Source organism: Medicago sativa, chromosome 4 (genome assembly GCF_051527215.1).
Source record: "Medicago sativa cultivar Bolivia chromosome 4, Bolivia_mono, whole genome shotgun sequence".
Classification (NCBI taxonomy): domain Eukaryota; kingdom Viridiplantae; phylum Streptophyta; class Magnoliopsida; order Fabales; family Fabaceae; genus Medicago; species Medicago sativa.
Genome location: NC_140752.1, coordinates 19,977,381 through 20,121,559, shown reverse-complemented (window position 1 = coordinate 20,121,559; position 144,179 = coordinate 19,977,381). Strand labels below are relative to the sequence as shown.

General features: G+C 34.3%; 9 protein-coding genes, 3 long non-coding RNA genes and 7 pseudogenes across 14 annotated transcripts; 9 read left to right on the top strand and 10 right to left on the bottom strand.

The window, feature by feature from the left end:
- Positions 1-18,064: 18,064 nt before the first annotated feature.
- LOC146927079 (uncharacterized) lies at positions 18,065-18,602 on the top strand. Its single transcript, XR_015008161.1, has 3 exons — positions 18,065-18,204; positions 18,301-18,366; positions 18,465-18,602. It is a non-coding gene; the product is annotated as an uncharacterized LOC146927079 (long non-coding RNA).
- A 1,389-nt stretch (positions 18,603-19,991) lies between these two features.
- On the bottom strand, positions 19,992-24,907 carry LOC146927078 (uncharacterized). The gene is made up of 4 exons (XR_015008160.1): positions 21,138-24,907; positions 20,887-21,039; positions 20,411-20,790; positions 19,992-20,314 (listed from the first exon to the last, which is right to left on the bottom strand). It is a non-coding gene; the product is annotated as an uncharacterized LOC146927078 (long non-coding RNA).
- Positions 24,908-32,260: 7,353 nt separating this feature from the next.
- Positions 32,261-35,940, bottom strand: LOC146927077 (myeloid leukemia factor). 2 transcript variants are annotated; one of them, XM_085700467.1, is made up of 7 exons: positions 35,868-35,940; positions 34,388-34,741; positions 34,001-34,167; positions 33,827-33,907; positions 33,112-33,187; positions 32,936-33,016; positions 32,261-32,577 (listed from the first exon to the last, which is right to left on the bottom strand). In XM_085700467.1, exons 2-7 carry the CDS (start codon positions 34,725-34,727, stop codon positions 32,426-32,428), a joined length of 897 nt encoding a protein of 298 aa, XP_085556593.1. In that variant the 5' UTR covers positions 34,728-34,741; positions 35,868-35,940; the 3' UTR covers positions 32,261-32,425. The 2 variants fall into 2 exon arrangements, with proteins under 2 accessions (XP_085556593.1, XP_085556594.1); XM_085700468.1 differs by having other exon boundaries at positions 34,388-34,736.
- Positions 35,941-39,530: 3,590 nt separating this feature from the next.
- LOC146927076 (UDP-glycosyltransferase 73C25 pseudogene) lies at positions 39,531-41,316 on the top strand (annotated as a pseudogene). The gene has a single exon (XR_015005588.1). The product of XR_015005588.1 is annotated as a UDP-glycosyltransferase 73C25 pseudogene (transcript).
- Positions 41,317-45,324: 4,008 nt separating this feature from the next.
- On the top strand, positions 45,325-50,642 carry LOC146927075 (protein NRT1/ PTR FAMILY 7.3-like). The gene is made up of 5 exons (XM_085700465.1): positions 45,325-45,464; positions 45,575-45,692; positions 46,601-46,818; positions 47,865-48,424; positions 49,517-50,642. The coding sequence occupies exons 1-5, from the start codon at positions 45,432-45,434 to the stop codon at positions 50,334-50,336; spliced, it is 1,749 nt and encodes a 582-aa protein (XP_085556591.1). The 5' UTR covers positions 45,325-45,431; the 3' UTR covers positions 50,337-50,642.
- A 2,910-nt stretch (positions 50,643-53,552) lies between these two features.
- LOC146927074 (lectin beta-1 and beta-2 chains-like) lies at positions 53,553-54,988 on the top strand (annotated as a pseudogene).
- A 527-nt stretch (positions 54,989-55,515) lies between these two features.
- LOC146927073 (putative protein S-acyltransferase 14) lies at positions 55,516-61,346 on the bottom strand. The gene is made up of 7 exons (XM_085700464.1): positions 60,871-61,346; positions 58,977-59,196; positions 58,792-58,883; positions 58,419-58,542; positions 58,258-58,343; positions 57,580-57,645; positions 55,516-56,282 (listed from the first exon to the last, which is right to left on the bottom strand). Exons 1-7 carry the CDS (start codon positions 61,078-61,080, stop codon positions 56,163-56,165), a joined length of 918 nt encoding a protein of 305 aa, XP_085556590.1. The 5' UTR covers positions 61,081-61,346; the 3' UTR covers positions 55,516-56,162.
- A 13,363-nt stretch (positions 61,347-74,709) lies between these two features.
- Positions 74,710-78,985, top strand: BEN1 (NAD(P)-binding Rossmann-fold superfamily protein). Its single transcript, XM_085700463.1, has 4 exons — positions 74,710-74,870; positions 76,423-76,944; positions 77,313-77,508; positions 78,553-78,985. The coding sequence occupies exons 1-4, from the start codon at positions 74,744-74,746 to the stop codon at positions 78,695-78,697; spliced, it is 990 nt and encodes a 329-aa protein (XP_085556589.1). The 5' UTR covers positions 74,710-74,743; the 3' UTR covers positions 78,698-78,985.
- A 2,383-nt stretch (positions 78,986-81,368) lies between these two features.
- LOC146927071 (F-box/LRR-repeat protein At1g52650-like) lies at positions 81,369-83,240 on the top strand. The gene is made up of 3 exons (XM_085707009.1): positions 81,369-81,794; positions 81,973-82,872; positions 83,070-83,240. The coding sequence occupies exons 1-3, from the start codon at positions 81,369-81,371 to the stop codon at positions 83,238-83,240; spliced, it is 1,497 nt and encodes a 498-aa protein (XP_085563135.1).
- A 672-nt stretch (positions 83,241-83,912) lies between these two features.
- LOC146927070 (uncharacterized) lies at positions 83,913-90,770 on the bottom strand (annotated as a pseudogene).
- A 2,132-nt stretch (positions 90,771-92,902) lies between these two features.
- Positions 92,903-94,997, top strand: LOC146927069 (putative FBD-associated F-box protein At5g22720). Its single transcript, XM_085708122.1, has 3 exons — positions 92,903-93,328; positions 93,468-94,370; positions 94,656-94,997. Exons 1-3 carry the CDS (start codon positions 92,903-92,905, stop codon positions 94,824-94,826), a joined length of 1,500 nt encoding a protein of 499 aa, XP_085564248.1. The 3' UTR covers positions 94,827-94,997.
- A 437-nt stretch (positions 94,998-95,434) lies between these two features.
- Positions 95,435-96,664, bottom strand: LOC146927068 (uncharacterized; annotated as a pseudogene).
- A 4,551-nt stretch (positions 96,665-101,215) lies between these two features.
- Positions 101,216-103,303, top strand: LOC146927067 (F-box/LRR-repeat protein 13-like). The gene is made up of 4 exons (XM_085707008.1): positions 101,216-101,641; positions 101,802-101,983; positions 102,085-102,793; positions 103,133-103,303. The coding sequence occupies exons 1-4, from the start codon at positions 101,216-101,218 to the stop codon at positions 103,301-103,303; spliced, it is 1,488 nt and encodes a 495-aa protein (XP_085563134.1).
- A 284-nt stretch (positions 103,304-103,587) lies between these two features.
- LOC146927066 (exocyst complex component EXO70B1-like) lies at positions 103,588-106,638 on the bottom strand (annotated as a pseudogene).
- Positions 106,639-106,765: 127 nt separating this feature from the next.
- Positions 106,766-107,985, bottom strand: LOC146927065 (exocyst complex component EXO70B1-like; annotated as a pseudogene).
- Positions 107,986-108,769: 784 nt separating this feature from the next.
- Positions 108,770-109,970, bottom strand: LOC146927064 (uncharacterized). Its single transcript, XR_015008159.1, has 2 exons — positions 109,824-109,970; positions 108,770-108,958 (listed from the first exon to the last, which is right to left on the bottom strand). It is a non-coding gene; the product is annotated as an uncharacterized LOC146927064 (long non-coding RNA).
- Positions 109,971-115,909: 5,939 nt separating this feature from the next.
- LOC146927063 (uncharacterized) lies at positions 115,910-117,980 on the top strand. Its single transcript, XM_085708121.1, has 3 exons — positions 115,910-116,372; positions 116,551-117,450; positions 117,708-117,980. The coding sequence occupies exons 1-3, from the start codon at positions 115,932-115,934 to the stop codon at positions 117,894-117,896; spliced, it is 1,530 nt and encodes a 509-aa protein (XP_085564247.1). The 5' UTR covers positions 115,910-115,931; the 3' UTR covers positions 117,897-117,980.
- A 397-nt stretch (positions 117,981-118,377) lies between these two features.
- Positions 118,378-119,830, bottom strand: LOC146927062 (exocyst complex component EXO70B1-like; annotated as a pseudogene).
- A 13,385-nt stretch (positions 119,831-133,215) lies between these two features.
- Positions 133,216-135,829, bottom strand: LOC146927061 (aspartic proteinase Asp1-like). Its single transcript, XM_085708120.1, has 7 exons — positions 135,622-135,829; positions 135,148-135,274; positions 134,615-134,892; positions 134,198-134,434; positions 133,741-134,062; positions 133,539-133,611; positions 133,216-133,404 (listed from the first exon to the last, which is right to left on the bottom strand). Exons 1-7 carry the CDS (start codon positions 135,810-135,812, stop codon positions 133,310-133,312), a joined length of 1,323 nt encoding a protein of 440 aa, XP_085564246.1. The 5' UTR covers positions 135,813-135,829; the 3' UTR covers positions 133,216-133,309.
- Between the last annotated feature and the right edge of the window lie 8,350 nt (positions 135,830-144,179).

The window sequence follows — 144,179 nt, the reverse complement described above, 5'->3', positions numbered from 1 at the left end:
GCGGTGCAAAGTTATGAGAAATTACAAGGTTCACCAATTATGTGGAATTATGACGTAACGCTCGAACCTATGTTTTGCTTAATTAACTTGCTAAGGCTCATTATGAAGTTGAACTATAAGGTTTAAAAGATTTACACGTATAGGTGATTGAGGTTGATATTTTGAAAATTCACGAGATTTTCTAGGAACCGGTTTGCTTCGACACTCGTAGAGCGGGCTAGACTCATTAGAGTCTAGGTTCGATGGCACGTATGTGTTATCAACTCGTTCTAGGATTTTAGAGCAATGGCCGGGGCCTAAACTCAATATATATTTATAAAGTAGAAAAATTATCAACGTCAATGACCCGTGCGTTAGTTTACGAAGTTTTTCTTTAAAAAGAAAATCAACGAGCAAGCATTGGTATGATTAAGCAAGGTATAGTATGTGAGAATGCGAAGGTACAAGGATTAGATGTACAAGAAAGATATGTTCAAGTTCAAGTAGAGTTTGTCAAAGGAATTTGAGTTTACTCTGAAACAAGTTCAAGTATGACCTGTATACCCAGCCGGTAAATCCAACTAGCAAGAACATAAGGTATATCCCCAAGTAGAGTATCATGAGTTTTAATCTCACAAGCAGTGGTAAGTGTAAAGTTGTGATGTGGTTGCAACAAAGGAAGTCTTGAGAAGAGTACAAGAAGATATTAGCGAAGTGAAAGAAGAAGTATGAAGTTGACTTGTCTCAACGGGTTAGAGTATTGGTCAAAGTCAACCGGTGGAAATCAGAGTAGCGCAAGGGACGCTAATCAGTAAAGATGTTAACAATAACCATAAAGCATAGAGTATGATTACCAGTATTCGAAAAATGTAGTGATGTTCAAGTAATACTTGAAAGGATTATTTGAAGATTCAAGTTTGGTGTTCCGAAGAAGAGAAACAAGTTAATGTCAAGAGGTCCAAGGATTTCCTACAAATATGTAAGCGGTATTGTGAGTATGTATATCGGTTAAAAGGGAAGAATTCATCTTCGAAGTCAAGCATGTTATCATGAGAGAGAAGCAACTTTTGAGTAGTGTGTTATGAGATTCATACCTTTGTATGCAATACTTGTTAAGTGAAAATGATACTTGTTAAGAAATGTTATAACATGATTTACAACTTTTAAGTTAAGATTGGTATCAAGGAACTTGGGAACGATGCTTATTTTTAAATATGAAACCTTTCATTGTCTAAACTGAGGAGGTACGTCGCGAGCAAGTAAGATTACATAAGACGAGTTGTGAAAACCTTTTTCAAAAATATAAAGACTCATCTTGTGGTGATGTAGAACCATTACCGACTCAGATTTGAAATGATAATTCTTTTAGTCATGTATCTATTCGTTCCAAGAACCCGAATACCAAAGCTTAAGAAAAAAAATTCTTTAAGAAAGATTTTAGAACACGTATCGTTATCATTTAACAAGAGGCGGCACTTGAAGGTATGCACATGTTATGGAAACAATAATGTTCGTATGAAGCCATATCCTACATGATACGCGGAAATGTGTTAAGAATGTATGATGTAAGTGCAAGTAAATTTGCTAGAAAGTTTCAAGAACTCGTTAACCACACGTTGGTTATTAGATTGCCAGATGAAGTAACAATTTGATTTCACTCCTTTATATCGAGCTATATGAGATACCCATTAGTTCGGGTGCAATAAGACGCAATGAGATTGCAATGTAATCAGAAGAATTCCTAAGGCTCTGGAAAGAGATAAGAGATTCGTTGAATCGTTTATATGAGAATGCAAGTAAGAGGCATGTGTCTCGAACTGGTAAGTAAACTGATGTATGAATTATATGTTTACCCGATAAGATTATGTATGCATGAAAAGATGTTTTAATGTTGCAAGTAAGCACTGCAGGGCAAACCTGGTTTCCGGTAGGATTCCAGTTAAAAGGCAAATCCTGAGTGTTCATGTTTAAGATGAGTTACCTTAATGAATGTTGTATGTTAAGCGGGTAAGATACGAGACAATACGTCTATGAGTACCAAGGAATATTTTAAATCATGATGTAACAAGTTAACTCTGAATTTTGAAGAATATTAAGATCAAGAAGGTTATGTTCAGTTGCATGTGGGTTAAGAAACAAGACGAAGACAGGTTACGACGAACCCTATGAATATGTATGAATAGAAGATGTATGGATCAGACCATAGATGGTAAGTCTTTGTCATGATGATCGGTAGGTGATCTCTAAATTTCGAGGACGAAAATTTTTAAGGGGGGTAGAATGTAATATCCCGCCTGGCAGTATCGAGATATTACCAGTCGACTGTGTCAGATGAATTTAATTTATGGAGAGTAAGTTAATGGTTAATATTTTATGACATGTCAGTATAATACGGATAGAGTATCAGAGTTGTACTAAACACGCTTAAGGCAAGGGTAATATGGTAATATCACATGGACATGAATATTTATATGTTTTGTGTGGGAAAATATCTCATTTCCCTTATCCTTTTCTCTCTCTTGGTTGGGAAAATATTTTCTTCTCCTTCTCTCTTCTTTTCCCTCACGCCACTCTCTTCTCTTCATCTCCATCAATCTTCTCAAACTCTTCTCCTCCCATGGCAAGCTTTAGATCATGTTTCCTCATGAACCTATTGAACTTAAGGAAGTTTGTACTATGTTTGATCTCTTCTCTTCTCCTCTCATGAAAGGATTCAAAAGTTAGGGTTTTGGTTATGTTGGAAGTGAAAGTTGGATCTAGTGCAAGGTGTGGTTCCTCCATGAACATAGAAGATGAATAGAAGTTGGAATCAAGGGCTAGGTTTCAAGAGAAGAAAGAAAGCTAAGGTTAGGGTTTGGTTCTTGGTGAGTACTAAGATGATGCAAGTTATGGTTTCTTTATGATAAAGCAAGGATTATGATGTCCTAGAGTTCAAGAAAACAACAAGATTGAATGGCATAAGCTAAGATTGCAAGAGAAGCAAATTAGGGTTGATGTTGGGCTTGGAAGCTTGGAGCTTGTTAATGCTTCAAGATTATGCTAGGTGAGTTCCATAGATAGTTTTCCCACCCTTTGGGATCATGTTTATGCCATATTAGAGCATTAAGAATAATATGATAATTCTAGGGTTTTCAAGTATAAGTTTAGTTGCCCTTTTCTTGCCATGCTTGCTATACTGGTATGTACTTGTTCCATGACTGTTTTACAGGTTCCTAATGATCCTAAGGGTCATATAACACTTGGAGATGCTTGGTTTGAGGATTTTTAGTCAAAAATATCATTTTTGAGGTGGCTGGACTGTCATAACTCGCCAAGGCGAGCAACTGGCTGCCTAGGCGAGCAAAATGGCAGTTCTGGAGGTCTGCTCGCCTCCCAGCTTGCCATGGCAAGCAACCACTCGCCACGGCGAGTAAGTGTACTCGCCTAGGCGAGCAAGTAGTGCCATCTGGTGCTGCTTGCTCGTTTCAGGCAGTTTTTGTGTTTTTCGTTCCGGATTTGCTTGTGCAGTCTTTTATAAAAGCAAACCCCTCAAACCAAGGTCCTAAATGATATTCAAGAAAGCATGATATTCTTATATTAAAGAGGCAAGTATTATGCAAGTTAGTAAAGCATGGCATACGAGAGAATCATGTCATGAATCGGGTAGTAAGTTATTCATAAGCAAGGGAAAACTAGAGCCTCGACATAGTTGTCGAGAACTAGCTAGTTAGCAAGAATTCCTAGAATGATAAGACGCGAAGTTTAAGCTCTTCGCATATGTTAAGAGTTTTATCTACTTAGGAAGTAAGAGCCATACAAGTGTGGCAAGACGTGAATCGATTTCATATCCATTCACAAAGTAAGTTAAGCGAGCATATAAGTTTACCTCTAGTGGGATCGTTCAAGGATCCGAGGTAAAAGAGATTGTATGTTTAGGTTTAACCTTCATACATGCATAAGACTAAGAATTTAATAAGAGTGTTATGTCTCTTGAATTCCTTCCAAGGTTGGGTTCAAGGGGTTCCCCAAGGGGAATGGTTAAGCCGAAAGGGAGCCGTATTTCACTAAGTTAAAGTGTTGTGTCTTTTATATACCTTCCAAGGTTGGATATAAAAGGTTCTCCTAGGGGAATGGGGTAAGCCGTAAGGGACCCGGACGTTCACTAAGGGAGTCCGGTGCGCTATTGCAAAGCATTTTCACCGGTAGTAAGGGATTATCTTCCGGGGTTACTCCACTCGGAACTAATCCGTAAAATGAACTCAGATATTTTGTTTGTTACACGCTAACATAATCAATGAAGCTGACTATGCATTTTCATCATATATCTATGTGTTATGTCATAGAGCCTTGATATAGACTGTCAAGAATTAGAAAGAATAAAGAAGAAGATAGTCAAGAACTAGCAAGCTAGAAAGAGTCACTTTTGTGGCAAGATTAAGATAGATACAATTTATTCAAGTAAGCAAGTAAAGAGAGCTATACCGATGACGATCTTAGGTTTTCCCGAATCGTCCGGTTTAGAATCGTGTCATGATCATGATAAGCTTAGGCCTCGATACAAGGAGTGTATTCTTGGCAATGCGGTCCTAGTTTCCCCCTCGACCGCCATGACACGTATAGGATGTGAAGCCTATAACAAGTTAAGATAAGATTATGACGGCTCTAGTAAGCACAACTGTCTAAGAAAGCAAGTCCCCACACACGTATAATCAACCGTCAGGTTGTAATGTAGACACGTGGTGACCGTAGGTTTCCCCTGAGGTTACCTATAGCCTAGGATTTAGGGGAACTCACTGAGACATTATGTCTCATCCCAATCCTTATTTGTTTCAGATATCAGGTGGATTAGCGGGCTAGTGGACGGATGGATGTTTCAACAAGTGTGCGTTCGTTTAAGCTGCAGCATGTTATGGATAGTCAAGGAAACTTTTATCATATTTTGGAAAAAGTTGAGTTGTAATCTTATTGTGCGAACCCATTTGTTGTATATGATATTCATTCGTAGTTTATTGTTGTAAATTTTTAATGTATCCAATACTAAACTAACTCACATGCTAGACTTTCTAGATACGTCTAGTATGGGTATTACATCTGCTATTGTTTTGAATACTTCTAATGAACTTGAAAGTGACGTTATGAATGAACTCTATTCTATATTCCCTTCTCTATACGCCAATGGTCCACTTTCTTCTCTATTGTTTTTATATGCTCTCTCAACTTATCCATAAATATTGAGAGTAGCTAGATACTGAAGTCTTTCGGAAAGCACAACCATCTCTTCAACTTCTGGATCTTCTTCAAAACCTCCGGCAGGAGATTCATCTTCAATTCATCAGCTTTGAGAGCTTTTCAAGACTTTCCCTTTGACTTCAATGCTATAGATTTGGATTTCTTCACAAGTTCATCTTCATTGAGCCCTATCTCATGACATTAATTAAAGCTTATAAGACCTTCAAGACTGAGAGTGTTTAGATCTTTTGTTTCCTCAATTTCTATCACTTTAGGTCTCCATCTAGTAGGCAAGCTCTTTAGAATCTTCTTCACATGATCAGCAACTACATAGCTTTTCTTCAGAATCTGAAGTCCAGATACTAGAGTCTGAAACCTTGAGTACATAGCCTCAATGTCTTCATTATCTTTCATACTGAACATTTCATATTGTTGAACAATCATAGCAGCTTTAGCTTCCCTAACCTTTGTGTTGCCTTCATAGTTGAAACATAAATTAAAGATGCAAACATATATTTAGTAGTAGATTTGTCACTCATATTTAAGTATTCTTTGTGAGGTAAAGCAGCAACAAGAATTCTTCTGATCTTGTGATGTTTCTTGTAGGCTTCTTCTGTAACGCCCTACTTTTATTATTTATTATTTTATTGAGATTAGATGTCTTTTTATAATTTAGTCGACTCATTTTGATGAGTGATATTTTGTTATGTTATACGCTGGTATTTACTAGTATAATATATATGTTATTTGGTGTAGAAATATATTTGTTATTTTGTGTGGAAATATATATGTTATCTGGTGTAGAAATATATTTATTAGTAGCCCCTATTGTATATATTTAGTGGGAGAATATATTTAGTGGAAGAATATGTTTAGTGGAAGAATATATTTAGTGGAAGAAGTTATAGTATTATAAATAGAGAAGATATTAGGTTGAAAGACTAACATATGCAAAAAAAACAAGGATTTGGAGAAAACAAGGTTTAGAGAGAAGAGAACAAGAGGAGAGAAGAACCAAGAGAAGGGCTGCCAATCGATAATTCTAAGGTAAGGGTGAGACTATCATTCGGTAATATTAAGTCTGTAATTATGAATTTGCAATTAACATGTTATAGGATTAGTTTGTGAGAATTTGCGAATTAGGGTTATGAGAGAAAATTGATGATTAGATGATGAGAATTTGTTAGATTGATGTAGAAATTGTGTACAAACCTTAGATAATCCATGGGTAATCATAATTATAGAGCTTGAAGTGAATTTATGTTGTTCTTGAAGGTTTTCATGAAAAATGGGTCAAATGGTGATTTTTGTTGAAAGGGTGTTTTAGTTCAAGTTTTATATGGATTTGGGTGTATTTTCATGGTTAGAAACATTTAAATAAACTTTGGGACCAAATTTGGGCTTAGGGGATTCAAAATTGGGAATTTGGGATGAAAAATGGAGTTTTCCCGAGAACTATCTCTGACAGCATTCTCTGTTTCATGTTTTTGCATCTTTTTCACACATTTCAATTTTGAATTGGCTTTACGCGTAAACACAAAAGTTGTAGGTATGGATGTTAGCTTTCTAATGCCGTTGGTTTGATTTCAAAAGGATATATAGAACTTGAGTTATGGTCAAATTACTGCACGTAGGTCACAGTGAATTTTTATGGACTTTCAGCACAACTTTTCCGAATTTGAAATGAAAACTGGTATTGATCAGTACATAATTGGTCTTAGGCGTAAACATGAAAGTTTTAGATAATTTTGTTAGCTTTCCAGTGGCTTTGGTTTGACGTGAAAATGATGTTGGGTCTTTGAGTTATGATGAAAATACTAGCATGAGGTCTTAGCGAAATTGCACAGTGACAACATTCTCTGTTTCATGTTTTTACGTTTTGTTCATATGTTTCTGTTTTGAATTGATCTTTGTTGTAAACATGAAAGTTGTTGATAATTGTGATATCTTTCCAGTAGCCTTGGTTTGACATGAAAATATGTTGTGCATGATTATTTATGTTCTTACAAAGATGCATGATGAATTGTTGATACTTGAATATGATGATATATGATGAATTGTTGATGTTTGTATACGATGTTATATGATGAATTGTTGATGTTTGAATATAACACTAATGATGATCTGTGAAGTTGTTATAAGATGATTTAATGTTGTTACTGATGATATATAATCGTATATGCATTATGTGAATTATAAGTGATGTTTTGAGATGATGATTACATTTTGATATTGTTATATCTTGAGATTATTGATGTGATGCCATGTTGTTGTTTACTATTGATTAAAGCTGCATGTGTCGGTCTAAGATGTAAGATGTTGAGTCCATGCATACTCATTCAAGTTGAGGGCTTGATGCCCTGGAGCTTTTGCTCAATTATGTTGAGGGCTTGATGCCCTGGAGATTTTGCTCAATTAAGTTGGGGGTTTGATGCCCTGGGGCCTTTTTACGCTCAAATATGTTGGGGGCTTGATTCCCTGGAGCTTTTGCTCAATTATGTTGAGGGTTTGATGCCCTGGAGCTTTTGCTCAATTAAGTTGGGGGCTTGATGCCCTGGAGCCTTTTTACGCTCAAATATGTTGGGGGCTTGATGCCATGAATTGGTACCACATGCATTTGCATTGTTGAGATGATTTTAAGAAGTTGAAGTTGCATAGTCGAGTCAAGTTGTTAAGATGTTAAGATGTCGTCTTGATAAGATGATTTAAGATGATAAGAGTTGCATAGTCGAGTTGAGTTGCATTGTCGAGTCAAGTGTTAAGTCGATTTATCAAGATGATGTTGCTGAACGAATATGAATTTGATTACAAATTGATTATGAATTGATTATGATGTTGATTACAAATTGATTATGAAGTTGTTTATGATGATGATATGTTACTACATGATTATTATTATGATATGATGATGATGTTTTTGTTGTTAAATGTAATTGATGAATTGTGTGCTTAATATTGTTGCTTGTGAAAACTCACCCCTTCTGCTTGAAAATGTTGCTCTTCGTATGGGTAACTTGCAGGTAACCAAGATTAGTTACGGTCGTGAGTGGACTCCTCACAAGTGTGTCTTAGGTGCTCTGATATGTAACGGGATGGGAATTTGTTATTGCTTTCTATTCCTTACGTATTATTTAAGAAGTTTTCATGAACTATTGTTGAACTAAGTTTTTCTGAGATTTTATGTTGAGGTCCTTGTGCCAAAGATTATTTAAGATGTTGAAATAATTTCCGCTGCGAAGTTTTAGATATTACATTATTGGATTTTGAAGGATAAATTATTATTTATTCCATTTATGATTTTTAAGAAGTGTAGCATTCCGTTTAAGTTGTTAAACTCTGATTTTTATTAAGAAATTTTTATGTTGGGAAAACGGGGTGTTACATCTTCTGAACAGCAGTGTGTTTCTTTCTATCAACAGCTACACCTTCTTCATCCAAAGTAAGAACAACACCATCTTCAAGAATATCCCCTAATTCTTCATTTATGCCAATGATATGATTGTACATTCTGCTTTTCCACCAAGAAAATGTTTCAGGATCACCATTAAACATAGGTGGATTGTGTGAACCATATGTCTTATCATCAGTACCATAATCATATGATACAGCTGCACTAGAGTTCCCAACATCACCATAATAAATATTTTTCTCAGATCTTTTATGTTACACTGTTAAGTGCTAGAACAACATAACCATGTACTCTGGTACCAACTGAAGGTTAAAAAAACACAAGAAGGGGGTTGAATAGTGTTAGCTTTTTCTTCTTTTAACTAAGTCCAGAGTCCAGAGTTTGATATAGTTCAGAGTCTGGAGCGTTGTTCAGAGTCTTAAGCAACGGATATAAGAGAGAGAGAGAGAGAGAGAGAGAGAGAGAGAGAGAGAGGAGACACAAGCAATTATCCTAGTTCCTTCCATAATTCGGAAGTAGTTCAGTCCCCCTTGCACTTACAAGAAGAATTTTCACTATAATCACATAAGATTACAAATGCTCAAGCACACAAGCAAGATGCTTCAAATATTAAAGCACACATGCAAGAGATTTCATATGATCAAGCACAAAAGCAAGAGACTTCCTAGACAAAAAAATTACAAAGAATAAGTTTTGTTGAACACTTGATACACAATCAGTGGTGTTCATAATACAACACAGTTCAAAATCTAAGACTTAATAATTTCTAAGATATGAAAGTTGATAAGAAATTATAAGTGTTTGATGCACAATAATTTTTGCAAAATTTTGACACAAGTTAAAATTTTGTAGAGTCTCTACTAATCTTCAAGTTTTCATTCCTTTATATAGAGGTATGAAAGAGATGTTGTAGAGGTGCCAACACATCAAAGAGTCGTTGTAGAAGTTTGATCAATCAACATCGATTTGTTGTTTGATTTGGTTAATGTCCTAGGAAGGAATAATTTGAAAACAATTCCTTGATAGGGAATTAACCGTCCATTCTAATAGAGGCACAATTGTACTATTGTCCTTCAATGTCTTTTCTCTGTGGATAAGAATTCAATGCCTTCTAATTCATCAGAATATATGTTGCTTCAGTCTTTTATTCCGTCTGCACAATTGTGTCTTCAATTATCCATAATAACTAACTTCAAGTTCTTCACTTTATCAGACTCTAGGTGAGCTTCAGACTCTGACAGTCAGCTTCTGGATGATCTTCAGAGTCTAATTTCTTCAGATTCTGACTTGCAACTAAGCTTCTCTTGGAAATTCTTTTGCTCTTATTTGTTCTTCTAGAACCAATGCTTTGCTTTAAGACATATAAATTTTAGTCTATGGTCCTGAACACTTGAACAACTATTAGTATATCCAATTAAACTCATTTTGTTCCAACATTTAATTATTTTGTATAAATATTCATGACAATAAATATTGAGAGTAGATAATTTTTCCATCCCAAAATGAGTGATCAATTTTAAAAAAGAAATTGTTTCAAAATGGTTCTATTTTAATTTTTAAAACAACATTAATTGCATTTTTAATTGTACCATCATTAATACTATTTGCATCACTCTTCATTCAAAATTCACCAAGCTTTGATTTCTTCAAACACTCCCACGACCTTCAAACATTTGTCTCATGTCAAAAAATACATTTGTCTTTGAAAAATGATAATTTCACTTGTGTAAAAAATTCATATTTAATTTAATTTTTCATTTCCACTCTCAAATTCTAACATAAATTTATCATGAGTAAAACGACATATGGTGAGTAAATAACTATTTTATGTAGTCTTTAATTTTTCATTTCCACTCTCAGGTCTTGTGAATGTTAAGTATTTCAAAGCACCTGCAAGACTCCGATATTTCGTCGGGTCATGATATGAATTCCCAGAAGAAGCACTGAGTTTTGCCTTGGTATCAACTGGTGTAGGTGATGACTTGCAAGAGGACATGCCAGCTCGTTCTACAATCTCCTCTGCATATTTCTTTTGGGATAAGAAAAGACCCCCTGTATGTCCCACGTCTTATTATTAATAAGAGCATCATATTCGTCTTCCATGACCATCTTCCAATTGTGATCTTTTAATGCATCAATTGGGTTTGTGGATAATGGAGAAAAGGATTGAGGGGTTGATGTGTGTAGGTTGAAAATTTGACGAGGTTTAAAAATACCATGTTGGGAGCGGGTTTTCATTTTAGGAGAAGGAGATGTATGTGTGGAGACATGTGTGATTATATGTTGAGGTGGGGAGGTAGTAGAAGTTTGTGGCAAGAGGGAGTATGCCGTCATCTAAGAAATTGTGAAATTGTAGTTTGGCACTGTAGGAGCATTCATTGTAGAAACGGAAAAGTATTTTCCTCAAACAGAACGTGCCTAGATATAATGACTTTACGACTCGACAATCCATAACACTTATAACCTTTATGATTAGGCGGATAACCTAAAAAACACATGGTGTAGACTGAGGTTGGAGTTTATTTCTAGTGGTGGATGGAATGAGGGGATATCAAAGACAACTGAATACAAGAAGGTGTGAATAAGCTGGGTTTTTTTTGGTAGAGAATTTTGTTTTTTCTTGGTTTTTCGGGTGTCAAACATTGATTACGTTTGAACCTTTTTAACCTTTGATATCTCATTTTTTCTTGGGAAGGGAAAAATAAGAAAAACCCTTGAGAATCGAGGTCCGGGAGTTGTTTTCGTTACGGGAAGGTGTTAGGCACCCATAACGACTATAGTATCCTATAGGAACCGTCTTTACTTTCTACGCGCGCGCTTTATTTTTAAATGTTATTTGAAAAAATGATATTTACACCTAAAAGTTTACTAAGTGAAGAATTGGAGGGAGAAGAAGATGTTTGAATTTTGTTTTATTTGAATTGAAGGAATATTGGTTCCTTGCCTACGTACCCTTTTGAGGGATCAAATCCATCCTAGTTCTCTTCCAAAAAATGTTTTTGTTTTTGTTGGTTGATTTTAAGTTTGAAAAATGGAATTTTGAAGAATGAGAGAGAGAGGCCTCAAGGGCATAAGATTGTGAAAATATGAGGTTGAATTAGTCATTTTGCAAGAGAAAGTCTAGGTATGATTAAGATTCATTAAGATTTTCGTTTAAGAAAATAAAAAGGAAAATCAATGGGATTTTGATCCCAAAGTTTATTTAGAAAATTATTTGAGTGAGGTTGTTCATATTTTTTTGGAAAAGAGAATTTTTTTAAGTATCGCGATTCCTAAACATACATCTAAAGCATACATTCCCTAGGCATACATCTAAGGTAACCATGTGGTGTGTGTGCATGTGTCGGTGCGTTTGTCGGTGTACATCATTAGAATCCATTGTCCTTTACATCATGCCCTAGTTTACATTCTATGGTCTCGCAAGAAATTAAAAGCATAAGGTAAAGTACAAGAATTCCTAGGTATTACATTCTAACTTTTGCGTGAATTTTAAAGTGCAAGAAAATGAAGACTAGGAATATAAGATGGAGGACGAGATGCTTATAGAATGTATGAAACATGAAGTAAAATGGTTAGTAGCATAAGGCATGATGGAATGGAAATTATAAGCAAAAGAATAACTAAAAAACTTGACAAAAAGTGATAAGACTCTTAACCTAAAAAAATAGCAAAATATACCTAAAATTCATCATAACATCAAAACAAGTGTATGACCTATAATCCTCACATCATGACAATTTTCTAAAGGTTTTGTTACCATCAATAATGTGAGAATTATAAGAACACACTCAAGTCAAGGGTTATGATATGTCTTAGACATATTTGGCATTTTATTTTCACAAACACTTATTCATATGACTTGTAAAACAAGAAACTAACACCACTCATCACAAACAGCACCAAATGCACTGAACTAAAGACAAACACACCATAAAATTGATTCATCAAGTGTCAACCATCACGAAATCAAACATTGGAATCAAATTATACAAAAAAAACTTCACAAATATTGACAAAAGGTTCCAAAATTTGCAAACAAAAATCACCTATGTTTTTATCCATTTTCACATGTCAAAATATCACAAAAGACAAGCATTAAACATCAAACACAATTGCAAGAAAGTTCACAAGATTTTTAGAGATTTTTAACAAGATTTTTGACAAGAAAATAAAAAAAGGTGAATTAACAAAGCACAAATCATTTCCTCACATATTTTCATCAAGATTAATATGTAAAATACATCAAAATTCATTAAAAAATAGCAAGAAAATATTGAACAAATTTTTTAGGAACTTTTAAAAGGTTTTTTGGTCTCTCAGGGGTGTAACTATCAACATATAGTGTTAAAATAGCAAGAAAAATAACAAGAGAACGAAATCCAACATCAACAGGCCCAAGCCCATGGTCATTGATGGGTCTGGATCATCCAAGCGCCTCAGAGGCGTTGGATTGATCCAACTCCTCCAAAACCTTAGATCCAATGGTTGAGAACACAGGACACACAACAACACAAAGCAGGCCCATGGAAACAGAGAATCAGGATCATACACGTGGCAGACCGGTGATCAAACGACCAAGAACGAAGGAGAACGCATCAAACGTGAACCAGACTGGTTCGCCTGAACCGGTCTGGTTCACGTGACCTATAAAAGGTTTGAGGCCGGTTTTCTTTTCATTTTCAGTGTTTCTTTCTCTTTCTTCTTCCTTCGTTCTCTCGTCTTCTCCGATCTAAACCCTAACGGCGCCGATCAAAGAAAAACGATGATAATCACACCGTAATCTTGCAGAGTTGACGGAATCATCGTCTTCTCTGGTGAGAAAGATGGATTCTGTCTGTTCTTCTTTATATCCCTTTTTAAAACGAGGTTTACCGGTGGATTTTCATTGTTTTTCGTTTCGTAACCCTAGATCTATGAAATACGAAGCAAAACAAACGCAAATCACATTCTGGAAATAGATTTTGGAGGATTTAAACTTACTGGAGTTTTAATCGGAGGCGAAGTTGCAGAGAAACGTCGGAAAGCTTCGATTGAATTCCTTCGTGTTCTTCTGGTAAGCTTTCACCGAAAATAAATCGGTTATCTTCTTCGTTTTTCTTCACCGGTGTGATTTGGCTTCGTTCTCACTTCGATTTTTCTTCTTCTCTTCTCTTCGATCTTCTTTTTGTAATCGCCTTGAGCTTGGATTGCTAGAAGAGGAAAGAAAGGTTCGATGATGAGGATTTTCACAGGAAAATCACTGAGAACCAATGTGATTTTGTTGAATCAGCGAAGAACTTGACGGTTAGGGTTAAGATTAGGGATGAATGTTCTTGAGGTTTTTTCTGGGAATTTCTGAGTCTCTCGTTGTTCTGTGATGAATTAGTGTGAAGATTGTTGTGATTTGATGAGTTTTTATAATGAATCCATTCGAAATTGATGAAATTGGAAACGGTTAGGGTTTCAGTTTCATGTGTTCTTGATGAAGTTCATAGGAATTTGGGCTTTTGATTCTTTTTTCTGGAAAAGGGAAGTGAAATTGTGTTTGTGATGATCTCGCACTGATTTTACTGAGTTGTTGCGTTGTGAATGGGACTGACCCTGACTTGCACAGTGAGGTGGCCTTTTATAGGCTGACACATGGCCTTCTGGACCAATAGTGAGCTGGCACGTATTCCTGGACTTTGGACTTGACTTTGGACCAATATGCAAATTATAAAAACTAAAAGGACTAATCTGCAAATAACAAAATTAAAAGGACTAATATGAAAATAACAAAAAAGGACTAAAAAACAAAAACTTGAGACTTTAAAGGACTAGAATGCAATTATTAGAAATTTTTAGGACTAAATGAAAATTAAAATAAAATTGGATTAAAATTGGTAAATGGAAAATAACGTAAAGTGAAACGATTAAAAAAAATAAAAAATGGACTAAAATGAACCAACTACTTAAATGAGGTACTTCAAAGTAACCTCTCTCTGTCAAATTTTTGTGTGAAATGACCAAAATGCCCCCTAGGGACTAAAATGACTCAAAACGACTCAAATGCAATTTTAAAATGGTTTTTTAACAGGGAATTAAAGCAAGAGTTTATACAAGCAAATTAAAAGACTCAGAGACAATTTTTAGGGATTAAAAGGAGTTTTAACACAGGAAATGACTAAAATGCCCCTAGGGGCTAAACTGACTCAAAATGACTTCAAATGTAATTTTTGAAATGGACTTTAACATGAGATTGAAACAAGGACTTATGCAAACCAAATGAAAAGACTCAAACAATTTTCAAGGACTAAAATGAGTTTAATGCAGTAAATAACTAAAATACCCTTTTTCATGAATTTTGTAAACAATATTGAAATAAGATGCAGAGAAAGATGCAATTGATCAGAGACAACTCAAATGACTTGAAATGCAAGAAAAACCCTTTGGATGGTTTTATCATGCAAGAAAAGAAAAGTTGAGTCAGTATTTTTAGGTCCAAAATTAGGGTATAACAAATTTTTGTGGGTGATTGAAGATTAAGTTTCTTATTTGGAATTATGTTGTGTAAGTAAGTGGCCATTTGAAGAGCATGATGCCAAAATATTGGAGGAATAGAAGCATGAGCAAGGAGGGTGCGGATGATGTTATTTATTGTACGAATTTTTCTTTTAGCTTTTCCATTTTGAGGGGAGGTGTAGGACAAGAAAATCTAAATGACATTCCATTTTGTTCACAAGATTTTTGAAAAAGATTGTTATCTTATTCTTTGCCATTGTCACATTGAAAACATTTTATTTGGCGTTGTGTTTGAATGTGAGCACGAAATTGTGAAAAAATGGAATAGACTTGTGATTTGTTACTGATTGGAAAAGTCCACAAAAAATCGGTGAAGTCATCAAGAAACAACACATAATAACTATACCCCCCCCCCCCCCCCCCCCCGGAACTTAACACCGGAGAGGTCCAAAGATCCCTATGAATGATGTCAAAAGGCATACAAGTAAATGACAGAGAATTGGAAAAAGGAAATTTTATTTGTTTCCCAAATTGACAAGACTGACAAAAGAAATCATCACAAAACTTATTACATAACAAAAATTTGTTTCAATGAAGAGAATTTAAAACAGAAGCTCCTGGATGTCCTAGACGACAATTCCATAACTCGCTAGATGAAGCGGCAAAGGCTGATGGTGGTGACGGGAATGCGGCTGTGTGTTGGCTTGTGGTAATATGGTAAAGGTCACCGGAACTGTTACATCTCATTAAAAGTGTTCCTGTCTAAAAATCCTTTATAGAAAAACCGAAGGGATCAAATTCAACAGAGACATCATTATCAGTTGTAAACATTCTGACAGAAACAAGCTTTTTAATAAGCTTTGGTGCATGTAAAACGTTGTTAAAGTTAGGGAATTAGGTAAAGATGCATGACCAGAACCTACAACAGGAATATGATGACCGTTGCCAACTGTAATATTATTACTCATATTAAAATAAGACGTGAGGTTACCTACATTGTCCGTCATATGAGAAGTTGCTCCGCTGTCCATATACCATTGATCATCAGGGGGGAGATAGAAAAAGTATGCATAGCGGCCTGGATGTCCGTCAGAGCATAGTATTGTGGTGGTTGCTGACCGGTGGAGACTGATGGAGTAGTGACAAGATTGGCTTGATGAGGCCTAGGACCAAGTATGGCAGACTGTTTTGGTGGTGCACTTGCTGTCGGGTATGGATATGGTGGAGTTGCCCATGGCTGTCATGGATACGCCCATGGCTGCTGCTGATAGGGAGATGGAAACCACGCTGGATGTTACGGCTGAGAGCGACCTCTGCCATTGCTCCTTCCACGGCCACGACCTTCGCGACCATTATTTCTACCACTGCAAGGGTTGATGCCGCGACTGTTGTTGTTGTTGCGATTGTTACCGGCCGATGTAGAAGCATCATCATGAGAGGATAAGAAAACCGAGTTAGCAATAGTAGTGGCTGTGATAGAGAGCATCATCTAGATAGAGAGCACGAGAATTTTTATTATCTTAAAAAATATTGAACAACTGATTCCATGCTTGTTCTGCAATGGAATCTCGTTCAATAATGGTGTGAAGGAGATCATCCGACATAGTGTCGTAAATCCATTGTAGGACAACAACATCTAATCATTTCCAGAGATTAGGATCAATGGTTTTTAGGTCAGGAAAGGGTGCAGCTTCAGTGGGGATGATATGATCAATTACTTGATGAACACGGGCATGAATTTTGAACAGTTCAGACCACGTGTTATATTGACCCTTTTCAATACTCAAGGTAATTTTGATGAAATTTGTGATGTTTGAAATGGTGAAGGCGGGGTGGGTAGGTGGTGATGTTGTTGCCGAAGCTGTAGATTGAGAATGAGGGGACAAGTTTTTGGTAGGGGAGGGGGTTGATGAGACACTGGACATGATGAGATGTTGGTGGGTGATCAGATTTTTTTTTTTTAGAAGAGAAATGGGGAGAGAGCGGCCGGCGTGGGTATTTGGGAGGAAGAGGAGGTCAGCGGCGGTAGGGAAAGAAATTAGGGTTCTTGGATCAATACCTGATGCTTACTGATACCATGTTAGAATAATAGGCCTTGTCTTTCCATTCCTTTTGGTTTTTATATATACAATCAAAGTTTAACCAATACTAATCAATATTGATCCTATACATTCATGACTAATCAATGCTAATCAATTTACACTTAATTTACAATAATGATATTCTAAGACTTTTATATACCAATGGGTATAATATATACCCCAATGGGTATATAGACTAATACAATCATAAGACATGTTCCCAACAATCTTTAGGTAAATAAAATTTTGCAGCCATTGATTTACTTCTAAGTTATAATGGAAGAAATCGATTGTTGTTGTGAAGAATTGAAAGAGTTTGTCCTCTTCCATTTCATATTGAGAAATTCTTACCAGCGATGGTCTGAAATTGAAGTGAATCTTATTTATATATATTTCAAGTTAATAGGACATGTCACTTTTTCCGTATTTTGGATTACATTGGAAAAGTTGCAATGGTTAAAAGAGACCTTTTAGAGAAAAGGTGTAATGCTTTACAATTAAAGCAATATAACCATTCATGAACAAAATCTTTCAAAGGGTTGTTTCCGTTCACCAAATGACATAAGTTTTTCTAGAAATAGAGACATTTTGGAGGCATAAAAAAGACCGGGAAAATAGTCAGAAATATAGACAGAAATCCATTGGAGTATTTTAACTGTGTTTTGCACATAGCCAATTTAAAAATAAACAGAAACATGGCTAATTTTAATCTTTTAGTGACTGACGAATAACTATGATTGAAACAATTTTGAAGTGGCACATTAAAGTATTTTTCAAGATCAAACTTGTCTACAGAAACTAGACTCATTGAGCTTTCGGAATAATAAATGATTTAAATTCAAAAGAAACGTCTTTCAAAACTAGTAGGAAAATAAAAGTGTTTTGGGCAGAAGCAACAAATCCATACCCATTCTGTTCTTGGCCCATGCAGTAGTGATAGTGTTTAGCGTTGCCGCAACCCTAACAATAAAAACCTATCACACTCTCACTTTCATCCATTCTGATACCGTCCGTCTGTCGGTGGAGATCCGGCTTCGTCTTCTTCATGTAAGCTTTCATCTTCTCTTCTCATTCATCGTTTCTTCTGTATTATATTTAAGTTATTTTTGTTTCTTCAATTCATAACAATCTTTTATCTTTCAGTTCTCAACAACACTGTTTTCGTGTGTCACAATGGATTGTGTAACTTTTATTCAAGGAATGACATTTGTAAGTTAGAGTCCATGTTTTTAGTTTTTAGTTTTTAGTTTTTTTTAATATAAATATGAATATGAATATTGGTTTGCTTTGTGTGTTTATATGTGCAGCGGAGAGCTACAGATGATGAGATTCGTTATCTCGAGAACTTCAAACGCAACCTTCGTAAAGAGGACGTCAGTATTCATTATCTTCATGGTATGCTTTGGTTTGATTCAGAATTTCTTGTTTGCTTAACGTTAAATTCATATTACTCTCATAATTTATAAAAAATAAAAAATTAAAAAAAAAATCAATTTCAAGTTTAGGGTCTGTTTGGATTAGGCTTATTTGAGTGAGTCTATATACTGACATAAGTTTTGTGAGACTGTTTGGGATAATTTATAATTTAAGCCAATTTAACTTTATTTATAGCTTATACATAAGAGATTATCATGATAGTTGCTTGTGCAATAAGCTGCAATCAAGCTTTTTATCCAAACAAGGTTTGTATCCATGTTAGTCCTTGTTTTGTTAACTTTTATGAAAAATCCTTGCTTTTAGTTTCTCCAAATAATTAGTATGAAAACGAAAATAGGGACGAAAGTGAATGCAGTTTATTTAGACTCTGATTGGTAAAAATAGCGGATAGCTTATAAGCTAGTTGATAGTTTGAATACACAAACACGGTTTGAATACCTAAGAAGCCCCACATCCATCAATAAAATCCAAACACAATCAAATCAGAAATGAGAATGATACTTGGTGTTTTTCTATGATACAAACAACCCTTTTTCACAACGATTTCCATAAAAAAATATCATATCCTCATTTTGGTTGTTAATTTTAATTTTATTATTAGATTGGCCTCAAATTAATTAGGCTGAAACTTTTGTTTTCCTTTTTTAATCTGGCCTGAAACGATTTAGTGATGAAAGTTAGAAAAGGTTAAAGCTTCTCATCTACCTTTGAAAATTTGCAGAATCAACATAATAGGGTAGCGCAATATGCAGAATATCTTCAACTATTATTTCCTCTATCTGATTCAACTACAACAACTCTCATTCAGCTATGGCCTTTACCTAATAGCTTCCCCGGACTCTATAGATCTGGCCGCAGATCAACACACTGGGGTAGAACAACCACCAACAAAGCTTGATTAACAAGATCAAACCTAAAAAAATGAAAAAGGTGTAAAACTGAAGATCTTCAGCCTTGGACATGACAGAGTATAATCATCTTGTGTTGTTAATTCTTGTAGACTTGAACGCTAATCTCCTCCTATTCATAAGAAGAAAATCAAATCAATGGTATCAAGGCTCTGACGACCCATTCTCCTCCACACCATGAATCCTCATAAACGAATCAACATTGTTGTTCTTGTGGCTACATTGTCGATGGACTCTTATTTTTTAGGTCCACATCAAGGGCTTCTCAGTTTTTTAGGTCCCATGCCTCTTTTCTAACAATAGTTCAAGTAAAAATTAAATTGTCTCGATTATTTTTTCTCAAGAACTAAAGGTTGCTTTAATTTTCTGGATTCTCACTTTTCTTTTCTAAAGGACTAAAATTGGTCTCCACTATGGTTTAATGGTTCCGTACCACTTCCAAGCTAGGTATTTTTTTTATTTTATTTTACCATTTGTAGGCAGACATGCAAGTTATCCCATCCGTTCTTGTCGCGAATTTGATTCCAACACAATGTGAGTTAAATGAATAATCTCAGAAAGCTTTCTTGTATAATTCCATAGTCTTTCTAAAAATTTCACTTACTTTATTACTGAGTGACTATGAAACATTGTCAGGTTCATCGTGTAATTCCATAATGTTTCTAAAAATATCATTGAGTGACTCAGAAACATTGTGAGGTTCATCTTTTTCAACATTTTCTTTAACCTCTTCTTGCTGCACACGTTTGTACTCCATTCCTTTGTTTCTGCCTGTCTTGGACTCATAACTATCGAAGTGCAGCTCGCACAGTCTATAGGATACAAAAAATCAATAAAAACCCATATCAAGTAAATCACATATGTTTTTCTCAAAAAATAAAATAAAAGTAAAAGCAAATATAATTTACCTAAAAAGATGTTCTGTGACAAATAATTGAAACATCACATACCCATTATCCTTCAGAAGCACTAAATCACCCTTTTGACTTTCTAAATCAAAATCCTCTCTTATCTTAAAAGGCTTATACTTCAGATGGGTGGCATTAACAAATAAGGCCGAAACATCACCTTGGAGCTCAAACTTATCATTATTAAACCTAACACAGTGGAACTTCTCATCTGAGAGGATTATTGATATCCACGGTGTAACATATCCTAGATTAACGGAGCCATCCAGATACGATCTTTATAATTCTTCACCAACATATCTCTAATAACACTTTGATCTTCTGAAAACACTTGAAATTTTCAAGCTAATACACTACCATCTCTCAAAAAATCACAGAAACTGCAAAATTAAAAATCATAAAAATATGTTGTCTGCTGTTGTTTTCATAAAATCATAGAAATTATAAATTACTAGCAGAAAAAAATTAATAAATACCTTGACCAGGCACTATCATTCTTTATCATTTTGTTGAGCCCTTCTTGTGTCTTATTAACAAAGTTAGTACACTATGTGTCCACAATTTCCCTATTTGCCCAAAACATCTCCAACTTAAACTTTGGTGAGAGGAGAGGGGGGAAAACATTATTTCTGTTTATCAAAACCAATAATTGACTTAGTAATATCTCCCTGAAAGCAACATAAACGCTGAAAGCAATAAAAGAAACCATTATGTCATATTGACCTACCGAATCACTTGCAATTGAAGTTCTAATTTGGCAAGACCCTCATTGTTCAGGAAACTCTTTTCCCGTCTAGAAATGCATTTTGATGTTCATATACAATCAATTGGCGATTCTTGCCATCAAATGGAATGAGACTGTATGCACCAATTCAAATGAAATATTATCAGTTGATGTCAAACCTTCCATTGAAGTTTCGGTTGATGTCAATCCTTCCATTGAAGCTTTGGTTGATGTTAAACCTTTTATTGAAGCTTCCGTTAAAGAAAAGTATGTCGGAGTTTCCATGCTTCGTGATAATGAAGTAAACACGGCGTCACTTTTTTTTCCACAAAGGATAGTTGGAGAAAGCGAAATGTTTTTCTTGGTTGGGTCCGTCGACAAGCCACAATGGAGGGACTTACTATATCTATAAATAAATCCAATATAAAAAATCCAATGCTGACGTTGCAATGTGAAAGGAGTGGTGTATACAAACCTTCAAAGACGAAGAAGAAATTGAAGATTGAAGGCACGGGCTAAAGGAAATGTGATCGTCCGTTTAGGATGTGTGGTTACTTTGAGAAGAAGACAAATGAATAATGGTGGTTTTCCATTCTTAATTGAGTTCGCAACCAGGAGTTGGAGCCAAGGTTAGACGGTCACCTTCTTGCGGATAGACAGAGAGGAGAAAAAGAAAAAAGTTCTCGACATGACAAAGAGCTTGGTTTCCTCTGATTACTCTCACGGATTTGAAGGAAAAAACAATAAAAGTGTGACTAATATAACATATCATAGTGAATATAAAAGTGTGACAAATTGACACTTTTGTCTCATACACAATAACATATCATGATTTTTTTAAATGGAGTCCATGAATTCAAGTTTTTTATTCAACTTGAATAAAACTATCGCGACTACATAGCGAATAAAACTATCGCGACTACATACCCTCCTCATGTTTTCCACAATATCTAAAATTTAGAGACATCAGTAGCTTTGCCAATCACACTTTCGTGATACATTCATAGTAAGTGTTTTCGCTGGATAGAGAACTGCTGTTTTTATATTGCAGAGATAATAGAGGAGAAACTGCCTTGTGAAGCACATTGACTTTGGCAGGAGATTATGACCAACAATGTGAGCTCAACTGGGCAATGCAAACAAATAAAAGCAAACACAATAAGTTCTAAAACAAAAGACAATGAAATCTTGGAAGCGAACTTGAAATGGATAATCTTGAATGCATCTGTATGGCCACAAAGAGAATCACACCATGTGGTACCCTTTATGGATAGGGACACAAAGACTTCTGAAATTTGGACTCGTTGATCCATAAAATGCATTGTTCATGTATCCGACTTCTCTAATCCCAACCGCACAACTGCAAAGGGACTACCCTAACATGAGCTAGACACCCAAACTGTCAGAGCAATTACAAGGACAAGAGTTCTCAAAAACCGATAACGTAGGACTCCATATAGAATACAGCCTACACTAAAGCTAATCCTAAAAGTAATATATCTGCAGAGGCCGGCCTAATAGATTAAGAGGCCTAAAGCAAAAATTTCAATGTGACCTTTAAAAATAATTTTTTTTAATAGAATATTTATATAAAATCAATTTTGTGGAGACCAAAATTTGAATTCATGACCAAAGGGTAATTGATGCCTTTTTGGTAATTAGTTAAACTATACAAATGTATGTAATTTATTTGTCATATAATATACTTGTAGCCAAATTAATTTTTTAGAGGCCTTTTATTTCATCCAAAATTTTTAGGCCTAAAGCCCTTGCTTAGGTTGCTTGGCCCTTAGGCCGGCCCTGGTAATGCAAAAACAAGGCGGCCAGTAGCACCACCACTAATTTCTCAATAACAAACTCTAAACCATAACACAACACTAATTTTCCTGCTGCATTATCAAAAGCTAGCAGACAACAGATAATCACATGTGCTTACTTGCAATGTTTAAGACAGTCCCCGATGACCAAATAGAGTTAATTAAACACTCAATTCAAAGTAGAAAAGAAACAGTATTTAGTCAATAACCTTCTATATTCAACAACAAACAAAGCATAATTTGATACCATCAAAGATGTAGGCATGGTATGACATTAACACAACTACTTATTTCCATAAAACTTCCAGCACAACGAGCAATAAATGGCAAACCATCAATTTATTTTAACACCATGATGCTGCTAATAGAATTTACTAGGGATAACCAGTTTTAAAAACAGAAAACTCTCGCATACATGAAAACAGGTAAATAAACCCTTAGTCTTAAGTTGAATATATACTCCACATATTATATTATGATGCAAACCCAAATTCCACATATCTCTCTCTATGCTCACTCCCCAAACCACTACAATTGAATACCCTTACACACATCATCTCTAACTACCACATGAGCATAATGGCAACAGATGTGCTAAGCCGGATTGAGCGCGCACTCACATTTCGGTCCTTACATATTATGACCAGGCAAATGTAGGAACGGAAAGTATATAAGTTAATTATTATAAGTTTTGTTTAAAAAAGATAACATAAGTTAGTTTTTGAAAGTAGGTAGGACCTATGGAAAACTCAAAAGTAAGGGCAGAGAAAACTATGCTACAAAAGTATGCAAAACAAAATAAATGCTACTAATGAGGCAAAGTAATGAAAAACAATACAATTTAAAACTGCACCTAATATAACACTTGCTTTACTTAGGGAATTATCATGCACAAACCGATGAGTAAATACACGTTTGCAAGTTGATATTTAAAAACAGAGCAATATCTCATAGAAGTAAATTTGAAAACAAAAATATCTTACATTGAAGAGTTCAAACTACAAGAAAGCTCTTTTAGAATACTAGCAAACAATGCATCCTTGACTGATAAGAGTTTCATCTCTCTATCGCTGAAACAGTAACCAACTGGAGATGTTAACTTTCTCAGTGATGGCCTTGAAAATATCAATGAGGAAAGAACATCACCATGCACTTTAAGACAATATTTCAAATCGATCTCTCTTAGTTGTGTGCATTTTTCTAAGACATGCTTCACTCCCTTCTCTGTGACAATTACAACATTCCAGTAAGAGTTGCAAAAGCCCACGACAACTCTTTGAGATTACATAGAGTGTTTCATCATCAACATTTGTGTATGACAAGTTCAACACTTCTAGTTTGGGAACTTCAAAATTCCTTCCACACACCTTCACTCCTAAACAACCGTATAAATTCAAAATTTCGTCAGATATGTTATCGCAATAACTCAGATTAAGCAACTGCAGATTGGGGAAAACGGCAACAATCATTTTGATGCTTTCATCTCGTAGACATGGATTACAAGTCAAATGGAGAGACTTTAATTGAGGGCTGACAACAAAGGAATTAGAATTGTATACACTATTATTTTGTGTGTATTTCATTCTAATGGAAGAGGCGACGGAGGAAAGCCAGCAAAATCTGTCACCGTAGTAGTGAGGGAGGTGGAGGGAGGTGAGGTTAGGGAATCCTTGAAAGAGTCGACTGAGGCAAAGGCGGGTTGGGTTCCTGATAGTTATTGAGAATCGAGGACTGTTGGCAATCGAGAGGAACTGCTTTGAGGGCTGAGAAAGACTTCAAAGAGCTGTTGTTGTTGTTGTGGTCGTCGCCGTCTTTAAGGAATCTAAAGACAGATTCCCAACATTCATCAGGTAAATATAAATCTATTGTTGCAATGACTACAGTTGATTTTGTTTGAGAAAGTGATAATTGTTGAAGTTGTTCAGAATTGAGAGAGTTTCTTGTTTTCATATTGAATACGCGATTTGTTTAGGGTTTACAGTTTTAGGGGTTAAGGTCCGGTTGAAAGGGTGACAAAGTCTTTTATTATGTTGGACTAGAACATCAACCCGTGCGACGCACGAGTCCAACCAACGAAGAAAAGCGACGAATAAGTTATATCGTCTAATTGGGTTGTAATTTAATAGTTCCATAAGGAATATGATGTATTACATAATTAGTATTAAGTTGACATCGTTAGAGTATGACATCATTAAAGTACAAATAAGAGACATGAACCATTTATGCAAACACGTTCTTGGATTTACATGGACAATTTACAAAACAAATTTTTACTACATTAGAATATATAACTATCTTTGATTTTTATAAACTCTAAATGGGAATGAAGATAGTGGAGGTCAGATGTTTGAGACATGCTAACTTCGAAGGCTTAAAAGAGGTTATACGTTCATTCAACATTATGTTACTTAAAATAAATGGTTTTAAACATATACATTCAATCATAGTCAGGTGTGATTTACCATATGACCAACTAACTTACATTAAAAAAGGATAACTAATGATAGAAAAGTATCTTGGCCATTTTCGGAATGAAATTCCATATGGATGCATGTTAAAATCATAAAATAAGTTGAACTTTTTAAAACTTGATCGTACTATTAATGTATCCAAACTGAGTTGAACTTGTTCAAATTTGAGTATTTTAGATCCTCTAAATTTATATGTAGGTGACCTGCTTAAACTATATATTATGTGATGTCCGATAATTGTTAACTTGTAGCTTTGCCTCTATCTCAGCCTGTTTGTTGTCTTATAACTTTGCTTCTATCTCTTAAAATCATAAAATAAGTTGAACTTATTTAAATTTGAGTATTAACGATGTATCCAAACTTTGTTTAATTTATTTAAATTTTGTTTACGCTATGTCAGCGCATAAATTTTTTTGTCTTTTATATTTTATCAGATGGAATAATTTGCAAATACACTATATGATACTGAATCAAAATAAAGGTGGACAAATAACTTAACGCAAAAAAGACATATTCATTAGATTTTCTGAGGATAAGGAAACATCTTACACGTTACTGAAAACATAAAACAAAAATACATCTCTAAATGGTAAGTTTGAGATTATAAACAGAAACAACTTAAAAACATATAAGAAAAATACATAGAACTAACCACAACTGAATCTCATGTAATACAATTAAAATTTGATTTTATCTACAACTTGAAAAACCTCAATTAGAAATTTCTAAAACATGGATTGACTCAAAGAAAATATGGTGTATCTAAAATACCTAAAAAAAAAAAACACACATTTCCATGACTATGCTGACCTGTGAGAGGGTGAAGATGATTTCTGCTGAGGGGGTTAAGCTTTAATAATAAGAGATAAACGTGAGCATATGAATGACATTCATTGCGTGACAAAAGGTTAGAAGGTCAAATGTTAGAATTTATTGTGAGGTAAAAGAATATTTAAAAGATTGATCTTAAAGAAGAAGGTCAAACAATTGCATTTAAATGAGGATAAATTTATTGGATTTGATGCGAATGAAATTCATTGCGTGACAAAGGGGTGAGAAGGTCAAATGTTAGAATTTATTGTGTGGTAAAGGAGCATTTAAAAGATTGATCTTAAAGAAGAATGTCAAACAATTGCATTTAAATGATAGAATTTTCAGATTTGATATGAATGGTAAAAGTGCATTTAATGAATGGCAAAGGAGTGAGAAGGTCAAATGTGAGAATTCGAAATGCTTTAAGGACATTTAAATGTGAAATTCAAACAATTGAATTTGAAATGAATGACATTTATTGCATGACAAAGGGGTGAGGAGGTCAAATCTGCGAATTTATTGCGTTGAAATGGGAGGAAAAAACTAGGTGAAAATTAGGGATTGCTTGATCAGACAAGCTTTAGAAACAAAGATAATTTGACTTGAACAATATTATTTTAATTTGCAATATCGTTTATTATTTTTAAAAAAATTATTTTATGCATTTCTTTTATTTGAACCGTGTTTATTTTATGCATTTCTTTTATTTGAACCGTGTTTATGCATTTCTTTTAGGTCAAACAATTGCATTTAAATGCAGAACATGAAGTGAAAAGTTCCAATTTATTTGTTATAGCTTGCTTCAAAACAAAATAATTCAATGGATTTGGATTAGAAGAGAATTTGAAGTAGTTTGCTTTGAAAATTTGAATTAAGGAGGAATGTTAGTTTGTAACTCAAACTTTAATCATGTTTTTGTTTAGTTAGTTAGGGTTAGTTACTTCTTTTTTTTGACAATAGGGTTAGTTACTTGTTTCTTATGTAACAAACTGTTTTTCCTATTTTCTAGCTAGTTTGTTACAGCTTCAAAGATGGAAAATCCCTGAAGAGATACATCAATATTTCCCAAATCTGAGGTTGCTTGCTTCGAAAATAATTCTTCCAAACCAACCAAAACCTGACTCTCTTGTTTGGAACTATAGTGATAAAGGAGATTTATCTATGAAGGATGCTTATACCTTCAAGAAACATCAATCTCCTAAAATCCCCTGGGCTAATTGCATATGGTCAAAGGACATCCCCCCTCCAAGTCTTTGATGGTTAGGAGATTAATGCTCAATAAACTTCCTACATACGGAAATTTCACTATTAGAGGGTGTAATCTTCCAACCAGATGCTCTCTTTGTCTTTCTCATGTGGAAACCTCTTTTCATTTGTTCTTTCAATGTACTTATGGTACTACTCTTTGGAACTGGTTAGCTTCAAGCTTCAACAGACCCTTGCAGTTTAATTACATTGAGGACATTTGGACTCTTTGTGATAGAAGAATGAGTCCCCAAAGCAAAGTTGTTACTACTGCAGCTCTTGTAAATTTGATTAATGTCATTTGGTAAGCCAGAAATCAAGCAAGGTTTAATGACAAGAAAGTCCACTGGAGAAGCTCTATCTCAAGCATCATTTCTAGCACATCACTGGCAGGTAACCTTAAATCTTCAACTGCCTCATCAAACATTTCTAAATTCACATTTATCAAAAATTTCAGTGTTAATCTTCACCCCCTTAAGGCACCTCAAATTATTGAAGTTATATGGAACCCTCCAATTGATCATTGGCTTAAATGCAATATTGATGGGGCCTCAAATTCCATTATGGCATCTAGTGGAGGAATTTTCAGACACAGGGAAGCAAATTATCTTCTTGGATATGCCGAAAATGTTGGTCAAGAGAATGCATATTTTGCAGAGTTATCAGCAGCTATGAGAGCAATTGAGCTTGCTAAACAACATAATTGGGAGAACCTATGGTTAGAGTCAGACTCTATTTTGGTGGTTAAAGCTTTCAAGAATCATACCTTGGTGCCTTGGAAATTAAGAAACCGTTGGTTGAATTGTCTAACTATCATACAGACCATGCATTTTTTTGTAACTCACGTCTATAGGGAAGGGAATCAATGTGCAGACATCCCATCTAACCTAGGACTTAACAATGATTTGCTGACTGTATGGCCTCAGATGCCTCCTTGTATAAGCTCAGCTTTTGCCCAAAACAAGTTAGGAATGTCTAAATTTAGGTTTGTAAATTGATAAGGAGGTTTTGGTCTGGTCCCCCTTCTTTTTTTGTTTCTCTCCCTATATATATATACTTTTTGGTAGTCTAGCTCTTTGCTAGCTACTCTTTTTGGTTAAAAAAAAAAAAAGTTACACCTTTGTTTGTTACTTGGTGTGCAAGTTTTAGAGGAACTCTTTTGTATATATATATAATGATTCCTCAATGAATAAAGCTAATGCAATTACACAATTCATTTTTCCCTTAATCTCATTCTCTCTTTCTCATAACAGTTTTCTTCCTTCTCACGTTACAAACCCTAAATCACATTGTTTCCCCTAACCAGTGGCGGAGGCAAGGTGTGCAAGGGGGAGCCTTGGCACCCCAATTTAAAAAAATAAATAATTTTTTTTTATATCCTGGAATTTACTATATTGTTTCCTTTGCCAACTTCAACCATTCTTGTTCATTAAACATTGTTAACTTGAAATTGAAACTGGTTGAAATTGATAAATTTGTTTGCAACATAATAGTTAAGATGAAGAGTCGAAAAATCGATTCGTTTTTCAAGAGGAAGGCCGAAATTTATTACAACTAAAATTTGTTGTATACAATATGATTTATATATTTTAGTTTATTTTGATGGCGGTCACCCCACACTGATCACAAAGTGAACGACAAAGGAATCACTGCTAGAACTACTAAACAAGTCATCCCTGAAGAATACTGGAGCTGGATGTGCACCTCAGCTAAATAAATCTTTATATGATGCATTTAGGCTAAACAAGAGTGGAATTAGTTGGGCAAAAGAGTTTGATATATTGTGAAATTTGTTGTCTTTTTGATTACTTCTTGGTTTTCCGACTATAATTCTTTATATAGTAAGAACACTTCAGAGGTTCCACTATTATTTTAAAGTGCAAGAATGCTCCATACATCATATCAATGCATATTCACAAGCTTTTCATCAACATGAGCCATTTAAGAATAGTTCGGATTATATAATCCAAAACATGGTTCAGATTATATGATATGAGCAAAGAGTGCTTTAAACATGTTTTCATATAACGCTAACAATAACAATGGTGAAACAAAATTTGGATTTGACAAAGAAGTATAACATAAACACTTTTGTGAGATGTGGCTGGGGATGGCCTTTAGAATTTGTTTGGAAGTTTGAAGGAAAGAAGATGGAGGGCTTCACAAGGGTGGAAAAGATAGAAATAAAATCGAAAAAAATTTCACATCTTTTGAAAGAGTATTTCTCCAAAAAAAAAAATTAACAAATTAATGCTTTTGATTAATATATGCTTAATTTTAACAAATTTTAATAATATTATAATAATATAAATTGAAATTCATATAAAACCATCAAAATCCTACAAAACCACAATCTATTACTCCAAAATTGCCATTTACTTCTACAAATTTTTGTTTTTTTTTCCTTCTTCAAAAACTTCATCTCTCCTCTAAACTTCCAAACGAAGCAAAAGAACAAAAGCAAAAGAACAAAAACTTGACAATTCGGCTGAAGAGAGAAGAGAGTTTGAGAGAGAGAATATTTGGAGAGTAAAAAGAAATTGAAAACGAGAGATTGAGAAAACTGTGGCTACCTTCTTGTAGGGAAAAAGAATATGCTTGGTTATTTTTTTAATGAAGAGTAGAAGAATATGCTTAATTTTTAATTTTTTATTGGAAAAATTTAAAAATATACCTATCGAAGTGTGGAAAAGTCTTGGCGATAGAGGAATTGGGTGGCTCACAAAACTTTTCAACGAGATTATGAGGACGAAGAAAATGTCGGACGAGTGGAGAAGAAGCACCTTAATTCCAATCTATAAGAACAAGGGGGATATACAAGATTGCGCGAATTATAGGGGAATTAAGCTAATGAGTCATACCATGAAGTTATGGGAAAGGGTAATTGAGCGAAGACTAAGAAAAGAGACTCACGTTACGGATAACCAATTTGGTTTTATGCTTGGGAGGTCGACTATGGAAGCGATCTACTTACTTCGACGCTTGATGGAGCGATATCGGACGGATAAAAAAGACTTGCACTTAGTTTTCATTGATTTGGAGAAGGCGTATGATAGAGTACCTAGAGAGATTTTGTGGAAAGCCCTGGAGAAGAAAGGGGGGAGGATTGCCTATATTAGAACTATCCAGGATATGTATGAGGGGGCTTCGACTAGTGTGAGGACGCAGGATGGGGATACCGGAGATTTTCCCATAACAATAGGACTGCACCAAGGGTCAACCCTAAGTCCTTATCATTTTACTTTAGTTTTGGATGTACTGACGGAACACATCCAAGAGTTAGCACCGAGATGTATGCTTTTTGCAGATGATGTAGTCTTGCTTGGTGAGTCGAGGGAGGAGTTAAACGGGAGGCTAGAGACTTGGAGGCAAGCCTTAGAAGCGTACGGTTTCCGCCTGAGTAGAAACAAGACGGAATATATGGAATGTAACTTCAGTAAAAGGAGAAGTGGGTCTACCTTAGAGGTGAAAGTTGGAGATCATATCATACCCCAAGTTACACGGTTTAGATATCTTGGGTCCATAGTACAAAATGACGGAGAAATAGAAGCTGATGTACATCATCGTATTCAAGCTGGGTGGTTGAAATGGAGAAGAGCCTCAGGTGTTTTGTGCGATAAGAAAGTACCACTTAAGCTGAAAGGAAAGTTCTATCGAACAGCAGTCAGACCGGCAATGTTGTATGGTACAGAGTGTTGGGCGGTTAAGAGCCAACACGAGAGTAAAGTAAGCGTAGCGGAGATGAGGATGTTGCGTTGGATGAGTGGTAAGACTAGACATGATAGGATTAGGAATGACATCATTAGAGAGAGAGTGGGGGTAGCACCTATAGTAGAAAAGTTGGTAGAAAATAGGCTTAGATGGTTTGGACATGTAGAGAGAAGACCCGTAGACGCCGTGGTAAGAAGAGTAGATCAAATGGAGGAGAGTCAGGTTAAAAGAGGTAGAGGAAGACCTAAGAAAACTATTAGAGAAACCATTAGAAAAGATTTAGAGGTCAATGAGTTGGATCCAAATATGGTCTTTGATAGAACATTATGGCGGCATTTGATCCATGTAGCCGACCCCACTTAGTGGGATAAGGCGTTGTTGTTGTTGTTGAAAAAATTAAAAATATGCTTAATTTGTTTGTAGGTTTTTAAAAGAGATGCAATAACTTGTGGTGAAAAAAAAAACAAGAAGAGATGTAAAATGAAGCAAATAAAATTTAGTAATACCATTGAGATGTTTGATTTAAATAAGTTTATGTCATACAATAGTCGTGCAATCAACAATCCACTCATCCTTTCAAAAATAAACTACTCATGTCATGCTTTCTTTTTAGAACAACTCATGTCATGCATTAGATATGCAATTCTACATACACACTATACTTTATTCTAATTTCATTTTTCTTGGGGGTTCTAGAACTAATCTCAACACTACACGATATTTAAAAATATTTTTTCCTACAATATTGATATTTATCTATTATTTCCTCACAAAAAAGAAAGTAAATATTTGTGTAAGAACATGTAGTGTAAACAAAGTTATGTAAGAGCACGAAGTGTTTTGCAATCTAAGCCATATTGAACAATTTTTCATTAGACTATATTTTCCTTACGATTGAACTTCGGATTACCGAGGGTTCTTTCCCTGCAAATTGAAGTGTTAACTCACATACACACACACACACAAAAATCCTATTTAAAGAAAAACCTCAACTCGATTTGATTGGATTTTAATTCTAATATGAATTTCAAATCGAGGGTTTAGAACGATAAAACAAAAAACTAGAGTCTAGTCACAATTTAAATTTGTGATTACATTTTCACCAAGAAAACAAACATATAATAGTTCTACAACATGATCTTATAGCTTTTCAGATCTAAACCGCACAACAATACACCTCATTCTACATTTTACATACTAAACTACAAGCAATGTCTACCATGTCCTACACAATTCACTCAATATTGATCCTAACAACTTTCTTTGTTCTTCCTCCACATTTGTTTCGACTTTCATAATTTGATGAAAATCCTCTTTCTCTTCTATCTTGCTCCAAAGATGAAAGTGACCAAACCTTGTTTTTGTTTAGCTCACCAACTCTAGAATCTGCAATATTTATGTTTATATTAAATTAAATTAAATTAAATCTTCTATCTTTCTCCGAAGAATGATGATTCTACATTAAACAAACATGGAAACAGATTTGAGTTTTTTTTTACCAATCTAAGTTGCACCCAAAAAATGAAGATAGTGTATAGAATTTTACTTTGCTAGTACACATGATACATGCTAAGAACAATCTAGCAGCACAGTAATTGTGTTACAAATTAAGTTAGGAAGCACCCATTTAAATGAAGTAAACAATTTCGGCCATTATTTTGCAATCGTACAATAAGAAACTCAAATTGAGGAAGGTCATACAAGCATCAGTATTCACACAAAGGGAACAAAAAAAAAGGCTAACCTTTCTTCCTTTGTATATCATAATCAGGTACTGGCCCTAGATTAGTGCCTTTCCAAGCTTCCTCAAAGTGTGTAAGCTCATCTGACGAATTAAAAAACATATATATCCATCATTATTTCTTTTTACCACTCGAGATGTTGTTAAACAAACAGTTAATGAACACAATAGCAACAAACCTTCATTAAGATTGTGCAGCGTTTGTGTTGTACCAACCTTGCCGTCTGAATCAAGCTTCCTCAAAACTGAATGACCCTGCATACATATAGAAACTTAACCTCAATACCTAAAACAAAAAAATGATAGGAATCGGTTCCTTATTATACAATAACAGAGAAAATCTGCTGATAACAATGTCTTATTTATAGGAAACATGCTTTATTTCTCATAACTAACTACCTAATTAACCCTTTTCTAATCAACTAACTAAGATTTACCGATCACAGATCCTTCATTTCCTTAAATATTAACAACCTGGTTGAATTAGCTTATTTGAACTTACCTACTTACATAACCACTAGTGAGACCGTTTTGGAGAGCATATGAAAATGACTGACAACATGTCCATAAGCTCTCTACGATAGCTTATGAAAACAGTATATAATTTACATGAAATCAATATTATCTTTTCTTATAAAAATAAACTTTATCTGATAAGCAGTTATTTTAGAATTGCTTAATTAAGTTGTATATCCAAATAGAAGCTAACACACTAGTCAATCAACAGGAGAACCTGAGCAACTGTTGAACATATATATTGTATTAATAGCCATACATAATTTGACATTTTTTCCTAATGTAGAAGGTTTTTCTTTAATCCTTATTTCATCTACACTTAACATTATGACTTTAACCACTGCAGAAATGCGTTCTTGGACCTATATCGTTACAAACCTTATCATGGATTCCTCTAGTGATTCTATGTGTTGCCTCGCCTGTTGTCGTGTCAGCTTCTTTGCTTTCCTCAATCGCCACCTGATTCAGTTATATCATATAGATGATATTAGAGTAAAATTTAAACTTTGAGACAATTAACACAAAGAGGAAGTCGCAGGTCGCAACACATACCCCGTCAGTCCCCATCCTTCTGGTTCTGGTAGAAGTATAGTAAGCACCATCTATACCACCATATGTTACTTTGCTAGTCTGAAAAGACAAATTCCGATTACGGTCCTTCGAGGGTTCTTCTGATTTGTGAAGATCAATCTTGTGAGTCATGCCACTGCCTTTCCTCTCTGCTAGTACTCACACGAATAAGTACATCCATATATGAACCAAACCAAATAAATAAGTTCAAAATACTATGCATTGACAACGTAAAACTTTGAATACAATCATCCAATCAGAACTTGTCAAGCAAATATTTGTTGAGATACAAACATTCCAAAATAGTATAATGATAAGATCCGATCGATTAACCGTGATAAAAAAACTTCTATTGATCAAAAACATTACCATTAACATCATCATCGTCTGGATGCTCAACAGATGGCTCCATTGATGACCTCAAAATTTTCTCATCAAGACTATCATTGTCCTCATCATCAGAGTCTAATTCTTTTATAACCACTCCTTTTTCCCTGCTTGTGTTCTCAGTCTTCTGCATTGATCTAGATGAAGTAGAACTTGGATTCCTCAAGCTGTCAAACGGGTGAGTGAAAAAAGGATCGTCAAATGGATCTCTTCCTCCAAAAAGACTAGGCATCGTCATACTTTTGTGGAAGCCAAATCCACCAAAATCTCCAAACCCTCTTGATTTGAAAACATTGTCTTCAACTTCTCTACCCTTCTGCATATTCTTTATCTAATCTTCATGAAACATAACAAAAATTCCAAATAAAACACAACAAACCATCATGTCAAAAAACTTAGAAAAAGATTCACCCTTTTGATATTCAGCCTATGAGCCTATGAAGTATTTAAACACTAAAACTATTGAGTATTAAGCAAACTTAGTCACAAGATTTTAAACAAAATTCCACATTATATTTTTATTAAAAATTTAAGGTTTTGATGTTATTGAGTATTAAGTAAACTTAATCACAAGACTCTATAGTAAGTCTATGACCACATCATCCAAAGTTTTATTTTATGAAGGTCTGCAACTACGATCTGAGCTACGACCGAATTTGAAGTGCAACTGATGTCGCATTTAAGCACATTTTTTTGACAATTTTAAGGATTGTGATCCTGCTGGGCCATGAGGGGGAGCCTCACTAGATTGGATCATCACTTCGGATTAAGAGCAACCACATATGCAAGTTAGAGACCAGATCTTCACCAAAACCTTAAGGCATTAGGTTTATGGGTGAGTCCACTCACTTATATATATTGCTCAACCACACATGTTATACTTCTACCTCAGACTTGCTACACAGTCGTTACGACAAGAGTAATAATTTATACAACTTTTATGATAGTATTAGAGAGTTGTTCAAAAGCTGTCATAAAATGGTTGTACAAATACCACTTCTCTTATAACAACCCTATGAAACATAGACACCCCGACATGACACGGGCCCTTAATATTTGAAAAAAAAAATATAACAATTAAATGTAACGTGTGTGGAGTGTCGACCACTCCACACTCGATACGCTTTCAATATGAAATGTTGGAGCTACCTAACTATGGACACAACCATTATTGCAATCTTTATTTAACGAATCACAACCACAACCATCGTATATTGCAATCTCTATCTAAAATCTTGCAAACATAAAGCTTTTAAGGTGAAGATTTTTATATCTAGTATTAAGGATCACAACCTGTATTCAAAATTCATCTTCAATAAATTGATATTTACGTATAGGCAGAAAAAAACCAATTGCAAAATTTCAAGTCCAAGTGAAAGAAAATAAGAATTTGATATCAAATATCTTGGATAAAGGAAATAATTAAAATCATGTATGAAGATGATGAAATGGATGAAATTACCTGAGATAGATGATGATGAAGAGAAGAAGAATGTAGAAGAAGAACAATGCACCCGTTAATTAAGGATTTTGTTAAAAAAAACAAAAAAACAGAGGAACGTATTTATGTTTGACACAGGACACAGAGAGAACGACACGTGGGTTTTATTTGTCTTTGTTTTACGGGATGCTACTCGAACCTTCACTTCACCCTCTCGCGCTCTCTCTTTCTTATGCTGTTGGCATATTTTTGACCATTTTATTGTTGAATAGAAAAAAAACTTTATTGACCAATTAAAGATTTCCAATTGCCCTAAAAAAACAAAGAGTTTCAATTGTCTCGTGAGAATAACTTTCTTGCTAGGGATATTGCATAAAATATAGAGGATGAGATCAAGGACGGATCCAAACATTTGATGCATGTGGAGATAAAATCTAGCTAAGTTGCTAACACTTACACTTACTACTGACAAAAACAAAGCCAACTTCAAAAACATTATCAATCATAGCAATTGTGTTGCACTTATTTGTTTCCACAAGATTTGCATAAGGTTGTTGACTTGTTGGTCTTATTCCCTGAATGTGTAATGAGTAACCATAATAGTCCCTCAATGTATCAAAATTTTAAAATAGTCCTTAATTGTGCAATTTGCTAGTCAAAATAGTCCCTAACATTAAAATAATTTGTTAATATTGTCATATTAGTCTTATAATATACTTATTGTCACTTCAGAACTATTTTGACTAACAGTGCAAAATAAGAGACTATTTTAAAATTTTAATACATTAATAAATTATTGTAACTACTCGTTACACATTCAAAGACTAAGATACTTATTACCCTATTTATAATAAAAAAAAAATAGGAAAGTTGGATGTGGGGCTTTAGCCCCACATAGCCCTCAATTGGATCTGTGTCCCTGGATGAGATGTGAAGTTCAGACTCCTCACTTATACATCTATAAGTACATAAATAGAATCAAGAAGTTCACAATTTCCACACTAATTAGGCAACAAACAATGCTACCTATGCTAATCAAGGAGAATCCGGTGAGAAAGCAACACATGACTTCTCAAGTATTCACAAGTGAGGAGTCATGTGTTGAATATGAGACAGGTTGAATAACTTTGCTAGATTTTAGGTATGAAAATCTCCCACTTTTTGTTTTAATTGTTACTTAATTAGCCACAGGGAAGATGTGTGTGTGATCAGCATGGGTTCAATAATCAAAATGAGCAACGGGGTCAAACAAATTCTTGAGGACCCTAGCTCAGGTCAAAAATCTATAGTGAAAGGATAACATAAAAAAGAGACTATAGTTTCAGCAGTAACCCTATAAAATCTTTGAGGAGTGGGAAAATGTGTCTAATTCCCAAGGAAATGTTGAAATGATGGCGAACGTTTCTCTGAAGTCTAAACAAGGAGTAATACAGTAAAAACCAGGGCAAGAAATAGGACTCAAATAAGGGCATAATGGAAATGGGAAACACTATTAATAATCAACATAAACATGAAGTTGCACCGTACGTTTCTCTCCACTAAAACGCGACAACTTCTGGCTTTTTCGCCCCTTTAACATCTCCCAATTTCTTGTTATGTTTATCAATTGATGATGGATGATGATATCCTTGAACTGTTCTTAATCGAAAACTTCAATTTTTTTAAAAAATCTAAATTAGCCCACCCAAATTAACACCAGTGGAATCGAACCTAATACCTTGAGGAGAAGCACACACCCACGTCCCACGTTAATACCACCAGTCCAACCCAAATGGGTTCAATTTTATATTCCAATTCATTGATTATTTAATTTATTTAATCTTTCAATTGCAAGTCCTTTATAATGAATCTGTTATCAATCTTTTCATTTGCAAGGCTCACAGGCGATAAAAACAAAAGTTTGTGATAAGTTAATGCTTACGACCATGTTTATGATTTGAATAGTGATTTCAATCGATTCAAGGATTACAATCGACGAACGCTTGACTGGAACAATACAATTTGTTAAAGATGAGAAAGGGTCACACATAGAGATGTGTTATTAACCTTAAAATTAATTTGCCAGGGTGTTATGAAAGGGTGTTGCTCCTGGCAAATTTGCCAGGGATTTCTGCCCCTGGGAAATATCCCTGTGAAAACAGCTGATTTCTTGTAGTGTGAGATTTGATGTGAGTCAAGAGACTTACACCATGATGTCAACGGATCCTAATTCATATATATATATATATATATATATATGAAAATGTTAACCTGTGTCGTTGGGGCATACTCCCTCTGTGTCAAAATATAAGCAAAATTCACTTTTTAAGTTCAGACCACATACATCATTAAATGAATGAACCTAAAAAGTGAATTTTGCTTATATTTTGAAACGGATGGAGTAAGTTAAAAATGTCCATTTTAGTAAGATTCACCTTTATTTTTAGGGTCTTGCTAATCAGTGCCCTCATGGCAACGGTTAAGGAACCCAAAAGCAGTATATTTACATTGAATTTAACAATGTTTTGACTTTTAAAAAATTTAAATTCTTCACTTTTTACCAATTTTCAATACAATATTTCTATTTTTATCATCTTAACCAATTCTCCAAGGTTACTATTTAGCATTTCTCATGTTTTTATTATTTGGACAAAAAGACCCACTCATAATAGTGACCCCACTCATATATGTAGTGTGGTTCGTGGGTGCTTAGTCTCGTGGCACTATACCATTGCTCTTTTAGCAAATTCGTACAATAGGTTGTTGGCTTTCAATTAATATGATAATGGTTTTGTTGAAGAAACAAATACCCAGGTGCAATATAGTCAATAATTGGATGCTAGTAATAATGATCGAACAGATTGAGCAGGTGCCTTGCTAGTAGATTTGAAAACATCTCATGAAAATGTTTAATGAGTTCTCCAAATGTCGGTGAAGAATTTTTTTTTTTTTAATAAAATGTCGGTGAAGAATTAAATGAAAAAATATTTATATAATCACACTCCAAATTAAAATTATCTAGACAGATATTCATATGATACATATTATTTGATTATTTTTAAAAATAAATATTATGTAATTTTTTTCCTTTTTGAATTTCAAATTTTTAAGCTACAAAAACCTAAAATATCAATTTAAATCATGTTTTGTCTAATAGTTCTAATTTTTGTTTGAAGAACTTCATATAATATTATAAACATAACTGCAAAATAAAAATTCAAAATTTTGAACGATACGCATGAGTTGATTTAAAAGTATAGACCAAACGTTGTGATTGAAAAAATTTGAGGACTAAAAGTTGAAGAAATTTTGTAGGAGATATCTAAAACGAAAAGTCATAATATTTATAGGGACAAAAATTATTTTAACCCTTTTTAAAAAGATTGTCCGTCCCAAATTATAAGTCGTTTTAGCAATTTCACATATTAAGAAATTTAATTATTTTTTTATAGGAAGTATATATTATAAATTGTTTTACAAAATTGTCTTTAATAAATGCTATAAAAAAATAAATTAAAGAATTGACAGTACAGAAAGTAATAAATAATCGAGGGTATAATAGAAAAAATATCATTAATGATTCATTGGTATTGTAAAGCGACTTATAATTTGAGACAATCTTTTTTTCAAAATCGACTTATAGAGACAGTATTTTGTATATTGGTGCTTCTTTAGTAGTTTTAATATTGATAATACTTAAAAAAAAAAAAAAAAATGAAACCTACTCCATTCATTGGTATATAAATATGTGTTACAATTTTAACTCCATTCATTCATTTTACACCATTTATACAAATAACATCATATCATTAATCCTTCCAACAACAGAAGCATGGCAACCCTAGATCCAAAACTACACTTTGTGTTGTTTCCAATGATGGCACAAGGCCACATGATCCCCATGATGGACACTGCAAAACTATTGGCACATCATGAAAATGTTGTAGTTACAATAGTAACAACCCCAAAAAATGCATCTAGGTTCACATCATTTGTAGCACGTCATGTTGAATCTGGTCTTCACATTCAATTCATCAAACTCAACTTTCCATGTAAAGAGTTTGGATTACCAGAAGGGTGTGAGAATCTTGACATGCTGCCTGGACTTGCCCTAGCCTCAAACTTCTTCAATGTATCAAACCTTCTCCAACAAGAAGTTGAAAAGATATTTGAAGAGTTAACACCACCAGCAACTTGTATTATCTCTGATACGATTTTGCCATATACAATCCACATAGCTAGAAAGTTCAATATTCCAAGAATTTCTTTTGCTGCAGTAAGTTGCTTCTGGCTCTACAATATACATAATTTAAATGCCATTAATATTATGGAAATCATGGCTAATAAAGAATCTGAATACTTTGATTTGCCTGATATCCCTGACAAAATTGAAATGACCCTAGCACAAACAGGACTAGGGTCAACAAAGGTTATGGAAGCCTTGAAACAATTTAATGAGGATATACTTGAAGCTGAAATGGGTAGTTATGGGATAATCACAAATTCTTTTGAGGAGTTAGAGCCAACATATGTAAGGGACTTGAAAAAGATTAGAAATGACAAAGTTTGGTGTATAGGACCTGTATCACTTAGTAACATTGATGAATTGGATAAGGTTCAAAGAGGTAATAGTAACAAAGTTTTAGTTGATGAATGGAAGCACTTGAAGTGGCTAAATTCTCATAAGGATGAGAGTGTTATATATGCAAGCCTTGGAAGTTTATGTAATCTAACACCACCACAGTTGATAGAGCTAGGGTTAGCATTAGAAGCAACAAAAAGACCTTTTATTTGGGTTATTAGAGAGGGAAATCAGTTAGAAGAGTTGAAAAAATGGATTGAGGAGAGTGGATTTGAGGGAAGAATCAATGGTAGAGGCCTAGTAATTAAGGGTTGGGCCCCTCAGTTATTGATTTTGTCACATCCTGCAATTGGAGGATTTTTGACCCATTGTGGTTGGAATTCTACTATGGAAGCAATATGTGCTGGTGTACCAATGGTTACATGGCCACTTTTTGCTGATCAATTTTTTAATGAATGTTTAGTTGTGCAAATATTGAAAGTTGGTGTAAAAATTGGGGTGAAGAGTCCTATTCAATGGGGTGAGGAAGAAAAAAGTGGTGTGTTGGTGAAGAAAGAAGATGTTGAAAGAGGAATAGAAGTGTTAATGGATGAGACAGATGAATGTAAAGAAAGAAGAAAAAGGATTAGAGAGCTTGCTGAGATGGCTAAAAAGGCTGTAGAAAAAGGTGGATCTTCTCACTCTAATGTTGCTTTGTTCATCCAAGATATCATGAAGATAAAAAATAAAGTTACAAAAACCATATGAAGAAACATGTATTATATGTTTAATAGTTGTACTATTATTATTTTGTCAAAAAAAAAATTGTACTATTATTTTTAAATGCAGGTATCTCTTCCTTTATTAAAAGGATATTTTTCTCTATATATCAATTTTCTAACTTAATAAAAAGGTTTTATTATGCACCGACTTAAGTTTTTTTTTTTGAAACATGACTTATTCTAACATGCACAAGTGAACCAAGTGTTATATGATGCACAACTATTTCTTACCATTAGATTACATTGTCCATACCAAATCTTTCTCCATCTCTCTCATGTTGGAATTAGATCTAAATAAAGATCAATGTCACAAAACATGCTCAATACAAAACAAAATATAAATCATTAATAGAGCAAATAAAACATTGAGCATGGATATGATCGGATCTACAACATGTTTGTTATATCAAAGATATCAATTAAAAGTATTAGGAATATTTAATCCATGATGAAAAGGTTATCTGACAGCAATCTAAAACACACCAGAAATGTTATCGACGACTGATTTGGTTCTTCCTCAACCAATACATTTATTCCTCAACTTCTCTTGAGACTAGGATAAGAGTGAATATGATATGTACGGTGTATTGAGGACCATAACCTTATAGAGGGTGCTGACCATTAGGATTTTCTATTATTCCGTTAATGGGTCATCCTCACATCCACTCAAGCACATATCAATTGATCAAATAATTAATTATCCAAATAGAAATCTAATTAGTATTTTTACTTTATTTGATCATTAATCAGTTAAAACTCGTAATTGATAAATAACTAATATAATTATTATAAAGAAAAATATATTTGCTCACATACTAAAATTGAAATATAATTAAATAATAAAATATTTCAACATCTCATAATTCCTCCAAGCAAAGGAGATGAGAATTGTTATAGATCCGTTACGAAGCCACCAACCCACTACACTCATGACAATAGAGTAATGATTTTAAGGGTTGATCGAAAATAGTGAAGTCGTCACTAAAGTTTATTAAAATAGGACAAATATTAGAAAATCCCTTTGAAACAAAAAGTGGTCTTTGAAACTATGTTTTAAGTTCAGAGTCGATTACGTGTAAGAAAGATGTTAACACCTTACAACACCCATTTAAGAAAACGATTAGCTCTAATTAATTGTGAAATATTTGGCTAACTTTTGAATATTTATTTTCTCCTTTATTATTAAGCGCAAATAAAAATACAATTTTAATTGAAAATGTAGAGTTTTTAAATAAAGTGGAAGAAAATGTTTTATTATTACTGTGCTTGATAAGAGTGATCTCTTGCTCTTACGTATCTCCTTATCTAATGGACAATTCAAAGCTACATAATTCTTGTGTAGAAAATATTTGTGTTTTGGTTGATTTTAAAAGAAATGTTATTTGTTGTGATGATTTTGATAAAAGATTAGTTTGATAAAAAGAGGATAGCATGATTTTGCTGAAGAAAAAATATTAAATGTGAAAAAGCTAATTGTGACGAGTTTAATTGATTATTGATATAAATTTGATTATTGGAAAAGTTTAAGATTATCAATTTTACACGGTTCAGGTGCCCCAAACAAAGATTAACAAGATGTCTCATCTCTATCGATCTTAATTTATTAAAAACTTGTCTTTTTAGAGTTTAAGATCATCAAGTTGTCATAATTCAAGTGTTTCAAACCAGGATCAGCAAGATGTCACATTTAAACTAATCATATTTTATCATAAAAGTTATTATTTTAACATTCAAGATCACCAAGTTGTCACAAATCAGTGTCCTAAACACGTGAGATTAACAAGATGTGTCACACCTCAGTTGTCCTTGAATTTATTAACAAGTGTATTATTTTAGAATTTTGAGATCAAGTTGTCACAACTCATACAACAAAGGTATGAGTGCTTGCCTCATAATAAACTCAACTAAGAATTTTGAAAATATAAATTACTGTAATTTTTCCAAATATTTGTAATAATCTCAAATCTTGTATTGTCTCTACTATCACGGTGAAAGGAGTCCACCATCTTCTTCGAGTCGAGCACAAAATCGACGTTATCTAGTTGAAGGTCGTGTACCCACATTAAGAGCGGTATAACCCCAAAGCTTCTCAATATCAATTGAACATAATGAAGTAGTCTAAAGGGTCATTGCAAGGACAAAGCTTGGTATCGTCTCGAATGCACATACCAATTTCAACCTTGTTGCAAGAGGAGGGCAAAATGCATCAATATCCCACTTAAATCTTCCTAGTGCTAGTTTTGTCCATCTATGCACCTCAACCTTACTCAATTTTAGTTGTACACCAGCATCAAACGACGTGAAGGTGGGTGGAAAACACAAGAAAAAGAATTTGAATTGTAATTCAATATTTTAAAACTTTTTTCGTTGATTAACCATTTCTATTAAAACATTTAACTTCAGTTTAAAATAGAAAAACAATGTGAAGTTAAACCATATATAAAAGACTATACACAACTGAGAGAGAGAGAGAGAGACAGAGAGGGGTAATACAATGTTGATGGTCCATCAAAAGAATTAGAAGAACACACCCATCTACAAGTAAGAATTTATTGTCCATCATAGATCATTTATTCGTTTGGTCCATATCATAATTTGCCTACGAAATATTTAATTTAATTTAATTTCTATAATAATTATTATTATATTAAATGTATTGAGTTGGATTGGATCTTAATCCATTTAAAATTATATTTGATTAATTTTATATATGTGTGTGTGAGCGCGTGCCTTTTATGTAAACTATTCATAATTTAATCCTTCATTATTTAATTAAATATTTGATTTTTTTCAAATATCTCTATCTATATTTTTATAGTAGTAGAAAAAAAGTTAGTAAGTATTAGTGTGATACTTTTTCTTTTAATTTTATCCTAATTTTAATTTTTGTAGACAAAATGACAAACATAATTGAAAGTCATATACACAGTTGGAAAATTTTCAATTTAAACTCAGATAAAGATGGTCAACCTAATAATATCGATATTTCTAATACGGCGAGACATCAAAGTCACAAACAATTGTATTTCTTTAAATGTTTTTTTTTTGTGTGATTCTTAATTTAACCATCAAGTATTTTCTTCAATCATTTTGAGTTTTAATAATTTCAGGAATACTCCCTTACTGGTGTCTTCCATTCCCTTTTGTGGCGTTTTTCGATTTCTCCCTTGTGGCGTTTTCCAGTTCTATCTCATTTGTCCGTGTTTTTGTGGATGGGCTTCTTGGTTGCCTTTCTTCCACGGGATCTTGTGATGTTCCGGCCTCCTCTGCATCCACCGCCTCCATGTCTTGTTGTTATGGCTACTACCACAATCATTGAGGCATTGTATGAGTGCCCTCCCCGAAACCACCATGGAAACACTTTGTTTGGACTACTTCGTCATCACTGGGTTTGAGATCTAATGTCCTTGTGGATGCTTTTTTTAGTTTCTTTGTTATGTTTATTTGCTTGTGTTTTGTTTTTCGTCTTTTGCTTACATTTTACACCACGAATGTTTGATGTATTGCTTGAGAAAGACTCGTTTCATAGGTACTATATCTTAAGCAAAGGGCTTATGGCGGCTATCACCAGGTTCAATATCCTCTCAACCTCGCAAAAGTCTTGTCAATATGTGGTAGACTTTATCATCTCAGAGACCACTTACAGTCAATTTGAGTGAACACCTACAAATATCTTTTCCCGAATTCGGATGAAATTAAAGACTATGGATCTCGAATTATTATTGATCTTTGGTCATATGTGGAAGATTTTAGTCTGGTGGTTACTTGTTACGACCTATATTTTGGTTTGTTAACACTCTTCTTTTGAAAGTTCTATATGTATCTCTAGCGAGTATTTAGTTAATTTTATCATTAGTACCTATATCAAAATATATGGATGGGAAATATCCCAATCAATAATCATTTTGACTGTATCGTTGTTATTCTAGCATTTGAATGAACGAAGTTTTATTTTGCTGTAAAAAAATTAATTATTTTCTTCGATCATTTTTTTTCCAAAATTTGTGATAAGAAAAAAAAAAGTATATTTAGTTGAAAACCATAAATAAATTATGGATTTTCAATAACAAAAAAAAAAATATCTATTTTCTTCCTACCAACCAAACCAACATACGAACCAGTAGATTTAGGGCGTCTTCTCTTCCTCTATCCTTTCAAAACAAAGAAAGAAAGAAAGAAAGAAAATTATCTTTGTTTACACTGACCGTGTATATGTAAAACCTAGCTTCTTATAAACCTCTCTCCTATGCATTGTTGATAAGAATGGATGGAAACGAACAAAATTTAGCGTCACAGGTAATGCATCTCCAATTCGATTCACCATAAATACGCTAATTTATGCGGGTTCTGCAAAAAATATGCACTTTTTGTTATTTAATTAATTATTTTTTTAATTGATTTGTAAGGTTGTTGAAGAAGAGGGGAATATCAATTCCTGTACAAAAGATGGGTCAGTTGATTTTTATGGAAAACCTGCTTTGAAAAATAGTTCAGGTAGATGGAGAAGTGCCACATTGTTGTTAGGTATCTATCCACATACCCTTCTTTATATTTATGATTTATCGATGTTTTTTCAATTACGGGTCTGTTTGGATTGACTTATTCGAGCACTTATGAGATTGCGGGGTTGTTGGGCAAACTTACTTATTATATATCTTCCGTTTTGGTAGATAGATGAAACGACAATAGTTACTTCAAAGTTAAAACTCACACACACAAGTGGACGAGCCGGAGGTTTGAACTCCTGTCACAATGTTTGACCTAACAATTTCGACATTTTTGCCAATTGAGCTAGGACATGCAGACGTTTTCAGCCTATTTATATAAAGACTTTGTTTTGCAAGGCACAATTTATAGCTTATGAATAATAGCTTGTGCAAATAAATAAGCTTTTATGTTAATTCATAAGTTTTCGCTGACGAAAATTATAGTTGTTTGTTCATAAGCTACCTTGGCAAACTTATGAATAATGCATAAAAGCTTATTTATTTGCATAAGCTAAAAAATAAGTCAATCCAAATTGGCCATAATTCAAGTAGCTTATATAGCTTAAAGCTTGTAACTTTCTTTTTTCATTCAATTTTATCCTTGTAATCTTAATTGAAAACATCAAACATAATTCCTTATTTATACGCTAGTTCAACTGCTAGCTTTATCAAATATTACAAATTCAATCAGCTAGCTTATCCGCTATAAGTTAGCTTATAAGTTATCCGTTGTTTTTTACCAAACAGAGCCAAACTTTCTAGAATAGCTAATGAAAACAGTTTATAGCTTATATGAAAATATTGACTTTATGTTATCTTTTGTTATAGAAATAACTTGTACATAAGCACTTATATAAAACTGTTCATCCAAACAATACCTATATCTATGACTATATCGATATTTTTGTATTTACTGACTATATATAGAATTGTAAATTGTGACAGTGAATCAAGGACTGGTTGCAGTGGCTTTCGCAGGAGTGGAGGCAAATTTGGTTATTTTCTGCAAATTAGTATTGAAACAAACTAATGTTGAGGCAGCAAACACTTTTAGCATATGGATGGGAACTACCTATTTCTTCTCTTTAATTGGAGCTTTTCTCAGTGACTCATATCTAGGAAGATACCTCACTTGCATTATATTCCAACTTGTGTTCATCATAGTAAGTAATCAACATGGTCATGAGAACTCAATATTCACACACATCTATATTAACAAATGCAATTATATTATCAACATGTTTCTGCTTTTTTCTCTTTCGTTAACAGAAGTTTAGGAGGTGTTACCCCATTCCTGCGCATCACAAGTTTAGATAAGAGTTCAAAATAGTTATTTTAGATTACTCTTTAGGACAAATTTTATGCCAGTGGCTCAATGCTTTAGGTGTTGTTTACCTGTTATCTAATTAAAATACGATAAGTGGCTCTTAGTAATAAGTAATAATAACTTTGATTAGAAATGTCAGTGGATTATGTTAGTTTCCAAGTTTTGAACTCTCCACCTCCTCATTAGTACTCCACTACTCCTTTGGTGTCCCTTACTCAACTCTCTGGAATATGTGAAAATCTACTTGTTATACTCTGATTGTACAACAGTAAAAATAATGCATTAAGCATTGAATACAAATTGTCCTATCCTTTGTTATAAAATTCATTGCAAACCTAATAGGATCAATAACTTAATTAGGCAGACTTTGTTAATGAATAATACCTTTTGGTGTTGTTGTGTTTGGTATTTAGGGAGAACACTGGGAGCAACAATGGGTTAATCATTAGGACTCCTAAGAGACCTGTACAATTTTCACCAAAATTTCAAGGTATTGAGTATACGGGGTGTGACTGTGAGACTAACCACTCACACTTGAATGTCAACCTTCTCCCTCCCAATCCTGAGTCTCCTACATCACTTTATCCTCTTTTGCTACCCATCAAACCGAATCAAGACTATCATACCACTTGTTGCAGAGTTTTAGCGAGCACCAGAATCATAACACACTAACGATTAGGACAATTAGGAGACCTTGATACCACATCTCTATCAAAACTCATATTGAGTATATGGGTCACCTCTCTTATAATTTTGTCATTTAGTCCATTCCTAGTTGTTGTAGGACTAACCACTCACACTTTAATTTCATGATGTTGCTAGATTGATCTAAAATGATATCTATCCTAAAGTTCTATTTTCCTTTGCTTTCATTTTATGTAGGGGTTGATGGCGTTATCTTTGTCAACTCACTTCTTTTTACTCAAACCACATCGTTGTGAACAAATAGGAGAGTTATGTGAATCAGATACACAAAATCAGTTTCCACTTTTTTACCTATCAATATATCTAATAGCTCTAGGAAGTGGAGTTTCTGACCCTGCATTACCAACACTTGGTGCTGATCAATTTGATGAGGAAGAACCTAAAGAACAAAGATCCAAGGCCTCAATTTATGGCTACTTTTATGTGGCATTGAACTTGGGATCATTGGTTGCTGAGACTATATTGGCTTACATAGAGACTACAGGACATTGGGTGCTTGGATTCTGGATATGTACAAGTTGTGCTGCTGTTTCATTTCTTGTTTTGTTGAGTGGAACTCTTAGATACAGACACTATAAGACTTTTGGAAACCCTTTCTCTAAGTTTTCACAACTGATTGTACCCTTTTTGAAGAAAATGAAATTTCAAATACAATCAATTGGGGAAGATCTCTACCACGACGGTATTCAAGGGGATGATACTCGTGTTAGAAGAATACACCATGCAAATGGCCTCAGGTACGTCTCTTAAGAACAAGTAGAAGTGATTTTTATTTTTCTCGCATTTTTTTATAATCAAAATATTAAATTAAAACAAGTACAAGGGGCCAATGTAGATTGGTCTAGTTTCTAGGGATTCAACTCAGATCTCGCAAGGATCTGGGTTCAAACCCATATGCCAATGTGAGAACTTCATTGGCGAGTAATATGATCTCTTTGTCAATGCTATTTGAGCATTGAGGCTTTCCCTAGTCCTGATGTGCCCCCAGGACCCCATCCCGCCTAAACTTTTTCTCTACAAAAAAAAAAAAAGAAAGAAAAAGAAAATGAGTACAAGAGATACTCAAATTCAAATACAAGAAAACAAAAGTTCAAGAAAACTACAAGGACAAGTCCTCATACAAGCTATTACCCGTAATAGTAAACCAATTTCAAAAAAGCTTTGATGTGAGCTAACACTACTAGCATATTGAAAAGTTCAAGAAGTATAGCATTGCTTAGTTCAAAAATTGCTTTATATTCCTAAGGCCTTGATTTTGGTGGAGATTTGACGTCCAGGTCTTTTGGTGATTTTGATCATTTAGCTCATTGTTGCTTTTGTGATCTCCCGAACTCCTAAACAAGTGGGTATCATAGCCTTGTTTCGACTTGGTGTGAGAGCGTTAGTGGAATCCTAGTGTTTTGATCAAGTATAGTGATATGATATTCACACTTGAGGGCGAGTTTTGTTGGTATTCAAGTGTGAATGTAATCCTACATTGACTATGAATGAGTTCACTGTTAACAAAGGTGAGGTAACCCATATTCCCAAAGCTCTAAGATTTTGGATGAAAATGTGATATCCCGCCGAGTTCACTGTTATATAACAGTTTTGTTATTTGTAATTGTGAAAACCCTATATTTATAGAGTTGATTTGATATGACAAGAAAGAGTGAAAGATAGAAGCCATTCCATTCTTGTTAGCCATACAATCTGTTGCAAGTTGTCAAGTATTCTATGACTACTATTTTTTAGTTAAAGGATACAAACACGAGGAAAGCACCTTATAAAAAAAATTCTTTAAATAATCTCCAAATTTTCTTTATTCATTTTGTTTCGGTGACATACAGGTTTTTTGATAGAGCTGGTATTGTTTCTGATGAGGCAACTGAGATGTTACTAGGTAAAGGCCAAAAATCATACAAATGGAATTTTAACAGTCTAACACAAAGCGAAGCGGTGACATATATTTTGAGAGTGTTACCAATATGGTTTTGCACAATCTTCTCCTCTAGTGTTTTCATACAATTGCTTTCTCTATTTGTTGAGCAAGGTTCTACAATGGACAGAACATTTTTCAAGTTTCAGATCCCTCCTTCAAGCATGACAGCATTTGATATCATAAGCACATCAACATTTATCATATTACTCGACGTTCTTATTATCCCATTATATATTAAAGTGATGAAAAGATCTCCAAAACTTCCTACCGAGCTACAAAGTATTGGCATCGGACTCAGCATTACAATCATAACATTGATTGTTGCTGGTTTTGTAGAGCAGAGAAGATTAAGTTTTGCCAGCAATGATGGTAAAGAGATGAGTTCTTTGAGTATTTTTTGGTTGATACCACAATATATGCTTTTAGGAATAGCAGAAGCTTTTGTGTATGTAGCACAGATGAACTTTTTCACGTCACAAACTCCAGATGGTTTGGAAAGCTTGGGAATGGGGTTGTCTATGTTTTCATCCGCACTTGGTTGCTATGTTGGTAACATTTTTCTGACTGTGGTAAATAAAATTACATCAAGTGGTCAAGGACAACATGGTTGGGTTTCACCTAATCTAAATGACGGTCATTTAGATAGGTTTTTCTTCTTGACAGCATTTCTAATTGCTATTGACTTGATTGTGTATATTGTATGTGCCAAAAGATACAAGGGCATATAAAATGAGAAAAGAGAAGAAGCAACCAATTAGGAAGTTGTAGTTTGATTTGATAGAATGACAAGTGGAGTTGGATGCGTTTTAACAAATTTTTACAGAGCATCAAGAAGGATGTCCTGACTTTGGTGCCATAGTTTCTGATTGTAGACATTTCTTCTCTTTTGTTTTAACAACTCTAGTGTCAATTTATAAGAAGACATGTCAATGGGTAGCTCATCCCTTACCAAGGGTGGCCACATATTTAATTAGTTTTCAGCTTTTTATTGATACTTCTTATATTGATCATATTAACTGTTCCTGTTTCTCTCAGATCATTGGTCACTCACCCTATTGCAATCTCATTCTCCAACTCTTTGTTTTTTCCCCACAATATCAACAATATTTAGTGCAGATTTATCAGTCATGTAAAAACCAAATTTTGCCATCACTGTTCTAGTTCAACCTAACATTTCATTAAACTAGTTGTCCATGTGTCTGAAAAATTAATGCCAAGGTATGGCTTGAATTATATATAAATGACCAAGGTTTGACTAATGTAGGTAACACATACATAGAACACACATACAAATAGATATACATATGTACTTATGAATACAATATACATACTATGTTCATATTTGTTAATTGTAGCGGCTTAAAAATTCTAGGGTTGCTCGAAGAACAATGAAGTTGCCACTTAAGATATTATATTTGAGTAATAGTGTGAGAGTTGTCTACATGTTCGGAGGCAATACACAATATGTTGGAGGGGCAGTTCACATAGATATAGGGAGTTGTACCGTCTTGTAGCATAGATACAAATACAACTTTTTGTACTGAGTTGGAGGGTAATGTTTATACAGCTGGCTTGAGCTTTATTTTTGAGAGAGCAAAACACTCCAAGAAAACTTGCACGGATAAGAAAAAGCGTGGTTGTGTGATCATAACATCTTATGAGTTACCTTGTGCATGTATTCTTTCTATGAAGACCCATGACAAGAAGTGTGTGATCATAACATCTTATGAGTTACCTTGTGCATGTATTCTTTCTATGAAGACCCATGACAAAAAGTATATTCAATTGGGTGGGATAAACCCCCATTGAAAAAGGTTATGTATCAGTAAAGAAGAGGGTGAAGATTGTTTTTCTGACATGGATGAGTGAAATGAAATTTAGGAACGTCTCAAAAAATTCTCTTACAAATTGAAACTACATAGCAAGGAGGTTATTTATCAGCTAGCATTTCTAGTAATGACTAGTAATGACTTTGTTGACTCCGCCTCTAGAAAAGGTAGAAACCAAGAGCGCAAAAAAGGGTGAAACCTACACCAAATGATGCTTTGACTAGTCGAGTTCAATCTTTGTGGAAGATTGTTGATTCCTAATTTCTCGATATTCAAACATCACAAACAAATCCATCTTTTCATAAAAGGAAAGATTATTGATAATCTATCATGTTGTCCAATTCCAACGTCTACTCGGCTCTAAAGCCAGAGCCTATTGATCATATGCTAAAATTCATGAAAACATTTATTGAATTTTTTTTGGATGTTAAAGGCGATGGAAGGTGTGAATTTCGAACTATAGTTGAACACAAGGGTTTAATTGAAGAAATTCATTGTATTATTCGTAGAGCATTTATTAAAGACGTGAAAGATCATATGAGTGACTAAATTTGTGTATTTGGAATTAAGAAGCGTTTTAACCAAATCCTAAATGGTTTGTACCCTCTCCAAAATATTATTGGAATTGTATTTCAAAATAAGTGGTTAACATAGATTACATTATTTCAACTTGTTACAATAAAATAAATAAAAATATTGAATAGAACATCACATTGAACTACCCGTGTGTAATGCATGCGTCTTTTAGTTGGCAATTATAAATATGAAATGACACTTCAAACAATAATACCTGGATACTATGGTCATTCTTGGTTAATTAGCATCGTGTGGCACTCAAACAATACTTTTGAATTATTGGCATTAATACATAGGAAATGACTCACATCACTTAGCTGTGTGGAACGAGAAAATAAAAAAAAGTAGTAGTATTAAGTAATAAGTGGTCGTGGTTTGAAGACTCACTGACTGCATTAAAAAGAACCAGTAGGTAGGGATGTCATTAGGTATAAGCCTGTTGGACATCCAGAAAAATATCTACAATGGATAAGATAAATATTTGAATTTGTGTTTGAGTTTGGAAAAATATCTACGTAAATGTTATGTATAACTCATATTTCATAAAAAAAAAAAAAATTCTTTTATTACCTTGTTAAAAAACTTTTGCTTTCAATCCCTGATTCTTCCTCTTCTTTTCTATATTATTGATGATATTACTTTTCTAAATGTCAAGTGGTAAATATTAGAATATACGGTTAGTGTAAAGTTTATGAAATTTACAAATTTATATGTTTATATCTAGAAACTTTTGAAGTTATTAATGGTTGTCTTTTATGTTATGAAGAATTGTGAAAACTATATTCGTATTCATGATTTATGTTGAGAGAGATGTGTTCGATGACATAAATAATAAATTGATTATTCAATGATTTCATAAAATAAAATCAAGTAGTGGAAAATTGTAAAATATGTTTGTTATTTTGATTAGAATTTATTCTTTTGAATATATATTATTTATATAATATAAATAATATTTTGCCTTAAAAATGATGATTTTTGACGCCAAAAAATGTGTTTTAATTTAAAAAAAACATTGAAACAATAAATCATATTTTTTTTTGGGATAAAAAAATCACTTTGGCAAAAGAACATGGGTCAGCAGGACCATAATTGTAAGAAATGTGAAAATAGAGAGACAAAAATGTCTGACTTTTTTTATTTTTAAAAAGAGACTATTTTAGTAAGTTTTAAAAATAAGGGAAAAGTGCAATTAATTGTATTATTTTTATTGAATTTTCCCTAAAAAAAGAGTGTTAGAAAGAGATTGCTGAATACATTCCTTCTCACACGATTTGTAGCACTGACACTTTGATATATTAGCCATTGAACACTATATATACACACACTCAAATCATTACTTTCTGTCTTTATGAGCGTAGTTCAGTTGGTAGGGACATTGCGTATTATGCAGCTGTTGGGATTTGAACCCCGAACACTTCTCAAAATGTGTTTAAAATGTGTGAACTTCGGCCACTATACTACTTGACAAAAAAAAATCATGGCTTCCTCCAACTATATATACATACATCAGAATTAAATCATAACTAAATATAAACCATGGCGTCCTCCAACATATTCCAAATCTCATTCTCCCTTATCTTCTTAACATTCTTCCTCATCTTGTTACTCAACAAGGTGAACTCAACAGAATTCACTTCCTTTGCCATGCTAGATTTTTCCCAAGATCAAAACAATCTAATCTTCCAAGGTGATGCTTATATCACCTCATGAAACAAGTTACAACTCAACAAGGCAAAAAGTAGCTCAGTTGGTAGAGCACTGTACTCTGAACCTATCCACATTTGGGATAGCAAAACAGGAGAAGTTGCTCATTTTGATACATCCTTCAATTTCATCATAACTGCACCTGACACGGGCAATGTTGCAGACGGTTTTACTTTCTTTCTTGCACCAATAGATACTCAACCTCAAGATGGTGGAGGGTTTCTAGGGCTTTTTAACGACAAAAACTACAACAGATCTATTCAAACCGTTGCTGTTGAGTTTGACACATATTATAACTCTGATTGGGATCCAAGAGATCGACATAACGGAATCGATGTAAACTGTGTTAGGTCTACAACAACTAAACCATGGGTTTTCAGGGATGGTGGAGAGGGTATTGTTCTGATAAAATTTGATGCTTCTACTAATGTGTTAAGTGTTACTTTATTTACTGAGGATGGTATTTATACACTCAGTGATGTTGTGAATGTGAAGGATGTTCTTCCTGAGTGGATTAGGGTTGGCTTCTCAGCTGCCACTGGAGGTGACTTTTCAGTTCATGATATTCTTTCATGGCGATTTTCTTCTATTTTAAACCACCATTCAAGCTCCATGCAAGCTTCTGCATAGTTTTCTCAATCTATAAGAAAACTAAATAATAAGAATGTTATGGAAATAATGATCGTTATCATGTGTTTATGATTATTATGTATTATTATGTCATGTTATGTTTTTATCAATCATCCGCTTATACATTTTTAAGTGAATATACATTATGAGCCTCCACCCCTAAACTGGCCAATGAGTCAAAATTGTCAATCCAATTGTTCCCTTGCTTAGTTAACTTGTGATCGTCAACTAACTTTCTGTCACTGGAAGACGACGAAGCACTATCCTCAGCGGCATATGAAAATTGATTGTAGGAACTTGACTTCGAAGCGAGTAATTAGATCTTCTTGCAGGCATTTACATTTAAGTCTATCACCATATTTGCTCAGTCACAAAACCCTAAAACTCTTCCTTGTACATTGAAGTATCTATTACGTTTTTCTTGTTTCTCTTTATGGAACCTGGAAACTGTGAGTTTGAATGGATTTTATTTTTTTTTAACTAGGTAGTCATCCATTACAAAGTGATTTCAAAGTATCCCATTCCCCCTTTAATTCTCTCTAGTATTTTATTTTTCCAAAGATATTATTGTGTGGGTATGATTCATTTATTTTTGAAAAATAATTGAGAGTTGTGAACGTTTAACACCCATGGATGATGACCTGGTCTCTTCCCAAGGTTGAAGATGGTGTGGAAAAAGATTCAGTGGACATTCTATCATAAAAATAAAGAAGGCTTAAATATGCCTTCAGTCCCTGCACTTTCATCAGATTTTGGCATTGGTCCTTGCACTTTTTTTTGTTTGGAATTGGTCCCTGCATTTTGTAAAAATATTGGTATTGGTCCCTCTGTTAATTTTCTGTTAAAAAAAACACAAAAATATTGGTATTGGTCCCTGCACTTTGTAAAAATATTGGTATTGGTCCCTGCACTTTGTAAAAATATTGGTATTTGTGCCACGTGGCGTGAAATGATTGGGCCACGTGGCACTCCGTTAATTTTGTGTTTTTTTTTAACAGAAAGTTAACAGAGGGACCAATACCAATATTTTTACAAAGTGCAGGGACCAATGCCAAACAAAAAAAAGTGCAGGGACCAATACCAAAATCTGATGAAAGTGCAGGGACCAATAACACATTTAAACCAATAAAGAATAAAGAGGACTAATTCAATGGAAATGTATGAATTCATTGACTAACAACTCATTGGCATTAATTAAATTCAGACTACTGATAATCTACAATATGAGAAAATATTTTACAAATACTGGAATGCTACTAGTTTCTTAAGAATTGAATAGAAGAAAATGAAGGAAGAGAATTGCAATGATTTGGGAACAAATTCTAACATTATAAGGAAACTTAAACATTAGCCTCTCAAACCATAGCCTCACACTTCCCCCTCTCATTGCTCCCTCCATTTCAACTTAACACATGCACCTCTAAGTAACATCATAAAAAAAATCATACTAGGTTTGTGCAGATGAATTGCTTGGAGCCCAGAATTACTTACAAGCCGGATTTGTATGAGTGAGAAAGTAAAGGGTTTCAGAGTCTATATGCCTTTTGTTACATGATGTGTACACTTCTGTTTGGTTTGAAAAAACATTTTCTGATTCTTTTTTTTTTTTTTTTCACTTTTATTTTGAAACTGTCCCGATGTTAATTCTGTTTCCTGTTTTTAAAGATTTGTACACGTAACGAAAAACATGTTTTCGTTACAAATGTTTGAAACCTGAAACAGAGTGAAAACCGGAACAGTTTTGCAAATAAAAGTGAAAGTAGAAAATGAAAACATTAAACTTAAACCAAATATGCCCTTATGGTTTTTCAGCTATTGGGAATCGAAGTCGGGTTTTGATGGATACTCGAGACCTTGTAGAGCTGGCATCCTTCGAATATCTTCTTCTGAATAAGCAGGAATGAACCAGTATTTCTTGTCCGTCCCAAAAACCTGATATCAAAGAAGCAACATAAATCATTATGTAAGGGTCAAAATGATCTCGATTATGAACCAACTATTTCAAAAACATTAATTATTAATAAGAATATACAAAATGTTTGTACTTTATATATCTAGGATATGAGTATAACATATAAGAATATACAGGATGCAAGTGTCTATACTTAAATTGCAACAAGACTAGAGCAAAAATATTCCTACTTTTTTCCATGGAAACATAAAATATGGTTGTTATTCAACCCATATATCAAAAATCATTATGCCAATAATATCTAGTTCTCTTCCTAACATAAAGAGATATCGAGTCAAAAAATTATACAGATCACATCTGCAGAAAGAGGCTGGCCTAAAAATCTGAATGAAATTATGTTTACAATACAGCACAAGTTTACACATGGGGGAAACGAGGGTGGCAAAATTGTGTAAAAACTAAAAACTAGTTCATCTTAGTGTGTAGAAAAGCCATTCTCTTTCCACAAATAAAATTGCATGATGATGTATTAGACACTGGAGCCTAAGCTGACACAGACACATGTCATTCGGTTACTTCATTATATAAGTACTTGTGTCACTGTCAACATCTCGGTGTCAGTGTCTCGTTTGGTGTTTGTGTCTGTGCTTCATAGCTAGAAACTTCCTTAACATACACTGGACATTTCAGCAAGTATTATTATCTACTTGGATTATTTAGGATAGATAATCTACAAATTATGACATCTTGGAAAGTGACAGGATAGATTTAGAGTTAGCTCAACTAACTCTAATTCATAACATTTAGAAAACTGCAGAATCTAACTGTAACTACCTTGTAACTGTCCAAAACTGAATTTATACCAGTTTTGACAGCTGACAGAATTTAGTAAGCTTAGGATTGCTATATAAGAAATCATTCCTCTAAGATTTTGTAACAAACTTTCATTCAATGGAAAATAGAATTGAGCTAAAGAATCACTCTCAAACACTCTATGAAAGATCAAATATCAAAAGTTTAAGAAATCTAATAAAAAGCAACAGGACAAGGGATATATATACAGATCAGAGAGAAAGAGTCCGAGTTTTGTTTCCCACATGCATACTTAAGTTACTCATCAAAAAACTTAATTGAACATCCAGTCTCCTTAGTCATTAGTGCCTAGATTGTTGACTCATAACGAGTTTATTTGACTGATATTTACACCATTTGTCAAATATTTTTTATGAAGTTGGCATGAAAATACCCCATACAGATTAGAGAACATATAAAAATAAAGTGACAAAACAATGTTAACACAATACAACAAGCACAGACCTGTTCAAAATTTTTCCGACGACCAAGATCATAACGCCATTTTGGTGTAGTTTTCTTCTCATATGCCTGCTCACAACAAAGAGCAAACCATTGATCAGTATCCACTTCACATAAGCAAAAGTCCATACAACATGGAAAAGCATATGAGAGTATTATATTGAAAAATACAGTAATCTTTTTGCAACACACTTTCACACAAAGCATTTACCTCAGTGACAGAGGATACATTTCACTAGTTCAGGTATCAAAAATATTTCAACAAGTTAAACTCAACTAAGGGACTGTTTGGATGGACTTATTTGAGCTTAATAATTTAAAGTCAGCTAAGCATTTGTGAGACTGTTTGACAGAGCTTATAGAAACAGCTAATGAAATGTCCGTAATCTCTTTTCAGCTCACTTCCATAAGCTCTCTAAGAGAGCTTAGGAAAGCAACTTACAGTATATAAAAACTGTTTGAGATCTCTTATAGCTTGTAAAAAAAATAACTTATACATATGTACTTATATGATAAGCACTTGTGGTATGAACACTTATGTAAGTTGTTTATCCAAACAGGACCTAAATACTGCCATTCAACAAGGAGCAAAACAGTTTCTTCGGGTGAAAGTTGGATAAGGTGTAGGGGATCTACTATCCCAAGTAATACAAAAAAGTTCATTTTTATGGAAAACTTTACCTCAATAGTGGTTGTATTAGCAGCAACCAATGATATGTGCATGATCAGAAATCCCATCACACTCAATGCGAAAGCGAGGTTCAAAACTGCAGGTAATCCAACATTGTTACATAAACTCACAGATGGAATCAAAATCTAGAACGGAGTGTTAGAGATCCTACCAAAAGCAAGAAAAGTTGTAGCAAGAGAGCTAGGTGTTCCAGGGATTTCTCCATCACTAAAGAATGCTATGAAATGCGGCAGTAACGATGCAGTCACTAGGGACGTCTCAAGGAAAGTATAAAACTGCAATATGATTTAATCAGATCAAGTTAACCAAGTATTTTTTATTGGCACCATAAATAAAACAAGAAATTTAGAATATCAATGTTATAGTAATACTGATATTGGTTCTTGGTGTTGTTGGTTTTACTTTAATGTCTCAGGAAGTTGGAGACGTTAAATACAACCATTGCAAGTCAGAAATAATTATAATATCATTCATAAAAGTAATAACTGGATAACAAATAAGTAACTCTAGTTGAGTGTTCATACCAAGAAAAGAAGGAAATACTTGTAATTTAGAGCCCCAACACAGTTAACTACCCACACACAATGGTGGTCCATCTTCAGCACACATCGCCCACCTGATATCAAACCGAAAAGGAATAAAATCAAGTTGTCTCGTTCTAAATGTGACACTACAAAAAACGGAAACTTTTCTGTGCGAAAAAACTCACAAACTGAACAATGATGGCATCGAGGCGGCTTGAGCTGGTTGCACTTCCTACAATACCGGATCCGTTGATTAGATGGATCACTCTGCATGTTACTGAACTCTGACCCAACTAATGGATCTTCCTCTCCTCTCTCCTCATCAATTGTGGGCCTCCAGTTTGGAGGTACACTTCCAGGGTCAATAAAAACTACGGAAAAATAACTCCACAATAGCATAACCAACTGCATAATAAAGAGGAAAATTCTTAATCAGCATATCATTTATTTCACATACCAGATAAACGACACTTCATTAATCAATCAAACTAATCAAATAAGTCTAACGAAAGCTGAACATCTGCATGAGCTTGTGTGGATAAACTTCAGAAGAAACACTTATGGAAAAAATATATTGAAGAAACATCCTCCAGTAACTCAGATTTTTAAACAACTACCAAGGTTTAAAAAACAGTCTGTGATCGTGATTGTGTCCAGATGTCATGGTTTTTTATGTCTCCACCATGACTGCATTGTGACTGCATCATCCATGTTTGATCGCAATTTCTGCAATATCAAGCATCGTGACACAAACACGACACAAATGCAATTTTAAACCTTGACAACTACTAGTCATTTTTCGAATAAGCATTGTGACACGAACACATTACATCACACAACACAAATGCAACTTCAAGCCTTGATGACTACTTGTCATTTTTCCTATAAGCACCGCGACACAAATGCAATTTAAAACCATGATGACAACTTTTCATTTTTTGAATAAGCATCGCGACACGAATGCAATTTAAAACCTTCACAGATACTTGTCATTTTTCAAATAAGCATCATCAATGTAGATATTTAACACCTCATTTTTCGAATAAACACCACGGCACAAATGCAACTTGAAACCTTGAAGACTACTTGTCATTTTTCGAATAACCACCGTCAATTAAGATGCCTAACACTTCATTATTCTACATTCCACTCAGAATCTGAAAGAAAAAGCTAAAATGAAATGGGATCCCAACTAATGAAAACTTTAAAGAGAACAATCATTATTTTGTTACCAAGATCGCTACAACACCATCCATGCCTGATCGCGATTTCTGCAAAATCAAGCATCGTGACACGACTGCGACTCAACTACAATTTAAAACCCTGATAACTAATTGTTCTTTTTCGAATAAGCATCACGACACGACAACAACATGAATGCAATTTAAAACCCTGACAACTACTTCTCACTTTTCGAATAACCACCATCAATTTAGATATCTAACCCCTCATTATTTTATGCCGCATTCAGAATCTGACAAAAAAGCTAAAATGAAATAAAATCCCAACTAATGAACACTTTCAAGAGAACAACCATTATTTTGTTACCAAGATCATGACAACATCATCCATGCCTGATCGCAATTTCCACAAAGTCAAGCATCGTGACACAACCGCGACACAACTACCCTGACAACTACTTGTCGTTTTTCAAACTTCACGACAAGACAACAACACGAACGCATTTAAAACCTTGTCAACTACTTCTCACTTTTTAAATAATGCATCAATTAAGATACCTAACCTCTTATTTCTACGCCGCATTCCAAATCCGACAGCAAAAGCTAAAATCAAATGGATTCCCAACTAATAAAAACTTCCAACGGAACAATCATTATTCTCCATTAATTTCAAACAAAATTCACACTTCTCAATATCATCTCCATAGTATCACACTCAAACCCATCAAATAGACCCTATAAATCATCATGATCCCTAAGTCAACAAGCTAAATTCTAATGAATTAACAAACATCATATCCTAAACATCCTCAAACAAATCAAAAACAGATAAAAAAAACATTCACAAACCAAAACACTAACAAATTCAAATAAAATTAAAAGCATGATTGAAACTTACCAAAGCATGAAACAAGATCAAAACCAAGACAGCAATAAGAGAATCAAACCCTCCATTATACAAAGAAGGAACATAATTGGTAATAACAACAGCATAATAAGTAACACCAACAACACCAAGAACCAACAAAATCATAATCGAACCAAGTCCTCGTAAAGCTGTGCAGAACTTGAACACGTTCCATGCCATCGTAGCTCCAGATCTATGCATAATCAATCAAAATAACCAAAACCCACTTCGATCTCAATGCAAAGTTTGAAACTTTTCGATTTTCACAAGAACCCCACAAAGCAGAATCATCAATTTTCACGAAAAACACCGACAAGAACAACCTCGGAGCTAGAATTTTTTTGATTGGGTCATGGGTTTGGTGAATCTAGGGTTTATTGAGAATTTGGGGATTTTGATTTTTGGAGTGGAGAAGAAGATTGAAGTGGACAAAACAAAGAGATTCAGAAAATGTTGAATTTTTTTTTCTTATTAAATTTTTTTTCTTTTCTTTTTATGCTGAATAAAAAACTATTTTTTTTTTCTTTTTTGTTTAACTTCTATACAATGAATATTTCTTTTGAAGATTTTTTTAGGAAGGTTTTGGTGAGTGTTAAGGTGGTGGTTATTATTTTATTTTTAAGGAAAGTGGTGGTTATTTAGCTATAAGTAGTGTAATATTATTACCAAAAATAATTAAAACATCCCTAAAAGAAATTATCTAATAATAGAATAGGAATAGTAATTAAGAATTTTTTTTTGGTAAGCATATCATATTTTATATGCTGAGTCGGCGTTCGAATTTTGATTTTTCATTTATTTACTTTATGGATAAATTTTTAACCATTAAATTACTTGTTCAAAAATAAATAAAATAAAGTAATTAAGATTTTTGGTGTAAATTTTGTAAAAAAAATTGGTGTAAATTGAATAGCATAAAACAAAAATTGCTGAAAATATTCTCTCAAACTAAATAGAATCATAATAGATGATAAATATAAATGAGATTTAACACTGTTTGAATTTTTAAAATTAGATTTGAACTTAAAATTTTTGGTTAAGCTAAGAGATAGTTGTGTTATCTCATTCAAATATTGTTGGGTAAGATAGTAACTGGTTTGATTGCTTAGTGGAGTTGTTTTGCAAAATTAGTTAGTTTAGTTGTTGATTGATACTGCTATTAATAGTTAACAGTTAATAATAAGGTAATAAATAGGTGATGTAAGCATCTAAAGTTGCTTCGTTTTGGTCAATAAAATCTAGAAGGTGAGTTATAATAAGACTTGACATTTTCAAAGCTTAACGGAAAATGATAGACGAGTTTATCAAAAGGAAAATATTTGCACCATATTTTTTTTCTTTTTACGGTATTCATGGTGTGTGAATAGATGTGAATCCAAACATGAGAGATTCAAATCTTTTGTATGTTATCATTGTACCTAAAATTAAAACTAAAGTAGAAAGTAGAGTTTTTGTGGTTTAATATTTTTAGGGAACAAACTTATAGTATTATATCAGAAGAAAAATGTTTACAATAAGTGATTATATAGCTCAACTAATTTGAATATATGAAGATCGGATATGTAGTGTGGGTGTGATACAATATGAATACGTAAACACACGAACTTTTCAAAATTTAGGACACAATACGGTCAAGATACGTTAACAAAATTTTGATAATAAAACTTTCTTTTGAGAGCATGATAATAAAACTAATTTTACATAAATATGTATTGATTACTCTTAATTAGTATATGATTATAAAAATCATAATTTTATAAAATATAATATAATATTTGTGATCAAAATAGCAACTGTATAGTTTTCGTATACATATTAAAAGAAAAAGTTTTCGTGAGTTTAACTCAATTAATAGGGACAATGCATAATATATGCAGGGATCGGGGTTCGAACCCCGAACATGTCACTTTTCCGTATTTAAAATTTGTGAGCTCCGGTCACTACCTACTAGACAAAAAAAAACTCAAAAAAAGTTTTGTTGACTAATTGACACATCTCTCTCTAATTATCTCCATCCACTAAAAACATAATACATAAGTCTAATTCATTGAGAGCCAATTTTACTAATCCAAGTTCCAAATTGAATCATATACATCTCAACTAAATTTCCACAACATTGTCTCACGTTTTATTTACCCTTCATCTTTTCTAGGATACTTATTCATAATGTGTCTTAAAAATATGTGTATATGTGAAATATCCAATAAAGTATATTCTAAAAGTTTTCAAACGTAATTATGATACTTTATGGGTGCATATCCACAAAGTATCGGTATATGGCACGTATCTGACATGAATATGTCTTCATGTTTAGAGTATTTGAGTTTCATATGTTTGAGCTATGGGATAACATGTGTGTTGGAGGTCTTGAATTCAAACTCAAACGATATGGAGAAAAACTTAGCTAACAAATAATGACTAAATGTTCTAGACAGGGTCAAGGTCCCACTCCAGGCTAGGGTCCAAGTCCAACTGGAGCCCAACGCTATAGATATAAGGGCAAAAGGAAAATAATATATATGATTGTTATCACGGAAAAGTTTCTTCAAATCACATGACATTCTCATAACTTGGGTGGCAACGACGTATTGCAAGTCAATTCCCACTCCAATGGCTTCAGCTCTATCAATTGACAAGGACGAAATTGACATCGATGTTGATGGTAAAAGGTATTGTGGTATGATTGGTTCCTTGCTCTATTTGACTGCAAGTATGCCTGACATTATGTTTAGTGTTTATAAGTGTGCTAGATATCAAGCTTCCCATAAGGAATATCATTTATAAATCATAATATAAGGAATATCATTTAAAAATTGTGATTCTTTTTAAGGTATTTAAGCGGAACTACCAATTTTGGCTTATGGTATCCAAAGGGGAGTGCCTACTGTTTAGTTGTGTTTTCCGACTCTGATTTTTCCAGTTGCAAATCAGATCTGAAAAGCTCTAGTGGTGCATGTCACTTGTTTGGAAACTGTTTAATCTCGTGGCATAGTAAAAAAACAACATAATGTTTCTCTTTCTACTGCTGGGACTGAATATGTGGTAGCCGGTAGTTGTTACTCATAAATTTTATGGCTCAAACAACAACCACTTGATTATGATTTAAAACTTGATTGTGTTCTAATTAAGTGTGATAACATTAGTGCTATTAATCTCACAAAAAATCCAGTTTTACACTCATGCACTAAACATATTGAGTTACGACACCATTTCCTTAGGGATCAAGTTGAAAAGAAAGATGTGACATTTGAGTATGTTGACATTAAGTGTCAGCTTGCCGATATTTTTACAAAACCACTATTATCTAATTCTTTTCTCAAAATCGATAGGGAGTTAGGTATACTAGATATATATTGCTTTAAATAAGCAATACCAATATACTATTTATTGTCTTTGATCTAACCATGGTTGTTTTAGCACTTTTTTTTCAAGTCTCTCGGTTGGTAAGAACTTGATTCCATTCTCAATATAACTCTTTAACTAGATTTTTTTCTATGCATTGCATATTTATTAGTGTCTTCATGCATGCCCTATCTCTGTCATTGTGCCCATCTTGCATACATACTTGTATTTCATTGTGATTGCATAATTGTATGTTCCTATCTTCTTCTACTATCTTTTGTCAAATGTTTACATAGTCATTTATCACTTTTTGAAGTTGTCAAAGGGGGAGAAATTATGTCGATGTACATATACATATACTTAACCTTAAGTTGTTGGCCTAAGTGTTGTTTGTTTATATGATATGATTGCATATGTATGTAGTTATTTTTGCCTTTTTGCATGTATGCTAAGTTTCAGGGGGAGCTAAGTGTCAACATCATCAACATTGGGTTGACATCCTCAAAAAGAGGGAGATTGAAGTTGCCCTTGGTTTGGGAGTTGTTTTGATGATGTTTGATTAGATTAGGTATTAAGTGTTTTTGTTGATGTTTATTGTTTACATGTTCATAGTAATTAGTGAAGTAGAAAAAATGGTCACAAGGAGAGGGGGGGGGGGGGGGGGGGTTGAATTGTGACCCTTTAAAAATTATCCTGTAACTTAAAAATTAATTCTCGAGTTGAAACTTAGAATGATTAAGTTAATAACAGACTTCAGAACGTTCTGATGTCTGAGTGTAAAAACAGTTTAACAAAGTAAATGTATATGTGTGTGTTAGTGTTTGCAATAAGTAAAGAGTATATGGAAGAGAGAATCAACACACAGAAATTATAGTGGTTCCCCCAATGTGGGTTAGTCCACTCATCACAGTCTTGTGAGAGTTTCCAATATGATGCTTGAGATAACCTCTCAAATCCTGCACCTTACAATCTTTGTTCACCTGAACAATTACACAATCTGTATTCTCTAAGCTTCAGCAGGCTTGCACCTTGTTACTAAGTTAACCACTTAGACTTTTACAACCTTAGCTCAAACTAACACTTTAGTACCCCTAAAGCTAGATGAGACTTTAATTACAATTTGTGAGAAGTTTGAATGTTTGAGAATCAAACAGAAGAGGAGGAAGAGAATTTATCTTTGCAAGAGATAACAAAGAGTATTGATGTGCACTAAGTAAACAAAAGCCTTAGAGATTGATCAATTTCAGTTTGCAAGAGCTTCAAACAAAATCAATTTGTTTTCTTGTATGCTTTGCAATGGTGCAAGTAATGTTGAGCCTTTGATCTCTATTTATAGAGTTTTTGGGCTCATATAGCCGTTGTAAGGTGACCAATGGTGTTATGCCACGTGTCCTGAGCCCCACAAGCTTTTACTTGAAAATCTGGGTGAACATTCTGACCATCAGAATGTTGTTGTGTTCACAGGATAAACATCAGAATGTTGCTGTGTTCTTCATCAGAATGTTTGATATTCATGATGTTCTTCATCTGGGTTCATCAATGATGAATGTTTGATGAGTTTCTGGGTTGGTCCCATGCGTGACATAAGATTTGTTTAGGTTTTATCCTTAAAAAGTTACTTCTCTATATGCATCAAAAGTTGCTGAATGAAGTGGGATAAAGTTACCAAATCTGTCTTGGACTTTGTGCAGGAGAGAGGGGATAGTGGATCTGCATCTTCATGCCCACGCTTCTAGGAGATTTGCTGGATTCAGTTAAGAGGACAGGTTATCTCTGATGCAAGATCTCCTTTTGCTTTGCTTGCTAACTTTTCAACAACTACACTGTTCATAGCTGGAAGCATGCGCATAGATGAACATTCTGACCATCAGAATGTTCTATTTGTTCTTACTTTAGGATGATTTGTAAGACTTACTTTTAATGTAATCAATCCTAATAGTAAAGACATAACTGAAGTGCAGTGAATGCAACATCTACGATAATATTCTCATTGGAATATTCCTAGTTACTTTAATGTTCATAGTCTTGAATGAACATTAAAGATCCTTTTGACATAGTTTCTTGTTTATGCCATTATTGTTGATAGATCCATGCAGATGTACTTTTCTGGACCTTTTATTCATGTCAAGTGTACTTGCATGTTCTTCACGTTCTTGATGAATCTGGGTTTACTTATGAACACCCTTCTGGACTTTAATCAGAACGTTCTGATCAACTCACTGATCAACATTCTAAACTAACTTTCTGATCTTCAGAGTTAGTTCATGAATTCAATGTCCTTTGATTTTTTGTATCTTGGTATGATATAAATCTTGTTCCTGTCTTAATAAAACACTCAAGAGCACAAGTTAAATACCAAGGAATTAATCAAAGTCCATTTAATCCTTAATCATTAAAGTTTATTATATTTAAAATTAATTAGGGATTTTGCCTCAACAATTAGTATATGTTAAAGCAGCAAACCATCAATGATCTTAGGTTTCTTCAAAGTGTCTTATGTGTCAAGTTTTTCCCAAAACTCCTTGTCATGGCCTTTGAATCGATTCAAGATTCGGATCATTGATATCATTTGTTCTTCTCCCTTTGTGTTCATGAAAATATGATATGTATCATGTATACTATGATTCGTTTCATCCTGATTTGATTCACGATATTTTCAAAAACTCTGAATCAATTCATTTGTGTTCTCTGGTCTTGTGATTTGCCTGGTGAATCGTATCACTTTTCTTTGATTTGTATCAATCTTCATCCGGGAATCATTGATTCGATTCACACCCTTGCCTGGACTATCCTGATTCGTATCAATATTCATCTGGAAACCCCTTGATTTGATTCATATGTTCTTTGAATCGTGTCAATCTTCATAACTTCAGATTTTCCTATTTTCACGTATCTGAATCGATTCACACATACTATGATTCGAATCATGTTGTTAGTGTTGCCACAAAAATTGCACTTATCACTCGTGTCTATATATAGCTATAGACACACACACACACACACACACACACACACACACCTTCCAACTCATTGAATCAATTTGAAAATATCACTCTTGAGTCTCCAACCCTCTCTCTACTTGTTCTTGAGATTAAACATTTTTTCTAAGATCTTTGTAGAAATTGAGGCATATATTGCTAGGGTGTTATATGAGTTGTATATTGGTTTCTTTCAAGGAACTTGATTGAGGATCAATGGTCTAAAGGAAAAGAATGATCTCTTTTCACATCCAAGGGGAATTGTGGGGGCTGTTTCTAATCTTCTCAAAGATTTAAGGAGATCAAAGCTTCAGACATAACAAAGACAAATTCACAGGAAGAAATTCAAGGGATTGCATGGAAGCTTGAGTTTCGAAGACCTAGAGGCTCTCCAATTTCAATAGGACTTGAAGATTGGTCATAACGCGGTTTCTTAGGATTGAAGATTAGGGAATTGATGAAATCTTTTGTAATCACAACAATTTCTAAACATTTTTCATCATAGTGGAAGACCGTGATAAAGACTTTTCTATCAAGAAGAGAAGACGTACCCCGAAGCGAGGACGAAATGGGGGAACCTCTATAAATCATGGTGTTCTTCTCTTCCTTATCTTTTTAGATTTCTGCTTTATTTTTATATATGTTTTCATTTATTGAAGTTATCTTGAATTGATTGTTAATTCTTTTGTTTACTTAACGTCTCAATTACTTCAATTGAGATTCTTTTAAATTCAATTTCATCACAATCAAGTTGAAAGTAAGCTTTAAGGAATTGATTCATATACATTGTGTTCATTAGTTGTTAGTGTGATTTGTTATTAATACGTTTGGTTTAAGATTGTTTAGTTTTGCAATTTGAATGTATGTACATTGATTATCAATTTGACCCATGAGATTCATTATTTGAACTTCTTAGTTTAGATTTGAATCTTATTAGTAATACACTGTCTTAATTTTTTTTATCATCATCATGCACAAATTCAACAGTGATACTTTTGGTAATCCACGCTTTTGTAAAAGCTTTTGAAAAACAAAAAACGTCATCCCCCCTCCTCCCATCCCTTTAGCACACTTCCTAAGGATGAAAGAGAAATAGTTCAGAGATGCCATAAAATCTAGTGGTCTTTACTGCTAAAAGATGTCACCTATAAACATTATTGATCTTGGCACGATGTCTGCATTTGTTAAGAGATGGCACGAGGAGACGCCTAGCTTCGATCTTCCGATTAAGAAAATGACATTACGTTGGATGACGTGTCATGTGGATGTATGGGAATGGTTTAGACATAACCAAATTGGTGCAACATCCACTCCAATAGATATCGAACCCTACGAGGTCCGTATATGAGCCATCCAGAGTAAAGACTGATCGGGTCGAATAGACATATTTGGCGATGATGACAGTACGGATTCAAGTTAACACCCATAAGATCTAGTTGATCTAGAGGCGCTCTTATAGGATTTGGGGTAGAATGAACCTTTAGTGCTACACAAATCATGACACGTTGATGTAGATCGTCCCGGTATCCATCCCAATAATCCCTAGCCCATATTTTCTAAAAGTGACGAAATATCCAAGCCTGCAAATTTAACAACATGTAAGTACGAGTATAAAAAACATGAACATACAAGTGCATAAACAAGAAATCGATTATTATTTGTACCAGTAACAAAGTTAAGTATCATGTTAGATGTCACTTCTTATAATGGGAGCCATTGTTAAGCTCCATGTATAAGTGAGCTAGGGAAGCCGCTCCCCATGCATAATTTGAAACCAATTCCAAGTCTCTTAAGTCTATTAGATATGCCACATCAATACATGTCGCGCTCTTGTCAATGAAGAGCGTGATACCCACCAAGTAGAGCATATTGATGCATACAGCCTGATCCCGCTTCTGCTGCATATTTGCACCACCACCAGCCTCCTCAGCATCAGGTGCCTCTTATCCCTTAACCAACCAAAACATGCATGAACACCACTTGTGTTTCGCACTAGCTCTTAAGCCCCAATCACGTCAGCCCCTAACAGGTCCACCATCAAATCTACTGCATCAGACTTGGGAAATGAACCATTGCGGTCTAGGAGCGTTCCTTGGTTGGGGAGATACAACAAACATGATACATCATCAAGTGTCACTCTCATCTCCCTCATTGGAATATGGAAGCTAGAGGTCTCGTCGTGTCATCTCTCAACAAAAGTGGAAAGCAAGTCATGGTTAAGAATGCCATAACTGACATCCTATAGCCATTAAAGACCAGTGTCTCTTAAGGAATCTTTGAACCATTGCTTTTGCATATGAGCCTTATTTTGATTATCATGTATAACCACTAGCTTTTTCCCGTTGTTTATGCACTTTAAATTGCCACATCACTGCAAAAATTAAAAGCAATAAAATTAACATCAATTAACATAAATTAAACAAAAACAAAGCATTCAGTTTACATTGTAATCATAACACAAAAAATTAAAGATGTAGAATCTTACTACTTCATCAAACATTCTCCTAGCCACATGAACATGGTACATGGCTAACACAAACAAACTATGTAGGCCATCATGATAGTTATCTAGTTGCTCTGATTCCACCTCCACCTCCTCCTATTGATGCTCATTATTACCCTCCACCTGCTCCTCCTCCTACATCTGGTGTTGCTCGTGTTGGGGGTTCATGATCGTTCACCTGAGATATTTCAGAGTAATTAGCAAGGCGGCCCCTGCGCTTACCCACTCTCCCCTCCGCTTCATTCATCATCATCTGCTCTCGCCTAACAGAAGCATGCATGACTTGTTTTTTATTTCTAATACGATCCATATATGAAACATGCAAAATCACATATACATACAATTATAAAAAAAAATCCACAAAACTGCCAAAAACAGAAACTGGCATTGATAAACTTCGACTTGTAAAATTCGAACAAACAACAACCTTGTTCGGATTTTATAAGCCGAACCAGTTTAGCGGCTTAGAAAAAACATATGAACCCAACAATGACAAACCGAGGGATTGAGACCTTACCTTGAGTTTAATGTTAGATGAAGCTTGCAATGTGATGATTTTGAGAAGAAAAAAAACCTTTAAGATTGACCCAACGAGTGGTTTTCAGATTTTGGGGTGGGAGAGAGGAAAGAGAAGTTTTAGGGCAACTGTAAAAACTGTAGAAATGAGGAAGTTTTCTGATTTCGAGTTCTATATAGGTCGAGTTTGGATTTCATAATCCGAAATCCTAACAAATGATAGTTTAAAGAAGAAAAAAAGGGCGCGCGAGAACCTCAGATGGTAGAAAAAGTAATAGTCTTAAAAAATGGACTCTTAATAAAGTGGGCTTCAAAGGCCCAAAACTACAATTAGCATCACTTTTAAGAACATGAAATAATTTGAAAGAAGATTTATGCTCTTCCCCCTGCACTTTTTGCTCACGCCCAACATGATTTCCTATTATACCTCTGCGTGAGTTAAGTCACGCACCACTGGCATGTGCGCGAGTTAACTCACGCACGTTGGCCGGTGGTCAGAGCTGAAGAACAAACATTTTTTGGTCTTTGGTCAGTTTTTCAACATTCAATCTACAAGTTTTTTACCCATTATACACGTTTTTTTACCACATTAATGGTATTTGCAACCTATACTACCATACCCACTTATAAATACCCCTCCATACTTCCCTATTTCCTCACACCATATCACTCCCCCCCCACTCTCTCACTCTATTTCTCTCTCTCTCTCTCTCTCTCTCTCTCTCCCTCCCTCCCTCTCCTCTCTCTCTCTCTCTCTCTCTCTCTCTCTCTCTCTCTCTCTCTCTCTCTTTCTTTTTCAATATTCTCTTAGTCTCTTTAGGCAAAAGTGATCAGACTTCTTCGGGGTAAAATAGTGAGTAGCCGACTTGGGGAAGCGATCAACCCTTGGGATAAGTTTAAATCTGCTTTTTATTTTTACCCCATAAACTTTTTATCGTGGGTAAAAAGAATCTTCTTGGGGTATAAAAAAAACCAGATTTAAATTTATCCCAAGAGTTGATGACGTATTTTCCCCAAGAAGGCTGCTCACTATTTTACCCCAAGAGGGTAAAAAGAAAATAAGTAGATTTAGTGAATTCAAATCAATTATTGTATCAATTATTGTATTGTATGAATTCTATTAATAAAATGAGATATTGTTATATGCCTCAATTTTGTTCATTCCTTTTTATTTATTTTTGCTTTTATTTTCTAATTTTGTATTTAATGAATAAAATCGAATCAATATTTATTGTAAGTTCTTAAATAAAGTAGAATAAAGTAAATATGTAAATAATTAATTTTAATAAATGAATTTGAATAAAGTAAATACGTAAATAAATTAATTTTAATAAAGTAAATAAATTAGAGTAAAGTGAACAAATAATTTAGCAAAATAAATAAATTAGAATAAAGTGAACAAATAAATTAGAAAATAAAAATATTAGAATAAAGTGAAAAAAAATTAGAATAAAGTAAATAAAATAATTTGAATATAGTAAATAAATTTTTTTTAAAAAAAATGAGTTAAGTCACTATGCGTGACTTAAGTCACGCAACGTAACTTAACTGGCGCAATTTTTTACACTTGCGTTAGTTGAGTAACGCAGGGGTATTTTTGGAATTTCAGCTGGATGCGAGCGAAAAACGCAGGGGGAAGAGTAGAAATCTTGAAAGAATGGGGTATAAAAGACAAAATAAAAACAACTCCAAATTGATTCGTTGATGAAGTTAAATAAAGCACACTAAAATCATACAAGAGCGGGGGGGGGGGGGGGGGGGGGGCTAGTCGCTAACCAAGAATTGTGGTATATTAGTGATGAAAATAATGGTTTTGGCAAGATAGGTAACTTGCAAATTCATACAACGAGTGTTGGAGTCAACTTAATGAAGGTTGGATTAATGTCAACTGTGATGGTACCTATTCTATTATTGGCCCAACAGTTTCCTTGTGAAAGGGTAATTAGAGAGATCATTTGGGTGCTTTCTCAATTAGCAAGATCTACTTAGGAGCTCTAGCCTCGATCGACTCTTAAAGCTAAATCATGGGGTATTAAGAAGGGTGAAAGCAGCTCTCTTAGTGGTAATTTAATTTATTTCTGTAGGGTTTGGCCCATTTTCTTCATAAAAAAGTGTGGGAATGAGTCACTTTGTCATTTTTTTTAGAGGTCCCTTATTTTTTTCATTGTCCCTTGTTTGGAGAAGTGTGGTATGATGTCTTATTTTGCTTGGGGATTTCTTGTGCCTTATCTAATGACGTTGGTTTGAATCTCACATGAAAGGATCCAATTTTGATTTTCATCAATGACACTCATCCTAAAGGTGCTTGAAAATTTTGGTTTCTTCATTGTGGTCATCTTATTTGGGTGTTGGGTTGTATTTTTATTGGCTTTTATGTAGTCTGAGTTTGACTTTGTAACTTCTTATCTACTGCACATCTTGTGCGGTAAATAGTTTTTTAGTGATTGCATTGATCTCAGGGGCGGGGACCGACCATAAGGCATGGTGTGGATGTTGCCACACCATTGCAGCCTAATTTTTTTTTTTTGTATACTAGACTTAAATAATCCATTATATATAATATATGTTGTATGTTTTGCATGTGCTTTCACTCGGCCTAGCGGTTGATAATGCATTAACAATCAGCGTGTCACATTGGTAAAAGTGTGAAGCCTTAGCCATTTTTGTTGATGTGCTTAATGTGTCATAAGTACGTTTGGTTAATATATATAGTTTCTTTGATATTTTAACCACACTAATATCGAAAGTCTAGGTCCGCCCCTGGTTGATCCCACCTCTCAAATTAATAATACGCTTTTCTACCAAAAACTATTAAGTTAACCAAAACGAAAAAAAAAACAAATAGCTGTAACTCGGATTGATGGAAATGCTTAAATCGTGATGATTTGTTAAACTCCTTGATTATAAAAGACTTAACTTATAAGTATTTCCCTTGAACATTTCTTGTCAAAAAAAAAAGTATTTCCCTTGAATAAAAATAAAAACTTACATTTCCCTTTTAATTTGATGCTGGCATTATCATTAAATAGAGTTTTTTTTTTTCGAGAGAATCATTAAATAGAGTTATATTACAATTTTCAGACGTACATCTCACTTATTTTATGAATTTTAGACGTTTATCTTACCTTGCAATTTGCAATGGAGACAAAAAAAACAAAACCTAGTTGAAATTTTAAACACTTGGATATTTTTAATTATAGAACATAGTCGTATTTAAAACATGACAGCATTAACGGAAAAATTAAAATTTAATAAAAGTTGCGTGACGCAATTGGAGAAACAACTCAATATTGCTTATTCATTCAAAAGTGGTAACATATAATGTACAGCTAGATAGCAATGCAATGCAATGCAATACCATACATTAATTGACAATGAAGCTTAAATAGCTGGAATGGCATGTGAATACTATGAAGAATGCTCGACCAACGCCTTAGAATATGCTGTTTACGGTAATTGAATATTTAGCATGTATATTCACTATATTAATTATATATAATATTGACCAAAAAATATATAAGTTATCAACATCATGTATGTACTACATCTATTAAAAAAGCATAATGTACTACAAGTGGTTATTGATACTTGAGTCACTTAATCATTTAATTGAAGGTTCGATCTTTTTCTCTTATAAAATCGAAGGTTCGATCTTTAGCCGCCATGCATATATAAAAATATTTACTTGGAGAGGTCAACCTTATTATGAGAGGAATATCTTTCTTTGTTATAATTTATTGCAAAATATGTGTTGACTATATAAAATTATGACCTTAACACGATTTTATAAGTGGAACCATTATTCACATTATAATCCGATTTTATAATAATTTAAGGGTTAAATATGTTTTTGGTCCCTATAAATATGTCAACTTTTTGTTTTAGTCACTCTAAAATTTTCCGTCAACATTTAGTCCCTATAAAATTTTTAATCACTACTTTTGGTCCCATTTTTAATTTAATTTTTGTATTTTTTAATGAAATTGTGCATAAATGTGTAAAAACATATTTAACCCATAATTTAATTAGTCACAGCTCAAATTATAAGTGATTTGCATGGATCAAACACAAATACAAATATTATTCTTTTCAAATTTAAAGAAATAATATTGGTCACTCTAATCTATCAACATCAACTTTTCAAACAAAATACATTTGTTTACTTAGAGTCTAATGGTAAAATTCACTAAGTGTGGAAAAAAAAAGTTGTATTGCAAAGTCGAACCTACTCTCCAACATATTAAATGTTTTTGCAACCTTTTACTATTTGTGCCCACTTACAAGACATTTTTAAACAAAACATGACAATCAATCAATAAACAAAACAAATGAATATTGCAATATAAAAGAAAAAAAACAAAAGCATATTTTAATTAATTAATTAATTAATTAGTAAGTACATCAACAATTTAATTATATTAAGTTGGCTAATAATTAACATCATTGAATTGAACTTGTGTATAAATATTACCACTTACACAAGAATACATTGAGAGAAGGTAGAGATTGAAATAGCAAGAGAGAAATGGAAAACGATAAAGGTGCAATTTGTGTGACAGGAGCAACGGGGTATGTGGCATCATGGCTGATTATGAGGCTTCTTCAACATGGTTACGCAGTTCATGCCACCGTTAGATCACACCATGTTAAAGGTATATATAACGTTCATTTTCTTGGAAATTAAGCAATAATATTTTCTTCTATATTTGCTATTCTTTTGTTTAATTGGTGATGATATAACTAAAGCTAAGAGAGACTTTAGGAGATAATCTTTGTTAGTTATCAAAATTGAGGTGAATTCATAAATTAGTGAATTATGTAAGGAGTTGATGTTTTGTTTGGGATCTTTATAATTGTTGAGGGAGGAAAGGGCTTGATGAGAAAAAGAAATGGAAGGGTTGACCACCACCTTGTATGAGAATTTATTTTTATTCGAAAAATGAATTGAGATTTTGAATGATTTAAGAGTGCTTTGAAAGATTGATTATAAGTACTTTCTCTCAAAAATACTCTTTCAGAGAGATGAAAGATTCTCGTTTCTCTTTCTTCTTCTTCGCACTTTTTCTTATCTCAAACTCACAATTCGAAAAACTCAAAATATGAATTGAGAGTTTGGATTGTTTTAGAAGATTTTGAATTATTCTTCAATTTTTTTCATCTTACAAATATTGGTCTTAAGTTTTCTCTCAAAAATCATCGTCCTTTTTCCTTCTTCCTGCTTAAAATTGCCCTTTTCCTCAAACTCAAACAAAAAGTTTAAGTGTGAGTTGGACCATATCCTTGAAAAGGGTTTGTCTAACTTTATGGTTGGGCGGCCCTACAACAAATTAAAGATACTACCTTCTTTTTATTCTTACTTTAATTTGTATATTTGTACATAGAGAATCTAAATTGTTCTTGTTTTATTTTCATCATCATCTTTGTGTATTTCCAGGAAGAATGACGAAATTGTGTAAAACTTACAAGTGTGACATTAGATAGCAGTTTCAAATTAGCCTTCATCTTTACTTAGACTAATATTTGACCATTTTGGTAATGTCTTAGATATTGAAACCATATATGCAATGCTACTCAACCAGTAAAAAATTGGATAATTTAAAGTGTGGTCACATACTTGCAAATTATTTCACGATCTTTTGATATTACGAAAAATTATAATCAAGTTTGAATATGATGTTCAAGTTTGAATAACTCTTTAAAAAATAGTTGCGACCCATTGATTATTATGACATAAAAATATGATGTTCAAGTTTGAATAACTCTTTAAAAAATTTGATTTTACGAATTTATGTAGAGTACGAAGAAAAAAAGAAACCAATAGAGAGAATAAGAATACAAGAGAGTGAAAACTCACTTGGGTTGTCCTGGTGATATTGGCTTGTGATCTGGGAGTGTGCGGCGGCTCAAAGTTACTAGCCCATTACAGGCCACCTCATAAGAAACATGTCATCTTATGTGGTTTAGGGTCCAACACTTTGTTTTCATATATGTGTTTCATTGCTACTATAATTTTTTTTCTTTCTGTAATGTCCCAATTTCATCGGATGTCCCTGAAGGAATTGCTACTATAATTTTTTTCTTCGAAAATTGAAAAATTCTATCAATATCTAGCTCAATACTATAGTAGTAAAAATTGTAATACACACTCACTGTGTAGAAAAATAATTTAACACTGATTTTTTTTTTTTTTTTTACTTTTAATAGAAAAGAAAGACTTGAGCTATCTTACAAACTTACCAGAAGCATCAAAGAAGCTAACGATCTTCCATGCTGACCTTGATGATTCAAGTAGTTTTGAAAAAGCAATACAAGGTTGCATTGGAGTTTTCCATCTAGCACACCCAATGGATGTGCAAAACCAAGAGCCAGAAGAAAAGGTGACAAAAAGAGCAGTGGAAGGAACCCTAGGAATTTTGAAAGCATGTTTAGAATCAAAGACAGTGAAAAAAGTGGTTTACACTTCTAGTGCAGCAACGGTTTTGTTCAATGATAAGAATCTTGATGTGGTGGATGAAGATGTTTGGAGTGATATTGATATTTGTAAAAGTAGTAACCTTGTTGGATCTTCTTATTTGGTGTCTAAAATTATGACTGAAAAGAGTGTTTTGGAGTTTGGAAAAGTGAATGAATTGAAGGTTGTTAGTTTGGTTCTTCCTTTGGTTGTTGGTCCCTTTATTTGCCCTAATATACCTTCATCTGTTTATATAGCACTCGCCATGATCTTTGGTATGTATTTCATTTTCTCTCTCTTCATATTATATACATTTTTTTTACCTAAGGTCCTAGGTTCGAACCTAGTCTTGAGCATACAAGAGCGTTAAAACTCTTCGGAAGAGTTTGTCATCCATTTGGGTTGCGCGTGCGGAAAATACCCGATTTACACAAAAAAAATATTATATACATTTTTTTTTATTTGCAAGCTATTTATTTCTTTATTTATTATAGGCAAAATATTATTAAATAGGGGTAAAAGAGTTCCTAAAACTTATAGCAAAGGATAATATATTAACTCTCCAATTCTAATATTTGAGATATATATGTGTAATACAAAGTAATTTCTGATGTATATTTCATATGTGCTATGTTTATTACAGGAGACCAAGATAGATACAAGTATCTCACCAACTCATACATGGTGCACACAGATGATGCCACTCGTGCACTTATATTTCTGTTTGAGTGTGAAAATGTTAATGGAAGGTTTATTTGTTCCTCAGACAGAATATCATTTCATCAATTGTATGAATTGCTTTGTCAAAGATATCCAGGGTATACCATAACAATACCAAAGTAAGTTTCATATTTTTTTTTTTTTACTAATTTAGACCATGGAATTGTAAACTCCGTCAAATTAGTCTACACAATGTATTTTTTGGCAATGACTTAATTAATATATAGGCTAAAATATGGTATTGGTCCCTGCAAAATAGGCCAGTTTTGGTTTTAGTCCCTGCAATTTTTTTTATAGTTTTTGGTCCCTGCAAATACAGGCCAGTTTTGGTTTTAGTCCCTGCAATTTTTTTTTATAGTTTTTGGTCCCTGCAAAAATAGGTCAGTTTTGGTTTTAGTCCCTGCAAATTTTTTTTTATAGTTTTTGGTCCCTGCAAAAATTTTTGTTTTTGGAAATAGTCCATGACCCCAATTATGTGATGATTTGTCACTTTTGTGCATATGTGGCATATGTGCTTACTTAATAAAAAGAATATAATTTTTTTATAATTTATATAACAATAATTATTTTTTAATTAAAAAATAATAATAAAACAGATACAATAATAATTTTTTAATTTATAAAAGTGACAAATCATCACATAACTGGGGTTAGGGACTATTTCCAAAAACACAAATTTTTGCAGGGACCAAAAACTATAAAAAAAAATTGCAGGGACTAAAACCAAAACTGACCTATTTTTGCAGGGACCAAAAACTATAAAAAAAATTGCAGGGACTAAAACCAAAACTGGCCTATTTTGCAGGGACCAATACCATATTTTAGCCTAATATATATGATATGACTAAGAAATTTTCAATTTATGAATTATTTAAAATCTCATTTAGTTTTATAGACCAAGTTGAAAACGTTCTATGATTTTAAGAACAAAGTTTATGTTTGAATTGACAATGACTTCGACAAAATCATAGTGGACATCATGAATTTTCAAAGCTTTGAAGCGTAGTTTTTAACAAAATTATGGTGGTTTATCATAATTTACCAATCTAACCAAAGATACATTATTTAGATTTGTTCTAATTCACTTATTTTCTACATATATGATTGTTTTTATATATACTGAAAAAAAAGCCTAGCCTAATTTTTGGGTGATTATTTTGCAGTTCAATGAAGACAAAAAATGGTGATAAAAAGTTTAGTGATCTATCATCAAAAAAGCTCCTGGATGCTGGGTTCAAATTTAAGTACAGCGTCAAAGATATGTATGATGGAGCCATACAATGCTGTGAAGAGAAGGGCATTCTTTAGTTCATCTATGGGATCATGAGATTTATCATGATAATTTTTTTAGTGGAAATTTATTATGATAATTGAAGAACAAGAAAATACGCATAATATTTCCGACTTATATAGAATAGGATATTCAATTTGTTTGATATTTAATATTTTGCTTTGGTATTTTGGGTTTTCAATTTGAGCTTGTTTTATTTGAGCTTGTTTTATTGTTAGTTTATAATTTCATTTTTTTTTGTAATGATCTAATTCTGTCAGCAAAAAAACTTAATGATCTAATTTAATTTAATGATTTTATTCTAATTTGCATTCTAATTTTAGATTACTAGTATGGATCCCTTAAAAGTCACAACATTAAGATGAACTTTTGTTCATATAATTTTTTTATTCATCCTCTATTATTTTAAATTCATTCACTTTTGTTCTTTGGTGGCAAGTAACAGTAGAAATTGTCTGCGTGCTTGAGCAATAGAAGTCTCTTGGGGTTGTCCTTGAGTAAGGGAAGTCTCTCGGTAGTGACCCTGAGCATTGGAAGTCTCTTGGAAGAGTCTTTGAGCATTAGAAGTCTCTTGCAAGTGTACTTTAGCAAGTGGAAGTCTCTTTGAAGAGTCCTTGAGCAAGGGAAGTCTCTTGGTAGTGACCTTAAGCATTGGAAGTCTCTTGGAAGAGTCCTTGAGCAATTGTAATAGTGAGATTAATATAGTGAAATCCCTTGGAAGCGCAAGGGGGCTGTACTACTCATGTGTTGTTAGAGGAACCAGTCTAAATTGCTCGTGTCTGCTCTTTCTCTAGCTGTGTCTCTTTTATCTTTGTGTCTGTTATATTCTGCTGTACTCAGACTATGAGTCAGTCTCTGAACCATTAGATTCTAACCAGTACCAAACACTTAGAAAAAGAAACCAAAGAAAGCCGACACAATTCAACATCTTTCTTGTGTTTTTCTCACCTTCATGTTGAGAATTTGGAGATTTTGGTTTTTGAGTTTTGAAGAATAGGTGAATATATAGCACTAAGATGTATACTATTTCGAGGTGTATTTGAATAGACATATATGTTTTTAATTTTTTTAAGGAAGATGTTCAAAAAAAATTATGAGTTTCTTTATTTATAATAGAAAATATTTTTTAGAAAATATAATTATCATATATGGCTTGCCAACTCGGTATTTTAAAATTAATAAAATATGTCTACACATTTTAAAAGATAAAGGACTTGGACAAATAAAAAAAGTACATAACTTTTTTTTTTACAGAAAAATAAAGTATTTAGAATGTTACAAATAAATAAAACAAAAATTCATTAAAAAATAAAATAAAATAAAATAACAAACTTTTGCCCTTTGATTAACCCTATTTTCATTTTTTGCATCAAAATTTGCAAAATATCACCTTTGGCCCCAAGTTTAGCTCATTTTGCTCAAGTGACGTCCCCCTTGATTTTAACGAGGTTAACGTCGGTGTTAAGGATAAAAATTGTTGGTTTGTGTAAGTATAGAGGTTAAAAATGCAATTTAGCCAAGTAATAAAATACACATGTGTAGGGGTGTAACGGTTCGGTTTGGATAGATTTTCAGTCAAAAAAAAAGTCTGAACCGATGAAATCTTCATCGGTTTAGTTTGGTTTGATTTTCACTCTTTTCAAAAAAGGAACCGAACCAAACTAATCGGTTTTGTTCGGGTTGGATCGGTTCGGTTGACCAATTTATTTGGAAATACAATTAAAAAAAATCATATTCTCACAAATTTGTATTTCATGTATAAAGCATACGTCATACTAAAATATTTCATGGAACTTTGTATTTCATGTTATCTATTTTTTAAACAACTTTTTATAACTAACCTTACTCTATTTAATAAAATAATAATAACGATGATGGGAGAAAGTGAATGAATTAAGGGCCCGTTTGGATTGAGCTTATGTAAAACAACTAATGCAAAAAAAAAAAAAAAACTTTTATTTATTATTCATAAGCTTGTCAAGGTAGCTTATGAAAAAACGATTTATGAAGATACAATATTTGTTCGTGAGAATTTATGAATTAATATAAAAACTTATTTGTTTGCATAGACTAATTTTCATAAGCTCAGAATAAGCTCAATCCAAATGGGGCCTAAGTAGTATTTTATGTTGGACTTTAATTTTGGGTCTAATCATAAGTGTGTGTGTGGGGAAGGATAATATTAGTAAAATGGGGAGTGGGGTTAGCATCGGTTCGGTTCATCGGTTTCTTGGATCTCAAAATGAAAACCGAGAGCCGAACCAAACAAGTTCGGTTTAGATTGGTTTGTTTCAATTTTAAAGCGAACCAAAAAAGGTCGGATACATTCTCGGTTTGGTTCGGTTTATACTTTCGGTTTCATCGGTTTTGTCCGAACTGCTTACACCCTTACACATGTGACTTCTGCGTCATTATATTTGTTGTCCAATTATATGTTCCCTCAGTCAAAATCAAGGGGACATCAATTTTGCAAAAAAAGTTTAAAATTGAAGGCCAATAGTGTTATTTAGTTTGGAGCCAAAATAACTTCTTTGTAAAGTTTGGGAGTCAAAAAGCAATTTAGTTTTAAAAAATAAAACCTGACCAAACAAAGACCAGTGTTTGACATGTAGTTATGCCCTAACCCTATAAAGTAATATTAACAGCGTTGTTGTACGGAGTAGTGGAATACACAGCGTGAGAGTGATCATGGTTCGAAAATTCAAGTTCGATCCGGGCAACAAAGTGGAAGTGAGCATTGACCGCGGCGGCGGCATATACTGCTCATGGTTCACCGCCACCATTGTCAAGTGGGTCTCCTCAGACAAATTACTGGTCGAATACGATGACATGGATGCGAAGCCAACAGTTGTCAGTCTTCATCAGCTCCGACCAGTACCTATGCCAGAAAGCGATGATTGGGAAGTGAAGATCGGCGACAAGGTGGAGGCGTTCCGGAAACAGCGGTGGTGGGAAGGCTGCATTAGCGAAGATTTAGGGAATGGAAAGTTTCATGTGTGTTTCCCAGACTCCGAAGAGATTGTGTTTCCAAAAGACCTTCTTAGGGTTCATCGCCAGTGGATTAATCACAATTGGGTACCCCCATTCACACCCCAACAAATCAAAACCCATAAGGTAAGGTAGTTTATTTTTAAGATTATAATAACAGTAACAATAATTTATTGGAAAAAGTTATTAATTAATGGAATAAATATCATTCTCACTTAAATTTAGTCTCTAATTTTCGTACATAAATACTTATATTATCAGTGTTAATGCTATAAATATTTATACCAGTTGTTTATCCAACCAGAAACTTCGTAGGGAACTGAAGCGACAGCGGCAGGAAAATAGGATTAGTGAGTTGCCAGACTGCATATTGCTCCACATATTGAGTTTTCTTGAAGCACGAGATGCTGTTCGGACTTGTATCTTGTCTAAACGGTGGAAGGATCTTTGCAAACGCTTCACTACTCTCACTTATACTCCGTCTCCTCGATTTACACCTTCGTATGAAAGTTTTAAGAAATTTATGTCTTGGGTTCTGTCCAGTAGAGATCACTCATATTCCCTACTTAATCTTACTATTCATGCTTTCATTCAGGAAGGTGAAGAAGACCTATATAAACTCATTAATATAAATCCACTACTTTCTTTGAAAATTAATGGGTATGGGAAGTGTCCAGAATCTGAGTTACTCCCTTTAATCTTTGGCTCCCACTCTTTGACATTTCTTGATCTTTGTTATAGTAGGAATAACACGGATACAAAGTGTCCAAAATCTCTTCACTTGCCTGCATTAAGAACTTTGCATCTTAAATACTTCAACTTTGTTGCAACTCACAATCACTGTGCTGACCCCTTTCCAAACTGTCATGTGTTGGATACTTTGGTTCTCTTTGGTTGTTCTTTGATTGAGGATGCAAAAGTCCTCTGCATATCTAATCAAACACTATCCAATTTGACTATATCATCTGTACTAGCTGAACAATTTTCGCTTTCTACTCCAAGTCTTAGTTCTTTTACTATCTCGGAGATTCCTATTTTTCAGAAACTCTTATCCTCCACATGCAATCTTTCTTTCCTTCAAAAAGTAATTATGTATGGCTTTTCCAATAAAGGGAAAGCTTCAATCTTCTTAAGATGGCTGCAAGTGCTTGCCAATGTAAAGATTTTGAAAGTTGGCAATGCTGTTCTTAAAAGAATACACAATGTAAGTGACTTTAGTGTACTTTCACATATATATTTTGATTACATAATCATCTGAATTGAGCCTCTAATATGTATTTCATTTGTTAGTTTGATCTATGAAATTACGAACAGATTTACAGATGTTTCTGAAGTTCCATACATTCAAATACACGTAAAATATCCATTTAATAATGTCTGCTATTCATTCGAATTGTGCAGGAATTCCTCTTTAATCCAACTTTGAAGAATTTGCAACCTCCACGCTTTGTTAGATTGGAGTTGTTTATAGTGAGCAAGCCTTTATTTGCTTTTGAAGAACAACAAATAATGGAAGTAGTGGAACACTTGCTTCAAAACACTACTTCAATGCCCAGAGTTGATATCATATAAATTAGATGACCTCAATTTAGATGACCTCAATTTGTTTGAATAAATTATAGATCTTAAGATTATTTTCTCATAGTTCAAGTTGGACGTAGCTTTTGTTTTTCATTATTTTGAGGTTGATGCCTCAACCTTTTTTCTGCTGTTGGTGTTAACGGTTTTAACTCTATTTTATGAGTACAGATTGAGCAGTTTTTCAAAACAATTGTTCTATTTTTTCTATATTGTTTGCTAAAAAAAAAAAAAAATTAAGTGAAGAATTTTAAGCTGTCCCAATTAGTAGGCGCAAGTCCTGCAAATTTGGGAATTGTTTTGTAACTAATTTTGACTAATAGAAAAATTGTAACATATGTTTGTGAGAAAATTTACACCTACTTCTTTCTTTTAATTCTTTTCTTTTGTAAATCTATAATTTACAATCTCAATTTGCATTGTGAGTGCATGGCATCGTGATGAAATGTAGATTGTTTTGATTTTCACATTATGACAGTGCCTTTAATTAGTTTCTCTAGTTTGGTTTGTTAAAGAAGTTCCTCCTTGATTTTTTGTTTTTGTTTTGAAGAAGCTAAATAGCCCACTCAAATTGGCACCGGAAAGAATTGAACCTGAGACCTTGAGGTGGACCTTGATTTTTATTGCTTCGTTTTCCAATGAATCAAAATGATTCAAATTCATGAATCAATCACACAGTGTCTCGAACAAGTTAAGGATTTTAAACATACGCCAGGCTGAATGGCTTCAATTTGCAAACGAATCAGCAAAATTCAGCAGTTGAATTATTAATGCTCGGAAAACCTCTAAGATGCAAAGTCTAAGATAACCTGATCGTACAATTGACGCTCACTGGGAAATAGTATTCTAAGAGCGACCTTGGAAATTTCTATCCATCTTCCAATCACATAATCCTAATATCCCATCTTTCTCTATGCTATTAATTTATTTATTAAAAAGTCTTCCAACCATTCCTTACGGTAACTGTTAAATCTCATAGCACTCTTTCTCAAATCCAGAATCCACCATCAACTTCACCGTTTCATGAAAGTTATTTGTTTCAGGCAAAAGTGCATCATTTATAAGCTTGCGCTCCGTCACAGCCAATTTATAGTTACCTTTCACCATTTGCAAAAGCATGTTACCAATATTGGAATTGTTTTTCTTATTCTCATTCATATAAGTAATGAACTGTAATGTTGCTACCATTATTTTCTGGCTGAATTTCTTTTGTACCATTTGGGGAAGACAGAGAGGAACAAAGAATAATAAGACAGTAGCTATAACAAAATCCAACATGAGTTGTACAATTAAACATCAAGATAAGAGAGTACATGAGATTCACTTCGAATCCGCACTGAATTTGTCTCAACAAACTAAGTTAAATGATAGGAAAGGATGTACATGAAATTAGACTATATATGCATCAGAGAAAAAGGAATATACAGAAGTAATTGTCGATACCAAAAATGCCGAATGAGCTTTGAATCGATGACTTTTCGAGTGTTGCCATGTTGCTGCAATTTGCAAACAAAATCATTAGACAAATTATGAAACAGAAAACAGTATGCTGTTGAAGGAAGATCTGAAGCAAACTCAACAAATCTCCATTTCATGTTCTCTCAGACAGTATGCTGTGATTAAAAATTGCTTAAACAGACAGATGAACAAAATTTTGCTGAGAAAACCAATTTTAGCTTTGGATGAGAACCTATCTTCTTATTTCAGATGGAATTTCTTGCAAAGGACCAAAATGTCTTTAGGCTATTAATTGGATCAGCTTCTGCAATAATTTAGAGTACCTATTTCATGACATGGGTTTTGGATTGATAGGTCTCAAGGTCAACTGTCACAATCTAATTTACGATCGATAAAACACTCGCACAAACACGACACTGAATCTTCGACTTTGATATTAATTTTAGAAAATAATTCATTGAATTTAATCAAATGTGTGGCGTGTTGGTATTAGACATCGACACATGTTGGATACTAAACCCGGATTCAATCAATAATGTTAGTGCTAAAGAGTTTGCAATAGATGATACATATTTTTTTTCCGAAAGTCGACATATTTATAAGGAAAATGCTACTTCTCAAGAAAAATAGCTTCAAGAATTTTTCAAGAAATAGCTGGCAAATTTTAATTGGATGATTTATTTGTCCACTTCCTATTTTTCAGCCACACCTCCTTGAATTGTGGCAAATAGTGCATTGTGATTGGCTATTCTTTATTCTTGAAGAATTCTTGATGTTATTTTTCTAGAGATATAGCATTGCTCTAACAACTAGTCGTGACCACACATTAAATAGATTTTTCTTGTCGTAAAAATGTGACAATAATTTGCATTAGTTTACAAAGTTCCTTTCCATCTCAAACTCCTATATACTAAGAAGATATCAGTCTTATAACTCTTAAGCCAAATACAAATTAAAACGCTACACTACCCTTTGGAAATTAAGTTCTATGTCCAAAAGAATTTCAATAGACTAAATAAAGAAAAAGCTATGGAGAATTTTAGGAGTTTTTTTCAAGTATCATTTGGATTCATTTCTTATGCATTACGTGTTTTCTGTTTATTTTAAAGTATCATAGGAGTTTTTCAAATCATGAAAACTTCGATTCAAATTAATTACGTGTTTTCTGTTTATTTTTGGCTCAAACATGTTCCTCTCTTTCTCAAAATTGATTCAGTAGTGGAAAAATGAATGGAAGCAAGTAAGTTGATTCAAATTTGTTTATATTTACTTGCCTCCATTCATTTTTCCACTACTGAATCAATTTTTAAACACTCTCTCAAAGCTTTTACTCTCTCTCTCTCTCTCTCTCTCTCTCTCTCTCTCTCTCTATATATATATATATATATATATATATATATATATATATATATATATATATATATATATACACATCCTCTATATGGAGGATGTATACTATGAGAATGACTAACTTATATGAGAATGGTGAGAATGATCATCAACCATTAGATTAAAAATAGATGGTTGAGATTAAAAACACACATATGCACATCACCTTATTATATCATCAATTCTCATAAATTTATTTCCCTTTTCATTTTCTTCTCCTCACAATCAGTAATTTCTGTTTTCAGGCTTCTTCTTCATGAAACACGACTTCATTATACATCCATTTTTAAGGATCAGACTAACGACTTCTTTCTTTCTTCATGAAAACTAGTGCTCACGACTTCTTTCTTTCTTCATGAAAACTAGTGGAATTTCAGAATTGTTTGTATCATAAATCCAAATAAAAAGAGATAAATAAAAAGGTTTCTTCTTTCTAGAACAACATTGAAAGGCTTCTTCTTTCCATCTAATTTTTTTTTTTGGGACTTTCTTCTTCATCGATCTATACCCATCAGATTTAGGGATTTTATTTTTGAATTTTTTTTGATTTCAATCTAATTTTTTCTGGAAATTGGGATTTTGTGTTGAAATTTGTGCTTAAAATTGATATTAGAGAGGTGTAAAAAAAAGCATGTTGTTGTTAATGACCTTGTATCAAATGCAATTTATGTGTTGTTTTGATGATTTGTGCTTATAATAATATTAATGAAGCAATTGTTAATGATTTTTTAATCTCAAATTCTATAATAATGGTGGGAGTGAAAGAGCAGTGGAGAGGAACCAGAAGAAGAAGTCTGAAAACAGAAATTACTGATTGTTAGGAGAAGAAGATGAAAAGGGAAATAAATTATTTATGAGAATCGATGATATGATAAGGTGATGTGCATATGTGTGTTTTTAATCTCAACCATGTATTTTTAATCTAATAGTTGATGATCATTCTCACCATTCTCATATAAGTTAGTCATTCTCGTAGTATACATCCTCTAGAGATTAAAAATACTACGAGAATGATACTACGAGAATGACTAAATTATATGAGAATGGTGAGAATGATCATCAACTATTAGATTAAAAATACATGGTTGAGATTAAAAACACACATATGCACATCACCTTATCATATCATCGATTCTCATAAATAATTTATTTCCCTTTTCATCTTCTTCTCCTCACAATCAGTAATTTCTATTTTCAGACTTCTTCTTCTGGTTCCTCTCCACTGCTCTTTCACTCCCACCATTATTATAGAATTTGAGATTAAAAAATCATTAACAATTGCTTCATTAATATTATTATAAGCACAAATCATCAAAACAACACATAAATTGCATTTGATACAAGGTCATTAACAACAACATGCTTTTTTTTACACCTCTCTAATATCAATTTTAAGCACAAATTTCAACACAAAATCCCAATTTCCAGAAAAAATTAGATTGAAATTAGATTGAAATCAAAAAAAATTCAAAAATAAAATCCCTAAATCTGATGGGTATAGATCGATGAAGAAGAATGTCCCAAAAAAAAAAAAAATAAATGGAAAGAAGAAGCCTTTCAATGTTGTTCTAGAAAGAAGAAACCTTTTTATTTATCTCTTTTTATTTGGATTTATGATACAAACAATTCTGAAATTCCACTAGTTTTCATGAAGAAAGAAAGAAGTCGTGAGCACTAGTTTTCATGAAGAAAGAAAGAAGTCGTTAGTCTGATCCTTAAAAATGGATGTATAATGAAGTCGTGTTTCATGAAGAAGAAGCCTGAAAACAGAAATTACTGATTGTGAGGAGAAGAAAATGAAAAGGGAAATAAATTTATGAGAATTGATGATATAATAAGGTGATGTGCATATGTGTGTTTTTAATCTCAACCATCTATTTTTAATCTAATGGTTGATGATCATTCTCACCATTCTCATATAAGTTAGTCATTCTCATAGTATACATCCTCTATATGAGGATGTATATATATAGAGTCAGGATCCGTTGACACCAGGTGTAAGTCTTCTTTTGACTTACACCAAATCTCCATCGTTCAAACAAATTAATCTTACGGTTAATAGCAAACCTTGACATGTGACCTTTTCTCCTCTTTGTAGACAAGCATCATCTATATCTTTTAATCCTTCAATCGGCAGAATCACTATTCGAAATCACAACAGTTCGCTGGGATGGTTAGCTTTTCAAAAGAATTCATCGACTGTGAGCCTTATTTTTTTTTCCAATGTAAGCAATGGATTTGCAATTGAAATTATTAATAAAATCAAATAAGTGTGAACTGGAATATATAATCGATGGTTTAGATTAAGAACTATGCAGTAATAATCACAATTCACAAATAACAAATACTCATACATGCCTTTCCATTAAAAAATGCAAAAATTACTTTTAATTCATAAAACTGGAATCGATACATGGTTTCTCATCAATATATAAACAAAATTTTATCAAAAACTTAGATCAAGTGCTATGAATTGAACGAGAGCAGAAAGAGATTTGTGCAGCCATGCGTTTGATCTCCGGTAACAATATTCAGCTACAATACAGTGTATGGAAAGGGAACTATTTTTTAATTCATTTAATATGAACCATATGATTTATTAATTTTAATGCTTGAGATTTGGTGTAAGTCAAAAGACTTACATCTGGTGTCAACGGATCCTGACTCATATATATATATATATTCAAGGATTTTGGTAGGGATTAGACCTCGTTTTATAGGGTGTTATATGAATTTGTAACAATTGATTTCTCTCAAGGATCGTGATTAAGGGATCAAGGATCCAACGCAAAAGTAGTGCATCTTTTTTCCTCCAAAGGTAATTGTGGGGGTTTTTCTCAAGGCATTAAAGTTGAAGGAAATTCATGCAAGTTTCATAGCATTGAAGATTTCTTGGTGAAGAACATTCAAGGAGTGCTTGAAGGCTTGTTCATTTGAACACTTTGGAGATCCAATTTCAAGAAGGGTTGGAGATTGGATAGTTTAGAGTTGTTATCTTCCATACAAGTCTTTGGATGAGAACCTATCTTCTTATTCCAGATGGAATTTCTTGCAAAGGACCAAAAATTCTTTAGGCTGTTTTACGATCGATAAAACACTCACACTGACACAACACTGAATCTTCGACTTTTTTATATTAATTTTAGAAAATAATTCATTGAATTTAATCAAATGTGTCAGTGGTCTGTTAGTATTAGACATCGACACATGTTGCATACTAAACCCGCATTCAATCAAAAATATCAGTACTAAAGAGTTTGCAATAGATGATACATATTTTTTTTTTCCGAAAGTCGACATATTTATAAACAACTGGTCGTGACCACACATTAGTTTACGAAGTTCCTTTCCATCTCAAACTCCCATCAGTCTTCTAACTCTTGAGCCAAATACAAATTAATACGCTACACTACCCTTTGGAAATTAAGTACGATGTCCAAAAGAATTTCCAATAGACTATTTTTAATGTCATTCGCTTTGATACTAATTTTTTATTTAACTTCTATTATTTAAAATTACTTTACTTTTAGTCTTTGGTATAATTTAAAAATGAAAAATTGTTTTTTTTTTGTTGGTATAAACCGGGTAACCTCCGCGCGCAACTACGGAAACTAATCCTTCAAGTATTGTGGGATCTAAATGGGCGGCAAGCTCTACGTAAGAGTTTTAATGTTGCTGCATGCCCAAGGCCGGATTCAAAAATGAAAAATTGTTGATATGTAATATTTAGTTTATAAAATATATGTTTATTTCTCCTTCAAAAAAAAATATATGTTTATTTCTTAAAAAAAAAATTATGTTTATTAGACATTTTAAAGCAAGACGTAGGTTCCCTTAACATGATTTCTCTTAACATGATTCAACCCAACGTAGGTTCCCTTTGTAATCCCAACACTATGATGAACTATTTTGTTAGTGTCTGGTGTCGTTTGTTTAATTTTTGTTTACATTTAGTTTTTTGATGTCATTTATTTTCACGCTACATTTTAATTAATTGAATCTCTATTATTTCAAATTCATTTACTAGGTCTTTGTTGAGATGTGATAATAAAAAAAATGCAAGTATGTTATGCTGAGCCTGAGTTGACAAAATACATATTTATTAGACATTTTAAAATGATGTGATGATTTTTTTATTAAGTCTAATTTTTTGGTAAAATTAATTATTCAAAAATCTTCAACTTCTAAAATAAACTCATATAAATATAATTACCGATAACTCGCTCTATTTCATGTACTCTAATAGAACAAACACACACTACATGTTTTGTTTCCCTTATCTTTTCTCTCATGTTCAAATTCTGTTTTGAAATTAGTTTTTGTCTTGACCGGAAAGTAATAACAATGTAGCCATGAAAATGCCACCATCAGCCCAACAATCAAACTCTGCATCTGGTGTACGAAAGACACAAATTCCATGAAATGTCTCTACTTATTTCACCGAAGCTATTCTTGATTTTTATTTGCTTTACGTTCACAAAGGAATCAACAAACACCAAAATTCAGCAGGTGAATTATCGCTCCACGAAAAACCTTTGAGAAAGAGAGATCATAAGATACAGAGGTGGATTCTACGAAGACACCATCACATAGTTGACGCTCACCGGGAAATAGTATTCTAATAGCAACCTTGGAAGTTTTTATCCAACTTTTAATCACAACATCCTGTAATCTCATCTTTCTCAAAGCTAATATTTTTCTCTTGCAAGAATTTGATCTCTGAAACTTTAACTCCTCGACCTTTTTAATCTCTAATCTCAAACCAGTTGAGCCCCCCATCCACCCCCCACCCCACACACATATGCATTTACCTTACGAAGTTCCTTTCCATCTCAAACTCCTCTAAGGGTATGTTTGGTTCAACGGAAGGGAGGGGTTTTAATGAAGAGGAGGAAAAGAGAGATTTGTTAATCAAAAGTATATTTGATATTCACAAAGGAAGGTGAGTGATTTTGAAATTAATTTACATTTACACCCTTAAAAATCTTAGAACAATGTTCATTTCTTCTTCAACTCATGGCTGATCACAACTCCAACGACATTGTTGGTTCTCCTCATTCTTGTTCTTCTTGTACCACAACAACCACTGATGATCAATGAGACAAAAGTAAAGCAACATCAAACAAGAAATGTAATCATGCTATTGGAAGAAGAAACAACTAGGAAGAATTCATATTCACGCGTTTTGTTGGGACAATTTGAGGTTTTTCTGAAATGGTGAAAAGAAAAAGTATATATCAGAGAAATGAAGAGAAGAGAAATATGGAATAAACCTTTGTAAAACATGTTTTAAATTGAAGGGGATGAATATAAAATTGTGTTTATCATTTTTATAGACAAATACAATTCAATCAACTGACTAGACATATAAAATCGTAATAAAATTCTAACTGCCTTGACAAACAAGCAACTAACTAACTTGTCTTACATGCAATCAAACTAATTCATGTTTGCTAGTCTTGTCATTCCCATAAGCTCTTTCAAATCTTCAAACCTTGCTTTCTTCAAAGGTCTTGAGAGACTATCAGCAAGTTGCAAGTCATACTTGCAATATTCAAGTTCTAGCCTATCCTTGTTCGCTTGATATCTACGAAAGTGATACATTAAGGGTGTGTTGGGATGGAAAGTTTAGGCGGGGAAGGAAGGGGAGTGTTTACTTTTCATTTTTAAATTACGGACACTATAAATTGTTTTTTAAAAAGTTAACATATTAATATGATAAACGATCATATAATACTTTAATCACACTTAATTTATTTTTAAAAAACATGTTATATAATCCGCAATTTAAAAAAGAAATGTAAACCCTACCCTCCATTTCCTTCCTAAATCCTCAATCTAAACACACCCTAAATAAATGAAACATTCTAGTTTTCCTATCCTTGTAATATTTTACGGGTAGATGCTTCCTCTGTTAGTTTTCCAAGAGGCTTATAGTTTGTCTTTCGTTAGGGCATAGCCTTTTTTTTCATCAAAACAAAAATTAAATATTACAAAAATTAATGTGGATACTATTCTTAAATAAATGATAGATTTTAACACAAAATTAAATTAATGTAGCCTATATCCTTATTGCCATGTACCTCTTCCGTGGTCACTAACCCATCCCTAGTCAATTTTGAATTAGGAGACTTGAAGTTATATTTGAACGTACATATCTTGTCGATTGGACAATTAAATTTTTGTTGTGTGTTGAAATTCAAAACATTTCCTTTGGTATTCAGAGAGGCCAAACATAGAATTTGCAAGCAAACAAGAAACATTCAAGCACGAAGCACTTGATGAAGGATGCAAAGATGGAACCAAGCAATACCAATGGAGGACGTGGGCAAGGAAAATGAGATCCGGAGATGACGAAAGTTGCGAGGACAACAACCAACAAAAAATTTAGGTCCCTTGATTGTAACGAGGTTATTGTTGGTGTTAGGGGTAAAAAATGTTGGTTTATGTAAGTATGGATTGGATGCTACGTGTAATTTCGCCAAGTAATAAAATACACATGTAACTTCTCTGACATTAAATTTGTTGTCCAATTATATGTTGCCTCAGTCAAAATCAAGGGGACGTCAATTTTGCAAAAAAGTTAAAAACTGAAGGCCAGTAGTGTTATTTAGTTTGGGGCCAAAATCACTTCTTTCTAAAGTTTGGGAGTTCTCTCAAAAAAAAAAAAAGCAAATTAGTTTTAAAAAATAAAACCTGACCAAACGACCTGTGTTTGACATGTAGTTATGCCCTAACCCTATAAAGTTAATATTAACATCGTTGTTGTTCGAAGTAGTGGAATACACATACACACCTTGAGAGTGATCATGGTTCGAAAATTCAAGTTCCATCCGGGCAACAAAGTGGAAGTGAGCATCGACCGTGGCGGCGGCATATACTGCTCATGGTTCACCGCCACCATCGTCAGGTGGGACTCCTCCGACAAATTACTGGTCGAATACGATGACATGGACGTGAAGCCAACAGTCGTCGGTCTTCATCAGCTGCGACCAGCACCTACGCCAGAGAGCGATGATTGGGAAGTGCAGATCGGAGACAAGGTGGAGGCGTTCCGGAAACACCGGTGGTGGGAAGGCCGCGTTATTGAAGATTTAGGGAATGGAAGTTTCCGTGTGTGTTTTACAGACTCAGAAGAGATTGTGTTTCCAAAAGACCTTCTTAGGGTTCATCGCCAATGGATTAATCACAATTGGGTTCCGCCAATCACTCCCCAACAAATCAAAAACCATAAGGTAAGGAAGTTTATTTTTTAGATTATAACAGTAACAATAATTTATTGGAAAAAGTTGTTATTAATTAATGGAATAAATGTAAGTATTTTCATACATAATTAATGCTATAAATATTTATACAAGTTGTTTATCCAACCAGGAACTTTGTAGGGAACTGAAGCTACAGCGGCGGGAAAATAGGATTAGTGAGTTGCCTGACTGCATATTGCTCCACATATTGAGTTTTCTTGAAGCACGAGATGCTGTTCGGACTTGTATCTTATGTAAACGGTGGAAGGATCTTTGCAAACGCCTCACTACTCTCACATATAATCCTACTATATATACATCTTCGTATGACAGTTTTGAGAAATTTATGCCTTGGGTTCTGTCCAGTAGAGATCACTCATATTCCCTACTTAATCTTACTATTGAGGCTTGGATGCGCGGAGGTGAAGAAGACCTATATAAACTCATTAATATAAATCCACTACTCTCTTTGAAAATTAATGTGTATGGAAAGTGTCCAAATTCTGAGTTACTCCCTTTAATCTTTGGCTGTCACTCTTTGACATTTCTTGAGCTTTCTTATGGTAGGAATATCAGGAATGCAAAGTGTCCAAGGTCTCTTCACTTACCTGCATTAAGAACCTTGCATCTTAAATTTTTTAACTTTGTTGCAACTCACAATCATTGTGCTGACCCCTTTCCAAACTGTCACGTTCTGAATACTTTGGTTCTCATTGATTGTTCTTTGATTGAGGATGCACAAGTCCTATGCATATCTAATCAGATATTATCCAATTTGACTATATCTTATGTATTAGCTGACCAATTTTCGCTTTCTACTCCAAATCTTGGCACGTTTACTATCGAGTATTGTCCTATTTTTCAGAAACTCTTATCCTCCAAATGCAATCTATCTTTTCTTCAAAAAGTAAATATGTATGGCTTTTTAATTTGCAGTATCAGCGAAGATTCAATCTTCTTAAGATGGCTGCAAGTGCTTGCCAATGTAAAGATTTTGGACTTTGGTTATGCTATCATTGAAAAAATACAAAAGGTAAGTGACTTTAGGGTACTTTCACATCTATATTTTGATTACACAATCATTTGGGTCCTTGAATTACAGAAACATGTCTGAATTTGTCATTTTCTTATCAACTTGAGCCTCTGATATATATTTCATTTGTTAGTTTGATCTATGAAATTACTAACAGATTTACAGATATTTCTGAAGTTCCATACATTCAAATACTGTAGGGACACTTACGGATGTTTCATTTGTATTCTTCATTCACGTAAAATATCCATTTAATAATGTCTGCTATTCATTCAAATTTTGCAGGAATTCCTGTTGAATCCAACTTTGAAGAATTTGCAACCTCCACGCTTTGTTAGATTGGAGTTGTTTATAGTGCGCAAGCCTTTATTTGCTTTTGAAGAACAAGAATTAATGGAAGTAGTGGAACACTTGCTTCAAAACACTACTTCAAAGCCCAGAGTTGATATCATATAATATCTCTTTAGATGACCTCAATTTGTTTGAATAAATTATAGATCTTAAGATTATTTTCTCATAGTTCAAGTTGGACGTAGCTTTTGTTTTTCATTATTTTGAGGTTGATGCCTCAACCTTTTTTCTGCTGTTGGTTTTAACGGTTTTAACTCTATTTTATGAGTACAGATTGAGCAATTTTTCAAAACAATTGTTATATTTTTTCTATATTGTTTGCTAAAAACAAAATTAAGTGAAGCATTTTAAGCTGTCCCAATTAGTAGGCGCAAGTCCTGCAAATTTGGGAATTGTTTTATAACTAATTTTGACCAACAGAAAAATTGTAACATATATTTGTGAGAAAATTTACACCTACTTCTTTCTTTTAATTCTTTTCCTTCGTAAATCTATAATTTACAATCTCAATTTGCATTGTGAGTGCATGGCATCGTGATGAAATGTAGATTGTTTTGATTTTCACATTATGACAGTGCCTTTAATTAGTTTCTCTAGTTTGGTTTGTTAAAGAAGTTCCTCCTCGACCAACAACCAAGGGATATTCAGGCAATAACGATGTAGCCAGTGGCCTCGCAGATCATTCGATGAACACCACCATCAGCCCACTATATCTACTCCGCATCTGGTGTGAGAAAGATCAGACTCCCAAATTCCATGAAAATGTTTCTACTTATTCCACTCGATTTGTCCTTGATTTTTTTTTTTTGAAGAAGCTAAATAGCCCTCTCAAATTGGCACCGGAAAGAATTGAACCTGAGACCTTGAGGAGGACCTTGATTTTTATTGCTTCGTTTTCCAATGAATCAAAATGATTCAAATTCATGAATCGATCACACAGTGTCTCGAACAAGTTAAGGATTTTAAACATACGCCAGGATGAATGGCTTAAATTTGCAAACGAATCAGCAAAATTCAGCAGTTGAATTATTGCTGCACGGAAAACCTCTAAGATGCGAAGTCTAAGATAACCTGATCGTACAGTTGACGCTCACTGGGAAATACTAGTATTCTAAGAGCGACCTTGGAAATTTCTATCCATCTTCCAATCACATAATCCTAATATCCCATCTTTCTCTATGCTATTAATTTATTTATTAAAAAGTCTTCCAACCATTCCTTACGGTAACTGTTAAACCTCATAGCACTCTTTCTCAAATCCAGAATCCACCATCAATTTCACCGTTTCATGAAAGTTATTTGTTTCAGGCAAAAGTGCATCATTTATAAGCTTGCGCTCCGTCACAGCCAATTTATAGTTACCTTTCACCATTTGCAAAAGCATGTTACCAATATTGGAATTGTTTTTCTTATACTCATTTATATAAGTAATGAACTGTAATGTTGCTACCATTATTTTCTGGTTGTTCTGAATCAACTCGAATGACTACATGTTGTTCATCAAGTCCAAGACGCTCAATTTCTTCTGTACCATTTGGGGAAGACAAAGAGGAACAAAGAATAATAAGACAGTAGCCATAACAAACTCCAACATGAGTTATACAATTAAACATCAAGATAAGAGAGTACATGAGATTCACTTCGAATCCGCACTGAATTTGTCTCAACAAACTAAGTTAAATGATAGGAAAGGATGTACATGAAATTAGACTATATATGCATCAGAGAAAAAGGAATATACAGAAGTAATTGTCGATACCAAAAATGCCGAATGAGCTTTGAATCGATGACTTTTCGAGTGTAGCCATGTTGTTGCAATTTGCAAACAAAATCATTAGACAAATTATGAAACGGAAAACAGTAGTGAAATAAGTATCTTCATCAAATTCCAGATAGATGGTTGAAGGAAGATCTGAAGCAAACCCAACAAATCTCCATTTCATGTTCTCTCTCTTAGACAGTATGTTGTGATTAAAAATTGCTTAAACAGACAGATGAACAAAATTTTGCTGAGAGAAACCAATTTTGACTTTGGATGAGAACCTATGTTCTTATTCCAGATGGAATTTCTCGCAAAGGACCAAAAATTCTTTAGGCTATTTATTGGACCAGCTTCTGCAATAATTTAGAGTACCAATAATTTCGTGACATGAGTTTTGGATTAATAGGTCTCAAGGTCAACTGCCCCAATCTAATTTACGATCGATAAAGCACTCACACAGACACGACTCTGAATCATCGACTTGTATATTAATTTTAGAAATTAATTAATTGAGTTTAATCAAATGTGTCGGTGGCCTCTTAGTATTAGACATCGACACATGTTGGATACTAAACCCGCATTCAATCAATAATATCAGTACTAAAGAGTTTGCGATAGATGATACATATACTTTTTTTTTCCGAAAGTCGACATATTTATAAACAACTGGTCGTGACCACACATTAGTTTACGAAGTTCCTTTCCATCTCAAACTCCTCTCTGAATATAAGAAGATATCAGTCTTTTAACTCTCAAGCCAAATACAAATTAACACGCTACACTACCCTTTGGAAATTAAGTCTTTTAACTCTGAATACATGTTTATTAGACATTTTAAAATGATGTGATAATTTTTTTTATCAAGCCTAATTTTTTGGTAAAATTAATTATTCAAAAATCTTCAACTCCTAAAATAAACCCATATAGTTACCGATAACTCGTTCTATTCCATGTACTCTAATAGAACAAACACACACTACATATTTTGTTTCCCTTATCTTTTCTCTCATGTTCAAATTCTGTTTTGAAATTTGTTTTTGTCTTGACCGGAAAGTAATAACAAGGTAGCCATGAAAATGCCACCATCAGCCCAACAATCAAACTCTGCATCTGGTGTACGAAAGACACAAATTCCATGAAAATGTCTCTACTTATTTCACCGAAGCTATTCTTGATTTTTATTTGCTTTCCGTTCACCAAGGAATCAACAAACACCAAAATTCAGCAGGTGAATTATCGCTCCACGAAAAACCTCGGAGAAAGAGAGAGCATAAGATATAGAGGTGGATTCTACGAAGACACCATCACATTGTTGACGCTCACCGGGAAATAGTATTCTAATAGCGACCTTGGAAGTTTTTATCCAACTTTTAATCACAACATCTTGTAATCTCATCTTTCTCAAAGTAATATTTTTTTTCTTGCAAGAATTTGATCTATGAACCTTCAACTCCTCGACCTTTTTAATCTCTTATCTCAAACCAGTTGAGCCCCCCATCCACCCTCCACCCCCACACACATATGCATTTACCTTACGAAGTTCCTTTCCATCTCAAACTCCTCTAAGGGTATGTTTGGTTCAACGGAAGAGAGGGGTTTTAATGAAGAGGAGGAAAAGAGAGATTTGTTAATCAAATGTATATTTGATATTCACAAGGGAAGGTGAGTGATTTTGAAAATAATTTACATTTATACCTTTAAAAATATTAGAACATTGTTTATTTCTTCTTCTTCAACTCATGGCAGATCACAACACCGACAACATTGTTGGTTCTCCTCATTCGTATCCTTCTTGTACCACAACAACCACTGATGATCAAAGAGACAAAAGTAAAGCAACATCAAACAAAAAATTTAAGCATGCTATTGGAAGAAGAAACAACCGGGAAGAATTCATATTCATGCGTTTTGTTGGGACAATTTGAGGTTTTTGTGAAATGGTGAAAAGAAATACTATATCAGAGAAATGAAGAGAAAACAAATGTGGAATAAACCTTTGTAAAACATGTTTTAAATTTAAGGGGATGAATATAAAATTGCGTTTATCGTTTTTTTTGTTGGACAAAAACAAAGGATATTCATTCATTCAAATTGATAGAATACATCAGAGACAATAACATGATCAATATCGCTAAAAACGTAAAGGGTGAATCTGCAAACAAACTCACAGCACCCAAGTTAATAGCATACAACGGCAAAATGCCTACAAATAATATGATAAAATCTAAATCACCAGAATACACATGCTTCTGGATCTGCAACGTTGACGCCCAAATCATTGATTGAATTTGTGATTGTCTGAAGCTGTTCTTTCAATACGAACCAAACGAACACCGCACAACAAAAGATGCGAAATCAAACAACGCCGCACATGATGACGAACAACACAACGTCGCACTAAGACGACGAAATCACGAAAAAACATGAAAGAAAAACTTGATGTATGTGGAAATCAATTATTTAGATTAAAAGAAAGGGGAAACAAGATGCAGAGGGGTGATTCTAGGTCAAAAATTGACCTAAAATCACCCCTCCTCGATGAGTGAAAGAAGAATAAAACTTAGAGAGAAGGCCGAGTTTCTCTCACTAAAAAATTAATAAGGTATCGTTCTGTTGTAAATTTTTATATACAAATACAAATACAATTCAATTGACAACAAATACAATTCAATCAACTGACTAGACATATAAAAATCGTAACAAACTTCTAACTGCCTTGACAAACAAGAAACTAACTAACTTGTCTTACATGCAATCAAACTAAAAACTATGAATTAAACACTTTTCTCCTCCTAATTCATGTTTGCTAGTCTGCTCATTCCCATAAGCTCTTTCAAATCTTCAAACCTTGCTTCCTTCGAAGGTTTTGAGAGAATATCTGCAAGTTGCAACTCATACTTGCAACATTCACGTTCTAGCCTATCCTTGTTCGCTTGATATCTAAGAAAGTGATACCTTAAATAAATGAAACATTCTAGTTTTCCTATCCTTGTAATATTTTAAGGGCAGAATGCAGATGCTTCCTCTGTTAGTTTTCCAAGAGGCTTATAGTTTGTCTTTGGTTAGGGCATAGCCCTTTTTTTCATCAAAACAAAAAATTAAATATTCCAAAAATTAATGCCGATACTATTCTTAAATAAATGATACATTTTAACGCGAAAAATTAAATATTCCAAAAATTAATGTAGCATGTATCCTCATTGCCATGTACCTCTTCCGTGCTCACTGACCCATCCCTTGTCGATTTTGAATTAGGAGAATTGAAGTTATATTTGAACTTACATATCTTTTCGATTTAGACAATTAAATTTTTATTGTGTGTTGCATTTTATATATCTTTCATTGAACATTGTTCTGGCATTCGAATCCTTTGTTAATACAACAAATTCAAAACATTTCCTTTGATATTCGGTGAGGCTAAACATAGAATCTGCAAGCAAACAAGAAACATTCAAGGAAGAAGCACTTGATGTGGGATGCAAAGGTGGAACCAAGCAACCACTACTAGAAGACATGGGCAAGGAAAATGAGATCTGGAGATGACGAAGGTTGCAAGGACGACAACCAACAAAAATTTTAGTTTTATAAGATTTCTCAATAAACCCAAACAAATCTAGGGTTTATTGAGAATTTGGAGATTTCGGTTTTTGAGTTTAAAAGATTAGGTGAATATATAGCACAAAGATTTATACTATTTTGAGGTGTATTTGAGTAGACCTATATGTTTTTAATTTTTTTAAGGAAGATGTCCAAAAAAAATTATGGGTTTCTTTATTTATAATAGAAAGTATTTATAAAAAAAATAAAATTATCATATATTGCTTGCCAACATGGTAATTTATAATTTAAAATTTTCCTTAAAAAAAAACATGGTAATTTAAAATTAAAAAGAAAAATTGTGTACACATTTTAAAAGATAAAGAAACAAATAAAAAAACTAAAGAACTTTTTTTACGGGAAAAGAAAGCATTTAGAATGTTACAAATAGTAAAACAAAAATTCATTAAAAAATATATAAATAAAATAAAAGACTATACCATTTTTATTAAAAAAAGGACTTTACCATTTAAAAAATAAAATCAAATAAAAAACTTTGAGTTTGATGGTGGTGGGTTGACCATTCGAAACAATTTTACACACACAACCAATCGAAATATTTAGAATCGCACATCAACTAATGTTTTTAATTTACGTGGGCCAAACGTGGCAATTCAAAATATTTTGATTGGTTGTGTGCAAAGTTGTTTTGCCTTTTGATTAACCCAACTTTCATTTTTTGCATCAAAACTTGCAAAATATCACTTCTGGCCCCCAACTTTAGCTCATTTCGCTCAAGTGAAGCCCCCTATATTGTAACAAGGTTAACGTCGGTGTTAAGGGTAAAAATTGTTGGTTTGTGTAAGTACGGAGGTTAAAAGTGCAATTTAACCAAGTAATAAAATACATATGTGACATCTGCATCATTAAATTTGTTGTCCAATTATATGTTGCCTAAGTCAAAATCAAGGGGACCTCAATTTTGTAAAAAAGTTAAAAATTGAAGGCCATTAGTGTTATTTAGTTTGGGGCCAAAATCAATTCTTTGTAAAGTTTGGGAGTCAAAAAGCAATTTAGTTTTAAAAAATAAAACCTGACCAAAACTAAGAACAGTGTTTGACATGTAACCCTAACACTATAAAGTAATATTAGCGTTGTTGTACGGAGTAGTGGAATACACACATTGAGAGTAACCATGGTTCGAAAATTCAAGTTCGATCCGGGCAACAAAGTGGAAGTGAGCATCGACCGCGGCATTGGCATATACTGCTCATGGTTCACCGCCACCATCGTCAGGTGGGTCTCCTCCGACAAATTACTGGTCGAATACGATGACCTGGACGTGAAGCCAACAGTTGTCGGTCCTCATCAGCTCCGACCAGTACCTACTCCAGAGAGCGATGATTGGGAAGTGAAGATCGGCGACAAGGTGGAGGCGTTCTGGAAACAGCGGTGGCGGGAAGGCTGCGTGAGCGAAGATTTAGGGAATGGAAGGTTTCGTGTGTGTTTCACAGACTCAGAAGAGATTGTGTTTCCAAAAGACCATCTTAGAGTTCATCGCCAATGGATTAATCACAATTGGGTTCCGCCAATCACACCCCAACAAATCAAATACCATATGGTAAGGTAGTTTATTTTTAAGATTACAATAACTGTAACAATAATTTATTGGAAAAAGTTGTTATCAATTAATGGAATAAACATAAGTATTTTCACACATAAATACTTATATTATCAGTGCTAATGCTATAAATATTTATACAAGTTGTTTATGAAACCAGGAACTTCGTAGGGAACTGAAGCGACAGCGGCGGGAAAATAGGATTAGTGAGTTGCCTGACTGCATATTGCTCCACATATTGAGTTTCCTTGAAGCACAAGATGCTGTTCAGACTTGTATCTTGTCTAAACGGTGGAAGGATATTTGCAAACGACTCACTACTCTCACATATTCTCCTTCTCTATTTACATCTTCATATGAAAGATTTAAGAAATTTATGTCTTGGGTTCTGTCCAGTAGAGATCACTCATATTCCCTACTTATACTCCGTCTCCTCGATTTACACCTTCGTATGAAAGTTTTAAGAAATTTATGTCCTGGGTTCTGTCCAGTAGAGATCACTCATATTCCCTACTTAATCTTACTATTCATGCTTTCATTCAGGAAGGTGAAGAAGACCTATATAAACTCATTAATATAAATCCACTACTCTCTTTGAAAATTAATGGGTATGGGAAGTGTCCAAAATCTGAGTTACTCCCTTTAATCTTTGGCTCTCACTCTTTGACATTTCTTGATCTTTGTTATAGTAGCAATAACACGGATCCAAAGTGTCCAAAATCTCTTCACTTGCCTGCATTAAGAACTTTGCATCTTAAATACTTCAACTTTGTTGCAACTCACAATCACTGTGCTGACCCCTTTCAAAACTGTCACGTGTTGAATACTTTGGTTCTCCGTGATTGTTCTTTGATTGAGGATGCAAAAGTCCTCTGCATATCTAATCAGACACTATCCAATTTGACTATATCATCTGTACAAGCTGAACAATTTTCGCTTTCTACTCCAAGTCTTAGTTCTTTTACTATCTCAGAGAATCCTATTTTTCGGAAACTCTTATCCTCCACATGCAATCTTTCTTTTCTTCAACAAGTAAATATGTATGACTTTTCCAATAATGCGGAAGCTTCGATCTTCTTAAATTGGCTGCAAGTGCTTGCCAATGTAAAGATTTTGAAATTTGGCTATTCTGTCATTGATACAATCCAAAAGGTAAGTGGCTATATTTTGATAACACAATCATTTCGATCCTTGAATATGTTTATCGGTGTTAGTAGTCTTCGAATGTATTACAAAAACATATCTGAACTTGTCATTTTCTTATCAACTTGGTCCTCTGATATGTTTTTCATTTGTTAGTTTGATCTCTGAAATTACTAACATATTACACACATACGGATATTTTTGAAGTTCCGTACATTCAAATACTGTAGGGAAACTGCCCCACACGTTCAACGACTAAACTCATTTGTATTTTTAATGTTCATAACATCTCTGCATTCATGTAAAATATCCATTTAATAATGTCTCCTATTCATTCAAATTGTGCAGGTATTCCTCTTAAATCCAACTTCGAAGAATTTGCAACCTCCACGCTTTGTTAGATTGGAGTTGTGTATAGTGCGCAAGCCTTTATTTGCTTTTAAAGAACAACAAATAATGGAAGTAGTGGAACACTTGCTTCAAAACACTACTTCAATGCCTAGAGTTGATATCATATAACATCTATTTAGATTTCTATAAACTATAGATCTTAAGATTATTTTCTCATAGTTCAAGTTGGACGTAGCTTTTGTTTTTCATTATTTTGAGGTTGATGCCTCAACCTTTTTTCTGCTGTTGGTTTTCAAAACATATAAAGTGAAGAATTTTAAGCTGTCCCAATTAGTATGCGCAAGTCCTGCAAATTTGGGAATTAGTGTTTTTGATGCTATTTACTTTTTACTTACTGAAGTCATATCTGCAAATTTGGGAATTGTAAAATATATCTTTGAGAAAATTTGCACCTAGCCCACTGGCACCGGAAAGAATTGAACTTGAGACTTTGAGAAGACCTTGATTTTTATTGCTTCGTTCTCCAATGAATCAAGAAACAATGATTCAAATTCATGAATCATATCACACTGTCTCTCGAACAAGTTAAGGATTTTAAACATACAGGCTGTTAAGAATTGTAGATTCATAGGGATGAAGATCATAGGTGTGAGCAAGATAGCAAGCATAAGAGTATTCATGAGGGAGATACTCAAAGAAACTCATTAGAGAATGAATAGATTGATAAAAGATATAGAATGAGTACAATAGTGTTCCTATATATAGAGATTAGTTTGAGTAACTAACTCTAACTAACTTCTAACCAAGCTACTAACTCTAGTCTAACTACCTTAACTAACTTCACATAACCTCCAATTATTTTAACAGCCTCCCTCAAACTCAAAGTGGAGAAATTCACCAATTTGAGTTTGGAATACAATGAATTACAATCGAAAAATGCATACTATAAGAACTAAGTAAAACAAAGGGTGTAAACTAGTAAAACAAAAGGCTGATAAGAAAACAAGAGAAGCCCAACAAGCTGATGAAGCACAGGCCCACATGAGGAATCCAAGGGAAGTGGAGTTGTAGCTACACAACTGAGAACACGCTGCAGAAAGAGCTTCTGATGAGCCTGAGTACAGCTTCTGAAAAAAAACGGTTCTGAACAAAAACAGCTTCTGAACAACAGAGAGTGCTTCTGACCAAAACAGCTTCTGAACCAAAGTCCCAAACCCGCTTCTGAGACATAAGCAGCTTCTGGTCTTCAAGTCTTCTTGTAGCTTCTGGACCAAAACCGCAAACCCGCTTCTGATTCTGAATATACTGCTGTAATATCCTTCTAAGCAGCTTCTGAATCTGAACATAACCAGAACAGATTACCAAACCAGTTCGTCAAAAGGAAAAAAAAACTTTGCAGAATCTGATTCAAAACAACTTCTTCAATCAGCCACTCAATAAGTGCTTTTGCAAAGCAACTTATTCCAAACGCGCTTTCTTGCCTCGATCCCATGGTATCCACCACAACCGGAAACGAATTTGACGGAGAATTGCGAAAACAGAGAAAAACGAACACGAACCAACACTTCCACCGGGATCGAAATCGACGATTGATTCGTCATGTAGTTCAAAAACGCGAAGCTGATTGTTGACGATGAAAACAAGTTGTTCAGGCTGTTTTCCGACGAACAACCACGAGGCAAAAAACCTCAAGGCGGCGCCACCGTAAACAGCGCTCCTCAATCTCACCGGAGCAGTGTGTATGACGAAGTCTTCCGATGCTTCAGAAACAACGAAATCAGAGCAGCGATTCTTCAATTCAGGTTCGAGAACTTGCAATTTCTCATCATCTTCGTGCACAACTAACACAGAATCATCATCATCGACGATGTCGTTGCAAGAAGTAACAAGAACGCAAGAAATCTCACCAATCTCGACGGAAAATCCATCGAATTTTGGTTCGATTGAAGGAGTAGAAACCGGAATGATAGGAGAATCGAAACTACCGAATCGGATGCAATCATGAGAAGCTGAAGGTTCTTGAATTGCAGGAGCAGAATCTGCATCAACAGAATCTTCATCTTCATCAATGTCGGAAGCGGAAGCGGAAGCATCATCATCTTTATCCCTAGGGTATCGCTCTGATACCATGTTAAGAATTGTAGATTCATAGGGATGAAGATCATAGGTGTGAGCAAGATAGCAAGCATAAGAGTATTCATGAGGGAGATACTCAAAGAAACTCATTAGAGAATGAATAGATTGATAAAAGATATAGAATGAGTACAATAGTGTTCCTATATATAGAGATTAGTTTGAGTAACTAACTCTAACTAACTTCTAACCAAGCTACCAACTCTAGTTTAGTTATCAACTAACTATAGTTGATTACTAACTCTAGTCTAACTACCTTAACTAACTTCACATAACCTCCAATTATTTTAACACAGGCTGAATGGCTTCAATTTGCAAACGAATCAGCAAAACTCAGCAGTTGAATTATTGCTGCACGGAAAACCTCTAAGAAATAGAAATCAAATGATACGTGGAGTCTAAGATAACATCATCGTACAGTTGAAGCTCACTGGGAAATAGTATTCTAAGAGCGACCTTGGAAGTTTTTAGCCATCTTTCAATCACATAATCATAATATTCCATCTTTCTCTATGCTAATAATTAAAAAGTCTTCCAACCATTCCTTACAGTAATTGTTGTAAATCTCATAGCACTCTTTCTCAAATCCAGAATCCACCATCAATTTCACCGTTTCATGAAAGTTGTTTGTTTCAGGCAAAAGTGCATCAATTATGAGCTTGCGGTCCGTCACAACCAATTTATAGTTACCTTTCACCATTTGCAAAAGCATGTTATCAATATTGGAATAGTTTTTCTTATCCTCATTCATATAAGTAATGAACTGTAATGTTGCTACCATTATTTTCTGGTTGTTCTGAATCAACTTGAATGACTACATGTTGTTCATTGAGTCCAAGACGCTGAATTTCTTCTGTACCATTTGGGGAAGACAGAGAGGAACAAAGAATAATAAAACAGTAGCTATAACAAACTCCAACAACAGTTAACGAAAATTTAATCTTTATCAGTTGTACGATTAAACATCGAGATAAGAGTACATGAGATTCACTTCAAATCCGCACTGAATTTGTCTCAACAAACTAAGTGAAATGATAGGAAAGGATGTACATGAAATTTGAGGTTGATGCCTCAACCTTTTTTCTGCTGTTGATTTTAGCGGTTTTAACTCTATTTTATGAGTACAGATTGAGCAATTTTTCAAAACAATTGTTCTATTTTTTCTATATTGTTTGCTAAAAAAAATTAAGTGAAGAATTTTAAGCTGTCCCAATTAGTAGGCGCAAGTCCTGCAAATTTGGGAATTGTTTTGTAACTAATTTTGACTAATAGAAAAATTGTAACATATATTTGTGAGAAAATTTACACCTACTTTCTTTCTTTTAATTCTTTTCTTTTGTAAATCAATAATTTACAATCTCAATTTGCATTGTGAGTGCATGGCTTCGTGATGAAATGTAGATTGTTTTGATTTTCACATTATGACAGTGCCTTTAATTAGTTTCTCTAGTTTGGTTTGTTAAAGAAGTTCCTCCTCGACCAACAACCAAGGGATATTCAGGTAATAACGATGTAGCCAGTGACCTCGCAGATCATTGGATGAACACCACGATCAGCCCACTATATCTACTCTGCATCTGGTGTGAGAAAGATCAGACTCCCAAATTCCATGAAAATGTTTCTATTTATTCCACTCGATCTGTCCTTGATTTTTTTTTTTTTTTGAAGAAGCTAAATAGCCCTCTCAAATTGGCACCGGAAAGAATTGAACCTGAGACCTTGAGGAGGACCTTGATTTTTATTGCTTCGTTTTCCAATGAATCAAAATGATTCAAATTCATGAATCGATCACACAGTGTCTCAAACAAGTTAAGGATTTTAAACATACGCCAGGCTGAATGGCTTCAATTTGCAAACGAATCAGCAAAATTCAGCAGTTGAATTTTTGCTGCACGGAAAACCTCTAAGAAATAGAGATCAAATGATACAGATGTGGAGTCTAAGATAACATCATCGTGCAGTTGATGCTCACTGGGAAATAGTATTCTACGAGCGACCTTGGAAGTTTTTATCCATCTTGCAATCACATAATCCTATTATCCCATCTTTCTCTATGCTAATAATTTAAAAGTCTTCCAACCATTCCTTACGGTAACTTGTAAATCTCATAGCACTCTTTCTCAAATCCAAAATCCACCATCAATTTCACCGTTTCATGAAAGTTATTTGTTTAGGCGAAAGTGCATCAATTATGAGCTTGCGGTCCGTCACAACCAATTTATAGTTACCTTTCATCATTTGCAAAAGCATGTTACCAATATTGGAATTGTTTTTCTTATGCTCATTCATATAAGTAATGAATTGTAATGTTGCTACCATATTTTCTGGTCGTTCTGAATCAACTCGAATGACTTGTGTTGTTCATCGAGTCCAAGACGATGGGTTTCTTGTGTACCAATTGGGGAAGACAGAGAGGAACAAAGAATAATAAAACAGTAGCTATAACAAACTCCAACAATAGCTAACGACAGTTTAATCTTTATGAGCTGTACAATTAAACATCGAGATAAGAGTACATGAGATTCACTTCGAATCCGCACAGAATTTGTCTCAACAAACTAAGTCAAACAATAGGAAAGGATGTATATGAAATTAGACTATATGCATCTGGTTTTCCATTCATAATTTTATCAGAAGTAATTGTCAATACCAAAAAATGCCGAATGAGCTTTGAATCGAAGACTTGTCGAGTGTTGCCATGTTGTTGCAATTTGCAAACAAAATCATTAGACAAATTATGAAACAGATAACAGTAGTGAAATAAGTATCTTCAACGAATTCCAATTTCCAAATAGATGGTTGAAGGAAGATCTGAAGCAAACCCAACAAATCTCCATTTCATGTTCTCTCTCTTAGACAGACAGATGAACACAATTTTGCTGAGAGAAACCAATTTTGACTTTGGATGAGAACCTATCTTCTTATTTCAGATGTAATTTCTTGCAAAGGACCAAAAATTCTTTAGGCTGTTTTACGATCGATAAAACACTCACACTGGCACGACACTGAATATTCGACTTTTTTATATTAGTTTTAGAAAATGATTCATTGAATTTAATCAAATGTGTCTGTGGTGCGTTGTTATTAGACATCGACACATGTTGGATACTAAACCCATATTCAATCATAATTAACAAAACGTATTGATTCTCTTGGTGTGTATAAATAACCTTAAGCTGACAACAACAAAAAAACGAATGAACCAAAACTAACACAAATTTTAGGAATAAAAAAATATAAAAAAAAATTCAAATAATAGTCTTAATTGTTTCAATAATATTTTACAAAATCAACGTTTCCGCACAAAAAATTTGGTAATCTATTCAACCCCTTCTAGATCCCTAGTATTACCGTCGTACAAACCAACATTTTCACACTCAGAACAACAATGGTCACAATTATTTGAAGAAAATTGTAATTTTTCTAATTGAGACAGAAATTTAGACCCCTCAATATCACATATATTGGAAGGTTACAAATTACAGACATTGATATGCTCACTTTCCTAACATGGGATCATATGCATGTGATTTTATTTCTAGTATGGAAGTTCTATCCGTTATTACAATAAAAGATATCATGATAATATACTGATCTATGACCGAGGAATTTGTTTACAATTTGCAGATGCCCATCCAATCTGTCGTTTCTCATTGTCGTAAACCACTACCTTGTCTTGCAAAGAGATGTCTGTTAACAACAAAAGAAAAGACTTTACAATAAAATTATCAAATATATATATATGGGGAGGGATATTTTGACTCCAAGAGTAAGTTTATAGACTTACTCCAAATCTCCACCTTTCATCTTATTTTAATCTAATGGCTTAAATATGAGTTTTAATTGTTAATCATGTGACCATCTTTTTGGATCTTCTTCTTAGAAAATACTTTCTCCATTTAATCTCCCTTTATTAATTAATGCAATAAAAACCTCCCCAATTTTTTCTTTTTTTGGCGCACCTCTGCCAATTCAAAGTGTTTCTTAATCTTTCTCTCAAACATTACAGCAAGGTTGCAGTTTGAATTATAAATAAAAATGTAAGCTTTCCACTCTCACCTCTTGAACCTATGCATAAGAAGAGTTTTTTTTTATTGAAATCTAAATCAAAAAGGAAAGAAATGGGATTGAGAGCCATGTTGAATTGAGGTTGGAGTCAACCAATTTATCCTATTGTGATTTATATTATTATGTCCAATCAAAGAAATTGGGTGTATGCAAAATCAATTGGGTGAGTTAGGGTACAAAGCATTGGGAGGAAATTTTATTGTTTTTGAGAGTTAAAATAAATAAAAAAAATACTTAAAGAGTGCGTTTGTGAGAAAGGAAATTTGTTTTATGAGAATTAATTAAGGGAGAATAATTGGAGAAGGTAGTTAGATCCACAAAGGTGGTCACATGATTAACAATTAAAACTCACAATTAAACCATTACATTAAAATAAGATGAAAGGTGGAGATTTGGAGTAAGTCTATAAACTTACTCTTGGAGTCAAAATATCCCTCCTCTATATATATATATATATAGCATTTTTTTAGCTTTAGGAATGTCTTACCTCCAACTACATTACGATTTCCCAAGCCAGCTTCATTGCCATTAAGAATCCCTAAGCAGACATTGCCATATTTCTAGAAATGAAAAGACCATCATAAATGTATGCAAGTCATTAACATAGTGATATACACATAATTTCATGTGTTCTTTTCATCATAGGATGGATATGATAAGATTATATATAGATTTAAAAAAGTACTAACAGTGATTATTAGATAAGCTACAGGAGGCAGTTGAAATTGTAAATTCTTTGATTTTGTAAATTTAAAAAAGTACTAACTAATAACTAAAATTGTCAACATATTGTAATTTAAAACATACCACAGTGCAACCTTTACACGGTGCATCGGGTCCATCGCATTGAACCCAACTTAAATCACTGCCGGTGTCAATGTCAAGCTCGTAAGGCTTGGGAGGATTGCCAATGTTGATGGACACGGTGTATAACCTACATCAAGAGGAACATACATACATGCATACATACATATAAATTATAACTCAATAAACTATTGTAATCTATTATAAACTAGAAGAAAAAGCTCAAATAGTCAATGTTAGGGTTAACCATTGAAAATGATATAGTTTAATTTGATACATGCGAATATGATTATGAAATTTCACAAGAAATTATGAAAATTAAAGATAATTAGTTAACATAAAATGATTGAACAAATTATTAAATGGTTGCATTACTACTGATATTGATATTAGAAGAAAAAAAATGTCCCTGAATTATATTGCAAAAACAATTATTGACGAAGAAAAGAGAGGATTTGTGATATTAACATACCCATCTGGATATACATTTCCCTTAATTTGGTAAACAAGAGAAGAAATGAGGGAATGTATAGAAACTAGGGGAATTGAATTATTCTTATGGATGAGTTGATTGGCTGCTGAGAAATGGTGTGGAAAAATAGAAGAAAGTAATAGAAAGAGTGAAAATATTATAAATGAAACTCCTCTATTTTTCACATCCATATTCAATAAATCAGTGGAAAAGAGATTGAATTTTGGATATGGAGCTCAATGTTGTCTCAATGGTTTATTTATATAGAAAATTAAATGTAATTGAATCAACGAAGATATTTCCTCAAAAATCTTCTTAGGCCTTCACTAGTTAGTTAAGAAAGGAGTAATAGGTAGCATGCCTTGCATTATTCCTTTTATTATGATTTTATTATGATAGAAGAAAATCATAATTGATAATTATTCTTAATCCATGAGATATTTGAGTATGATTTTATTCTTTCTTTTGTTTCCTTATTCTATTTACTATTTGTGAAAATCCACCGAGAGCTCTACTGGAGGATTCAACTTCTTAGATGTTATAATGTTTAAGTTTGGCAGCACAATTGATAATATTTCTCCCCAAGGTCCACGAAATAGGTGATATATGGAAAAATAAAATTAAACCATATTGACACAATTCGATAAAATGACATGAAATAATCAAATAATAAACAACTAGTGAAGGCCTAAGAAGATCTGAGGAAATATCTTCATTGATTCAATTACATTACTTAGTGGAAAAGAGTGTGTTACATCTTCAATGTGAGAAGATCTGAGGATATATGTGAAATACTTTTTTGTTTCTCTTCCAAATACATCATAGGATACTTTAAATTTAAACTAGTGTGTATAGGGAGGACATCGAGAGGAACACAGGAAAAATCTCAATGAATAAAATTAAAAATAAAATATTTAATACTTTATATATTAAATATTAAATTCTTTTAAATTTGACTTAAGATTTTAAAAGTAAAAAGTTTTTTTTTTTTTGTGGGATGAATCTAAAATGTATTAGAAACACACATTGTTTCAACTATCACTCTGCCGCTCACTCTCTTATTTGCTTATAACATATTTTAATTTTAAAATTCAACTAATTATAGTTTTTAAGCAAAATTACACAATTCGTTCAGGAAACACCTTCATCATTTATGAGGTACATGTTTTCATGTCTTAATCCTTTATGTTACAGTTAGATAACAATTTCATCATTTATATTAACATATTTCTAATTAAGTCGTTTATGTTACAAAATGTCAACATTATTATTTTTTTTTCAAAACAAAATCAAAATAATTATACAATTTTTATAAAAAAAAAAAATCAAAAAAAAATCATAAAAAAACTCAAATGTTCAACATAGAAACATTGAAAAAAATCTCATAAAAAGGTTAACAATGTTGATATTTTATAACAAAAAAGATTAAATCGAAAAAAAAATGCCAAGAGACTATAATATGTTAGTTACATGATTATATCATAAAAGATGAAATCAAAAAATAAATGAAAACGAATGATAAATGCGTCTCTAATTTTTTTTTTTTTATATGCCAGGAGAAAAGACATGCATCAAGGAGAATCGTAGACATCCCAACTAAGTTGGCACCCCGACGAGACTCCAATCAGCTACCACCAAACTCAGAAAAAATAATTACTAAAAAAAAGAGAAAAAGATATATACAAGAGGGGGACCAAACCAAAACCCTCAGGAGATATAAATCCTAACACTAATCATAAGTCATCTAATTGGTCTATGAACCAACTGTCAACACGGAAAGAGTCAAGAGCCAACAACTCCCTGCAGCGAGGCAACAAGCAACACCGGCTCTTTCGAGCCCATTTAGTCCAATGTCAATCATACGACTAACTGGATTTTAAAGCAGTCTGAAGTCAGTCACAAGGACTGAGACATATATTCAACAAAGACGCGTGAACAAAACTCAACTTTTAAAAAATGGTGTATGAACTATCCGCCAACACAAACCATTCACGGACTAACAACCCCCTGCGACAAAGCACAACAAGCAAAATAACCCTTCTGAGCCAAGCAAACTCTTACCACGACAAGAAAACTGAGATATCTCAATACCGCATCCAGAAGTAGCGACGAGTCATAACAACAACACTGTTTTGGTCTTTGGAAATTGACATTGACCATGACACATGTAGTAATTCATTTAATCTTTTATATTTTCTTAAAGGATTAAATATATTTTTAATTCTTTGTCTATAAGTTTAGTTTAAATGACAAATGCCAAAATCAATATATATTATCGAATAAAATGTATAGGACTGTTATGTTATAATTATTAAAGTTTCGTCTTAAAAATTTAAATTTTTTAACATAAATTTACTTTCGTCTTTTGAAATAAGTTTTGGAGAATTATAAACTTATTATTTTATTACTTGTTACAATTTGGTGCACTAGCCAATTTCGTCCATCAAATTACCACTCCATGGAAAACCTCTCAGAAAGAGATATCATAAGATACAAAGGTGGATTCTACGAAGACACTATCACATAGCCGACGCTATCCGGGAAATAGTATTCTAATAGCAACCTTGGAAGTTTTTATCCAACTTTTAATCACAAAATCATGTAAGCCCATCAACTCCTCGACTTTTTTAATCTCTTATCTCAAAACTCCTCGACTTTTTAATCTCTTATCTCAAACCAGTTGAGCCCCCCCCCCCCCCCCCCCACCACACACACACACACACATTTGCATTTCTTCTTCTATCCAACTCATGGCTGATCAAAACACCAACGACATTGTTGGTTCTCTTCATTCTTATTCTTCTTGTACCACAACCACTGATGATCAAAGAGACAAAAGTAAAGCAACATCAAACAAAAAATGTAATCATGCTAGTGGAAGAAGAAACAACTAGGAAGAATTCATATTCATGCGTTTTGTTGGGACAATTTGAGGTTTTTGTGAAATGGTGAAAAGAAAAACTATATCAGAGAAATGAAGAGAAGAGAAATATGGAATAAACCTTTGTAAAACATGTTTTAAATTTAAGGGGATGAATATAAAATTGCGTTTATCGTTTATTATATACAAATACAATTCAATCAACTGACTAGACAAATAAAAATTGTAACAAACTTCTATCTGCCTTGACAAACAAGAAACTAACTAACTTGTCTTACATGCAATCAAACTAAAAGCTATGAATTTTTTTTGAAGAAGCTAAAAGCTATGAATTAAACACTTCTCTCCTCCTAATTCATGTTTGCTAGTCTTCTCATTCCCATAAGCTCTTTCAAATCTTCAAACCTTGCTTTCTTCAAAGGTTTTGAGAGAACATCTGCAAAGTTGCAACTCATACTTGCAATATTCAAGTTCTAGCTTATCCTTGTTCGCTTGATATCTAAGAAAGTGATACATTAAGGGTGTGTTTGGATGGAAAGTTTAGGCGGGGAAGGGAGGGTAGTGTTTACTTTTCATTTTTAAATTACTGATAGTATGAAATGTTTTTTAAAAAAGTTAACATATTAATATAATAAACGATCATATAATACTTTTTTTTTTGTAGTGAAACGATCATATAATACTTTAATCACACTTAATTTATTTTTAAAAAACATGTTATATAGTCCGTAATTTAAAAAAGAAATGTAAACCCTCCATTCCATTAATATATCCTCAATCCAAACACACCCTAAATAAATGAAACATTCTAGTTTTCCTATCCTTGTAATATTTTAAGGGCAGATGCTTCCTCTGTTAGTTTTCCAAGAGGCTTATGGTTTGCTTTTCGTTAGGGCATAGCCTTTTTTTTCATCAAAACAAAAAATTAAATATTCCAAAAATTAATGTGGATACTATTCTTAAATAAATGATAGATTTTAACGCAAAATTAAATATTCCAAAAATTAATGTAGCATATATCCTTATTGCCATGTACCTCTTCCATGGTCACTGACCCATCCCTTGTCCTTTTTGAATTAGGAGACTTTAAGTTATATTTGAACGTACATATCTTGTCCATTGGAAAATTAAATTTTTGTTGTGTGTTGAAATTCAAAACATTTCCTTTGGTATTCGGTGAGGCCAAACATAGAATCTGCAAGCAAACAAGAAACATTCAAGCACGAAGCACTTGATGAAGGATGCAAAGATGGAACCAAGCAACCACTGGAAGACATGGGCAAGGAAAATGAGATCTGGAGATGACGAAAGTTGCAAGGACAACAACCAACAAAAAATTTAGGTTTATAAGATTTCTCAATAAACCCAAAAAAATCTAGGGTTTATTGAGAATTTGGAGATTTTGGTTTTTGAGTTTAGAAGATTAGGTGAATATATAACACGCTGTTTCGAGGTGTATTTGAGCTGACATATGTTTTTAATTATTTTAAGGAACATGTCCAAAAAAATTTTATGGGTTTCTTTATTTATAATAGAAAATATTTTTAAAAAATAAAATTATCATATATTGCTTGCCAACTTGGTAATTTAAAATAAAAAAAAATGTGTACACATTTTAAAAGATAAAGGACTTAAACAAATAAAAAAAACTAAAGAACTTTTTATACGGAAAAATAAAGTATTTAGAATGCTACAAATAAATAAAAAAAAATTCATTAATAAATAAATAAATAAAATAAAAGACTTTACCATTTAAAAAATAAAATCAAATAAAAAACTTTGAGTCTAATGGTGGTGGGTTGACCGTTCAAAACAACTTTGCACACATAACCAATCAAAATATTTAGAATTGTCACATCAATTAATATTTTCAATTTACGTGAGCCAAACATGGCAATTCAGAATGTTTTGATTTGTTGTGTGTGCAAAGTTGTTTTACCCTTTGATTAACCCAACTTTCATTTTTTGCATCAAAAATTGCAAAATATCACTTTTGGTCCCCAACTTTTGCTCATTTTGCTCAAGTGACGCCCCCTTGAACGAGGTCATTGTTGGTGTTAGGGGGAAAAATTGTTGGTTTATGTAAGTATGGAGGCTAAAAGTGTCATTTAGCCAAGTAATAAAACACACATGTAACTTCTCCGACATTAAATTTGTTGTCCAGTTATATGTTGCCTCAGTCAAAATAAAGGGACGCCAATTTTGCAAAAAAGTTAAAAATTCAAGGCCAGTTGTGTTAATTAGTTTGGGGTCAAAATCACTTCTTTACAAAGTTTGGGAGTCAAAAGGCAAATTAGTTCTCTCAAAAAAAAATAGTTTTAAAAAATAAAACCTGACGAAACGACCTGTGTTTGACATGTAGTTATGCCCTAACCCTATAAAGTAATATTAACAGCATCGTTGTACGGAGTAGTGGAATACACATCGTGAGAGTGATCATGGTTCGAGATTTCAGGTTCAATCCGGGCAACAAAGTGGAAGTGAGCAACGACCGCAGTGGCATATGCCGCTCATGGTTCACAGCCACCATCATCAGGTGCTTCTCCTCCGACAAATTACTGGTAGAATACGATGACATGGATTGGAAGCCAACAGTTGTCGGTCTTCATCAGCTCCGACCAGTTCCCACGCCAGAGAGCGATGATTGGGAAGTGAAGATCGGCGACAAGGTGGAGGCGTTCCGGAAACACCGATGGTGGGAAGGCCGCGTTATTGAAGATTTAGGGAATGGAAGTTTCCGTGTGTGTTTTACAGACTCAGAAGAGATTGTGTACTCAGAAGAGATTGTGTTTCCAAAGGACCTTCTTAGGGTTCATCGCCAGTGGATTAATCACAATTGGGTACCCCCAATCACACCCCAACAAATCAAAAACCATAAGGTAAGGTAGTTTATTTTTAAGATTATAATAACAGTAACAATAATTTATTGGAAAAAGTTATTAATTAATGGAATAAATATCATTCTCACTTAAATTTAGTCTCTAATTTTCATACATAAATACTTATATTATCAGTGCTAATGCTATAAATATTTATACAAGTTGTTTATCCAACCAGGAACTTCATAGGGAACTGAAGCGAGAGCGGCAGGAAAATAGGATTAGTGAGTTGCCTGACTGCATATTGCTCCACATATTGAGTTTTCTTGAAGCACGAGATGTTGTTCGGACTTGCATCTTGTCTAAACGGTGGAAGGATCTTTGCAAACGACTCGCTACTCTCACATATAGTCCGTCTCTACATACATCTTCGTATGAAAATTATAAGAAATTTATGTCATGGGTTCTGTCCAGTAGAGATCACTCATATTCCCTACTTAATCTTACTATTCATGCTTTCATTCAGGAAGGTGAAGAAGATCTATGTAAACTCATTAATATAAATCCACTACTCTCTTTGAAAATTAATGGGTTTGGAAAGGGTCCAAAATCTGAGTTACTCCCTTTAATCTTTGGCTCTCACTCTTTGACATATCTTAATCTTTGTTATAACATAGGTGCAAAATCTCCTATACTTCCGAAATCTCTTCATTTGCCCGCATTAAGAACTTTGCATCTTAACTTTTTCAACTTTGTTGCAACTCACAATCATTGTGCTGACCCTTTTCCAAATTGTCATGTGCTGAACACTTTGGTGCTCAGGCGTTGTTCTTTGATTGAGGATGCACAAGTCCTCTGCATATCTAATCAGACACTATCCAATTTGACTATATCTTTCGTATCAGCTGACCAATTTTCGCTTTCTACTCCAAATCTTAGTTCTTTTACTATCGAGGGTGATTCTTTTTTTCGTCAACTTTTGTCCTCCGCATGCAATCTATCTTTTCTTCAACAAGTAAATATGTTTGGCTTTTTTTCCTATAAAGGGGAAGCTTCAATCTTCTTAAGATGGCTGCAAGTGCTGGCCAATGTAAAGATTTTGAGATTTGACCGTTCTGTCATTGAAGCAATACAAAATGTAAGTGACTTTAGTGTACTTTCACATCTATATTTTGATTACACAATCATTTGGGTCCTTGAATATGTTAATCGGTGTAAGCTGTCTTTGAATGTATTACAAAAACATATCTGAATTTGTCATTTTCTTATCAACTTGAGCCTCTAATATGTATTTCATTTGTTAGTTTGATCTATGAAATTACTAACAGATAACATATATCTGCATTCACGTAAAATATCCATTTAATAATGTTCCTATTCATTCGAAATGTGCAGGAATTCCACTTAAATCCCATTTCGAAGAAAGTGCAAACTCCACACTTTGTTAGATTGGAGTTGCTTACAGTGCACACATATGCATATGATGAACAAAAAATAATGGAAGTAGTGGAAAACTTGCTTCAAAACACTACTTCAAAGCCTAGAGTTCAAGTTGGACGTAGCTTTTGTTTTTCATTATTATGAGGTTGATGCCTCAACCTTTTTTCTACTGTTGGTTTAATGGTTTTAATTCTATTTTATGAGTACAGATTGAGCAATTTTAAGCTGTTGGTTTTCAAAACAATTGTTCTGTTTTTTTTGTATATTGTTTGCTAAAAACATATGAAGTGAAGAATTTTAAGCTGTCCCAATTAGTAGGCGCAAGTCCTGTGAATTTCGGAATTGTTGGTTTTATTTAATAGCAGATCCCAATTCAAGTCTAATGAGAGGACCTCGTACTGTAATACGTGGTCAACATCTGTTGACCTTGTACAATTTGTGATCTCAGAACCATTCTCATCCCTGTAACTAATTATAAATAGAAAAATTGTGACATATATCTGTGAGAAAATTTACCCCTACTTCTTTCTTTTAATTCTTTTCTTTTGTAAATCTATAATTTATAATCTCAATTTGCAGTGTGAGTGCGCATGGCACCGTAATGAAATATAGATTGTTTTAATTTTCACATTATGACAGTGCCTTTAATTAGTTTCTCTCGTTGGCTTGTTAAAGAAGTTCCTCCTCGATCAATAACCAAGGGATATTCTTGTAAAATTTTCTCCAAGTTTTGTGATGACCAGAAAGTAATAACGATCCTCGCAGGTCATTGGATGAACACGACCATATGTACTCTGCATCTGGTGTGAGAAAGATCAGACTTCCAAATTCCATGAAAATGTTTCTACTTATTCCACTCGATCTGTCCTTGATTTTTTTTTTTTTTTGAAGAAGCTAAATAGCCCTCTCAAATTGGCACCGGAAAGAATTGAACCTGAGACCTTGAGGAGGACCTTGATTTTTATTGCTTCGTTTTCCAATGAATCAAAATGATTCAAATTCATGAATCGATCACACAATGTCTCGAACAAGTTAAGGATTTTAAACATACGCCAGGCTGAATGGCTTCAATTTGCAAACGAATCAGCAAAATTCAGCGGTTGAATTATTGCTGCAAGGAAAACCTCTAAGAAGTAGAGATCAAATGATACAGATGTGGAGTCTAAGATTATATCATCGTGCAGTTGACGCTCACTAGGAAATAGTATTCTAAGAGCGACCTTGGAAGTTTTTATCCATCTTCCAATCACATAATCCTAATATCCCATCTTTCTCTATGCTATAAAAAGTCTTCCAACCATTCCTTACGGTAACTGTTGTAAATCTCATAGCACTCTTTCTCAAATCCAGAATCCACCGTCAATTTCACCGTTTCATGAAAGTTATTTGTTTCAGGCAAAAGTGCATCAATTATGAGCTTGCGGTCCGTTAAAACCAATTTATAGTTACCTTTCATCATTTGCAAAAGCATGTTACCAATATTGGAATTGTTTTTCTTATGCTCATTCATATAAGTAATGAACTGTAACGTTGCTACCATATTTTCTGGTTGTTCTGAATCAACTCGAATGACTACGTGTTGTTCATCGAGTCCAAGACGCTGAATTTCTTCTGTACCATTTGGGGAAGACAGAGAGGAACAAAGAATAATAAGACAGTTGCTATAACAAACTCCAACAATAGCTAACGACAATTTAATCTTTATGAGTTGTACAATTAAACATCGAGATAAGAGTATATGAGATTCACTTTGAATCCGCACTGAATTTGTCTCAACAAATTAAGAGAAATGATAGGAAAGGATGTGCATGAAATTAGACTATATATGCATCTGGTTTTCCATTCATAATTTTATCAGAGAACAAGGAACATACAGAAGTAACTGTCAATACCAAAAATGCCGAATGAGCTTTGAATCGAAGACTTTTCGAGTGTTGCCATGTTTGTGTAATTTGCAAACAAACTCATTAGACAAATTATGAAACAGAAAAAAGTAGTGAAATAAGTATCTTCAACGAATTCCAATTTCCAAAGAGATGGTTGAAGGAAGATCTGAAGCAAACCCAACAATCTCCATTTCATGTTGATAAGTGTTTAAAAGTGATATATTTCATATAGAAGTTTAGGCATTTTAGTGACTTGTTTTGCAAGATTCTCTATGGAAAACTCCAATTATTGTGTAAATATGTCATTTATGCTTTTGAGCCTTATTCTACCCTTTTTGTGCAGGAAAATACAAGCAAGGAGCAAGAAACGTCAAAGTTCAAGGTCATACGCCATTAGCGTGTCCTACGCTATTAGCGTGATGAAGAAATGCCCAATTGCAGAGAGATACGCCAATGGCGTACCTGGACCGTGGATCTGGAGCACATGTGAAGATACACGCTATTAGCGTAATCAGTCCAGAGAGGTAAGCTAATAGCGTACCTGGAGCGTAGAAGCAGAAGCTGGCCATGAAGAAGCACGCTAATAGCGTGGGTTACGCTATAAGCGTAGAAGCTCCAGAGGACCACGCTATTAGCGTAGCTGAAGCGTAGAAGCAGGGCAAGGCCAACGTGGCACAAGCCCATTGGCCAGATTATAGGCCGACATACCACGCTATTAGCGTAGCTTGCGCTATTGGCGTAGGTACAAAAACACAGGCCATTTAAATAGCATTTTTACCTCTCTTTTAGGTCATTCACTATTCCATTGATATTTTTCATACATTCTAAGAGAGAGGTCAGAGCTATTTCCAAGAGAGAAACACAAAGCAAGTGGTTTAGGAGTAGATTCAACTCAAGATCACTTTGGACACGAAGGATCTTGACATAGAATCTTCATCTTTCCTTCATTCTTTGCATTAGTTTACAAGTCTATGTGTAGCTATCATCTTCTTTGTAGTATTGAGGTAACAAACAAGCTATTATGTAATCTTTTGATCTTTTAATATATAAGGTTCTGGCTTAATGATTCAATATTGTTGTTATTCTTATGTTTAATGCTTTCAATGAGATTCAAGATGATTTGGACACAAACTCTTGAATCTAGAACTAGAATAACAATCTATCTTATGTTATATCACTCTTGACAAGTTTGTAAACCTTTGATAATTACTTTTGATCAAGATTTTAATGCTTTCGGATACTTAATCAGGCTGGACACGGTCGATTAAGTTATCCGATCGACTTTGTTATCGTTTAAGGAATTTGGACACGAATGTTTAAACGCTAACTTAGAAATAACGATGTCGCTTTGGACACGAAGGATATTGTAGAAATGATTGTAATAATATTGGTTATAAAGCTAGAGTCTGTTAATCGATCGAGAGATTGCTGCTGTTATGCTTGCTCGTTATCTTATACCGCAAGCGAAATAGTTCGATCTCCTCTCGTTTTTACTTTTATGTCATGTAGGAATATAGATTTACAAACAAACAATTTATATCCAAACCCTTAATGTGAACTATTGTGAAAATGCTTATGATTAACGTAACTCCCTGTGGAAACGATCCTATATATACTCACGTGTACATAGTTATATGACATGTAGGAAAATCTTACATCAAAATGGCGTCGTTGCCTGGGAGTAACGGAAAATTTATTATAAGTATTGAAACAATTTTGTCATTTTAAGTCAATTTTGCACAAAATTCTTTCATGCATATACTTATACACCTTTGTCATTCATTATTTTTTATGCTAACCACCTGGTATAGTCTTGGTAAACTTTGTGTATGCGAGGTACCGTTTCTAAAGAAGACCTTCAATTCGATCCAGAGATTGAGAGAACTGCTAGGTTACTTAGGAAGCAAGCAAAGGAAGCTAAGAGATTAGCCGGGCTGGCTCAGCCGGAATCTTTACTTTTTGTTCTACCAATGTGGGTCGGTGCATACTATTACACTCAGTGGTTCTTCGCACTCTTCTGAACCATCATCTCCGAAGAGTGAACCAGAAGTGGTCATGGCTAATGAAGGAGATAATGATGCTCTACCAATGTGGGTTAGTCTGAGGAGGCTAGCTAATCTTGGAAATCAAAATGCCAAATCAGTTGAGCTGAAGTCGGGGTTGATAAATTTGATTACTCATAACCAGTTTACCGGTATGGATCATGAGGATCCATATAGACATTTAACCAACTTCTATGGTATCGCTGGGACACTTGGTATGAAGGAAGATGAGGAAGAGCCGATGTTCGTGAAATTGTTTCCTCATTCTTTGATCGGGAAAGCTAAGGAGTGGTATATTGATCAACCAACTTCTTTGATGGAAAACTGGACGGAGCTAGAGAAAGCGTTTCAAGAAAGATTCTTTCCGGAGGATAGACATCTTGAAGCTAAAACATCAATTACAACTTTTGCTCAAGGCCAAAGTGAGTCTCTTTGTGAAGCTTGGGAGCGCTATAAATCATTGCTAAGGAATTGTCCAAAGCATGGTTTTGATAGCCAAATGCAACTATATCTTTTTCGTCAAGGGCTTCAAGATATGTCCAAGACAATGTTAGATGCTAGTGCTGGTGGATCTATTGCTTTGAAAAATCCAGCTGATGCTGTCAAAATCATCAACCAAATGGCTCTCAACACAAGAAAATATACTCACAACCGGAATCCTCAACAAAGGAAAGCCGGTATCCTTGAACTAGAAGCAAATGATGCAGTTTTGGCTTAAAATAAGCTTCTCACCCAACAAATAGAAGCTATGCAAAAGGAGATGAGAGCTATGCCAAAACAAATTCTCGAATCTCTCAAGCAAGAAGGAGGAACATCTCAGGTTAACATTTGTGAGCTTTGCACGGGAGATCATCCCACTGGTTTTTGTCCCACACCTGGTTCTTTTGAAGAAGAGGTAAACTATGTGGGAAACCAACAAAGACCTAACCAACCACAACAAGCCGGAACCTCACAACAATCCCAAAATCCGGGTACTTTCAACTTCCAAGGAAGATATCCGGCCAACCAAAACTTTCAAAGGCCATGGAGAGCACCTTACAATAACAACTACCAATATCCACAATCCAACTTCTACCAACAACCGTACCCTCAATTCCAACAACCGTTCAATAATCAATACCAATTCCCACCACCAAATAATCCCCAACAACCTAACAATTCCCAAAGCACCGAAGAGACTTTGAAGCAATTCATGCAAATGTCCATGTCTAACCAGAAAAATACCGACGCGTCCATCAAAGGCCTTGAAACGCAAGTTAGTCAGTTAGCACAACAAATGGCTCAAGGTCCTCCGCAAGTGGGAACTTTCACCGCCAACACTCAACCAAATCCTAAGGAGCATCACAAAGCATAGCAGTCAAAAGCTATTGCTACAAGGAGTGGTAGAGTAGTAGGTAAAGGGGTAGGTGAAGAGATTGTAGTTGAAAAGAAGGATGAAGAAGTTGTAAATGAGGAGGATATAGAGAAGTTCGAGGAGGATGTTGTAGAGATAGAGAAGGAAGTGTATATAAAGAATAAAGAAGAATTAGTTGAAAAAGAAAAAAATCAAAAAAGAGAACTAGTGGAACAAGAGGAGATGGAGAGGAAGATGAAAGATGTGGGGAAAGATAAAGGCAAGAAACAAGAAGTTGAGAAGCAAGTAGTGGCTCAACGCTTACCATACCCACATGCTCCATCGAAGAAAGACAAAGAGCGGCAATACGCAAGGTTTCTTGAACTCTTCAAGAAGTTGCAAATTGATTTACCATTCTCAGAAGCCTTGGAGCAAATGCCGGTATATGCGAAATTCATGAAAGATATCCTTTCCAAGAAAAGAAGAGTCAACGATGAAGAGACTATCCAAACTGATGCCAATTGTAGTGTTATTATTCAAAGAACGTTGTTAAGAAAGAGCAAGATCCGGGGAGAGTCACTCTACCGGTAGCTATTGGCACAACACATGTAGGTAAAGCACTACTTGATCTTGGATCAAGCATAAATCTCATGTCTTTGTCCGTTGCCAAAAGAGTTGGTGACCTTTGTATAAAGCGGACTAGGATGGTGTTGCAATTGGCCGACAAATCCTTTGCAAAACCACTAGGTATGGCCGAAGATGTTCTTGTAAAAGTGGACAAATTTATTTTTCCGGCTGACTTTGTGGTTATGGATGTCGAAGAAGATGAGGATGTCCCTATCTTAATGGGAAGGAATTTCATGCAAACGGCTCGGATGATGATTGATCTTGATGATAATATCATGAAGGTCAAGGTAAATGATGAAGAGGTTACTTTCAACATCCGGGAAGCCTTGAAGTACTCAAAAGACAAGGGTGCATGTTTCAAAATGGATGCAACCGAAGAAGTCATCTTGACTACTCGGAAGCAATTGCACAATAGAACACCCCTTGAGAGTGCTTTGGTGGACGCACTCAATGCTATTGATGAAGATGAAGCAAGAGCCATTGAAGAGTGTTTGAAGGAGCTAGATTCCTTGAAAGAAGTTCTTCCTAATCAAGCCATACTTGAAGATTTGAAAGAAGAATCCAAGGAAGAAGCAAAAGTTGATGACACCAAGGTAGAATTAAATGTTTTACCATCTAATTTGAAATATGTTTTTCTTGAGAAAGCTGGTACACAACCGGTGATCATTAGTAGCTCCTTGTCCATCAATGAAGAAACAAAGTTGGTAGAGGTCCTCAAGGCCAACAAGGAAGCGATAGGGTGGAAGTTATCCGACTTGAAAGGGATAAGTCCATCTTATTGTATGCACAAGATTATGATGGAAGAAAACTATAAACCGGTAGCACAACCGCAACGCCGCTTGAATCCAAACATGAAAGAGGTGGTGCGAAAGGAAGTAGTGAAGTTGCTTGAAGCCGGCATGATCTATCCTATCTCGGATAGTGCTTGGGTAAGCCCGGTTCAAGTAGTTCCCAAGAAAGGAGGAATGACGGTGATCACTAATGATAAAGATGAGTTGATCCCAACTAGAACCGTCACCGGATGGAGGATGTGTATAGATTATAGAAGACTCAATCAAGCAACAAGGAAGGATCACTTCCCCTTGCCCTTCATGGATCAAATGCTTGAAAGACTCTCCGGTCAATCCTTTTATTGCTTCCTAGATGGTTACTCCGGTTACAATCAAATCGCCGTGAACCCAGATGATCACGAGAAGACGGCTTTCACTTGCCCCTTTGGTATTTTTGCTTATCGAAGAATGCCATTTGGCTTGTGTAATGCACCCGCAACCTTTCAACGGTGTGTTCAAGCAATCTTCTCCAACTTTATTGGTAAATGCATGGAGGTGTTCATGGATGATTTCTCAGTTTTCGGTTCGTCATTTGATATGTGTTTGAATAGCTTGGATATCGTGCTGAAGCGGTGTATTGAAACTAGCTTGGTGCTCAATTGGGAGAAATGTCACTTCATGGTTACCGAGGGTATTGTCCTTGGTCATAAGATTTCTGCTAAGGGTATTGAGGTAGACCAAGCAAAGGTCGATGTTATTGGAAAGCTTCCACCACCGGTGAATGTCAAAGGTGTTCGGAGTTTTCTTGGTCATGCCGGTTTTTACCGGAGATTCATTAAAGACTTCTCAAAGATAGCAAAACCTATGAGCAACTTGCTCAACAAAGATAAGTCTTTTATTTTTGATAATGAATGTCTTTTAGCATTTGCAACTTTGAAAGAAAGATTGACCACTGCACCAATAATCATTGCTCCTAATTGGAATTTAAATTTTGAATTAATGTGCGATGCAAGTGATTATGCTGTTGGTGCGGTCTTGGGTCAACGTAAGGACAAAATTTTTCATGCTATTCACTATACAAGTAAGGTCTTAAATGAGGCACAAATTAATTATGCCACAACTGAAAAAGAGTTACTTGCAATAGTTTATGCAATGGAGAAATTTCGTTCTTACCTTGTTGGTTCCAAAATTGTTGTCTATACTGACCATGCAGCTATCAAGTATCTCCTTACTAAGTCCGACTCAAAGCCAAGGCTCATCCGATGGATGTTGTTGCTTCAAGAGTTTGACTTAGAGATCAAAGATAAGAAAGGCACGGAAAATCTTGTAGCTGATCACCTTTCAAGGTTGACAAACAATGAGGTAACCAAGAATGAACCGGAAGTTCGTAAAGAATTTCCCGATGAAAGGTTGCTTGCAATCAATGTGAGACCGTGGTTTGCCGACATGGTGAACTACAAAGCAACCGGGTTCATTCCAGAAGAGTTTGAATGGCAACAATGCAAGAAGTTCCTCCATGATGCTAACCATTATGTGTGGGATGAGCCTTATTTGTTCAAAATTGGAGTGGACAATCTCTTGCGTAGGTGTGTGGATGATGAAGAGGCAAAGAAGATCCTATGGCGATGTCACAATTCACCCTGTGGAGGTCACTTCAACGGGGAAAGAACCGCCACAAAGGTACTTCAATCCGAGTTCTATTGGCCAACTCTATTCAAGGATGCCAATACACATTGCAAGCATTGTGATGAATGCCAAAGAACCGGATCAATGTCAAAGAGAAATGAGATGCCTCTACAACTTATCCTTGAAGTGGAAGTGTTCGATTGTTGGGGTATAGATTTTGTTGGCCCCTTTCCTCCTTCATATTCCAATGAGTACATCTTGGTCGCTGTTGATTATGTTTCAAAGTGGGTGGAAGCCGTAGCATCGCCTAAAGCTGATAGCAAGACGGTAGTGAAGTTCCTAAAGAAGAATATTTTCACCCGGTTTGGTACACCAAGAGTTCTTATTAGTGATGGAGGGTCACACTTTTGCAATGCTCAACTTGCCAAAGCCCTAGATCATTATGGAGTTAAGCACAAGGTAGCATCACCTTATCATCCGCAAACGAATGGATAAGCCGAAGTTTCCAACCGGGAAGTCAAACGAATACTTGAGAAGACGGTCTCTATATCTCGGAAGGATTGGTCGGCTAAACTTGATGAAGCTTTGTGGGCATATAGGACTGCATACAAGTCTCCTATAGGCCTCACTCCTTTCCAAATGGTCTATGGCAAATCTTGTCACTTACCGGTCGAGCTCGAACATAAAGCATTTTGGGCATTGAAGTTCCTAAACTTTGATCAAGAGAAGGCCAGTGAAAGAAGAAAAGTTCAAATGCATGAGATTGAAGAATTGAGAAATCAAGCTTATGAATCTTCAAAGCTCTACAAAGAAAGGACCAAGATATATCATGATAAGAAGATCATTCTGAGACAATTCATGTCGGGGCAAATGGTGTTACTTTTCAATTCAAGACTGAGACTGTTTCCGGGCAAATTGAAGTCTAAGTGGTCCGGACATTTCATGGTTAAAGAGGTCAAACCATATGGAGCTGTTGAACTTGAGGATCCAGTCACAAAAGCCAACTGGACGGTGAATGGGCAAAGGCTTAAGCCCTAATTCGGTGGTGAAATTGATCGGTGTTTTGTCGACGATTTCACTAACCGAACCATGATTTCTTTAAAATGCGTCAAGCTCAGGACGTAAAACAAGCTCTTGCTGGGAGGCACACCCAGTTTTGTAAGTATTTTTATGTTTATTACATATAGTAGTAGTACATAAGCATTGAAAGCTGAATTGAAACAACTTTGAAAAACTGATCCTGAAGCATCACGCCAATAGCGTAAATTTCGCTATTAGCGTGGGAGCTGTAGAGAGCTACGCTATTGGCGTAGGTTTGGCGTGGGAGAAAAATTTTTGTGGGCCCAAGGGGAGTAACTCCCCTTAACTTCTCATAACCCACTCCTCATTCCCTTTTTACGGTTTTTTCTCTTCTTTTCTCACTCTCACACACAAAAACTTCTCTCACTCACACACTAACCCTAAAAATCAAACCCCTTTTCCTTTGGTTCAATTGGTTCCAAGCATTCATCTTTGCATCATTCATTCTTGCTTGCATCCAATCACTGCACTAACAGGTTTGATTCTGCTTCCTTTCCTTGTTCTTAAATTGAAAAATACATGTTTTTACATGATTAGCAATGGTTAGGGTTAGGATTAGAGTTTTGATTTGTGAATAGAGATTGTTCTTCATTGATTATAGATGGAAAAGGAACAAGAATCATAACCCACATGCAACAAACATTCATCTTTTGATTTTGACCCATTTTGTAAAAATTTGAAAAATAAGGGTTTGAATGATTTGTTTGCAAATGTTGTGATTTTGATTCCTTTTCATGATTATATTGTGTTGTAGAGACATAGGATGAAACCTAGGGTTGAAATATGCTGGTATGTGCTGTGAAATTGCAGGAACAAGAATTTTGAAAATTTGAAAATTGCAGGTACGAAGAAATACGCAAATAGCGAAAATCTACGCTAATAGCGAAATTTTTCCAGAAAATTTCGCTATTAGCGTGACAGGCGCTATTAGCGTGGTTCTTCATACTTGCCCAGATTTTTAAAATTTTTGATGTTTTTAAATGACCAATTCTACTTTGTGCTAATATTTTCTATGCAATATGTTGGTATTTCCTGGTTTTGTTGCAGATGGCACCTAAACAAGCTGAAAAAGTCACCGGGACCAAACGTCCTAGAGGCAAAGGTGCCTCCACCTCAGCCACATCAGTGAACCCTAACCGTTTTCCCACCCCTGCCCACTCTGCCAGGTTCAAAAAGATGACTCAGTACAAAACCTGGCATGAGAAAACATTTGACATTCAACCAGGTGGTGAATACTCTGATTTACTCCACATTTTCACTGGTCGCAAGTGGACCAAACTCCTTGTTCCCACAACTGAAATTAACACCGACCTAATCAAGGAGTTCTATTGTAATGCTGCTCCTGATGCCTCACCCACCACCCTTGCTGATGCTTTCTCCTGGACTTCTTATGTCTGAGGGAAGCAAATCCCATTTGATAGGGATTCCATTAATGATTTCCTCGATAATGCTTTAGACCTTGAGCCTTCACCTGATCCCACTATGCCCACCTTATGTACTTATGCTAAGAGAAATGCTCAGGGGAATTGGAAATATGAGCATATTGAGAGGGACATCATGAACAAGGGTAGGTACTTTGTAAAGAATGACAAGGGAGAGATTAGGCATGCACTTACAAAGGAGATGACTGCTCAGGCCCGCTTAGTGTTCCAATTTCTTGTCCACAATGCTCTTCCGAGAGCCCATACATCCGATGCCCCAAAAGCCGTTCTGCCACTCATTTGGTGCATTATGAAAGGAGTGCCTGTTGATATTGCTCGCATCATAGCCAATGAGATGAAAGCTGTGGCTTTGAAGGTTGCCACAGGTGCTAAGAAGGTTGCATTGTTCTACCCGGGACTTATTATGGGATTGCTGAAGGCCTATGGAGTGCCCATTTCTGGACCCTTTGATGAAGACATTGAGGGGGCCATTACTGACACTTCTATTCGTACCTGGGAGAAAACAGAGCAGAGGGCAGCTCAATACCATTTCTCTGATGATGAGGCTGGCCCATCTGAAGGCGCTGGTTCTTTTGATTTTTCAGGGTTGCAGACCTTTATGCTGGAGCAGCAGATGCATAACCAGTACGTGAGGGACTAGAACAGCTTCTTGATGGATCAAAACGAGGCAATTTGGAGGAGCAACCAAGGCATTCATCAGGACCTCTTTAATGCTCACATGTATTCGGGAAATGCTGATTACCCGGTTATGACTCCTGACCAGTATCAGAGTTTTGTTCATTGGCCTGAGGGCAAGCCAGGACCTTATGTGGGGGTGGCAGATGCTGTGGATGATGAAGCTACTCCTGATGATGCTGGAGTTGATGGTGAAGATGTGGATGTGGATCATGACATGGACGATGCTGGAGAGGATGATCAGTGATATCATTGGGTTTTTAGTGATGTTTTCTTTTCGCTTTCGAACTTATGTTTTCTTTATTTCATGTTGGAACTTATTTAATTTGGTTGTATTTTCCACTTTGGTTATATTTTGTACTCTTCGAGCACTGTGGTTTTTAGTGATTGACCTGATACTTTAGTACTTTATATTATTATGGTTTAATAACTTATCTTGTGGATTTTAACTTATGTTTTGGATGAATTTTTTGTTTAAATCTTGCTTGTGTCTCTCAAAAGAAAATTGCTCATGAATAATAAATCTTAAAGTGCTCCATGGAGCCAATGTTTGAGCAAAAGCAGGTGAGTGATAATGATATTACTTGTGAGAAAGCGTAAAGCCAAGGTATTGGTTTCCTGTTATTCTAGGTTTTTAATAAGAATTTGAAACTTGTACTTTGCACAAAATATATATCATTTAATTCTTGTCATAAACATAAATATTTTTGAACCACTTAGTACTTAACATAAATGTGAGGTAGCTTCAATCTGTTGTATATATGCTGGAGACCGATAATCACCGTCTAACTTGTTTTAGTTATGTTAAATCTGATAATTATTTTGAATTGTTTGAAAGCATGGAAAGGATCAAGGCACTTTTTGAATTGAGAGTAACCTACTTGACCACATAAAGCCTACTTGTGAGAAGAGCGGGTATCTGATACCCCAATCTGAGCCAAATGAATCAAGTCCTCAAACATGAACTGTCAATATTCATAAGCACAATGCTTGTTGAATTTGCCTCAAATTTTTCAAAAATCCAGTTCATGGTTGAATCTTATAGGACTTTGATAATTTTACTTTGTTTAACCCTTAACCTTTTTGTACTTTGTCCCTTGCCTTAGGATAGGGGAACATTCAATTAGAGTTTTGTTGTATTCAAGTTGGGGAGAAAAAGGAGGCATTATATGTCAAGTTTGTGGTGAAATTGTTAAAATAACCTGACAACATTGAATCAAAGAAAAAGTTGTACATTTGATAAAGAAAAGAAAAAGAAGAAAAAGAAAGAGAAAAATCAAAAATAGAATAAGTTGTCAAGGTTATTGGTTTGATTGTTAATCACCAAAGGTTGTAATTCTTGGTAGGGAAGTATATGGATTTCAAGTTGTGATACAAAAAAATGTTCCTCGTTGATAGGCTTTCTGATCAACTGCCCCACATATGACATTTCTTTTGATCCATGCTTTTATGCTTTTTGAGACGATATTTGGATGGACACCTAACTTAAATAGGATGTTAGCATGATTGTTGGATGTGTGTTCATTACCTCACTTATTGTTATCATAGTATTGCATTTACTTTTAAAGAAGTGTGTTAGGTGTGGTTCATAGATAGTTATGTTTATGTTTTGAAGTTTATGATGTATAGTTTGTGCTTAGGACATATTTCGCATTCTTAGTTTGTACCTAGAGTAGCGGAGGACTTCATGCTTGTCCACACGATCATTTTTGAATCACCATTTGTTTATTTTTGTTTTGAATTGTTTGACACCTTGTTGAAAACCTTGTCCAAAGCCTTGTTAGTTTCCTTTTCAATTGGTTTGTTTGAGGACAAACAAAAAGCCAAGTTGGGGAGAGTTTGATAAGTGTTTAAAAGTGATATATTTCATATAGGAGTTTAGGCATTTTAGTGACTTGTTTTGCAAGATTCTCTATGGAAAACTCCAATTATTGTGTATATATGTCATTTATGCTTTTGAGCCTTATTCTACCCTTTTTGTGCAGGAAAATACAAGCAAGGAGCAAGAAACGTCAAAGTTCAAGGTCATACGCCATTAGCGTGTCCTACGCTATTAGCGTGATGAAGAAATGCCCAATTGCAGAGAGATACGCCAATGGCGTACCTGGAGCGTGGATCTGGAGCACATGTGAAGATACACGCTATTAGCGTGATGTACGCTATTAGCGTAATCAGTCCAGAGAGGTAAGCTAATAGCGTACCTGGAGCGTAGAAGCAGAAGCTGGCCATGAAGAAGCACGCTATTAGCGTGGGTTACGCTATAAGCGTAGAAGCTCCAGAGGACCACGCTATTAGCGTAGATGAAGCGTAGAAGCAGGGCAAGGCCAACGTGGCACAAGCCCATTGGCCAGATTATAGGCCGACATACCATGCTATTAGCGTAGCTTGCGCTATTGGCGTAGGTACAAAAACACAGGCCATTTAAATAGCATTTTTACCTCTCTTTTAGGTCATTCACTATTCCATTGATATTTTTCATACATTCTAAGAGAGAGGTCAGAGCTATTTCCAAGAGAGAAACACAAAGCAAGTGGTTTAGGAGTAGATTCAACTCAAGATCACTTTGGACACGAAGGATCTTGACATAGAATCTTCATCTTTCCTTCATCCTTTGCATTAGTTTACATGTCTATGTGTAGCTATCATCTTCTTTGTAGTATTGAGGTAACAAACAAGCTATTATGTAATCTTTTGATCTTTTAATATATAAGGTTCTAGCTTAATGATTCAATATTGTTGTTATTCTTATGTTTAATGCTTTCAATGAGATTCAAGATGATTTGGACACAAACTCTTGAATCTAGATCTAGAATATAACAATCTATCTTATGTTATATCACTCTTGACAAGTTTGTAAACCTTTGATAATTACTTTTGATCAAGATTTTAATGCTTTCGAATACTTAATCAGGCTGGACACGGTCGATTAAGTTATCCGATCGACTTTGTTATCGTTTAAGGAATTTGGACACGAATGTTTAAACGCTAACTTAGAAATAACGATGTCGCTTTGGACACGAAGGATATTGTAGAAATGATTGTAATAATATTGGTTATAAAGCTAGAGTCTGTTAATCGATCGAGAGATTGCTGCTGTTATGCTTGCTCGTTATCTTATACCGCAAGCGAAATAGTTCGATCTCCTCTCGTTTTTACTTTTATGTCATGTAGGAATATAGATTTACAAACAAACAATTTATATCCAAACCCTTAATGTGAACTATTGTGAAAATGCTTATGATTAACGTAACTCCCTGTGGAAACGATCCTATATATACTCACGTGTACATAGTTATATGACATGTTGGAAAATCTTACATCACATGTTCTCTCAGACAGTATGTTGTGATTAAAAATTGCTTAAACAGACAGATGAACAAAATTTTACTGAGAGAAACCAATTTTGACTTTGGATGAGATCATATCTTCTTATTCTAGATGGAATTTCTTGCAAAGGACCAAAAATTCTTTAGGTTGTTTTACGATCGATAAAACACTCACACTGACACGACACTGAATCTTCGATTTTTTGATATTAATTTTAGAAAATAATTCATTGAATTTAATCATTGGTATTAGACATCGACACATGTTGGATACTAAACCCATATTCAATCATAAGTAACAAAATGTATTGATTCTTTTGGTGTGTATAAATAACCTTACAACAACAAAAAAACGGATGGACTAAAACTAACACAAATTTTAGGAATAAAAATATATAAAAAATTTCAAATAATAGTCTTAATTGTTTCAATAATATTTTACAAAATCAAGGTTTCCGCACAAATTTTTTGGTAATCTATTCAACCCTTTCCAGATCCCTAGTATTACCGTCGTACAAACCAACATCTTCACTCAGAACAACAATGATCACAATTATTTGAAGAAAATTGTAATTTTTCTAATTGAAACAGAAATTTAGACCCCTCAATATCACATATATTGGAAGGTTACAAATTACAGACATTGATATGCTCACTTTCCTAACATGGGATCATATGCATGTGATTTTATTTCTAGTATGGAAGTTCTATCCGTTATTACAATAAAAGATATCATGATAATATACTGATCTATGACCGAGGAATTTGTTTACAATTTGCAGATGCCCATCCAATCTGTCGTTTCTCATTGTCGTAAACCACTACCTTGTCTTGCAAAGAGATGTCTGTTAACAACAAAAGAAAAGACTTTACAATAAAATTCTCGAATATATATATATATATATATATATATATATATATATATATATATATATATATATATATATATAGCATTTTTTTAGCTTTAGGAATGTCTTACCTCCGACTACATTACGATTTCCCAAGCCAGCTTCATTGCCATTAAGAATCCCTAAGCATACGTTGCCATATTTCTAGAAATGAAAAGAACATCATAAATGTATGCAAGTCATTAACATAGTGATATACACATAATTTCATGTGTTCTTTTCATTATAGGATGGATATGATAAGATTATATATAAATTTAAAAAAGTACTAACAGTGATTATTAGATAAGCTACAGGAGGCAGTTGAAATTGTAAATTCTTTGATTTTGTAAAGCTCAAAGTCAAGGGCTTAAAATAGTTGTTGACTTCATTCAGAGACTTGAATGGTTTGACACCCTTCCAACAAATTGGAAGTGATGGATCCTTAGTTTCTCTACTAAGTGGCTTCCCTTTTAAATCATTAGCAACAATGGTATAGACTGGGGGGCTGAAGTAAGTGTAGGAGCTCCCACTATCAAAGATAATTTGAAGACCCTTAGCAGGAGTAGGCTTTCCATTGAAAAACAAATCTACTGGACCTGTGTTATAGTGTTTTCTGAAACAAAAAGAAAAAATATAAGATTACGTGTAAGTTCATAAGTGACGACATTCTTTGCCCTAAATATATATATTTCATTTATAGACATTTCTTAATATGTGTAAAATGGCCGAATATTAGGTCAACACTTACTCTGATGAACTTTGAATTATAGGTGTCCAAACAATTCCAGATGAGGGAATGAACTTATCTCCAAGGAATAAATACCCTCCTCCTTCTGCACTAAGGCAGTGACCTAACACATTGTGGATAAAGCCCATAGAGTGAAGTTGAGACAAAATGCTTGTCTTTCCATTGCCAAGGCCAAGGATCCCAGCTGGTGTCAAATGTGGGGGAGTAGGACCAGAAAACTTCTGCTCATATCCACACCTAGCATGCCAAAGACACAAACTCCGAATATAAGTTAGAATATTTATGATTGCATTGCTCAATGAGTTTAATTAATATACTCTGTCAGTGTATAATTATTGTATACATCATTAGATACCTATGTAAATGATCAAAGTCATATTTTTTAATGCAAAAACTATGAGAAAAACAAACACTTACCCGAATGCCACCAAAGGATCCTTTGTAGAGCCACTAGGGCTTCCTATATGCATATAGTCTCGGACTAATACACCAAGAGATGATGCATGGTCATATTGTCTTCCTATATGCATATAGTCTCGGACTAAACCAAAGTCATATTGAACGTTGTAAACACATGGTGGACTTTGCCTAGAACATATTTGACCTAGTACATGTGTTGATTGGGTTGCAACACAAATTGGATCCGAACATTTTACAAGCTGGTTGCGATAAGGTTTATAAAGTTTATCTTTGGGCTGCAAAGCAAGGAAATAAAGTGAAAATCATCATAAGACATACTTATTTAGCAATGACACTTAACTTTGAAGATTTATAAGTGTTTCACCGACAAATATAGTTACATTCAATAACTTCTATTATTTTAAAGTATTATTACTTTCTACATGATGTCCGTCTTGTGGCCAATATATGTGTATGTGTATGTGTCCGTGTTTCATATACAGTACTATCTAATAACTAAAAATGTCAACATATTGTAATTTAAAACATACCAAAGTGCAACCTTTACACGGTGCATCGGGTCCATCGCATTGAACCCAACTTAAATCACTGCCGGTGTCAATGTCTAGCTCGTAAGGCTTGGGAGGATTGCCAATGTTGATGGACACGGTGTATAACCTACATCAAGAGGAGCATACATACATATAAATTATAACTCGATAAACTATTGTAATCTATAGTTTATAAACTATAAGAAAAAGCTCAAATAGTCAATGTTAGGGTTAACCATTGAAAATGATATAATTTAATTTGATACATGCGAATATGATTATGAAATTTCACAAGAAATTATGAAAATTAAAGAACAAAGTTCATCATAATTAGTTAACATAAAATGATTGAACAAATTATTAAATGGTTCCATTACTACTGATATTGATATTAGAAGAAAATAAATGTCCCTGAATTATATTGCAAAAACAATTATTGATGAAGAAAATAGAGGATTTGTGATATTAACATACCCATCTGGATATACATTTCCCTTAATTGAGTAAACAAAAGAAGAAATGAGGGAATGTATAGAAACTGGGGGAATTGAATTATTTATATGGATGAGTTGATTGGCTGCTGAGAAATGATGTGGAAAAATAGAAGAAAGTAATAGAAAGAGTGAAAATGTTATCAATGAAACTCCTCTATTTTTCACATCCATATTCAATAAATCAGTGGAAAAGATAATGAATTTGGATATAGAGCTCAACATTGTCTCAATGGTTAATTTATATAGAAAATTAAATGTAATTGAATCAACGAAGATATTTTCTCAAATCTTCTTAAGCCTTCACTAGTTTGTTAAGAAACAAGAAATAGGTAACATGCATTGCATTATTCCTTTTATTATTTGATTATTTCTTGTCCTTTTATCGAATTGTGTCAATATGGTTTAATTTTATTTTTCCATATTTCACCTATTTCGTGGACCTTGGGGAGAAAATAATTATCAAGTGTGCTGTCAAACTTAAACATTCTAACATGTAAGAAGTTGAATCTTCCAATAAAGCTCTCGATGAATATTCACAAATAGTAAATGGAATAAGGAAACAAAAGAAAGAATAAAATTCCTTAAAAAAACAAAGAAAAGAAAGAATAAAATCATACTCAAATATCTCATGGAATAGGAAAGAAAAATATCATAAGAAAATACTTTTTGAGTATGATTTTATTATGATTTTCTTATGATAGAAGAAAATCATAATTGATAATTATTCTTATTCCATGAGACATTTGAGTATGATTTTATTCTTTCTTTTGTTTCCTTATTCTATTTACTATATGTGAAAATTCTGGAGGATTCAACTTCTTAGATGTTTTTCTTTTTGAAGGGAACTTCTTAGATGTTTTAATGTTTAAGTTTGGCAGCACAATTGATAATATTTCTCCCCAAGGTCCACGAAATAGGTGACATATGGAAAAATAAAATTAAACCATATTGACACAATTCGATAAAAGGACATGAAATAATCAAATAATAAACAAAGGAACAATACAAAGCATGTTACCTATTTCCCTTTTCTTTTCACAGGCATGCTGATCCCGAATATTAATTCTAATATTTTGGTGCTGATCCCTAAGGTCTCGGGTGCTGTTTCTATGGGGGACTTTAGGCCTATTGCTTTGGCGAATTTTCAGTTTAAAATTGTTACGGAAATTTTGGTGGATAGGTTAGCCTTGATCTGTATGCGCATTATATCCCCTCAGCAGAGAAGCTTTGTTCGTGATCGAAAATTTTCTGATTGTATTATCCTTGCTTCTGAGGTGATTAATATGTTAACAAAGAAGCAATTTGGTGGTAACATAGCCATAAAGGTGGATATCCGCAAAGCCTTTGACACACTTGATTGGAATTTTCTGATAGAGGTTTTGAAATGCTTCGGGTTCTGTAATCGATTTTGTGACCGGATTTTGTCTATCATGCGATCAGCTACTCTTTCTTTATTGTTGAATGGTAATGCAGTTGTGTACTTTCCTTGTACTCGCGGTGTGCGTCAGGGGGATCCGCTCTCTCCTCTTCTTTTTTGTCTTGCCGAGGATGTTCTTAGTCGTGCCCTTGAAATGGAACGGGTCTTTAACAATATGGGGCATATGTCTTATTGTAGAGGTATATCACTTCCGACTCATATTCTTTATGCCGATGATGTTTTTATATGTTGTGTTGGTTTAAGGAAGAACATGAGATGCTTGCTTCGGATTTTTAAAGATTATTCAGACACCGCCGGTCAACTGGTAAATTTTGATAAAAGTAAATTGTTTACCGGGGCAATGACGCTTACTCGAAGAAATATGCTTTATCAATTGTCTGGATTTACTCTTGGCACTATTCTTTTCCAATCTTTAGGCTGCCCCATTTTCCAAGGTAAGCCTAAATGTATCTATTTTCAATCAATTGTTGATCGCATCAAGATTAAGCTTGCCACTTGGAAAGGTATCCTTTTGTCTATCATGGGTTGGGTCCAATTAGTGAAGTCGGTAATCCACGGAATGCTAGTTTATTCGTTTCTATTTTATTGCTGGCCTATCCGCTTGTTGAAAATGATGGATAGATGGATAAAAAAAAATTGTTTGGAGTGGTGAAATATACACTCGAAAAATTTGTACGGTTTCTTGGAAACAGGTGTGTCTCCCTTGGGATTCCGGTGGTCTTGATCTGAAATCCACTCGCTCTCTTAATTCCTCTCTGCCATTACACCTCAGCTGGCATCTTTTCACGCAGGATTCTCAATGCTCTAAATTTTTTCAGCATCGTTTTCTTTCGTTCGAATTACCGCGCAACCGGTATTTTAAGTCCTCCATTTGGCCGGGAGTGCGTGAGTTTCTTCCAGTGGTAAATGAGAACACGGTTTGGATTATTGGCACATGTAATAATATCAATCTATCGTTAGATAATTGTATGGGCAGCACTCTTGTTGCTATGCTGGATATTCCCACATAGATGTTTCCCTCTCTTGACGCTACGTTTGCATCATTTATCATTAACGGCAAATGGCAGATTCCTCCTCTTCTTCTTGAGCATCCGATGGTGGCTGCCAGGATATTGAAAGTCACGTTGCCGGTATCTCCTCTCCCTGACAGACGCGTCTGGAGACATGCCCCAAATGGGTTGTTAACTGATGTCGTATTGTATGTATCGTCTCCTCAGGGACTAGTGCGATCACGGACCGTTCGACACCAAATATCATTCTAAGTTAAAAGAGTAGTTGTTTGTTTGTTTGTAACTAAGTTAACTAATTTGCAAGAATAAAATTTGAGAGTAATAAGGCGGAAAACGTTGGAATTAGAGTTCCTTGATTAAGCGTCAAGCATAACCTAATAATCACATATATGGATTCTAGCGTTTTACCGATATTATCATGTATCGCTCAACAAGATTATTCGTGTCCAAATAATCTTGTGAGATCAATTGTATTATTCAATCATTGATTTCCCAAACTATTAAACAATCCAATAGTCGATCGTATCGTTTAATCGACGATTTCTCAATCTATTCAACGATCCGACAGCTTTAAGTTTCAATACTTTGTGTGATTATCAAAACATCAACCCAATGTCAGGCACTGACGGTTTGATAAGACGTTGTGTTGCAGGTGAGGAAGCTCAGAGTATCATGTGGCACTGCCATAGCTCAGCTTATGGGGGCCACCATAGTGGAGAAAGAACCGCTGCAAAAATTTTGCAAAGTGGATTCTGGTGGCCCACCCTTTTCAAGGATTGCCACGACTTTGTTGCACGGTGTGACAAATGCCAAAGGACATGTAACATCTCTAAGAGGAATGAAATGCCCCTTTCAGGAGTCATTGAAGTTGAACCATTTGATTGTTGGGGCATCGACTTTATGGGACCTTTCCCTTCCTCTTACTCTTTTCTCCATATTCTTGTTTATGTTGATTATGTCACAAAATGGGTTGAGGCGATAATAGTGTTGCTAATATGATGCCAAGACTGTTGTTAACTTCCAGCAGAAGAACATTTTCACTAGGTTTGGAACACCTAGAGTCTTGATCAGTGATGGGGGGAGGCGCTTTTGCAATAATTTTCTTGAAAATATGCTCAAAAAGTATAATATCAGGCACAAAGTTGCAACTCCCTATCACCCACAAACAAGTGGTCAAGCAGAGGTTTCAAAACGACAGCTGAAATAGATACTAGAGAAGACAGTTATGTCGAATAGGAAAGATTGGTCTAAAAAATTAGATGACGCACTGTGGGCATATAGGACAGCCTTTAAGACTCATCTAGGGCTTTCACCCTATTAGTTAGTCTATGGGAAGGCATGTCATCTTCCAGTCAAGCTAGAACATAAAGCATACTTGGCCATTAAGGCCTTAAATTTTGATCAAGTAGCCGCTGGTAAGAAAAGACTCTTGAAACTTAATGAACTTGAGGAGATGAGGCTTAGAGCGTATGAAAATGCGCTCATCTATAAAGCCAGGACTAAAAGGTATCATGACAAAAACTTAGTATCTAGGGATATTAACTCTGGGCAACTAGTTTTGTTGTATAATTCCAAGTTGAAGCTGTTTCCTGGAAAGCTCAAGTCAAAGTGGTCTGGACCGTTTGTGGTAAAAAGTGTGTCACCTCATGGAGCTGTTGAGTTGATGACACCTGAAGGTGACCGAAGTTTCAAGGTGAATGGGCAGAGAGTTAAGCCATATCTGGGTGGCTACCTACCGAAGGCAAGGGTAGGACTTATTCTGACGGACCTCTAAGGGTCGTCGACAGTCAAGCTAGTGACGGTAAAGACGCGCTTGGTGGGAGGCAATCCACATTTGTTATTTCAGGTAGTATTTCTTATTTTTATTGCTTTCAAAAAAATCAAAAACACAAAAAGATTTTAGCTGAAACGAACAGAGGAACAAAATTTTTCAAGTCCAATACTGGGCAAAATCATGACACGTTTTTTGCAAAACGTGACACGATTTTGCCTCACCTCTGAAGCCCTTCAAAAAAAAATTCTAAGTTAATTTGGGTGCCATTCTACATTTACAAAAACGTGTCACGATACTGAAATCGTGACACGATTTTAGCACCCAAAAATTTTTCAAAGTCTAAAACAGGTGGCATTCGACATTCTCAAATCGTGTCACGTTGGCCAAAACGTGACACGTTTTCTGGGCAGAAAATTTTTCAAATTGATGGATCGTGACACGATTTAGCCCAATCATGACACGTTTTTGGCGGTTTCAAAATTTTACCGTTACAAAACACAATCGTGGCACGTTTTTGGCCAAACGTGACACGATTTTCCCAGCCTATAAATAAACCCAAGACGATTGTCATTCCATTCACTTCCAAAAGTAGCCAAACTCTGCCAAAATTTTCCCAGAACCCTAACCTTCGAACTTCCAACCCTTTTCTACCAAAACTCTTCATCTTTTCATCTCCAAATCATCACCTTCAACCTTCATCATCATCCACAAACAACCCAAATCCATCATATTCATCATCTCCATCACAACCCTAACCCTAATATTCATCTTTTTATACAAACCCTAACTTTCATCAACCCAACCACCCAACCCTAACAATGGTTGAAACAAGGAAGAAAGGCAAGTCCCAAGCCCCATCCCAGTCATCCAAAAAGGCCAAAACCGCCCCCAAACGTAAACCTCACGTTAAACCTAATCCTAACACCGCACCACCACCATCTGTTAATCACAGATTTTACAACAATGCTGCCTGAGACCGCTTCAAAGACATCTGTGGCTATAGAGTGATCTCAGAGAGAGTGTTTGATTTTACCAAACTTATCTCCAACCTAGAGTTCCACCAAGTGATTACTGAGAGAGGGTGGGAGTCCCTGGTGAGCATGATCTTTGAGCAAGCCAACAAGACGGTGGGGATTGAGTTCTATGCTAATGCTAGGTTCATGGGGAGGAAGTATGTGTCTTATGTGAGAGGGAAGGAGATTGATTATAGCCCAGAGAGGATCAATAACTTGCTAGAGATTATGCCACCGGAGGCGTGTGATGTGAAGAAGAGGATGGAGGAGTGCAAAAATTGGGATGATGAGAGGTGGGAAGAGTTGTTGTTGCAGATTTGTGTAGAGGGTGCGAAGTGGCATGGAGGGTCGCACATGCTGTTGAAGGCTGACTTTAAGCCCTACGCTAAGGCTTGGGCATATTTTGTGGTGCAGACCTTGGAGGGCAATTCTTGTACTTCAGAGATTTCGTTGCCCCGCTTGCTTACCATGTTTGCTATTCTTGATGGTGCACCCATCAATGTTGGTGAGTTAATTGCCGACAATATTTATATGTTTGCATCAGGTACCAAGAAGGCCCTCCCTCACTTGAGCCTTATCAATTGGCTTTGCGAGGAGGAAGAGTGCGATTTGTTCGCAAATGATCTTAGTGCTCCTATGATGAAGCCGATCAATGACACCTACATGGATGGCTTTGTCAAGGATTACCATGAGCGCTTGCATGCTATTCAAGTTGCAGAGGCAGCAGCAGCAGGACAGCCATAGCCACCGCCACCACATCAGTCTCAGCCACCACCACAGAGTCAGACAGTTGCTGGAGAGGGGAGCAATCAGCAGGTTGTCTATGCACCTATCCATCCTATGATGCTGGACTACATGTTTGGCCACGCCAATTGGATGAATGAGGTGTCAGATCAAGAGTATTGGAATAATCTTAGGTTTGGTCAGGAGTTCACTGAGGCGGTCCGCCTCAACGGGAGAAAGATGACGAGCTCTTTTGAGCACTTTGATGGGTCCGAGGAGGCTATGGACAACTACTTTGATGTCACTAGAGGTCGAGCTCAGGCTAGAGAGCAGGAGATCAGAGCTGACTTTGCTGCTGGTGGCGCCTAGTCTAGACATCACTTTGGGGATGACTCTTATGAAGAGGAGAACCCAAGCACATGGATTCCGGAGGACCAGATGCAGGATTGAGTGGACTACTGATGGTCCAACTCACTTTTATTTTTATGTTTTTGTTTCAGCACTTTGGTTTTGTACTTTAATTATTATGTTCGAACAATTTTACTTGCTTTCATTAAGTTTAACTCGGTTGTACCCCCCCCCCCCCCCCCCGTTTATGTAATTGTTCCTGCACTTGTTTATTATTGATGAATTTGCTTGTTTAGTTGACTTTTTACAATCTGGTAACAAATGTTTGTTCAAGTGGTATTCCAAAAGATCAAAAGGAGAAGTGACTTGTGTTTCAAAGGCAAAGTGTACGGCGTTAAAGATAGGTAGTCACAACTCCCAGATATCATAACCGTAAGGATTCATGGCCAAATTTTATTTTTCCAATTTACTTATATAGAATGTTCCATGCATTTACATTTCTAGAACTTGCGATTTTTCTCTACTTTTGATTGATCTTTGTCATCGGCACACTAAGGCAAAAGTGCTTGGTCATGTGAGCCTTTTGAAGCCTACCCTGATTTTAATTGTTATATTTTATCCTTTTCTTAACCAATTTGAGCCGGTAGGATTAGAACTTTTTGTTCGGTGACAAACTACATTACAAGCTTAGAGACTTTTAGGACTTGTCTAATATTGTTTTTATGAGTTAGGCATTGTAGAATGTTGCTAAATATTAAGTTTGGGGTTGCTATTGGAATTTGCAACCAACTAAGTTTGGGGTGGGGGTACTAGAGAACATAGAGAACAAAGAAAGAATTTATCATGAAAAATACACACAAAAATGGTGTATCAAAAAAAAAGAGAGAAAGGGACAAAACGTTGAAAATCCGAGTAACTTCGAACTCGATTGTCCCCATTGTTATAAATAATCTCTAGTACCCTTTGCAAGACTTGTTGTTCCATAAGGTGAATGAATGATGGATTGAATTTTGTGCTTAATTTCCGTAGGAATGCCTAACTCAAATTTTGTGTAGCCTACTTATCCAAATATTATCCCACCTTCACCTAAGCCCCGTTATAACCCTTAAAGACCTCAAAGTGTGCATTGACATTGATTTTGATTGACGTTTAGAAATTTTTCAAGCGTATGGTAATATGTAGATTGCATGTCGACTGTGTGTGAACCCTTTTCATATTGTTGTGTGGAGTTGTGAATTGGTGGATGCGTACAAGTCAAACTAGCTCATCTTTAGCTAGTAAGGTGGTTAACTTTTGGGTACTATCGCTTGATCAGGTAATTGTTATTTTACTGTCGATTGTCAACTTTGCAAGTAAATTCCTTGAGGACAAGGAATGGTTCAAGTTTGGGGTTGTGATGACATCTTGTCATTACGTAATTTTTTATGTATTTTGTTCACAAATTGGAGTTCACAAGGAGACTTATGCAGCAAAAAGAGCAGAAAAACTGAAGAAAATGCAAAGTATAAAAATGTGTCACGATTTTGTGAAAACATGACACGGTCTAGTGAAGGCCAAATGCATGGGTTCGACATTAAGGAAAACGTGTCACGATTGGTAAAATGTGACACGATTTGAGAAACCCTAATTCAGTGTCTTGCTCCACAAGGTGAAAACGTGTCACGATTTACTTAAAACGTGACACGATTTGGGCGAATTTCTGTGCCTATTTAAGCTGAAGTCTATTCCAGAAACAAGGGTTACGAATTGAAGAGAGCAAAGTGCGATTTTGATACTACAAGACGGCCAAGAAGGATGATTTCTTTATCCTTCCATCAGTTTGTGTATGTTTTAATTCCTCTAATGATTATGTTATTTGTAAACACAATTATGAGTAGCTAAATCCATTAGAGGTTAGGTCTGAGTTGAATTTTTGTAACCCTAATTGATACATGATGCTGTGGAACTCTATTTATTGTGAATGATTATTTAGTCTTTATTCAATTCAATTGTTCTTAATGCTTTTTATATCCTGATCAAATATAAATATGATTTTGTGAGAACGAATGACTACTAACCATAGATTTCGACTTATACCTAACTGTTCTAATAAACATGGTTAGTCTAGGAATAGATAATCGTTTGTTAGTGATATTAGGTTAACGTGCTTAAACCTTCAAGGATTATTAGACCACCTAAGGAATTAGGGGTTGTAGTTTGAGAAGAGGGTCCTAACTCAAGGGATTGATTAGG

Bases quoted from the DNA above. Each gene is read 5' to 3' on its own strand.
- LOC146927077 (XM_085700467.1), bottom strand. From the start codon at position 34,727: ATGCAGAAGGGTAGAGAAGTTGAAGACAATGTTTTCAAATCAAGAGGG. The intron at 34,168-34,387 runs GTAATGTTTTTG...GAGTACTAGCAG, and splicing joins AGACGATGATGATGTTAATG to AGAGGAAAGGCAGTGGCATG. The intron at 33,908-34,000 runs GTATGTGTTGCG...TAACTGAATCAG, and splicing joins GAAGGATGGGGACTGACGGG to GTGGCGATTGAGGAAAGCAA.
- LOC146927075 (XM_085700465.1), top strand. From the start codon at position 45,432: ATGGATGGAAACGAACAAAATTTAGCGTCACAG. The intron at 46,819-47,864 runs GTAAGTAATCAA...CATTTTATGTAG, and splicing joins TCCAACTTGTGTTCATCATA to GGGTTGATGGCGTTATCTTT. The intron at 48,425-49,516 runs GTACGTCTCTTA...GGTGACATACAG, and splicing joins CACCATGCAAATGGCCTCAG to GTTTTTTGATAGAGCTGGTA.
- LOC146927073 (XM_085700464.1), bottom strand. From the start codon at position 61,080: ATGCATAGATCTGGAGCTACGATGGCATGGAACGTGTTCAAGTTCTGC. The intron at 57,646-58,257 runs GTAAAGTTTTCC...TGTTGTGAGCAG, and splicing joins CTAATACAACCACTATTGAG to GCATATGAGAAGAAAACTAC. The intron at 56,283-57,579 runs GTCTGTGCTTGT...CTTTGATATCAG, and splicing joins GTCGGAAAAATTTTGAACAG to GTTTTTGGGACGGACAAGAA.
- BEN1 (XM_085700463.1), top strand. From the start codon at position 74,744: ATGGAAAACGATAAAGGTGCAATTTGTGTGACAGGAGCAACGGGGTAT. The intron at 76,945-77,312 runs GTATGTATTTCA...TGTTTATTACAG, and splicing joins AGCACTCGCCATGATCTTTG to GAGACCAAGATAGATACAAG. The intron at 77,509-78,552 runs GTAAGTTTCATA...ATTATTTTGCAG, and splicing joins TATACCATAACAATACCAAA to TTCAATGAAGACAAAAAATG.
- LOC146927071 (XM_085707009.1), top strand. From the start codon at position 81,369: ATGGTTCGAAAATTCAAGTTCGATCCGGGCAACAAAGTGGAAGTGAGC. The intron at 81,795-81,972 runs GTAAGGTAGTTT...TTATCCAACCAG, and splicing joins AACAAATCAAAACCCATAAG to AAACTTCGTAGGGAACTGAA. The intron at 82,873-83,069 runs GTAAGTGACTTT...CGAATTGTGCAG, and splicing joins TTCTTAAAAGAATACACAAT to GAATTCCTCTTTAATCCAAC.
- LOC146927069 (XM_085708122.1), top strand. From the start codon at position 92,903: ATGGTTCGAAAATTCAAGTTCCATCCGGGCAACAAAGTGGAAGTGAGC. The intron at 93,329-93,467 runs GTAAGGAAGTTT...TTATCCAACCAG, and splicing joins AACAAATCAAAAACCATAAG to GAACTTTGTAGGGAACTGAA. The intron at 94,371-94,655 runs GTAAGTGACTTT...CAAATTTTGCAG, and splicing joins TCATTGAAAAAATACAAAAG to GAATTCCTGTTGAATCCAAC.
- LOC146927067 (XM_085707008.1), top strand. From the start codon at position 101,216: ATGGTTCGAAAATTCAAGTTCGATCCGGGCAACAAAGTGGAAGTGAGC. The intron at 101,642-101,801 runs GTAAGGTAGTTT...TTATGAAACCAG, and splicing joins AACAAATCAAATACCATATG to GAACTTCGTAGGGAACTGAA. The intron at 102,794-103,132 runs GTAAGTGGCTAT...CAAATTGTGCAG, and splicing joins TCATTGATACAATCCAAAAG to GTATTCCTCTTAAATCCAAC.
- LOC146927063 (XM_085708121.1), top strand. From the start codon at position 115,932: ATGGTTCGAGATTTCAGGTTCAATCCGGGCAACAAAGTGGAAGTGAGC. The intron at 116,373-116,550 runs GTAAGGTAGTTT...TTATCCAACCAG, and splicing joins AACAAATCAAAAACCATAAG to GAACTTCATAGGGAACTGAA. The intron at 117,451-117,707 runs GTAAGTGACTTT...CGAAATGTGCAG, and splicing joins TCATTGAAGCAATACAAAAT to GAATTCCACTTAAATCCCAT.
- LOC146927061 (XM_085708120.1), bottom strand. From the start codon at position 135,812: ATGGATGTGAAAAATAGAGGAGTTTCATTGATAACATTTTCACTCTTT. The intron at 135,275-135,621 runs GTATGTTAATAT...CTCTTGATGTAG, and splicing joins GGAAATGTATATCCAGATGG to GTTATACACCGTGTCCATCA. The intron at 133,405-133,538 runs GTAAGACATTCC...TGTTGTTAACAG, and splicing joins AAATCGTAATGTAGTCGGAG to ACATCTCTTTGCAAGACAAG.